At 44.9% G+C, this 141,201-nt stretch overlaps 10 protein-coding genes across 19 annotated transcripts; 4 read left to right on the top strand and 6 right to left on the bottom strand.

Moving 5' to 3' along the window:
- Positions 1-1,820: 1,820 nt before the first annotated feature.
- slc25a29 (solute carrier family 25 member 29) lies at positions 1,821-7,638 on the bottom strand. 3 transcript variants are annotated; one of them, XM_047022113.1, is made up of 5 exons: positions 7,215-7,638; positions 5,474-5,517; positions 5,215-5,275; positions 4,780-4,863; positions 1,821-4,594 (listed from the first exon to the last, which is right to left on the bottom strand). In XM_047022113.1, exon 5 carries the CDS (start codon positions 4,592-4,594, stop codon positions 3,821-3,823), a length of 774 nt encoding a protein of 257 aa, XP_046878069.1. In that variant the 5' UTR covers positions 4,780-4,863; positions 5,215-5,275; positions 5,474-5,517; positions 7,215-7,638; the 3' UTR covers positions 1,821-3,820. The 3 variants fall into 3 exon arrangements, with proteins under 3 accessions (XP_046878069.1, XP_046878070.1, XP_046878068.1); XM_047022114.1 differs by having other exon boundaries at positions 5,215-5,252; XM_047022112.1 differs by lacking the exon at positions 5,215-5,275.
- A 585-nt stretch (positions 7,639-8,223) lies between these two features.
- On the top strand, positions 8,224-12,281 carry slc25a47a (solute carrier family 25 member 47a). The gene is made up of 6 exons (XM_047021588.1): positions 8,224-8,490; positions 8,852-8,895; positions 8,984-9,055; positions 9,163-9,342; positions 9,666-9,930; positions 10,239-12,281. The coding sequence occupies exons 1-6, from the start codon at positions 8,454-8,456 to the stop codon at positions 10,547-10,549; spliced, it is 909 nt and encodes a 302-aa protein (XP_046877544.1). The 5' UTR covers positions 8,224-8,453; the 3' UTR covers positions 10,550-12,281.
- A 30,139-nt stretch (positions 12,282-42,420) lies between these two features.
- dio3b (iodothyronine deiodinase 3b) lies at positions 42,421-43,843 on the top strand. 2 transcript variants are annotated; one of them, XM_047021819.1, is made up of 2 exons: positions 42,421-43,141; positions 43,377-43,843. In XM_047021819.1, the coding sequence occupies exons 1-2, from the start codon at positions 42,444-42,446 to the stop codon at positions 43,459-43,461; spliced, it is 783 nt and encodes a 260-aa protein (XP_046877775.1). In that variant the 5' UTR covers positions 42,421-42,443; the 3' UTR covers positions 43,462-43,843. The 2 variants fall into 2 exon arrangements, with proteins under 2 accessions (XP_046877775.1, XP_046877774.1); XM_047021818.1 differs by having other exon boundaries at positions 42,421-43,843.
- An 11,812-nt stretch (positions 43,844-55,655) lies between these two features.
- Positions 55,656-72,270, bottom strand: ppp2r5cb (protein phosphatase 2, regulatory subunit B', gamma b). 2 transcript variants are annotated; one of them, XM_047021472.1, is made up of 16 exons: positions 72,154-72,270; positions 71,311-71,370; positions 69,348-69,510; positions 62,488-62,687; positions 60,114-60,224; positions 59,430-59,522; positions 58,932-59,062; positions 58,738-58,797; positions 58,530-58,638; positions 58,086-58,139; positions 57,662-57,832; positions 57,356-57,483; positions 57,072-57,173; positions 56,906-56,978; positions 56,552-56,668; positions 55,656-55,891 (listed from the first exon to the last, which is right to left on the bottom strand). In XM_047021472.1, exons 1-16 carry the CDS (start codon positions 72,178-72,180, stop codon positions 55,757-55,759), a joined length of 1,734 nt encoding a protein of 577 aa, XP_046877428.1. In that variant the 5' UTR covers positions 72,181-72,270; the 3' UTR covers positions 55,656-55,756. The 2 variants fall into 2 exon arrangements, with proteins under 2 accessions (XP_046877428.1, XP_046877429.1); XM_047021473.1 differs by lacking the exons at positions 69,348-69,510; positions 71,311-71,370; positions 72,154-72,270 and adding an exon at positions 64,992-65,218.
- Positions 72,271-74,468: 2,198 nt separating this feature from the next.
- Positions 74,469-81,641, bottom strand: hsp90aa1.2 (heat shock protein 90, alpha (cytosolic), class A member 1, tandem duplicate 2). 2 transcript variants are annotated; one of them, XM_047022034.1, is made up of 11 exons: positions 81,502-81,638; positions 80,048-80,197; positions 79,438-79,804; positions 79,139-79,272; positions 78,301-78,627; positions 77,890-78,055; positions 77,472-77,662; positions 76,839-76,986; positions 76,419-76,687; positions 75,730-76,063; positions 74,469-74,922 (listed from the first exon to the last, which is right to left on the bottom strand). In XM_047022034.1, the coding sequence occupies exons 2-11, from the start codon at positions 80,195-80,197 to the stop codon at positions 74,813-74,815; spliced, it is 2,196 nt and encodes a 731-aa protein (XP_046877990.1). In that variant the 5' UTR covers positions 81,502-81,638; the 3' UTR covers positions 74,469-74,812. The 2 variants fall into 2 exon arrangements, with proteins under 2 accessions (XP_046877990.1, XP_046877991.1); XM_047022035.1 differs by having other exon boundaries at positions 74,884-75,096; positions 75,710-76,063; positions 81,502-81,641.
- A 260-nt stretch (positions 81,642-81,901) lies between these two features.
- On the bottom strand, positions 81,902-86,837 carry hsp90aa1.1 (heat shock protein 90, alpha (cytosolic), class A member 1, tandem duplicate 1). The gene is made up of 11 exons (XM_047022036.1): positions 86,622-86,837; positions 85,412-85,561; positions 84,792-85,158; positions 84,547-84,680; positions 84,125-84,424; positions 83,819-83,984; positions 83,523-83,713; positions 83,258-83,405; positions 82,877-83,145; positions 82,445-82,778; positions 81,902-82,314 (listed from the first exon to the last, which is right to left on the bottom strand). The coding sequence occupies exons 2-11, from the start codon at positions 85,559-85,561 to the stop codon at positions 82,205-82,207; spliced, it is 2,169 nt and encodes a 722-aa protein (XP_046877992.1). The 5' UTR covers positions 86,622-86,837; the 3' UTR covers positions 81,902-82,204.
- A 904-nt stretch (positions 86,838-87,741) lies between these two features.
- On the top strand, positions 87,742-96,043 carry wdr20b (WD repeat domain 20b). Of its 3 annotated transcripts, XR_006956255.1 has the most exons (5): positions 87,742-88,613; positions 90,195-90,377; positions 92,341-93,759; positions 94,120-94,590; positions 95,091-96,043. XR_006956255.1 is itself a non-coding variant. In XM_047022037.1 (4 exons), the coding sequence occupies exons 1-4, from the start codon at positions 88,365-88,367 to the stop codon at positions 94,171-94,173; spliced, it is 1,905 nt and encodes a 634-aa protein (XP_046877993.1). In that variant the 5' UTR covers positions 87,742-88,364; the 3' UTR covers positions 94,174-96,043. The 3 variants fall into 3 exon arrangements, 2 of the variants coding, with proteins under 2 accessions (XP_046877993.1, XP_046877994.1); XM_047022037.1 differs by having other exon boundaries at positions 94,120-96,043; XM_047022038.1 differs by lacking the exon at positions 92,341-93,759 and having other exon boundaries at positions 87,743-88,613; positions 94,120-96,043.
- A 769-nt stretch (positions 96,044-96,812) lies between these two features.
- LOC124469047 (MAPK/MAK/MRK overlapping kinase-like) lies at positions 96,813-99,750 on the bottom strand. The gene is made up of 11 exons (XM_047022136.1): positions 99,744-99,750; positions 99,399-99,558; positions 99,178-99,267; positions 98,829-98,899; positions 98,471-98,549; positions 98,298-98,346; positions 98,046-98,224; positions 97,771-97,872; positions 97,388-97,561; positions 97,137-97,254; positions 96,813-97,004 (listed from the first exon to the last, which is right to left on the bottom strand). Exons 1-11 carry the CDS (start codon positions 99,748-99,750, stop codon positions 96,822-96,824), a joined length of 1,212 nt encoding a protein of 403 aa, XP_046878092.1. The 3' UTR covers positions 96,813-96,821.
- A 27,611-nt stretch (positions 99,751-127,361) lies between these two features.
- mgat2 (alpha-1,6-mannosyl-glycoprotein 2-beta-N-acetylglucosaminyltransferase) lies at positions 127,362-131,057 on the bottom strand. 3 transcript variants are annotated; one of them, XM_047022081.1, is made up of 2 exons: positions 130,656-131,057; positions 127,362-129,167 (listed from the first exon to the last, which is right to left on the bottom strand). In XM_047022081.1, the coding sequence occupies exon 2, from the start codon at positions 128,916-128,918 to the stop codon at positions 127,509-127,511; it is 1,410 nt and encodes a 469-aa protein (XP_046878037.1). In that variant the 5' UTR covers positions 128,919-129,167; positions 130,656-131,057; the 3' UTR covers positions 127,362-127,508. The 3 variants fall into 3 exon arrangements, with proteins under 3 accessions (XP_046878037.1, XP_046878038.1, XP_046878036.1); XM_047022082.1 differs by having other exon boundaries at positions 130,661-131,057; XM_047022080.1 differs by lacking the exon at positions 130,656-131,057 and adding an exon at positions 130,037-130,272.
- Positions 131,058-131,148: 91 nt separating this feature from the next.
- On the top strand, positions 131,149-132,116 carry rps29 (ribosomal protein S29). The gene is made up of 3 exons (XM_047022083.1): positions 131,149-131,257; positions 131,703-131,802; positions 131,988-132,116. The coding sequence occupies exons 1-3, from the start codon at positions 131,196-131,198 to the stop codon at positions 131,994-131,996; spliced, it is 171 nt and encodes a 56-aa protein (XP_046878039.1). The 5' UTR covers positions 131,149-131,195; the 3' UTR covers positions 131,997-132,116.
- Positions 132,117-141,201: the final 9,085 nt, after the last annotated feature.

Genomic DNA, 141,201 nt, shown 5'->3' with positions numbered 1-141,201 from the left:
TAGTAGTACCAGAGCATTTTGTGGATTGCAGAGGGGAGATGTGCAGACGGCTGTGGAAGTGATCTTTAGATAAGGAGGGAAGAGGCAGCAGGGTGGCAGGTCAGCCTGGTTCTCCAGAGTATCACTTTTAACACCTCTGCTCTCGGCCTTTTGCACTCTGGTAATCGGGCCTTCTGTTCTACACAGTGTTCCACACAACGGCCCTGCTCACCCAGATAGACCTAGATACCATTACTTAACCAGACTCTCTCAACTTTCCCACTCTTTCACTCAGCACTGTCTCTTTTTCCTTTCTTTCTTACTGTCTTTCTTTCTTTCTTTCTTACTGTCTTGCTCGCTCTCTCTTTCTCTCCCTTTCTCTCTCACACGCACACACACACGCTTGTCTCCCCTGTGCTCTCCAGGGCATTGGTAGACAAGCTGGTGCCTGATTCCTTCAGGGTTCACAGGTTGGAGCCTTCAGCCGAGTGAGAGGATGCAGTCATTTGAAACTCCATCTCTCACTCCCACTGCATGGGCAAGCATGTCAATATACTTGTTGATTTAATACACTTGGTGTATTTATGTGGCACCCACTGGAGTCCTGGCTACAGTGCATCTTAGAATGTCTATCTCAGTCTCTTCTCATTCTCTAGTCAACTAGATATTCAGACCCCTCTCCTCCCCCTAAACACACACACCTAAATTCAGTGATTTGAGTCAGTCACACACCTTAAGTGTGTAGATTAGCTGTACTGTGCTATACTGTGAACACAAGGGCAGGCAGGTCAGGGGTGTTGAAAATGCTAATAGGACAACACTGGAGCCGGCTCCAGTAGTCTCTCTCATGCTGTGTGTGTGTGTGTGCGCGTGAGTGTGTGTGTGAGAGAGTGTGAGTGTGTGTGTTTCTGTGTGTGTGTGTGGGGGGGAGTAGAAGCTCAAGATCTTTGAAGAAAGGATCAGGTACTGTCCCTCGTTCCAGCAGTGTCTTTTGTTGTTGGTCGTGGCATTGTTGCTCAGGATTAGAGCTCTGACAGCAATGAACTCAGCAGTTGACACCATTGTCTGCATTCCTGAGTGATTTTGCTGATAATAGATATATATATATAGATGTACATGCATTGACATTTTTTGGAAGAAGAAACTTTGATCATGCACATAATGGGATGTGACACACACACACACAGTTGTATCTAGACGATATGGGGCCAAGTCCACTTTGCCACAATCGTTTTTGTAATTTAGTCTTACAGTTATTTGTTTGAGGACATTCAGATTGACAATTACTTGGGTGTACATATTGACTGTAATCTGTCATGGAATGTTCCTGCAAATTCTGTAGGATTGAAGTGTGACTCCTTGCAAAGACTCATGGTCTTAAGGGTTTGATGTTATTTTAATACGCTGTGATAGAGACTGTATTACGGTATGGAATCTTAGTTTGGTTGGGAAACCAACTACTTGTTTAAGTGTCACGCTGGTACCTGTACCTCACTCCATATTAATACATAAATACCAAAATACACTATAGACAAGCAGCACATATGCAAGTAATCCTTTTTGACACAGACACATTTTTAAACCTTTCAAAACCTTTTTAGCTAAACTTGTTTTCAAAAAAAATAATTAAACCTTTCAAAAAAGAATTACCAGCTTGTCCGCCAAATAGCATTTCACTTAGCTGAGAATATAATCGTAACTTCTGCAATTATTAACTTTTAACTACCACAATATCGCTGTAGAATAATTGATTTTACCCAGCCAATCTTTTACTATAAACAATCGTTTATGCTCCCTACTGGACAAATAAAGTAAAACATAAAACAAACTGAGTTAGTTGAGTTTGCCATCTTTATTTTCTTAACAGTTTGTTACAAAAATAGCATGAGATCTTTTTTTAACTGTTCAAAACCAATATGTTCAGGACACCACAACTAATAGAGAAAAATATGTCTATATATTTACACATTCCACCCACTTTAAAACATTCCCTTCGATATCACAAATGTTGGGTAACATTCTTTACATATTGCATATAACCTCCAAGTCACAATAGGGTCCACATGATTTGCTAAACTAACAATCCCTTTCATCTTTGTTGTGGACATTGACTGACAGAATATGAGATGAAAACATAAATAAAAAGTCAAACATAAAAATTATATAAACAGGACAAACATTAACGATTATCCCTTGCAAATACAACTCGCACAAAACTAATTGTTTGTGATAGATTACCTCAATTCAACACACAGTCAAGGGTCATGTGCACCATAACTCAGTAGCAAATGCTTCCCCTTGGAACATCCAGTCAAATACATATTAGAGTAGCAGCCATGTTTGTTTTCCCTCAGAGTAGCCAGACACAGTTATGGGGAGAGTGAAAGTACAATTGTTTTACATTCAACAAGATAGATCAGTGTTTTACAGTGCACCTCTCCTCTTCCCATCCACACACAGACGAATGATTTGCTAAACCAGCTATTGTTGACGTTATTTAAGTAGCTGCTTATTGACTCCAGTGTGGGGAATTCCTCCAGCTTACAGTTAATTTAAGTGCTGTGGAGCACTTGTGCCACTATGTATTGTTGACATGCTGCCAGTAGTTCTATAGTTCTCGATAACCTCGTACTGAAACTATACAAGCTTCTTTCCAGTGGAAAAAGCATAGGTCATGGACAACCAGGGCTACTAGTGAAGTGACCCTTGGGGTGTTCTCTGAAAGGAGAACCAATGGGTTATCTGTTCATGAAACAATTATGGACAAACAAATAGCATACAATGACTACACATGCATGTTTTTTTTGTGTGTGCATTTTCTGTATTTACAATGCCCATTAGCCAGGCCAATCTTTTAAAACGATATTAAATAGCTTACACCAAAAAACAGATTTAAAACAGAGACCAACATGACTAGATATAACAAAAGTATCACCCTGAATACAAAGCACACTAATCTGACATTATAACTGTTATTCGCAGAAAACTTCACATTCTGCTTTTCATTTTCCATCAAGGTTGCCTTTCTTCTTGCTGCAGTAGATCCTAATCCACAATAAATTGTGACCTGAATAAGTGCTTTCGTTTTAACCCTTTCAGTGCTTAAGAGGCGAAATGATTATCAATAAGGTTAGTTGCCACAAGAATAGCACAGAGCTGCACAGAGATACTCTTTCCTACAGGTCATAATACCGCCCACATCTCAATCAAAACAGCAACAAAGTTTGCACTTTACCACAAACATGACCGTGCCATGAAAATACCTAAACGTGACCTCAGTTTTATTTGGTTTGGTATCAAAGCTAGCAGCATGTGATTTAGCATGGACAAGCTTTGGGTTAAACCTCTGTCCTACACTTACAGTTTCACTCTTTTAGCTCAAGAAGATAACAGTGCTTTGCTTCTTTTTGCCAGTTAAACTGTTTACAACATAAGGCTGGAAAAGTGTTTCTTTGAAACACCACATGAAATTAACTGCCAAAATAAAAATATGTACATCTGCAGTGTCACACTGCATAATTATATATGTGTATATGTACATTAACAATGGTATATACTGTAGTACATACACAGAAAACTTGGGAATCAAAAGATTACGATTCCTCCCCTCACCACAACCAATCATGAGGCTCAGTAACATGTCTAGACCAATGCTTTCCAACTATTTTCTAGCTTTCAACTATTGATCTGAATATTTTAGTAACTACTTCCGTGACCAATCACGTGACCACAAATCCAAACCAACAGAGGGGTTCAGATCTTTTTTTTTGGAAACCACCAGCCTGGAGTAGAACGAGGAGAGGAAGACAGCATCACAGGGTCACAGCGTGCGTTCCGGGGGTCACAGGCTGGAGGCCTGAGCCTGCTGCTGTAGCTGTGTGTGGTGGGGGGCGGCCGGCGCCGCCTCACAGTCCTTAGGCCCCTCCTCCACCCCGCGGGCGTACATGAGCACCAGTGTTACCGTGGCGAAGGTGGCCGCGTTGACAGGGAAGGCCCTGAGAAGCGTGGAAGTGAGCCCTCGCGTGAACACCCCCAAACCCTCCTTCTTCACGCTCTGCCGCACGCAGTCAGCGATGCCGCTGTACTGGTACACCCCACCCACACCGTCGGCCTGGAGACGGGACTTGATCACGTCCACCGGATAGGTGGAGAGCCAGGAAGCGATGCCGGACATGCCGCCTGCGAACAGCAGTTTGGGGATCATGTAGGGGTCGTTCTGCTCAAAGCCCAGGGAGCGGGTCAGGACGTCGTATGCCAGGAAGTAAACACCAAAGCCTGGTGTCTCGCGGAGCAGGGTGGTCACCATGCCGCGGTTCACCCCCAGCAGGCCCTCGCGTTTGTAGATGCGGACCAAGCAGTCCAGGGAGTTCTTATAAAGCTTCCTCTTGGACTTCTTCTCTCCTGTGCCCTGCATCTGCATGCGAGTCTTGGCCAGCTCCATGGGGCAGCAGATCACACACTGGATGGTCCCCGCCGCTGCCCCGGCCATGAACTGGTTCATGGGCGTGTCGTTGCCCAGCTGGCGCATGGCGTTGCCCTGCACACCAAACACGATGGCGTTGATGAAGGTCAGGCCCATCATGGGGGAGCCGATGCCTTTGTAGAGACCAAACATCTGGTGTGGAGGGGGGGGGAGGAGGTGTTGATGACAAAAAATAATAATGATTACGCAATTTAAAACAATTAGGCAAGCCACCAGTAAAACAACATTTTGCAAGTTATTCACTGATGTAAATAAGCAAGATGCACGCTATCCTTCCCTATTTGGATGACAGGACACATGATAAAGATGTTACTCACTGATTCCTGCCGTATGATGGACTGAAAACAATGAATGGTCCCGCGATACAGGGGCTTGTCCACATTCTGGACCTGGAGCCTGACCTGCAAGACAGGATACAGTCAGAAGTAGAACCAGGAAGTCCAATCAGGTTCAGATCAGAGCCCACAAGACATCCTCACTATGTCGTTCTGATAAACATAACATGTGAAAAAGAGTGAAGGGAAAACACTGAACGATAACATTCCACACTGATAGGCTAATACATGTGCTGTGAATGAAGTGTGAAAAAATTACTAATCTGATACAATGAACAAACTGTCAACTGATACATGGAAGAGTTTACAGTTGGTTAGAGGCTGGGGAGGGTTCCTACATATTGTACTGCTTTGTGATTCAACAAAAACAAGAACCAAAAGACACAGAGACAAGGGATGGACCTGAACTTTACTTACTACTGTTTATGGCTGGGAAGAGGTAGTTTATCCCTTATCTACAAACACAGTAAGACTTATTCTGTAAAATGAAGAAAGTCCTTGTTACAGGTAACAAGGCAATCTCCTTAGTTATTATCTAAGCAGGATATAAACCAGGTATTATCCAATTAGCTGTTGATGACATGCATAATACAGTCAAGTTTGCAGCTTAATTTATATTCTGAGAAAAAGCAGTCAAACTTAAAAAAAGAAAATATGTGGGGGAAACAATGTTTACCTTCACAGTGTCAAAAGGATGTCCAACCAAGACTCCAGCAGCACCTAGGGGATGCAACAACAACAAAAAGAGAGGGAAAGAGATACAATTACAAAACTTATCAAGCACACTGCAATGAAGTGACAATCTTGTGTCAGAGCAGCAGTGTTTTAGCAACAAAATGTTGTTTACAAGTCATGTGTCATTAAATGTCCCTCCACAAGCAAGCAGAGGCCATCCGGTCTAAACATACATACTGTGACTAATCTGAGAATGATATTAAAGGCCCACGTGTAGCGTCAGCTCGTAACTAGACTCTCTTGCGGGTATCTGTAATCTAGAAATGTCTACCTCCTCCGGCCTCCCTCAGAGAAACTAAGAGGTCCTCACCTCTCAGTTTCTCTGAATGTTATGTAACTCAGGTTCATGGAGTGCCTGTGTTCTGATGCCAGTTTAGTCTCTGGCTAATCAGTCTTGCCATGTAACTTGATACAAGGTGCTGGCTGTGCCTGGTGAAACTCAATTCCCGGGGTCTGACTGGGTCTACTCCACAGCCATAAATAGACCTTCACACGGCCTAGCAGTGTACCAACCTGGTTAACAGTTGGCACCAAAACATTCCATAAAGGAATGTCATTGTCAAAAGGTGCTTTGGAACCCATGTATGCACGGACGTTGGCTGACTACAAGCTGTCTGCCTGCCCAGCTGAAACGCGGCAGGATAATCCTGTCTAAGAACCTGTATGTCACAACAGACTGTCCCAAACCAGCCAATTAGGAGAGGATTCCTGGTGTAAGCCAGACACTTCAGCGGGTCATGATCTGCTGTAACTTCAAAACATTACCTCCATGTTTAGAACAGGATAGCCCACACTGAGACTGTACTATCAACTTGTTGCGACACAAAACACCGGAGTTCAATTAAGTTATTGTAAGAGTAGAATTAGACTGTAGGCCTAGATGTTATGTCCCATGGTATTGGAAACCAGGGCATCAGATATCCAACCATTTCAAGTAACATTAATATATGTAAGCCTATGCAAACGTAAACAACAGCTTACTTGTTGTATATACTTGGTTGTCATCTGATTAAGGTCTGGCTTCCCCCTTGTGTCCACTCACTTGCTGAGGGTGGGCAACCACAATGTTTTACATACAGTACACGACTGGCAGAAGTGAAAGAGCGTATGTGTGTGTGTGATTTATAGTCACCTACTAACCGAGAGCTATCTTGGGACCACCTCTGACTAAAGAACATGCATGCCTTTCATTCTTAACGGTGTGTCCAGAGGACATGGGGGGGGGGGGGTCCGCAGGTGCTGACTGAAATGGCTGGAATCAACTGACACTGTGTGTATGTTGTGCTATTAGGAAGCAATTAAAGTTTGTATTCTAGGAGCCAAGTAATTGCGTATTCGATCACCAATCTTTCAATGATCATTTACAAATAAGACCATAGTCTATTATGCAATACTAAACATCTCAATTCAAGATGATCTCGTCTAAATGTCAAAACTTCCAACCGTATCCAAATTCACACATCACTTTGGGCAGTTATTAGTGCCCTTTCCTTTAAACCTGCCGAGTGATTGGGGGGTCCAGATGCTCCATCTACCAGCGCTAATTTCCTGGCCGGAGATGAGCGAGGCGGACAAGCTAGCTAACTGTCGCACTAGGAAGTTGATAGTTACAGTTGTGTAGCAACTAGTTAGCCAGCGAAAACTAATATGAAATGAACATGGTAGGGGCAATTGTGACTTACCTCCAATGCAGCCAGCAAGAAAGTCCATCCTCACTCTTCAACCAACGAAAATTATCTGCCAATGAGTTCGGACAGGATAACACAACCGGAGTTGTATGGCTAGCTAGCTTCACCTACTGTATCTCCTCTAGATGTCACGTAAACTGCTTCCTCACTGTGTCGTCTCACGCAATCGACTCAGCTAGCTAACTAGCTACACTGACAGCACTGACAGTGTCTTTTCTCCAAATCGTTTATTTTCTCAGTGTGACTGCACTGATGGTAGGTATCTCATTTTTGTTTAAGTATGCTTATTCGGCCTGAATTAACCCTCATTCGTCTTTAGTGGTCACGTTGATAAATTCCGTCACAACCGCGCAGACAGAGCCCTTCTCTATTTCTATTCCCGGTAATTTGACAGACTGCACGGAGGCGTGTAGTATACGTGGTTCGCCGACAACAACGAATCCAATCAAATCACAGTTTTAAAGCCGACGCCCAGAGCCACGTTGTTGACGCCTATTTTCCGACCTTACCCCCATAACTTATTGGTTGAGAAGGGACAAAATATTTTTGACGTTGCTTTCCCAGTTGCATCAGCTTCAGCCTATCATGTGCAATGATGGGCCAAGCCTTTTTTGTCCAGTGTGGTTTAATTAACTGAAAGCAGATTTTGGAGCAAAGATTAATGTTAAAATCCACCTGATCTTTGCCTGATTTGCTAAAAAAAATATGTTTCATTGCATAAAGTTAAGCTACATATTTTTCAGATAATCACCATTCACTTTGGTGTAGGTTGCTGCATTAAAATCGACATTGACAGTTTCATGGTCGGAAAAAGATATGGACGTAGGACCAACCACCATCATCCAATCAATAGGTGCGTTCGACTTCAAGCAGCGCCGGCATCGCCTACAGCCGCCTGTAGCCCGGCTGACCTGAAGCAGCCAATGGCATTCTCAGCTTCAAGGCAGCCAACTGTCGGCGCAGCCGGTGCTGCATGAAGTCGAACACACCCAATCATCGAAGTCAAATCGAAATACTTCGGCAGCATTCGGCTATACTGTTTTGTAACGTCGAAACCATGCTCCTCACACATGAAGGGCAAGCAGGCAGCTAACTGAAGCACAAGTTTTGCCTTGCTTTAGATACAGCACTTCTGACTATTATACCACTACAAGACTACGAATATGCGCGCTAAGGATATTTTGTCACAATATTTGCCCTGTTAACGCTACCGAAGTCTTTTTCGGAGCAGGGATGCATATTGCTGATTTCGTAGCTGGATCTATTGGAGGTACTTATTGGCAGATATAGTGCCTGATATCTGTTTTTATTTCTAAAAGCACGTCAGCGAAGGATCTTAGTTATCTATGTCCAGTAGTTCAGAAAAAGCCCTAGAGCTATAAAGGCTTACTCAAAAAATAGCTCGGTAGGGAACATCGGTCTGCCGTTGATCAAACCTGAGCTTATGTATCTGTCACACGCACAAAACCGTGTTCAACTAGACCGAAAACCTTTTGGGCAACGGGTGCAGCTCGAGTTGTTTATAACGGCCAATAGTGTCGCATTTAGTTCGCCATCCAGTAGTAACAAGACGTACAAAGCTATTTGAGATACGTTGCAACTCTATATATGTATTCTCATTATAAATGCAGGTGGGTTTGGAGTTGCTGTTGGATACCCCCTGGACACTGTAAAGGTATGAGTATTAGTAGAGATGTGTAGAGTATTTCTGTTCCATTTCTGATGATGATAATCACAATGATGGGTAATAAAAACATTTCAAGGTCAGAATCCAAACTCAGAAACAATTCACTGGGATATGGCAGTGCATCATAGCAACAGGAACAAAGGAAGGGGTGAGTAACATGTCTCCGTCACCTTGTTCTCCTTGTTCACCTTGTCCTCTCAGTGGCCTTCCTGACCTGGGTCTGTGTCTTCTCCCTGCTCTGTCTGTACACTCCAGGTGCACGGTTTCTACAAGGGAATGTCCCTGCCTGTTACCACGGTTTCTATGACTTCTTCTGTGGTGTTTGGCACGTACAGGAACTGTCTCCAATGTCTGAGCCAGCTGCGAGGAGGTCTCGGGACCCACAACACCAAACTTGACATCTTCCTCTCTGGTCTGGCTGGGGGTGTGGCTCAAGTAAATTGATACATTCTTTTGATTGGACGGCATTGGTACAAGGCACAAAGGATTGGTGTGAATCAGCACCATTTCGTACTTTATTGTTTTGAATAACGTTTTGATGTTCTATCATTACCATAATTCTGTTGCTCGACCCTCTGACTTAGTTGACTGGTTTTAAAACTATGCACTTCTGAGTCCTTTGTACTTTCTACATATACCAGTTGTATGGCGCTTAGGATAAAAGCTACTCAAGTAAATCAATACAATTTAATGTCAAGTTTTACAGTTTTACTCCTATTCTTGTGCTGTTCATGGCCCTACATCATTTGGACCCTCAGGTCACAGTGATGTCCCCAGGTGACATAGTGAAGGTGCGTCTGCAATGCCAGACTGAGTCCATGCGTGCTGGAGCCAACCTGCCCAAACCCAAGTACCGTGGTCCAGTTCACTGCCTTCTGACCATCGCTAGAGAGGAGGGGGTTCTGGGACTCTACAGGGGAGCTCTTCCCCTCATCTTCAGAGATGGACCTTCCTTCGCCACCTACTTCCTGACCTACAGCATTCTGTGTGATTATCTAACCCCTCCAGGAAAGAATGGACCTGGTCAGTGATGCTCCAACACTATGAATATGCCCCTTACTCCCCTACACTCTCTCTCTCTCTCTCTCTCTCTCTCTCTCTCTCTCTCTCTCTCTCTCTCTCTCTCTCTCTCTCTCTCTCTCTCTCTAATTGTTAAAAGTGTGATCAGTCTTAAATCACAATCATATAAGATATAATTATTATTTACTCTCATGATGGCATTGTGAAATTCAGACTTGAGTCGATTTTATAAAAAAAATGTTTGTTGTGAAAAAAGTAAAAAGCCTGCTAAGACCAACTGTCTTCTAACTCTGCTATCCTCTGGTGCTCAGAGTGGACTGGTGTGATGCTGGCTGGGGGCCTAGCCGGCATGACTGGCTGGACTGTGGGTACACCCATGGACGTGATCAAGGCCCGTCTACAGATGGACGGCTCAAGGGAGACCAAGAGATACAAGGGCTTCTTCCACTGCATCGTTGAGACGGCCCGTGTGGAGGGCAGAGGGGTGTTCTTTAGGAGCCTGGGGATCAACTGTCTGCGAGCTTTCCCTGTCAACATGGTGGTGTTCGCTACATACGAGCTCCTGGTCGGCGTCCTGAGGACCCCACCTGATGCCGTGGAACCCAACCGCCTGGATTTTTAATGAAGGGAATTACAGCTCTCTATCTATCTCTATCTATCTCTATCTATCTCTCTCTCTATCCCTCTGCTTATTGTGTTCGCTGATAGCTTTTAGCATGTGCTGCATTATCCTACAGTGTGATGACCCTGTGAAGCCTCAGGAAAAAAACGAGTCATACTTTTCCCCCTCTGGTGGCTACCTCTGCCTCCCCCACCTGTCGTGTCGCCATGGGAAAGAGAGAGTGAGAGAGAGAGAACGAGAGAGTAGCCTCAAAGTTCCGCTGCTGAGGGGGAACAACGACTGTGTCCGTTATCAGGCACATATTTTACTTGAATTAGTATTTTATTTGTTCACATTTTATGATAGTGCTGCAAAGCGCACAATTCTAAAAGGAAAACATCAGAAACACTGTAGAGTAGCACTGTGGTGAGTTAAACATACAGGAACGATACACAGATAATGTGCAGATACAAAGATGAGCTATATTAGGGTGCCATTTGTTTGATTTTGAAATAGGAGGAGTGACATCTTCTCTGTTGGGGTGGTTCTTGTATTTGTGCCTGATCTAACACTGGATTCATCTCAGGGTACCTCTGATGTAATGTATTCTGCTAATTGTGGACAGTGTTACAACCTTATGGTGGGCTGTACTCTCAAGGGCTGAGGGATAGTTACTAAGATACAATACTTCTGTCTGTATTGCTAACATGAGTACACATGACTGGTGAGACTCGAGGTTTAAATCAAGTGCTGGGTGTTTTTCGCACACTGAAAGTCCGTACGTTTTCCGACCTTAGAAACAAGCTTAGCCATTTTTGTGTAGGTGTAGATGGCCGGGAGCGTAACATTTCATACCACTAAGTTGGTATAAGTCGGCAACTGTTCTCTTTCTGAGGCTTTGGCCGAAGGCTGCTGTTTGCTTTGTGAGCCATCAGGGGGCGCTGTAGACCTCCATGGAAGAAGAAGACGCACAACCACAACGCTGTTCAAAGTACTTTACATTTACATTAAAGACTTTGAGAATCAATGTAAAAGCAACGTGAGGCAATATCAAACACATTTAAATGCAATTCAAAGAGTTAAACATTTAAATAAAGCTAAAGTAGAACATGTTCAGGAGAGAATAAGTCACAGTGCCGTGTAAGATAATAAACAACCTGACTGGGAGACTGGGAGCGTGTTCCAGATATGCGGTCCGTAAAAACGGAAAGTTGTCTCCATCTTTAGTGTGGACTCTGGAGACAGAAAGCCTATGTGTTTCAGACGTTCTTACAGGCCAGGATGGCTCATAACGTAATAGGAGATCAGAAGTGAATGTGGCACTAAACCTCACTAATTGAAATGAAAATAAATGGACAGATAAGAAGCCAGTGTAAAAACCTCAGAACTGCAGTGATGTTTGGAAGACCATAAAAGTAGCAGTGTTCTGAATTGGCTGCATCTGTCTCATCTGGATTAAATCAACATTTATTTGTATAGCCTTTTTTACAAGCAATGTCAAAGAGGGCTTCACATACGCCCATAGAACTGCACCTAAACCAACCTAAACCCTCAAGGAAGACTAGAAAAAACTCACATCTGGAGGATTTTGGTTTTTGGAAAGATGCTACAGTTTATCTTCCTAACATGTGTAATGTGTTTTTGCAAATTGGCTGTATATTGCTGAAACGCTGAAAAAGTACTTTTGTTGTTGTAAAATGAAATTAAATAAACAAGTTATTGGATGTCTCCAATGCACTCCAATATAATGTAATACTATTTTCTTTTTAATTAAATAAATACAGTATATATAATACAGGTGCAAATATGCTAATTATCATATGAATGCAGGGCATTGATTTGGATACATTGATCAAGCATATATCTGCAGCAGACCTATAGGGCCACCTACTGGATAATGAATGCCAGTGCATCCTTGAGAAAGTGTAGCCAAACGACATCAAACACGATTACTTACAACCAGTATGAAAAAGGATCACGGTTTAAAACTGCTCGACTGGTGAATGTGGACCACTTGTACATTTGCACGTGCACACACACACATATCGAGTTCTTTGAATTTAAAGAGCCAGTTGTGGAATAATGGTAACGGTTTACCATCAAGCCTATCATGAGATGCTGCTGAGTTGTTAATAATATAATAATGGGAAAGAGATGGATACACAAATGGAATGAACAGATAAATAGGGTTTAGACTAGATCCATGGGAGTCCTCGACTATTACTATACATTCACTTAAAGGGTCCATTTGGAATTTTAATGTTTTTGGCATGACCAGATGCTAGTCATCAAAAACATTCCCGCTCAATTGGGGCAAGAGTTCTCTTGGAAACTGGGCTTTTTCACAAAGAAATACCCTCTGAAGTTCTAGGAATCACCGACCCTGTACGCTGTAACAAGAAAAAACCCTGAATGTTTCCTTTGTTCAGTGTTCATAATTAAACCCTGCATGTCTTTCCCTTATGCAACAAAAACACCAGCAATTACGTAACCTTCTAAAAAGCCATATACTACACTGGGACTGGGAAGTGTGAAAATGGGATGGACGATTTATCGTTTCAAATATATAGCGAATTCGATTTGGAATATAGTTAGTGATCGTTTCATGAAATACAAAAATGTTTCTACAACTGAGAAGAAGAGCCTATCAAACAGTCCAGTTTGATCCTGTCATTGAATAAGTCACACTAGAACTTGCTTGGTGCAGATACTATTACTATCTACAGCTACCTATAACAGCTATAGCTTGAGAATGGTTGAAGATTCTTCTCATCAGCCAGCCAATCACCAAAGCTGTTGTCAGACAAAAATGATTATACTGAGCTTCACAGTAAATGGGTTCCGAAGCTGAGGCATGCCAAAACAAATCTGAACTGACTTTTCCATCATTTCTAATCAACATTTATAACAAATAAGCACAAACAGCACCATTTTGTAAACAGAGAAAAAAAAGGCACTCTGGGAACGACTGCTTCCAAGCATGTCTTCTGTGTTATATGATTACATCGAACACCCTCTCCAGTTCTTAAAAACAAAATGCCATCTGGAGGGTTTGCGGGAAAGAGACAGTCTCAATCACATCCACTCTGGAAAAGCTCCATTTTGTTGCCAGCATCTCTCCTCAGTAACTGCCACTTAGGTCCCCATTCATCCCGTGCTGTTTGGGCTGTTTGGCTATTTTGGGAGCTCTGCGCTTCCCTGTTGGTGACGTGTGCTGCTGGGTAAATCTACAGCCCCGTTGGCCCCGTCCCTTTACCTCAGATGACACTGAGCGGACGGCGTTCAGGAGAGAAGACTAGAGGAGGGATGGAGGGCGTGTGAGGAGGACGAGAGGAGGTCCTCCTTCAGATGGCACTGCAGATGACAATGAGATGGGCAGATGGAGGCATGGAGAGGGATGGAGAGGAGGGTATTCGGGAGGTGAGGTGGAGGGGGGGAGCAGAGGAGAATATGCTACTTGTGATGGTGTCGAGACCTAGTAGATGGAGAGACGAGAGAAAGGGGGGATGACAGAAAGATGGACAGTGCGCTTGGGGAGAGAAGGACAAGAAGAGAGGACACTCCTCCAAAGATGCCCTTTTTACCTGAACATATTGAACATATCAGGACAGGAGCTGAGGTAAGAATAATAAGAATAATAAGAAAGATATGTTAGGGAAAAGGACAACCGAGGGCCAAGGTACTTGATGAGAAGGACCCACTGCTCAATTATTCTGCAGGGGATGAGATGCAGTCTTTGGTCTGTGGTAGTTTGTACCGTACTTCAGATTGTTCTGCATGAAAGGAACACTAACTCTGAACAGATGCTGTGCAGTGAGTGCAAAGCCAAGAAAAAGACAAGAAACAACCTTAGAGAGCGGAACCCAATTCCACGGGAGGCAAACCAAAATCAGAGAGGTAGATCTGTTTCTCTGACAGGAAGTTAAGGGCCTTGCATTGCAAGAAATTCAATCATGGGTTTTTTATGCATCTGAAAATGCAGATTATGAAAGGCCTGGTATGCTGTTCATTCCACAAAACAGTTGACTTCAGACCAGAATCTGATATGATCTCATACAATGACGATGGCAAGCATTGTAACATCCTTCACACAGAGCACCGAAGCTCCAACCCCCATCTTGACATCCTCAGAGCAAATATTTTAATCACTTTTCCAGGAGATATGAGTACATTGATAATATTAATAGTGCTCCCCTGCCTCCTGGCCTGAGTGTCTTGGTGGGAGGCACATGCCTTCTCTGAACAGCTGCAGCTACTCCAGGCCTGTGCGCCTCTTGGTAACTGCACTGTGACAGGGCCCACAGGGTGTGTGTGTGGGGGGTGTTGGACGAGGGGAATAAAAGGAAGGAAAGGAAGAGAGACTGCAAAGGGAAAAGAGGAGGAATGAGCATGCTGAGAAGAGGGAGATAAAGAGAGAGAGAGAAAAAGATAGATTTTTGCATAAGAGACGATAATGAGAGCGGAGAGAACTGAGAAAGCAGCTAGCATGGAATGAGAAGTGAAATGACAGACAGAGAGGGAGAGAGAGAGAGAAAAAGGGAGGGAGAGAGGGTTGGAGAGAAGGGAGACAGGGGGAGAGGGGGGTTGAGAGAGAGTGAGAGAGAGAGAGAAGGTGGGGGGGAGAGGGAGGGAGATGGGGCCATTGCGCAGTGCTGGGACCATGCCTTTGCAGTCTTGATGTTGGTATCTGTGATCGCCCACTCCCTTTGACAGGCCAGTGCGATGGTGAAGGGTTCAGTCCAGGTCGCCGTCACACAGAGAGTGAGCTCCTCGCCCCAGGAGGCCAGGACAGCTCAAGGATGTCATGTATCAGACAAGCACACCGATACCTAGAGGCTTCCCACCAGTACATCGAACACTCCCTTCAGTCCTTACAAACACAAGCTTGCTTTTGTGATACAAAGACGTCATGGAAAAAGGATACAGTTTCCCTTAAACTTCTAGCCCTTTCACACCAAGAACCAGATATTTTAGCGTGTGTATTTACAAGCTGAGCAGTGTTGAGCAGTAAATCACCTCTCGACCCAGGTCTACACAGTGAATACAGGCTTCAGGCGTTCACGGGTAAAATCTCACACCGTTTTTTCTCACCCCCTCACCCTTGTTATTGGTGTGAAAGGGGTATGAGGGTTACTGAAAAAGTTAACTTCTTTGAAGTGTTCAGTGTGAAATCCAAAGGCTCATTGACCCAATGGTAATTCGCTCTGTTTTTGTTTGTCACAAAGTTGTTTTCCCGCCAATCCATCTGCTGATTATTTTAATTAGAAAATATATCAATTTCTGTGAAAATGTGCAGAGGGCTTGTAATACAGACATTGGCCACTGGGTGGAAGCTTAATTCAAATGTTATGGTTTGACACTGGTCAATTTGTTACTACCATCTCATGTGTTTTTGACAATTTTACATGTTACATTTTAATAATTTAGCAGACTGTTTTATCCAAAGCGACAAACAAATTGCACGTGCAGAAAGTACAGTAGAAGCTCAAGGATCAGAAGTACATATTCAAACAGTATTTCGGGGGTCTGGGTCAAGGGAAAGTCGATAGGCCTTTTGATTAATCACACCACAAAATAATCTCAGCTCCCAGGCAAGGTGAACCATATGATTTAACTGTTGTGCTAAAATAACATTGAAGAACAAAAGTGCGTAGTCGCCAATATAGCAGCAAGATCAAGAATACATGAGTGAGTGCAGTGTCTTGCCAGTAGCCTGGTCCTAACCAGACTCTCATACATTTAATTTGTACAGAGGGTCTGGGATCGTTTAATTGACAAGCAATAACTTCCTTGAAGGCGCGTAGTCTGTTGAAGTTTAAAACTATTGTATCTGCCCAGAGCCAGTTGGATCTGCCATGACCTATCGCTAGCGTTCGCCTTAGCCAACTCCTTCAACACTGTAACGGAGCTAGCTGCCGTAGCTGGAAAATCTAACTTTTCCTGAACCCCTGGGGAGGGGGGCCACAACATCATGGCCACCAACAAAATTCAGCAAGGATTGTTCTTGCTCCGGCTTTAACTTATGGATATTCGGCAGCGTTGCCACAACCGCAGAATAGCTTCGCTCGCATCTTTTCCCGCCGCCATTACTGAACTACAACTCAAACTTGTGCACGACATCAACGTCATCGTTCTCAGCCACTCCCTCTGTTCGCTGATTGGACCTACAAAAAAATTGGTTCTGAAAACCGACTAATACACTGAAATCCCAGACCTAGTAAAGAAGTATAATATAAAATGAGCGGAAGTACGTTGGACGGCAGAGCCAGGCTATCTTGCCAGACGATGTAGCAGAAAACAAGATTTCAAATACATCACACAGAGAAGTTAGTCGAGGCTTGAAGAGAAGCGTCGCAACTTTTTACCTTCCTTAGCGACCCCAAAAAATTGTATCTAGCGACAAATCTGGCGACTTTCCACTATGTTGGCAGTCTCCGTTTAGGCTAATTAACCTTCACGGATTTGTGAATTACATCATGTTTGACTTTTTTAAGTTCTAGCGTTCCCAAAGTTTATTATAAACAGATCTATAATAGATCTGTTATGCACTTCCGTATTGTGATATAATTATTGCGGCAATGTATGACGCAAGCACGTAATCTAGCGACTTTTAGCTGCATTTCAGAATGCAGATTTTTTGGCAACACTGATAAATGCACATAAAAGGCTAGTGGCAGCCACATATCTGACATGACCAGAGTAGCGAAACCTGGTGCTGTGTTACTTGTAAAAGATGTTTGTTGACAGGAGGGTAATGCGTGGCTGTGCAAAGGGAGGAGCAGGGTAGGTGAAGGGCTGACAGCTTCGCTCCCCACAACAGTCACTTGCGGGGTGTTTATACCGTTGTTACCATGGATACCTGCCTCTCCACTTCTCAGTTATGTAATACAGTTTTAAAATTCATCTTTCTGATGAAGAACGAGCAGGGAGCTCCAACTCCCAATGAGAGGAAGAAAATAGGGAGGTTGAGGGGGGATTCAGAGAAATATTTACATGACCTTGAGTGCTCCTTTTATTTCTACAAATTGCACTGTATCAGCACTGTGGCGACTGTCATTTAGCCTTTTTTTGCAGTAGGATGATGTATTGAAGACTCCCAACTCAAGCACAGCTCATGAGACAGTTGTCAGTAGGGAAGGGGTTAAATAGGAATTACTCATCAATGTCTTAAATGAGAGAATGATTGATTTGTGTTTGCTGAGAGAAATAGCTGAAAGAGATTAAATGAGGACAAGCCTGAGACTGTAGGCACCACCGTGTCAGCTCTCTCCTATCCTCATACTCCCTCCTCTCTCCCATACTGCCCCTCCTCCTCTCTCTCCCTCTCTCCCCCACTCTGCCCCCCCTCTCCCTTTCTAACTTGCTGTATCTCCATTCCTCTCTTGCCCTCATCCTTTCATTCTGCATCTTTAAACCTCTCCTCCTGTCCTCCCTTTCCTCTTTCCATCCCCTCTGTTTCTCCATCACCCCCCCCCCCCCCCCCCCCCCCCCCCCCCCCTCTCTCTCTCTCTCTTTCTCCCTGGGCACGAGCTGCGCAGAATGGCTGAGAGAAATGTGTTACACAGAGCTGGAGTATCTGGAAAGGGTGGTTTAATCTAACATCAGGCACTCTGTTGGATACCCATGAGGCACAGCAGTGGAGGGAGGGAGGGAGTTCTTCACATGACATGTGATGTAGGCTACACGTGACTCAGATCAAAATGGTCAGGGCAGGCAGAATCTCAGCTGCTAACTAACATAAGACAGGAGAGATGCTAAAGGAGTGGGCTGAGAGGAATAGTGGACACTGTGTGGACAGTGGAGAGAGAGAAGGAGAGAGAGAGGGGAGAGAGAGAGAGAGGGCAGATGGAAAGGTGGGATAAAGGAAGGAAGAAGGATAAAAAAAACAATGGAAGAGAGTTGAGGTTGGTGGAGTTAAGTACAGGAGAGGATGTCAGTGGTTAGCCGAGGACACGGCTGGAAGTGAGGTTGTCAGGATAAATGAGATTAGAGAGCGTGGACAGGCTTGGGTTTCGAGTTTTGGGCCGGTAGGTGCCAAGACTTTTTCCCAGTTTAAATGAGATTTAGAAGGCCTTCTTCCTTGAGGCGATGTCTACCTGCCAAGGTTTAATTGTGAAAAATTATGCAATGAAAAGCTTCTCTTGTCAAATGGGTGTGGTCCCTACTGATCTGTACATATTGTTGAATCTGACAAGGTGGGAGTTTTTGAAGGAAAACAGTAATGGAGGAATTCTCAAGAAACAACAAAAGGGAGAAAGGGTAGCCCTGAACAACTCAGTCTCCATCTTTTGTACACAGACTGTATGTTACCTGTGGGTCAAATTGTATGCATTTCCCTAAACCTGTTTTTTCCTATGTGGTTTCTGGGTCTTGACTCCCTTCAAGGAATGTTTGGATTGGCATGCTTAGGAGAGCAGGGGTTGGTGACAGGAAACAGGCATGGAGGTACTCTTACATAAGAGGGTGATAACCTTGGACCAGGTTGTTAGATCTCTAGAACTGTCTCAGGTTAACTCAGGCAGCGCAGCCTCCGGCAGACTAGCTGGATCACTCATGCAAATGAACAAAGACAAATCCCTATCGCTTACGGCTATCGCAGTACTAACATACCAAGAGGCTGTCAAAGTAGTATTTTGATGGAATAGTCTGGTTGTGTGACTTCAACATGCATTGATTTGTTTTATTGATTAGATATAGGGACAAAGAAGTGTAAGGCTTGTGGGAATATGGCCAGAGTTTTTGGTCTGTTAGAAGTAAATACATAATGTTGATTCAACCATTAAACACCCTAAATCATTTCTAGGACTGTACAGAACAGGTCAGAATAAGAATATGCTACCTGAGCAGAAGCCCAGAGGTTTTTACTTAAAGAGAAGTTCAAATCCTGGAAGAAGATAATGTGACCCAGTGAGAGGTAAGACAGGCTGAACACAAACTGCTTCTTGGCAAATTCTGGCCCTCGGCTCTGCTCTCTCCTGCCACAAATACGTGATCCTTAGAAACCCACTGGATTAGTGCTAGTCCTGGGCTGGCCTGGTCTCTGCTGTGAGGAATTAGTCCACATGCACTTTTTTTCTGAGAACAGGTTGCTGAGGGTAACAGACCGATAATTGGCTATTAAAACAGTATCAAGCATAGAGGTTAGTTAGGCTAATCCCTTTAGGAAAGCTGTGTAACAGTGGCCTGACTGACCTAGTTAAGATGGCTACTGGACGTGAAGCTTGGACCTGTCTGAGGGTCAGTTTTTCAGTGCAGGGCTTTAAAAGGCTCAGACGGGCAGCTTTCAGTTTACTCAGTTTTGGATCTGAATAGAATTTGTTACATGTTGCTGTAGAAAATCCCCTTAGAAAAGAATCTTCTCAGTCTTCTTTGACATTGGATTTGCAAACTGATTACCTTAACAGAAATAACACCTGAACCCTACTCTGGGTTCAGTTTCCCATTCTGTGTTCCAGTGGTCAGTGTTCTGTGTTACAGGTCAGACTCGCTGCCAGAAACGTTACAGAAATGTAAATTTATTGAAAGTGGGACAAAAGCACTGCTCCAATGTGATGCTCCAGGAGCATAGGGTTCTGGTGTTAAGGGATTTGTACTGACATTGTGGTTAGTTTTACTATGTAGTTGCAACACAGCAGAATATTTCAACAACAACACAGATGATAGTGAACAACAAACCACATCTGTTAGCCATGCTTCCAGAAATGAAAAAAGCTTTCCCCACCGTAGTCTCTTGGTGATCATGCAGGTCTATGAGAGCTCTCTGCAACAGAATGATGCAGGAATTGATTAATGTCTTTCTCTATCATTCCATATCAGTCCTGGTTGTTACCTCTGTAAAATTTGCCAGTTTAGAAAGTTGTGTATTTATTCAATTATCATACATTTTTGTCTAAAGGGGCTATTGATTTAACTAAATGTAACCTGATAGGGTTAAGGTGATAAACTTCTTCTTCTGTGGTTAAAGTTACATTGATGTTATCAGAGTTTATTCTCCTCCCTCTCTTCTGCTTAGACCAGCTCTATAAAGAATGCGGTGTGTGTATGTGCTGTGTGTATGTATGTGCTGTGTGTTTGCTGTGCGTAGTCAATAATGTGAAGTAACATTCAGTTAATCTCAGGTGGGTTTTTATAGCAAGTCCAGCAGTGCACATTACGGTCGATTTTGTCAGGGTGCCCAAATGTGCCACCACAGCTTCCCTTTGAAGCCCTGCCAAGTAACCACAGCTTTACTGCCCAGCAATAGTTAGGGTTATCACTCTGGATGTTTGTGTGTGTAATAAAGTGGGTGTGGGTGTGTGTGTAGCTGTAGCTGGGGTAATATGTTACATGTACAGTACATGATTGGCTAACCTTATAATGTGTATCCACACCATGTGTGTTTTTGTCAGATGGGTGTGGTCCCTAAAGTGTGTGCTTTTCTTGTTGCGTAGCCGTTCCTGTGAATCAATAGCTGGTTCCTCTTAGGTGGGTAATGTATTACAACAAATCAAGCAATGTGTGTGTGTGTTTGTTTACCCTTTGTGATCGATTTTTGGACAACAACCACAGAAAATAAATGTGTTTTCACACACAGTGTTGCGCAACCTTTATCAAGCCACCAATAGAAAGTTGTGTCTTTACATTGCCTTCTGCGATATCAGTGTGACAGCTCAGAATCAAATGAGCGCAATGCGTGATGACATCAGACCATTCGACTGACGAGCTGGCCCTCTTTGACTCATACTGTACAAAGGGTCATTGTTTAATAGATTTGTCCCTGCTGGTTCATATATACCTACAACCACGCCACAAACGCACCATAGAAAATAAATATGTCAAAATATCACAAATGCACTCAAAAAGAGCAGGCAGACAAATTGAGTACATTTCTGATGGATGAGTAATATGTTTCACAGTGAAGAGAGCACAGGGAGGAAACTAGTTCCCGTGGAAGTATCCAAAGGGGAGCTTTTCAAACCCAGTTTCAAGAGTGGAGCCAGAATTTTACAGCCGTTTATACAGTTGGCACAAGATTTTACCAGCTGTGTTGTCAGTTTGGACAAATTACTTTTTTGTCAAACGATTCTCCTATAGAGAATGAAGAAAAATGTTGTGAACCTCAAACTTCTCCTGTAGATAAACATGGTCAACCAAAATCTCAATGTTGCAGTAACAGGGAATGATCAGGGGGCAGTCAGGGTCAATCAACAAGCTTGTGGATCTAACCAGGAGTGACAAAATACACACATCCTCACCCGCACACGTGAGGCCAACTTAACCAATTGCTGGAAATGAGGCGAGCCAGATGTGTTAGCTAGTAATTCTGGCACACACATACATACAAATAGTTACAGTACACAGAACACACACATGCAGACCCTCCCACAAAACACTCACAGAATACACACACAGAGTACAGAGAAAAAGGGGTGCACGCACTTACACAGAACAAATACTCACGCAATTACACAGAACACAATTACAAAGAATACGCACTCACACAAGACACAAACACACACTTACACAAACACACACTTACACAGAACACGCACACAATTACACAAAACAAAACCCATAAAAACACAGTAACATAGAACACAAAAAACACTTCTAAAAAAAAACACAAATACTAATTCACTTGCAGAGAACACATTACATTTACATTTAGTCATATGGCAGACGCTCTTATCCAGAGCGACTTACAGTAAGTACAGGGACATTCCCCCGAGGCAAGTAGGGTGAAGTGCCTTGCCCAAGGACACAACATCACATGGCGTGGCGGGGAATCGATCCGGCAACCTTCTGATTACTAGCCCGACTCCCTCACCGCTCAGCCATCTGACTCCCTACATACTTACACACATACGTTTTTAGCTTGTTATTTTTTTTTACTGATTTACTGCACATGTGCGACTTTTGCCCTGTACATATGTGACCATATACAGTCATTACATCCATGCATTTCCAAAGGTTGCATTCTGCACAGAACATATTCAAAATGGAGGAGGATTGGTTTGGGGGGGGAAATACGCTCTCTCTTTTTTTTTTAACGCATTTTCTTTTTTTTAAGGTGCAGTTTTGCTCCTTGAGTAACAGGTTTAACTAACTGTGTTATTTTACATTTTTGTGTGTAACAAATTGTAATGAATCTGTAACAGGAGAAGCATGCTCAGGATGCGTGGCATACGTGTGACTCAGAGGTCTGGCTAGTGATTTGTCTGGATCGTAATACAAAAACAGTTAGAACATTTTAGAAATCATACACTTACATTGATTCATTTAGCAGACGCTTTTATCCAAAGCGACTTCGAGAGAGAGCATTTACAAATTGCATAGGTCACTGATAATAAAAACAAAATAGCCCCAAAACATTGCGAGTAGCCAAAACATGAAGCACATATTGTGAAAAACCAAAATAAGTGCCAAAGGGAAGAACCATAAGTTAACACGGTCTTGATATGCAGTTTTCCAACTTTGAAAAAACTAATTGTGGGAAAGAAATTTGATCCCATATAGATCTGTACACCACCCACACTGTGAGTTCACACAGTACACTGTAAAAAATATATAAATAATTACCGTAATTTTTCTGTAAATTATACGTGTTTTTTTTCTATTTCTGAATTACAGGAAATCCAGATAGAAAGACAATGGCAAACTGTACATGAGCAATTTTTCATAAGAATTACGGCCAAATGTTACTTAAAAATATACAAAATGTCTGTGTTTTTTAAAAACAAATATTATTAAAATTTTCACAAAAATGTTCTGTTAATGAACAAAAGTCATATTTACGGGCTAAGAACAGCGTGTAATGTGATATTACAGATATATCTCGTCCATTTGGTACTGGAAAATTACAATTACATTATGTTTGATTCATGTCAATGAAAAAAAAAAGTTTTACGAAATTTAATGGGTGTAATCTGGTGTCCCAGCTGCCAGATTGTTCCAGTTTTTTAACATTTTTTTTTTTTTTTACTGTGTGGTTTTTCTCTAAGCCATGAATGAGTGGCTTCTCTCCATGCTGGAGTGTTTACGCAGGAGTTCAATATTGCTCCACCAGGGAGCTGGGAGGATCCACAAACAAAGGTGTTTTGGACTGACCTCCGCCTATCCATATATTTATGGATCTCTTGAGAGACACAAACCCTCAAGCAGAGAGCAGGGGGAATCTGGTGTTTTGAGGATGTTTTGGAGTGAACCCATCTTTGTGATGCCCTGAATGTTTTAAAGCACAGTGGAAAAGAATATCACGAGTTTGTCTCAATTGATGTTTTGACTGTAAGAATGTGGTGTCAATTGTCTTGACACATCTTGGATTTGCTTTTATCGACAGAGAAAACAAAACGTTCAATTGTAATGCAGATGGTTTACAAGACCTATAAAGACCGGATTATACAGCATGATCAATGCAATCAATTTATTGAACCTCAGATTACTGCATATTGCTGAGAATAAAATCAATGACAATAATTATCTTTCAATTCAGCTGTTTAATGTAAACAATACACCACTCCTTGCATTTGTGACTCCATGGGTACGAGTTCTAAACTTATTGGACGAGTGGAAGAGGAACCGGTTTGGATGAGCTTCACAATGACACTAACACACCTAAAGTGTCTGTACAGCCACTCCAACAACCAGACACGAAAGTATGTTCAGTTGTATTCACTGAAAAAGGCTTTAACTTTCAGACAAAAAAAGAATACAGTTTGATTAATAATAAACTTGCATCTTATATGACATATCATTGTCACAGTGCTCTTTAGAATACCATGTTCAAAATCCTTTTTGAATCAGAGTGATTGAAATGGGTCATGATGTTTAAGATGCAGTGTCCTGGAGTGATCCCTGCTCCTCATCACACCTGGTGTTCTCCATTTTCCACCACATGGGCCAGACACAATCCTCAGTCTCTCCTTGGAAAGAGGGACATGGAAAAGGGCTTCAGGAACCCTAGTGTTTCTCCTCTTGTGTCCCCTGCTCTACTCTTTTCTCCTCTACTCCCATCTCTCTCTTCTTTGTCCTCTTCTCTCCTTCCATCTCCTTTCTCTTCTTCTCTCCTTTCCGAAGCTCTCCTTTCCATTGCCCCACAAACAATAATAGAAGAATGGGTCACACAATCAGAGGGCTTACTAAAATGAAATACTTTTGACTCTTCTGGTGACCTTTTGTCTGTTACCCAAGCATCCCGCCCCTTCACCCATTTGCTCGAACTAATTTGAGGACACTAATTTTCATCTCATAGGTTTGGATGTCAGAAACTACACTGACCTGGTTTGGAATGTTTACGCCAACAGAGAGGTTTGGGGAACCATCACAGAGAAATTGTTGGGGGGTCAGGTGGCTAAGCGGTTAGGGAATTGGGCTATTAATCACAAGGTTGCCGGTTCGATTCCTGGCTGTGAAAAATGACGTTGTGTCCTTGGGCGCAACGCAAGGCACTTCACCCTAGGCACTTCAACCCCTTCCAAGGCATTTCACCCTACTTGCCTTGGGGGGAATGTCCCTGTACTTACGGTAAGTCGCTCTGGATAAGAGCGTCTGCTAAATGACTAAAGGTAAATGTAAAATGTAAATTGTCATCCGCGTGGATCGATGTGAGGCAATGTGACATTTGGCATGGACATTGAGCTCTACATGTTTGCCAGTATAACAGTTACTAACAGCAAAACAGGAATGTCCTATGACAACACAGCAATAGTGCACAACTCCTACCAGACATTAGACCCAAATAACCTTTTTAGAAAATGTGACCTGATTACAAGAACGTGGTTGCTAATCGCATTGGCTATGCATTGGCTCAACCCTGACGCTGAGAGTGGCTGTCACCTCAAGTTCCCAAAGATTGGGCCTGGTTCACTGTCTATGCTGAATAACTTTGAAGATGAATGGGTTGCCTGAGGACCAGCATGACCTTGGAAATCCGTGGAAATTGTGGTTTTGGTTATAGGATCTTTGGATGGACAATGTGTGTACCTGCAAAAACAATAAAACGTGAACTTGTCAAAAAGAATGTGTCATTAATCATTAGTTTCACACAGCTTTGTCAGGACATATGGTAACTACAACTGTAACTGTATCTGTAACTAATGACCCGTTGGAGTAATGCCCATGCTCTGTTTACTCTGAAGTAAACCAATATATTTACATTTACATTTAGTAGCACTTTTATCCAGAGCGACTTACAGTAAGTACAGGGACTTTCCCCAGAGGCAAGTAGGCTGAAGTGCCTTGCCCAAGGACACAATGTAATGTGCATGGCCAGGAATCAAACCAGCAACCGTCTAATTTCTAGCCCGATTCCCTCGCTCAGCCACCTAACCCCCCCTACCATATAACATTTTGGGCTAATATATTACATTTACATTTATGCATTTAGCAGATGCTTTTATCCAAAGCAACTTCCAAGAGACCAACATAGAACCTCAAAAATATTTGCACATTTCACTAAAAAAGTGGTTAAGTAGCTATCACAATTAGTGGTTAAGTAGCTATCACAATATCAATTAGTTAATTGCCTGAATGAATAAACTGTGATTAGATCCAAGAAATAGTTAGTTACTTTGAATCAGAATCAGAAAAGGATTTATTCGCCATGAAAGTTTGCACCGACAAGGAATTTGCTTTGGCAGAAAGGTGCATACAATAAACATATAGAAATCTTACATTTAAATATGTGGTCTAACTATACTAAGGGTACATAAACTAGCAATACTAAGTGGAATTAGAATTTAAATAAAATATACAATAAAAATTGATTGATCTTTGAGTCTCATGAATATCTTGATAAACCAGTGTCGTTAATCCTTCCATAACTCCACACAATGAATGCTTCACGATAGCTGTACATTTTCCAGAAAACTGAACAGTATGTGAAAGGTGAGATCCTTTTAGTACATTTTGTCCTATGTATTACTCAACTGACCCAATTTTGGAGCTGGATAGTTTAGAGTATGTTTGCAATCACAGTGATAGCCAAGTCTGTGTCTGATCAATGATGTATGACATATACTTTGGATCAGGATGAAATCCCACTAAGTAAGCACATTTCCTCACTCCCCCAAAGTCCCAAATGCAGAGAGGAGTCCTCTGTGTGGACAGACTAACTGATGGATGATGGCTCAGGGTTCAATTCATACACTCACATTCTTGAGCTTGTTGACGTGGATTTTGATCGTAAACTCATAAGGGATTTGTCCATTACAGAAGTTTTTGTTGTTTTGATTGGAATTGTTCCCTATACCAAGTAATGTTTGGTTTATGACTTTGAAATCTTCCAAAGGTTTCTTAAGTTCACAGATACGGGTGGTGAGTGTAGCCTCAGCTCTTCAGAGCGATGATTTTATTACACAGCTTTCAGTCTAACATACCTCCATAAATTGCAGAATGTGAAACCACAAACTACATCTTATGGGTGTTGGGCTTTGAATACTCCAGACGCCGATCTCTGCCAAAAGAACAGTTAACAGTCTGGACCCCAGATGAATTGTAAAATACTGACACTGTCAATATATAGCTACAGCTCTAAACATTATATAATTACAGTGAAGCTGTTAGGTAATAAGATATTATATGTACAATAAACCATCCCAAACCTCTCTAGCCTGGTCAATGTAATCATGAATGATATTGGTGTACGAAATGTGTAAATATAGTGTCTCAATAGCGCTGGATTCCTGGGGTGTTCAAAAGACGGAAAACCAGCTTCAATTCCCTCCTGTCACATCCTCAACTCAATCTGCAAACAAATGGGTGGAGAGGATTACACAACAAGCAGGGCACTATCTTCTATGTTTGTTCATCTTCCTTGTTGGGTTCAATGCCAAACACTGGCCTCATAGGTCATAGTTGCCACAACAACAACAACAATCCATGTTCAATGCATTCACAGGCTGCGTGTGCTTTAAACACAAATTACAAATATAATTTATGAATGATGTAGTTACTACCGCCAAAAGCCACAAGTGCATGGTAGGTCTATATGTTTTTCCAGTTCATTAAGATTTGGTTTTCTGTGAGCTGTTAAGGCTCAGGACCCAACAGCCTATAAGAACCACATGCGAGTCCTCCCCACGGTCTCTCTCACTGAGGGTACACTGTTACACCATATACAGCCCTGCAAGAAAGACACTTAAGAATAACATATCAGTATAACTTTGCATTCAGAACCCATCCATCTTATCAGTGTGTGACAGGTTTCAGATGGTGTGTTCCAACACAAAATTCCACAAATAAAATGGGTGCTGGAATAGTCATCATGTGTAACATAAGGACTCTTAGTTTTTCTCCCAGAGTTGCATAAATGTGTTATCATAACCCTGAACGCATTCGAGTTGGCCACTTTCTACAAACAGAACTCTTTCCTAGCATCTCTTTCGAGCAAATCTCATAGAATCATATATAATACTTAACAGGATGCTGCTATCATAATGTCTTTCCACAGTGGATTAACTACGTTGGTATATTTGGTGTCAGCACAACATAATGCTTAGGTATCAATTGTAGAGAAATCACCATTCTGACAGGGTGACAGTGTTTACTGGCATGAAGGGCCTTGTGACCCAACGCAGCATTTCAAACACTGAGCAGTCCTCTCCCTTCTCTGACCTGAATACAGGGGCAGCATTTCTTCCCTTTCATCTGAAACCTTTGCTCTTAAAATGTCTTTGATGTCTAATATTCAGTTTGAACATGGAAAAAAAAGGTTGTATTTGACAAATAGGGGTCTTGAGCTCTTTTTGTGATTTTGTAAGGCCTTGCTTATCACAAAAAAGTATATACTGATCCGACTTACCTGACTCACTGGTAGATCAACAGGCATACTGTGTCTATGTATTATCAATGATCTGTGTTTCTATATTTATGGACTGGCCATTGATTTAGGAGTTAAAATTGCAAATGCAATTTTCTGATGGTTACGCTTAGGTTAAGTGTGAAGTCAATAGAAGGGCCGACCCAAACAATAGAGAGGAATAATTAGATCAATTAAATGCTGGTTAGCAATATGCTTTCACATTGCAGACACGAAACCTGACAGAATTTTCCCACTTTATACAGTCGATAAGCAGCATAGTAGCTCATATAGGTTAGGACATTTTATTATAGGTTTAGATGATTTATCATAGGTTTAGATCCGCTTGTGGCTAACCCTGGTCCTCGAGAGCTGCTGTCCTGCATGTTTTAGATGTTTCCCTGCTCCAGCACACCTGATTCAAATGAATGGTCATTACCAGGCTTCCAGAGAGCTTGATAACAACCCATTCATTTGAAACAGGTGTGCTGGAGCAGGGAAACATCTAAAACATGCAGGACAGCGGCCCTCGAGGACCAGGGTTGGCCACCCCTGCGGATTGTCAAGCAGGACCAACAAATTCTGAAGCACCTGTACTTCTTACAAATGGCAAATAAACTTGAAACGATTGCATGTTGTGTTTACATGAACAAATTGTCAAAAGGACTGACAATTGGGACACCATGACCGGCTCTCACTTTGTGGTGTGGTACACTTGTTCTGATGGCAGTGTTAGGCTGGGTGTCAACTTGCCCCCACCTCTCATATGCTAAAATCTGGAGTTGCTCGACAGGGTCTCAACTTGATGGCTCTCACACCCCATTGTGTAACTTGCGGTGCATTGCTAATCATATGTTAATTAGTAAGGGGGTCGAGAAGTGGTCTGATTGGTTGCCCTTGTGTATAAAGCGAATGGTGAAGCATTGTTCTGTGGATTCTTGATCTCCCGATACCTTTTTCTCAGCCCTGGCTTGTCCTTGTACTCATTCTCCTACCTCACCTCTTGCTTCTATCTCAGTTTGTAACATGTTTGCCTTGTAATTGATTTCATTCATTTGCAATGTTATTAAATGTTTATTTCATTTTAACCTTACGTTGACCATTTTTCCTCTGATTTAACCCATAGAGTCAAAAAACTGTAATTTAATTTCTATTGGCATTATTTGGTTGATGTTCAGTTTCCCATCTTCCATTAAACCGTAAGGGAAATAGGTTTGGTTGTTTGGCCAATATTTAACCCCCTACAGCAGTACTATATACAGTACACAGTATATGGAACAAATCTCTTTTTCAACGTTTGACATCTTTCCAACCATACATCTGCTGTGGAAGTGTTCACAACAACCAAGCTGTTTATCACTGGGTGGTCTGGTGCTCAGATCCATCTGTCTCCTCCTCCTTCCTGTATATTGATTGTGTTGCTTTGTGGGTTTCTGAGTTGGCGTATGTGTTTTATGAGTTTGCGTATCACCCTGTTGGCTTTTTACACAAATACCTCCATGTTTTGCAGCTTGTCAAATGCAAATAAAATGTAAGATGTTGGAATGCAGTTTCTCAGTTGTAAACCAGAGATGAGCATTGGTGTGATGTGCTGTGATGTGCTGTGATGTGCTGTGATGTGCTGTGATGTGCTGTGATGTGCTGTGATGTGCTGTGAAACCCTCACTTAGCCCAGCCGTCCTCCAGAACTAGAAACTGGTATCACTGCTACCCTTCTTTTCTAAAACAGTTGAACGCGCTGTATTTACATTTAGCAGACGCTCTTATCCAGAGCGACTTACAGTAAGTACAGGGACATTCCCCTTGAGGCAAGTAGAGTGAAGTGCCTTGCCCAAGGACACAAAATCATTTGGCACGGCCGGGAATCAATCTGGCAACCTTCAGATTACTAGCCTGATTTCCTAACCCCTCAGCCACCTGACTATATCGAACAAACTGTCGAACTTTCTCTCTCAGAACAACCTGCTTGACCCCAACCAATCGGGCTTTAAGACTGGCCACTCCACAGAAACCGCCCTCCTGTCAGTCACCAATGCCCTCCAGATGCCAGAGCAGCTTCGAGGTCATCCGTCATCTTTCTGCTGGACCATTCTGAAGCATTTGATGCCGTTAATCATCAAATCCTGCTCGCCAGACTTTCTGAAATGGGCATCACTGGCACTGCACTTCAGTGGATCTCATCCTACAAGTCGGGAAGATCCTACCAGGTCTCATGGGGAGGCAAAGTGTCAGGCCCCCGCCAGCTCTCCACTGGTGTCCCTCAGGGCTCTGTCCTTGGACCCCTCCTCTTCTCCCTGAACCCCACCTCGCTTAGACCAATCATCACCTCCCACGGCTTCTCCTACCACTGCTACACTGACGACATGCAGCTGTCATTCCCCCCGACTGATCCGCCACCTACTGTCTTCTTCTGACAACCGTCTGGTGGTCCCACCGCTCAAGAGCGCCCGGTCCCAACACAAGCTCTTCTCCTGTCTGGCCCCCCAATGATGGAATCAACTCCCCACCTCCATCAGAGACACTGACTGTCTCCCCACCTTCAAGAAAAGGCTCAAGATGCACTTGGTCCGGGAGTACAACGGCACTTTGGAATGTTTGTCTGGACTTGATGTTTCCTCCAGGATCACAATGACTCTTATTAAGAGACTTGTTGCTTTTGTTTGTTAGTTTTAACTGACTTGGGCTGAATCCCAATACCCCCCCTCACCCCTTCCCCTTACCCCTTCCCCTTAGTTTTGCGAGTTCCCATGAGAGCTAGTGGTGTCCCATTACTCTTTTTGAGCTAGGGGTAGGGCTAAGACCAAGGGGTATACACCCCTTAAAACCAAGTAAGATCGGGAGCTTACTTGAAACCTAGGGCTATGTGAAAACTGCGCGACCGGCAACAATGGCGACCAAATCTTCCAGAGAGTCTGATAAATGTTATATTATCGGCTTAATTAATTGATTATTATTAAAAAAATTATGACAGTCTTGTTTTGTGTTATATACAGTCATGAACATAAATATTTGTAACCATTTTCCTAATTGAAACGTTTCTAAAAATCGCTAGTTTGGTACGTTAATGTTACAGTTCTGAATTGCACAACAGTCCCGCATTTCTTTGACTAGCATGTCTACAGTTCTAAGTAAACTACATTAGCAGCGAATTTCGTTTAATATCAGTGCATTGCTTTGGAGATATCGATACGTGCTAGATGACGTACCTGTAACCAAGTGGCGTCCCATTTCCTAGGGCTATGTAGCCCTAACTCCTTACTTTCGAGGGCCAAGGGGAAGGGGTAAGTTAAGGGGAAGGGGGAAGGGGAAGGGGTAAGGGGGAGTATTGGGATTCGGCCTTAAAACTATTGTACTTGCTGTATTATATATTTTTGTTGCTTGCTTTTTTCTGCAGGTACACCCTTGCCTTTTTTAGAGGTTTATGTTGTTTGATTGTATCTTGTTTAACTACATGCTCTTATGGTTCTTCCCTTTGGGACTTATTCAGTTTTTACAATGTATGCTTTATGTTTTGGGGACCCACAATGTTTGAGGCTATCTCGTTGTTATGATCAGTGACCTATGCACTTTTGTAAAGCTCTCTTTTGAAGTCACTTTGGATAAAAGCATCTGCTAAATGCATAAATGTAAATTTTAATGCAATATAATGTGTTATGATTAACAGAAATGCCTCTTCACCATTTGAGTTGAAAACACATGGGTCTAGAACGCGAGCAGCTCACTGTCTTTTTTGGGGCAAGTGAGAAAGTGGTGGAGATCCAAACCTTCATCTCTGCTATTTATGAGTGCCGCATTTTGTTCTTTAATGAGGCCAGGGTAGCTGTTCCACCACTGAACATATTAAGAAGGCTTGCTTGTTGCTGGCAGAGCAAATTGTTTATTGAAAAAAACTCCTTTGTAGGAAAGCAACCTTGGAACAAACAAGACAAGCAGTGCAGTTGGGGTTGGATCAGGTCACCGGGACACAAAAACCCACCAACCCCCCCTAGAATGGGCCTGATGCGTCCGTCCGTCCCCTGTCCCCCCCACCTCCAAACAAGTTCACAGTCAGAGTCAATCAGCGTTGCTATTTGTGTTCAGATGTGCAGGAGTGATCACGTTTCAGTGTTCCCTCTCACGTTGATGGAGGAGCTGCCATTCAGAGGCAGACAGAACCAGTCGCCGGAGCCCCTTGAAGTCGCTCCACAATGGGAACTCGCTTCTTGCTGGCATGGGTCACCGCTGAATAAACGGAACACGGAGGGATTTCAAGCATTCGAAGCGCAGCGTCATTCCTGACATGCCAAAGAGAGCGCCCCACCGTGTGAGCTCTCAGTGGAGGTTCATGGAAGGGGTCAACCACTCCTGGACAAAGCTACTGTTTGTGAATGAGTGAATGAGTCTGTCCATGTGGCAAGTCTGTCCCATTGTACCACTGTTCTTCACTGGTTTGGGGACACGCTGTGAGTAGGTCAGCAATGTCACTAGGCTATGTTTATAGAGAGCTGGGTCCTCAGCACTACGGTAGAGAATGACACTACAATGAACACATCATTATCTTATTATAAGCCAACCAAAAATGTCACTCACTGACCTGTGACAACAGCCTTCTATGAATCGGAATCAGAGCTGCGATCAGAGGTTCATTCATTGAACTTCATTGAACTGGCAGATCAAATGAGGAATTATTTGGATGCACACGTGTGAAGGCAAACATTTAATTCAGTTTACTGTTATTCTTGTGAAAGGCTTTGACCTGCAGTGTGAAATGGGTACATGTAAACAGGAAAAATCTCTGACTTCTATACAGTTACATACTGCTTTTTTCTGAACAACACGACAATGAAGATATATTTCAGATAAATGTATTTCTAACAACTTTGTTCTGAGGTAAAGAACATTAATAGTACTCTGAGATCAAATGTAAAAAAAAATTACAACCTCAAACTATTATAATATCATTCATTTGAAGCATCTCTTCACAAGAATGACTGTAGAGAGTGCCAAAGAATGCAACTTCCCTGACAACCCAACATCTACAAGCAAAAGTCTGACCACCACACTGTGAAGGGAACTGGAAGGAACCATGTGGCTGTTTTCTGGTGTACAGAAGTTGACTACGGAGGCCTGGGGGCACTTCTGAAGGTCATGACCAGATGCTGTGTTCCAAAAAAATGCAAAGGTTCTCTGTCAACAATGGTGGTGTCCTCCTAAACCCTATCTGAGCTAAGAATTCATGCAACAAACAACCTCTTGCCCTTGGTGGCCATGGAAGACCTTTCATATTTAACCAGTGTACATCTAAAAGGTTAAATCAATTAGTTGAAGTCACACTTCATATTTATCTAGGTCAAAATGTCCTGGGGCTATCTTGTGACCTAAGAACAAGGTCAGAGTGACGATAACGTGGCGGACCCTCTCACCTTAGAAACCTTTTTCATCCCATCTCATTTACAGTACATCATTCAAAACATCTGCTAGGTCCTAGGGATTGTGCAATAGTATACACTGAATGTTCCAGCCTGGCATTCTCATCAGAGTGTAGGAGTAGGAAATGCTATTCATGTGCTGTACGTATAGTTATTGAGATGATTATGCAGATGTTTTGTGTCACCTGTGCATGTTACATAAGACAAAATTGAGTGAAGACACTGTAAGGTCAGATAGTGGGTTGATGGGGTGGAACCTAACCTTTAACACTAAACACAACCTTTTGTCAAACCCAGTGCCTTTTAATGTATTATTACATTATTTAATAAAATAATTATTGATAAAACAATAAATAATTTAATAATGTATTGACTTAGTTTACATGTTTGCGTTCAATGGGCGGAATTTAACCATGCAACCTCTTGATCTGCAGTAAAATTTTCTGCAACTGCGCTACACCCATTAGTCACTTTGGTGTCCTTATTGGATACCCCCTAGTTATGAAACCATCTATGAGGTATATACCCCATCTCCTCAGTTTCAGCACTGGCTGTCCTTTCTCTAGAGCCCAATGTTCTCAATGCACACTCCATGTGCATTAACCTAACTTAGTAACATGATGTTCTCTCACTAGAACAGTTACCCAATGTTTGTATGTTCTTTCTGGCTAATAGCCCCTTTCTGTAGGAAGCTGGTAGGGCCAAGGGTTTAATCTTTACACTGACTCTCTGTCGTAAACCAGGTTCTCTGGGTGCAAATCGATACTGTTGAAAGGAATTTTTCTTTAAAAAAAAATCCTTGAAATCACATGTCAAGCACTGGCACCCTATCTTGAAAGGTTGTGCAAATTTGCTATGCAACACAAACGCACACACACATAGCCAACATGCCATGTCTAACATGTTGCAAGGGTCAGGCAGTGTTGTGATCAGGTGTTGTTGTTCAGTTAGAGTGGATTCAAATTTGAAGCTTCCATATCATTTATCTATGAATTTAGTAGTTTATATTTAGATTCTTTAACGAAAGAGGCAGGATGGGGTTACTTTCAATTATTCATAATAATAATAACTAGAGAGAGAGCATACCATTTCTGGGGAAATTGTGAGGGTGTGCTTGCGGCTGCCCCAGCTCCAAAAAGCATTTAAGTGTATGACTGCAGTTCTTTCTGACCATTATGTTCCCTTGAAATGTATCACTCAGATGAAGGAGTGGTGTTACTAGTTGGTTGGAAGAGAAGGAGGCCAAATGTAGCTCATGAAGATGCAGCGCTCAGTAGGAAACTTAGAAAGTAAATTGTAATCAGATATAAACAACTTGTTGGTTGCCCAACAAGAGAAAGACACAGCATCTGCTTCTTCAACTCCTTAATCCTCTCGAGGCACCTGTTGCACCTGGTTATGAACACCCATCTTTGCTAGCCTATATTTAAAGGGTCAATTGTAGGCTATGGGACGTCTAATATTGCATTTGTCTAATTATGTGTAGGACCGTGTTTCTCAAGTGGTAGGATATTGATTCATAAAAGCATCAAAACTCATGTTCTGCTAGTACAGCCTGGTAGTCACGTGTGTTTTCGTGACGTTAGTGACATTAGGAACAGCAATGACTGTGGCTATCAAGTTTGCCACCGTTAGTTTCACTTTTCGCCACAAAAACCGTACAAAACCGTGCAACTGAACGTAAATAAAAGTACAAGCAACTCAATCGCTATCAAGACGAACCTTTTGCCATCGACGTTGTCTATGTAGTCCAAATATTGAGGCATCCTTAGGGGTGGGATCAGTGGGAACAATAATAAATAAATATATATGATAGAGAACAATCACCCCAATAAGAATAACATTTTACTTTTTATAGCGCCTTTCCGGAGCTCAAGGACGCAATTTACATGCAATTGCCTGTTCTCGACCTGCTTTAAGAAGTTCCAGTTCCTGTCCTGATCTGGATTACTGAAGGAGGGAAGGAAACACATGCACGCACAATCTAGACCTTGGCAGCCCCAACTAGGGGGGGAGTAAAGGCATTTTGGGGTGAACAACCTGATCTACCCTTTCGATCTTCCGCTCAATGCATCACTTACGTAATTGACTTCCTGTCAATGATTGACAGGTGTCATTGTCAGTGTCAGAGCTGGCAGGGAGTCATGGGAGTGGCTAGCAAGCTTGCGCTAACCTACAGATGGGAGAAGCAGGCATTTGGAAAGAACACATTGAGAGGTTGGGTATTGCTCAGTAGTTAAAGCACTTGACTGTAAACCAAGAGGTCATAGGTTCATAACCTACCACAACTGTTTGCGTTTGATAAAAGGTTTACAAAATGATTGTGTTATTATAATAAATATTCTATGAGGAGGTTATTAGCTGACGGCAGTAGTTTATAGGCTCTTGTCTTGGCCTGCACTGACTTGATTCTTGACTCGTTTTTCTGTTAAACATTCCAGTACAATCCGTCAGTCCCATCGACGTGTTAAAGTTTTGTTTAAAGTTGAAGACTTTAAACAGCTGATATCACTGTTTAACAGAGATCACTAAATTGTACATGATACTGTCAGTTCAGGCTAAATGTGAGGATTCAAAACTGTTACATGTTCGCTTGACTTTTTGTTCTGGAAACGTATTTGCTTTTCACGATGCATGCTTCATATTTTGGCTACCCACACTGTTTTTGGGGTTATCTTGTTGTTTATGATCATTCTTGTAAGTCGTTTGGATAAAACGTGTAAATAAATGTATAACGTCTGAATAAATGTAAACGTAAACATACTCATGCAGCAGTTTTCAAGTGTGTGTGTCAAGGTTCACATAAGGTGTCACCCTGGAACGGATAAACAGTTCCACATTAGCACTGACAGCAGGGCATCAGACAGGGGTCATGTGACACAGAAGGAGTGTCACATGACCAGTAACCCTTTGACCCGGCTTCCATGCTGTAATCCGGCTGAGCAGTGAAAATAAACATCTCGTTACCCCTGAGTTGGCCCTTCCCCCTTCTCCTCTCCCTTAGGCCCTTGTCTTGGGATCGGCTCACTGTTTACTAACAGAGTTCACTGGAAGAGAGCAAGTGATCATCTCCTGAGACAAAAGCTTCATCATGAGCCCCACGTGACCAGTGTACTTGTCTTTGAGGAGCGAAAAAGAAACAGCATAACTAAAGGGATAAAGAATCTGTTTAGTCTGCAGAACATCATCCAATGGTATATAAACAAAACAACAACACACATTCTTAAAACATTTTGTAGTGGGTTGAATGAGTTGTTTATTAGGATGGCCAACCAATGTAACTACTGTGTTAAAAAATGTAATAGTAGTTACAATACTTAAATTAAGTAACCCCTATGTTGAAATTATGGACTATATCCTGTATTGACACCTTAGTGTGTGAAAGATTATAATTAGAAAAAGAAATATACATAACAAAGAGGAAGTCTGAAAGAAAACAAATTCAGATAAAGTTATTACCTGCTTTCTCTCAGTTGTCTAAGATGAAACAAAAATGATTCCTTCAAAAGACAAAGCATTAAGTAATCTGGTCTGCTTCTCAACTCAGACAAACCTGTGAAACTAACAAGCATAAGTTCAGCAACAATATTCATCGAAATGCAGGATCGTTTTTATAGATGATTCCAGAAACTCCATGAGGTCATTTTCCTCACCAGCTGAATCACTCACTGAGAAGCTGTGTGTCTGACGGTGAGAAAAGAGTCCCTGGGTTCAATTCAGGGGAGAAGGAACTCCCCCCGTCCATTTCAGAAGATGATAAGAGGATGTGAAGTCTGAGACTCCCATGAGACAGTGACCCAGGCCCCCCTGATTCAGTCCTTTAGTAAGTGAATCTGGCAAAAGGCAACCAAAGCTTGAGTTTCCAGAACATATCCTTAGACCCACAACTTGTCTCACGTGAAAAATTACTTGAGCGTCTGAACTTTAACATAAGTAAGTACTGTTCTTAGCTGAGAACAAAAAATATGTGCAGTACCAGAACATGTTTAATGTGAAACAATATCAGGAGGTTTCAAACACTTGTTTGTGTTTTAATGAGTTAAACAATGGTCTCAACTATGTGTTCACAGTGTGCAGACTAGGATGACAGTGTTATTCTTACTACATCCACATTTCTCCAAATATGGGATGGTCCAAGAGGTAAGAGAATAAATTCAAACATAAGGGGCTATTTTGGACTCTGTATCACTTTAGTTCCACAGAAAAGTATATTTTTAGTGTCGCTATTATCTGGTTATACTAACACAGTCATGTCTTACCATGCCACACTAGTCAGTGTCAGATTCCTAATTGAGATCACTGCATAAGATTAACAGACCATTCCAAGAAATCCCTTTCCAAGGAACTTATCTATAATAAAATCCCACAAACTGATCTCAGTCTCGTCTTTGGTGTTATCTATCTAATCCTTTTCATATCCCAAGAGCAAACCGACATGAATTCTTGAAGTGAATTGAATCAGATCATTAATGATTGAACATAATAACCTGGCGCTATTCATCAGCAGTTAATTTACCTTTTACCATAGTTTCCATCATCCCCTGAATGTAGGGTGTCTTGATACAGCAATGATGTGAGATGAATACTCCGACTGAACAATTATTACTAAGTAGTAATTTAGCAGACGCTATTACCATTTAGCAGACGCAAAGCAAACATTGGGGGATTTAGGCAAAGTTTTAAATGCAATGAAAAATATCTTCAACATAATACATCTACAACATGCCAATACACACAAGTCTTTCATGTACATTACATTACATTTAGTCATTTAACAGACGCTCTTATCCAGAGCGACTCACAGTGAGTACAGGGACATTTTCCCCGAGGCAAGTAGGGTAAAGTGCCTTGCCCAAGGACACAATATCATTCGGCACGGCCGGGAATCAAACCAAGAACCTTCTGATTAATAACCCGACTCCCTTACCGCTCAGCCATCTGACCCCCAGGCAAAAAGAGACCCATATACAACAAGTGACAATATCCCTTAATTCATAGAAACAGGACGAACTTGGGAAACCTAAGACATTAAAAAGGTGTTTTTATCCTCATCAGACTGAGGGACAAAAGACGTGCGAGGGAGGGTGACCTATCAGCGGTCTGCTGAGGTTTCCATCACGGCTAGACCACAACCTTGATAGTACGATTAGCCCGAGTGGGACTTGATGGTTGCTTAGGAACCGCAAGCCTACTCAACGGCATGTGAAATCTAAGAGACACAGTAGCATGTTGACTGTGGCTAAAGGAATAATCAGGGGGGGGGAGGGGGCGGGTGGGGGTGAAGAAATGTTCAAAGAGAGTTATATTTAGGATTCATTTACAGAATATAACTTTTATTTTCTGTACAACTGACCCTCAAGGTTTAGAGAACAGTCATGACAGTGTGTGTGTGTATGTGTGTGTATGAGTGTGTGTATGTGTGTGTGTGTACGTGTGTGTATTGTGTTGTATTGCTCTCTGGCAGGCTGGCTGGTGTACAGTGGTTTCTGCTGGATATTCCTCACTCTGCTTGCCTCCCCGCAGGCTCTGACCAGGCTGTTTATTCTTATGCTCGGTTGTCCTGGCATGACCCGCGCTGCAATGCCAAGCATTGAACTGAGTCTCATAAAAGTAACTGGGTTGGAAGCCAGTAATTTATTTCAGAAACAAAAACAGCCAGGCGAAAAAAGTCAATCAAGAGTGAGGCTACCAATATAATTCCAATAAGCCCTACATCTCAGACGCATGATCCAAAATGTGGAGAAGTAGTGGTGAGACTGTGACTGCTGCAAAAGCCAGCTAACAGAGATTTACTGGGTTAGGGTTAGTAGGCTAGAGGAAATCTCTCTCCTCTGTTAAGGCTGTTTTGCCTGGGATTTGCTGTAGGCTGCAGGCTATGCTGCACTCAGTCAGGCTGAATGGCACCTCGTCCCGACACGTTTCAGACTACTACTGCTCAGTACCAGCTGAGGTGCTGAGACACAAGACTCTGAGTCCTCAGAAGATAATGGTGTTGCATGGTAATGGCCGTTATAATAATGTAATATGTCGAGCAAACCCCACGGAAATGGAAATACATTTGAAGGTAACACTTTACATTGCACTGTCTAGTGCAATGACATGGTTAGGGACAGTGTGGTAAAAACTGTGCATGTGTCTGTTAGTGTTGATCATGGACATATAAAACAGTCCTAAACTACAAATGAGATAATACTATTGTCAAAAAAACAAACTACAGCTACTCCTGCCAGAGTGTACACGTTGTGGTTATCAGGTTGAGTTTGGTAAACTGACTGAGAGTCCCTGTCACTGATGCCAGCTGACATTAGAATACATCTCACTTCACTTGTCAGTCTGGCACCTCGATCAACTGTAAAAGACACCGAAAGGGGCATATACTGCGTGTGTGTTTGTTTTTGTGTCTGTGTGTGTGTGTAAAGGCCTATAGTAATTGAGCAGGAAAACGTTAATAACATATTTAAAAGGGTTCTGTTTATATGTTCATATTATTGAAGTATGTGATCAAGCTCAAGCCCCATATTAGACATTTCTATTCGAGGCTTTGCCATAAAAAGAAGAAATTATTTTGGGGGGCGATTTATAAGCGTGCGCAATACAAAAGACGTAGAAATCTTAATGATTTTTGCATTTGTGTGTACATTCTAAGTATTTACAAGGTAAGTCACTAATTGTGGTGTGGATAGAACAAGGTGCTTATAAGTGTTCGCGACTGTTAGACATGCCAAGGTAGTGGACATCTGGTTTCGGTTAAAGCATTTGCGAAATAATTTGTCTATCTTCCTCTAACAAACAAAAAGGTAGGCCAACAGTCCAGTATGGGAAAGTCAGATAATGTCGAGATGGTATACCCTGCAAACCAGTTTGACCCACGTGTAGTAAAGCATAGTTACGGCATAAACTTAATTGTAAAACCTGGCTTTGTGAACAACAACAGTACGAGGCTTTAATTTATGCCACATGTTTGCAGTGAGATCAAGAGGTAAGCTATCTCCAGCACCACCTCCTCCCAATTTAGAACCATAAAACCTAAATAAATTCATGGTTGAAAGACATTCGTGGAGAAATTCGACCATTAAACTGTTGACTGGTGGACCAGAGGCCTGTAGTGTGGCACTGGGAGGGTGTATTAAAAAATAAACAAGAAATGCACCGCAAATAGTGATAACCCATATATGGCCTACATATGCACACATTTCGCCAATGTGCAACCATTTAGTAGCCTATGTGTTGAAGAAAAAACATATATTTTAGTCTTTAACCCAACGTCAATAATCGCAGCCTATGTTTGCTGCAATTTATTTTATTTCAATCAAAATGTGTTTAATCCAGATCGTTCCAAAAATCAGAAATAAAGCATTAAAAACGGCCTCACTTTGCGCTCTCAGTGCGTCATTACGCATGTTCAGGACAACTGCAAAAAAAAACAACGTAGAGCTTTTTCCATGCTTCTATTGTAAACCAATAACATAAGTCTGACCAGTATGCTTCCATTTAAAACTATAGGCTGTCATATAGGCCTACATAGGTCAGTCCAACCCTTACCCTTATGTATTCATTACAGATATTTTGTTTTATTTGATCTCTTTTGAAGTATTAATAATGATCGGGCCAGATTTAAAGAGTTTATTCATCAGCCGTCATAATGGTACACTACGCTTCACTACAATCCTTGACACAACCGGATCTTACCCTAAATCTTTCCTTACCTTGCAACATCGTAAAAATCGGAAGTTTGTACATGATTATAACTCTTCCAATCTTTTTACTCTCCAAAAAGTCAACGTTCTTACATATACAATTGAAACGGAGAGGAAATGTGTGTGAAGAATATCGGTAAGGGTAAGTGACCTAAGATAACCCGTTTGGTTATAGCCCATTCCTCTGTGACTCGTATGCGCGAGCGCCGACTAGTGAGAAAATTCTGCGGATCACAAATGTGTAAGCAAAAAAGGGACATATGATAATGTTTACTTACAGTTGGAATAATATCTCACATATTATAATACAAAGATGATAATTAACAAATTGCTTGACAAACGGAACAAGTACCTCATTTAGTCGACCTTGATTAATGTAGGTCTATTGGAAATAATAATGAATAACAAATAGGCCTATACTGAATAGCCTAACTAAATCTAAATAGCATTTGAGCGCAAATTCCAAATATATTACACTATAGATGTCGTCGTAGTCTAATTGTTATCTGTTTAAGCAGGGCAGGGTAACAGCCTATTCACATGTGGAACCGTAAACAATTCTCAAGGATTCAGGCCTCTAGAATGTCCCATAAAAACGGTCTTGGTAAACCTATTTATCTCTTTCAATTGCATAATTTCCTAAAAACTGATTGGGATAAGTGTCTGTTTCAGACGTGACAAGTTTCCGTCTCTCTCTCTCTCTCTCTCTCTCTCTCTCTCTCTCTCTCTCTCTCTCTCTCTCTCTCTCTCTCTCTCTCTCTCTCTCTCTCTCTCTCTCTCTCTCTCTCTCTCTCTCTCTCTCTCTCTCTCTCTCTCTCTCTCTCTCTCTCTCTCTCTCTCTCTCTCTCTCTCTCTCTCTCTCTCTCTCTCTCTCTGAAGCGCAGAGTTGACGGGAGGTAATCCCCACCATGTGAGGGGGCGGTGCGGGCTCCGGAGGGCGGAGGCGTGTTGTTTTTTATTCAAATCCTAGCTGTTCCTATAAAAAGGCAAACTCAGAACGTCAGAGAATTTCATCCGATGAGGAAAGGTGACTGATGCGATTGCCTTTTTGCTTGCCCGGCTGCATCACCTCTGCAGGCACCAAGATGCAGGAGACTGCAGGTGCCCAAATGCTGAGGGCTTTAAAGCATTCAGCCCTTTGCCTGATGCTACTGCCACGCTTCCTTCTGGCAGCGCTCATGCTGTGGCTTCTAGATTTTTTGTGCATCAGGAGAAAGGTGTTGCAAAAAATGGGAGAGCAGACTGGTGGACCTGACGACCCGCCGGTGTGCGTATCCGACTCGAACAAAATGTTCACCCTGGAGTCTCTCAGAGCCGTGTGGTACGGCCAGAAATTAGACTTTTTCAAAACGGCGCACCTTGGACTTTTTGCGCCCAACACTGAAGTGGTACAGCTTCAAGAGCAAAAAAAGGTACGAATCCTAGACTACATGAGAGGGAGGAGACCGCTTATCTTAAACTTCGGGAGTTGTTCTTGACCACCGTTCATGACGCGCCTTGCCGCGTTTCAGCGCGTCGTCAATCAGTACGCGGACATTGCCGACTCCCTTCTGGTTTACATTGAGGAGGCGCATCCGGCGGACGGCTGGGTGAGCTCAGACGCGCCCTATCAGATCCCCAAACACCGGTGTTTGGAGGACAGACTGAAAGCGGCTCAGCTGATGCACTCGGAAGTGCTCGGGTGCAGCGTGGTGGTGGATACTATGGACAACTCGTCCAACGCTGCATATGGAGCCTATTTCGAGAGACTCTATGTGCTGAGAGAGGAGAGAGTCGTGTACCAAGGGGACCGGGGCCCAGAGGGATACCGGATTTCTGAGCTCAGAAACTGGCTCGAGCAATACAGGAATGGTCTCCAGAATTCCAGAACAGTGGTGCTCCACGTCTAATTTATCATCTCCAACTGCCAACATCCATCCCAGTGCGCGCTAAGTGTCTACAGTGACGAAATATTAAGATGCTGCTTTAAACTGTTATCACTGCACACAGCCTACGTTGTTTTGCTCCAGTGTCCAGCAGCAGGAATATTCAGCAAATATCAATCTTGTTTAAAAATGTGAAGTTCTAGGTCGTTAGATTGTTTTTTTCTGGAGCTGTCAAACTGATATAAACCTGTTCAAATATTCACTATTCATAAACCATTCTATGGTTATGAGCAATTTATTTTTTATACCGTGTGTGTGTGTGTGTGTTTGAGTGAGTGTTTGAGATTGAGAGAGTGAGCATGGGAAACAGTGACTGAAGCTAAAACCTTTTACTCCTGTGTTCTTGTGAAGTTCGGCTTTTAAAAGGTTCAGCCAGAAAACCGATACTGATGTTATCAACACCGGAGTACTTGGCGGTCAGCTGGAGTTTATCCCTAATGAAAAACTGCCAAACTTGTAAATTGTAAATATATTTTATTGAACAGATATTTTTAATAAATGTTAGAACACATATTGATCTATGATTCTCATGCCTGAAACACCTGCTTCTTTACTCCTTGTGAGATCTTGACATAGAATATTTCAAACATACAGTGGCGACAGAGTATGAATCGGCCGGGGCGTACGCTTCCATACCTAATCTTTAATTAATAAAGCAATTTACTTTTTTTTTTTTTTTTAAGGGATGGAGACCATTTTGACTTAGTCTAATATGACAATGACACAATCTTTCGAATTCGAATGTGATGTGGAATGTGGCCTAAATAGTCTAGATTTAATCTTTTGGTTGATCTAGCAATTAGGTTAATCTGTACCTTATCACTGGGCTCCGTTTACTCTCATATTTAGATACTTTTGTGTCATAGTAGTCTGAACTAGAACTTTCTAAATTTATCAAATTTAGACTGGATCTTTGCAGTGTGTATTTATATACTCTGCTGTTGGCTGCATGTCCTTTGAAGTCCTCTAGTCAATTAAGAAATGTTCCTAAAATATATGAGCTAAAGTTTTATTTTTTGCTGACTCAGAAAGGCCTGACTGAATCTTGGCCTCTAGTACTGTTATAAATAATATAAATACAGGGCTTGTTCATTTCTGTTTTGAAATATTCTAATCCAAAGGAACAAACAAAGCGAGATTTGAGCCTGCAATCTCTTGATCTGCTGTTAAATGCTCTAACCACTGAGCTATACACTCCCCGTTACAGTACTAAGCATACAAGAGTGTGTGTGTCTGTGTGAGTTTATGAATCAGGTATGTGTGTGTGTACGTGTATGTGTGTTATGAGTGCAAGCCTCTTTGTTGGTTTGTGGGCATGTGTGTGTGCATGTGTGTTTGTGTATGAGCGTGTGCATGTGCACGTATGTATGTACTGTATGTATGTATGTATGTATGTATGTATGTATGTATGTATGTATGTATGTATGTATGTATGTATGTATGCATGTGTGTAATGCACAGAGTCGTCGGATTCAAAGAAAGTACAATAGTTTAATGCTTGCCGGAAAGGAGACAAATCTGATCGCAATACAAAGTTGTCTGGTTCACAAGTCCCCATGTAAGACCATTTAAACATATTGGTGAGAAGTCCCCCCCCCCTGCATATCAGGTGTCAATGTGATCGATCCCAGAGGTATTGCGTGCGTGCTCGTGGAAAGTTAGAGTTCTTTGACCCAAGGCTTGACCATATGATTCACTCAATACAGATAGATAAGGTTAAAAACATTTAATGCACCTCTAGTAATACAATGGTCAGCCTAGGTCAGTTTGTTTACATAAGCCTAGTGTTATCTATAGGTCATGTGAGAAGGAGGTTCTCTGCTGACAAGGACTGCTAAGCACCAGTATTTTCAGTGTAAAACGTTACATTCTTAATTTCTGTGACGTATGTATGTATGTGTGTGTGTGTACGTGTGTGCGTGCATGTATGTGCATGTGTACATAGGAAGATTCAGGGTAAGGGTGTGTGTGGGCGGAGCATGAGGGAGGGGTACAAATATTAAAAAGAGTTATATTTATGATTCATTTACAGAATATAGCCTTGTCAGTCCTGTACAACTGACCCTCAAGAGAGGGTCAGTTTAGAGAGCAGTTGTGACAATGTGTGTGTGTGTGTGCCCCCCCGCCCCTTCCAATGGGGAGCAGAAGGCAGGACCTCCACCAGATGCTGTGGGAGAGTAGAGTCAAGACAGGGACATGGTGTCTCACCCAAAGCCAGAGCCTAGGACAGCTGCCCTGAACCAGGCCTAGACTGAACCTCCACCCTCAGTCACCTGACATAGTGAGTGTTTCACAAACACTTCCATATCTATTCTTCCAATATAAATAACACAATGAATTTTTGGATGTTAAAGTTACTGTAAACAGTACTACTCAAGAAACAAACAAGTAGCCTGCTTGTTTAAACACAAAGCACTATCACCATCTTTGGCATTGGAATACCTTTGTTGTTTGTACAGAGTATTTTGCGTTGGAATCCAGTGTTCCTTAACCTGGGTCTCTGATTGTACGGAGAATTGACCAGACTCCACAACGCCCTATTCACCCTCAGCTTAATTCACTTTGGTGGAATGTTTTTGTGTGTATTTTTAATGACCTAACCCAGTAGTTTTCAGGTATCAGTAGACAATATCAATAACAAGTTTGGTTCAGGACGTCATGAAATCATAATCATGCAGTGATAAATAGGGTCACATTATTGTAAAATTTGTATTCATGAATTTCAGCTGGCACTTTTTATTATCATTGATAAATATTTGTTAATAGCTGGTAGAAGCTCGACCGCAGGTTGTTTTGGTCATACTCTCCATTTCATTAGTATGGAACAGCGGGGCAATCATTAAAAAGTTGAATCTTAACAAATTAAAATAGCAATACTTATAATAATAACATTGTAGATACATTCTGTAGGAATTGCTATATGATTAAATTGAACTAAGACTTACTGGTATATGTTTTTACAAAAAGGCAGATGAATATTGTGTTACCAAACTATAAATAATGTGAAAAACCTTCCCCATATCAAGTTTCACTTGCATCATAACTTGTACCGCTAAACCATAATGAAGTGTAACTATATGTTACAACAATGTTGTAAAAGTCTTGCTAGGAAATTACATGGTTGTTAATTTAACTAATGAAACTATTCGACATCATAGATTTGTTGACTAAAACATGCTACAATTTCACTGAAACATTTCAGAATAATTTACAAAGATATCTATTACTTTTCATTAATATCATCCCAAGCAGCCATTTACAAATCCAGTATGAAACGTGTCAGTATAAGTCGTTTCCTGTTTCCTCCTAACCTCGACCCTTAAGCTCTTACAACTGACGAAGGACAATAGCTTTTGACCTCTGCAAACGTATCATTGCTCGGTGAAGTGAACAACGTCACAAGGTTGCCATTAAAATAACGCCTAAGAAAGTGACAAAATAATTGCCATGGCTTGTATAAGTCCTGTCGTGACATAAAAAGGAAAACAACATGATTCGGCAGCTACAGCTACAGCTACCCCTTCCCAGACAGCAGCTTGGAGGTTCATTTTACACGTCTTTCTGTCATCACATCAAAGACTGACTGTCAAACGGCGATTCTGTGACAGTCAGCTGTGGAAGTTCTGGCGAGTCCGACCCAGAGCTAGCGTCCTGGTCGGAGGGCCAAGCAGCAGAGCGCCACGGAGAGCGAGGAGGCAGAGAGCTGCAGGATGAGGACTCGCAGTGGGGTACTCTGCTGTAATAAGCTTTGAAGAGATTAGACGGATGATGTTGGGGACACTTCTCCTTTGTAGCGCCAAGCAGACCAGGCCTCAGTAATACGCTGCCCAATCACCCTAAAAAAAATCAGTCCTATTACATTATGTTCTAGTTTCGATCGGCGTCTGCTCCTTAAGTGCGACACGTGGCCCTTAGCTAGCAGGGGGATTGATCTAATAACATACATCACGTTGTTGGGATGAATTTCCAAACTGCCAAAAACATGACATTTCGGTCTCTCTGTTTTGTCTGTCTGTTTTTTCTCTTCTTGTCCTTCCTCCACTCTCTCCCCTCCTCTTCTCCTCTCTCATCTCCTTTCCTCTCTCTGCCACCAGAAGCAGCCAGGGTGATGTATAGAGTGGGTTAGCCACATCAGAGATGAAAGGTGATTGGATAACTGTGTCTGTAGCCTTGACAAAAGGTTTCCATGCATCCTTCTCACAGAGTTCCATTTAACTGGTCACATACTGCATACCTGGCCAATTAAAGGTTATTCTGACATTTGCAGAGGAGTTTGGATACCAGTTGGCCGTGTGGCACTAATAGAATCTTCCATGATGTTCACACAGAAATTGCCCCTCACGAAAAATGTTGGAATGAAATGAAACATTCCACTCTAATAAATATCTGTTGTATATAAGAATTTGTTGGACACGCACGGACACACAAATACACACACAGACACACAAACGCAGACACACACACGGACACACAGACACACACACAGTCACCGACTCAGTCACAAATGGCAGACAGAGGGAGAAGAACTGATTGAGGAGCTGTGTTCCGATGGGATGACATTTTCAATCTAATCTGATGACCTTATATGATAATATTTCATTTTATCAAGCATTCCTGGTCCCTGGGATCCTTGGCTGACAGGGCTGAAGGGAGAGAGACAAAGAGATAGGTCCAGAGAAAGAAAGAGAGAGAGACAGAAAGAGACAGAGAGAAATAAAAGAGAGACAGAAAAGGGAGACGGGGGGAGGGGGTGGAGAAGTAAAGAGTGGTGGTTTGTCTGACTGTTACAAAAACAAGTGATAAAGCCAATTTTCCCTGATAAAAAAAAGAGAAGATTCACAACCACACAGCGTGAAGTGTTTTGTTGCTCGTCTTCATGGTTAAGAGTGTGTGTGACACGAAGAACGTCACACTATCTTATCTAAAACCTCTGGTCATGCTTGAATAGACCGTACCAGGCAAACAGGCCCAGGACACACCACAAAAATAGATTCTACTGTGGTCAGTGTACATGTAAAGAACGATCAGTTTCACCACAGTTATGAAACTGGGGTAGGAAGAGCCCGAAACAGATGAACTGTCTACAGGCTGTGTCAGTTATGAAACTGGGATAGGAAGAGCCCGAAACAGATGAACTGTCTACAGGCTGTGTCAGTTATGAAACTGGGATAGGAAGAGCCCGAAACAGATGAACTGTCTACAGGCTGTGTCAGTTATGAAACTGGGGTAGGAAGAGCCCGAAACAGATGAACTGTCTACAGGCTGTGTCTCTATGACGATATGGAGCAATCCTTGATCACCTGCCGCATCACACCGGCCCAGCGTCTGTATCCTAGTTACCATGACGATCTTGTTGCTACGAGATCAATCCAGCTGACGACTCGATATTTGCTGATAACACCAGTTTCCTTTGTGCTTAGATCATCTACAATTCAACCTTTCTTATTCTTGGTCTCTTTTTACAGTTTATAACACATATTGTACATCCAACACCCTAACATTGTCAGGTTTTTTCAAGATCTCAAACTCATTCAGGGATAATAAACTAATCAATTGTTTGGAGTGACTGGGATACTCTGTATCACATGACCACCTGGCGTGTGTTTTCTAATGCTGAGTAATAACAGAGTTCCTTGTCCTGTCTTTAACACATTTTGAAGAGAGTTATGTAGCTGGTACCTACATAACTATGAACAAAAACACCAAAGTCCTGGTATCGGAGTGTGTTTGCACCAGCAAATCAAGAAACAGAATCATTTCACAAACATTTATAAAGATGTCCGAATGAGTATGAAACATTTGACCCATTAATCAGTCCCCTCTTGTGTGTGTGCTAGATTAAAAAAATCTTCTTCTCCTGTACATGCCCCTGCTAGTGTCTGGTCAGGGTGACAGTGAAAGAAAAGAAATATTGGATTAGAATGTCTTATATTGTCTGAGTCTGTTTGATGTCATATACTGAAGGGCCTGTGTTTATCAACCTAAGTAAGACCTTCCTAGAAACTGAAAGGATTTGAAATCACAGGCTGTGGGAGTGTTTTATTAATTTAGAGACCATTGGAGGGAGACGTTGTTTTACTTCCCTTGTGGCTGTCCGAGAGGTCACTAAATGACCAGGACCAGTTGTTCAGTGGTTACACAGATGGATCATTACTTTTGACCCATTTGTTTATTTAAGATGCATGTTGAAGACATGTTGGGAATCAGAGCTTGTGAGACACTGTTTGAGCATGCACTACTTCTGATCCCATCTGATTCATGGCCAGATGGTTATTTTCTGATGTTTGTGTGTCAGACAGTTGCGCCTGTTTAATACATTTGTTTTTGAAAGACATTTAACAGTTTAACGATTGAATGTCAGAAAACGTTCACCAAGGTAACCCTCCAGGGTGGACAGACAACCTGGATCTGGAGCAGCACAGTCAGCCCAGACAGTCACGTGAGGCTACCTGTGATTCTTCCACTGTTGCTGGGTTAGCGTGACTTCCTGTCCTACTTACAGGGGACAGGACTACTTCCAGTCCCTTCTCTCATGGTGTCCCGAGGCAGTCCCTGTGTGACATGTAGAAGGATAATGAGTGTTTGTGTGTGGCTGTTTCCAGCAGGTCAGTGTTTCACCGTAGCTGTGCCGTAGAGCAAACCAAGCTGAGCCGGACAGGCAGCCTTTCTACTCCTTCTGATGGGATTACAGCCACAGCTTCATCCCCCTCACACACACACACAGAGATAGAGGCTGCCTTTTCAGATCAGCTGAGATAACAGGCTTATACTTGTTCACCTCACTTCACCTTGCATGGCTCCTTACGTCTTCTCATTTCGTAATGTATCCAAGCTGGAGAGCAGGGGCAGGTCAAAGGTGAGATGAGTCTCACTCACTAAAGCCACTTGTTTTCTCTTTTCTTTACATTCTTTCCTTTATGCCTCTCTCTCTCTCTCTCTCTCTCTCTCTCTCTCTCTCTCTCTCTCTCTCTCTCTCTGAGTCTCAGTCTTTGGTGTGGAGCTACACAGTTATCCAGCGTGATGACCTTAACGCTGTTTCGGAGAGTCCCATGACCGAGGGAAGAGATAAAAACGAGGTTTGGGCGAGCATGCATCGCTCTCTAAGACGACTGGGGACTGATGGCTTTGCTGTGTGCTTGGATGATTTACTGAAGTTGTCGTGAACTCAAGAAAGGAGTGAGAAAGAGAAAGAGGGATAAAGACAGACAAATAAAGACAGAAAAGAAGACAGAGGTGGGCAGACTGAATGACTGACGAGTCTATTGATCTATGCATCTGTCTATCTGCCCAGCACACAGACAGACAGGAAGACTGACTGACCTGAATACAGACAGACAGGAAGACTGACTGACCTGAATACAGACAGACAGACTGACTTGCAGATAGACAAAATACAAGCAGACAGATAGACAAAGAAGGAGATGAGGAGACAAGACTCAAGGAGAGCACCAGGAAGAAACCGTAAACAGAGATAGAGAGATACAGGAAGAAGGGTCTGAGATAGAGGTAGCCAGAGATAGGCTTGACTGACAGACTGAGGACTGAGAGGAAGATAGGAAGAGACAGAGAAGGGGACAGACAGAAAGACAAACATGCAGACCTACTGCCTACCACCCCAGACACCGCCCTAGGGTTGCATGAGTCAGTCTCCAGCTGTGTCTTTCCTTGCTGGTTCGGCCTCATTCCCATTCAGAAGCTTCTAGATACAGATGCTGAGTCACAGGGAGGCGGGGGTGGCACGCACAGACGCACAGACGCACACAAGCACTCACACACACTCGCAAAAACAGGCTCGAAGCTATTTCACCAAAGCCTAGCTCAGCATGGAGAACGTTGCCTAAAACGCGATTGGTTGCGATCACAATGGGGTTCGATGCTCGAAAGTTTCGAGCCTTGTTTCCATGGCGATGGCAGTCGACACGTCCTGCGGCGACGAGATGTTTTTGAATAAAGACCCGGGTTTTCGCAGCGAGACTATAAAAAAAAAAAAACATCCAACAAACCCACAGACCTCTTCTCTCGGAACAGGAAAGAGAAAGTTAAGGAGGGAGAGAGAGGTAGAGAGAGAGAGGTAGAGAGAGAGGTAGAGAGAGAGAGAGCGCACTGAAAAAAAGAGAGAGGTGGAGGAAGAGAAAAAGAGAAACTCCTTTTGACCGACCAACCCTCTGACGTGTTTGTGATGACGTGTTAGATTAGTCTGGGAACTGATAAATAGAAAGCAAGGTGTTGGTAGAGTAAAGGGTCAAACAACATGAACCCAGTCACAATGCAGCCTTCTTCACTTGTTTTCACATTATACAAAATTCACTTTACTACAACACTAAAAAAACTGATGACTGATTTATAGTCATTTGTAGTACAAACAAATGTTGCTCAAAAAGGGTTTGCATGACTAGAAACCTCAATCAAAAATTAGCAATGGCAATTAACTTCCGAAAGACACAAAATCTGCAGGGCCTCATTTTTTACTCAAAATAAATACAATAAAAGCTTTTCACTTGATAGAAACCCCTAAATTTGCACACTTCAAATGACTGTGATCTTCACAGTTAGTCTAAGTGTGAATATCCTGATAGATGTTAGGCGAGGAGAAAAAGAGAGATGAGGAAGAGACGGCGTCCCTGCTTCAGTGGGTGCGGATCACAGAAGGCTTTCTGGGCGCGGATGGCTGTCAGTCTGGTCTGGGTCCTAAATGACATGAGAGGATACTGACTTGAGATCCAACCATGAAGCAGAACATGAACAACTTAAACCCACATCACAATTTCTGCTATATGACATACTATTACAACCTTCAGAGTAAAAACAACTAGATCCTTTACAGGCGTAATAAGGGGAGGTCAGATGGCTGAGTGGTTAGGGAATCGGGCTTTTAATCAGAAGGTTGCTGGTTCGATTCTCGGCCATGCCAAATGAAGCTGTGTCCTTGGGCAAGGCACTTCACCCTACTTGCCTCGGGGAGAATGTTCCTATATTTACTGTAAGTCGCTCTGGATAAGAGCGTCTGCTAAATGACTACATGTAAATGTAATAAAAGGTGCTTCCCTTCAGACTGACGCTTCACTTCTTTTCTGCAGTTCCATACATCTAAAACACTTAAAACGGTCTCTTATTTACAGATCACGCCGTGAAAATAATGTAACATTCCGCACTTCAACTGGTACTGCAGACAATATGTATTTTAGTAAATGCAACAAATATTTTCCTATTACGGAATCAAGAACAGAAATGTTTGCAACCTCAAGATGGCAGCAAAGGATCATAGAGATGAGAGGTGGCTAAAGCAAACGCTGTCTCTGAAAGGATCCACTGAAGTACCATCTTCTCCCATCAATGGGGAATGATTAAGATAAATAGGTGCAGTTTGATTGTCTGGTTAAAACTAAAATAACTATTCAAACCATTTTTGCTTGCAAACTCCACTGGCAGCTAATATTGTTGAATAGTTGGGATGTGAAATCTCTGAGTGCATTAAAACCAGCTTGCAGGAGGAAGAAAAACTCTACTGGAGGCAGACTGTAGGATGAAAATATAAAACACACATGTTCTCTTTATTTACTGTATATAGATAGATGTACACCACAGAAGGTTTGCATAAAGCACACACAAAAAGCTAATGTATGTAAGATGTTCTCAACACATACGCTTGAATGCAGAAAAAATATCTTAAATTACAAATTGATAAAAAAAAACAATTTGAATCCCAATTCTAAACTGTTCTCTAAATGCAAATAGTTACATGTAATGGAGACTGTGCCACATACCAACTGTTTGCAGTGCTAAAAGCCTCTGTGGTCTGTACACTGGGGCATTTTGTACAAAATATGAAATCTACCATTTAATAATAGATATAACAAAACAAAGTACAGTATATGTACATATTGGATGAAGCCATTTAGTACAGCAAGTATACTAAAAGGACACTTGCAAATATTATTCTTTAGAAAGAAATGCGAGAGTAAGTCAACAGTGCTCCAGAGAAGCCATTATTAAAGCCATTTCATGAAGAACTACAGCTACCAACAGGGAGACAGCAGCTCCGTGGAGAACCGTGAAGGTCTAGTCTAACTCCAGCCCTCTGCACAGAGCACCTGGACACTATACAGTAGGAGACACCAGGTCAGGTAGGGTGAAGGGATAGGCGGGAAAGGGTTCAAATATTAAAATCGATTGGACACATTTGGGGAGGATAAAAGCATAAATTATTGAAGCGTGTAATTACTTAAGACAAAGACCAAAGAGATGAAAACAATGCAGTTATGGTAAAAGTGTATTTACAATGTGCACATTCAGATCGAAACATCAACTTGAGGTTTCACAAAAAAAGAAAAAAAAAAAAAGAAAAAGGAGGAACAGAAGCAAACCGCCTCAGAGGCTTGGAACCCAGGCGTCTCTAGACGGAGATAACGGCCAGCACGCGTGCAGGTCGGCTTAGGTCTCAAACAATGGTACTGGACACCAAGACAGCGATACTCACTGGGCATGGAAAGGGGGAAGAGTGGGTGAGAAGAGACTCTCTCATGTCGGTCGCTAGGCACACAGGGGAAGTCACACAGCATACGCCAGACAGCCTGACGGATTTCTATTCACCTCAATTTTTATTGTTCGTGTGTGTCGTTTTGTTTTGAAATGTTCAAGTTTTTTCAGGAAGTGCTTTTTCAGTTAAGTAGTTGGGGTCACTCCTCCTCCTCATCGTCATCGTCTTTTACACTATTCACCCGTCAGCTAAGCCCGTTAAACAAGGCATCTACGATAGATCCAGCAGCTTGACAGCATTTGACATGCTGTTCATACATACAGTGCTTTCACACACATACATACAGGATACTGGATGGTGTGTTGAGTAGCTGCTAGGAGTCAATGCTAAATATAAACAGTTTGGCATGTAGATTGCACTGCAGTGCTTTTGCCGAGCGTGGTCCATAACCCCCCTTGTACAATAAAGGCACTATAAAAAGAAAGGCTTGTGTTCGACGTCTTTCTGAGCTAAATCTCTCAGGCTACTTGCTAGTGTAACAGTGAAGTTTTAGTTTTTTACTTCGTATGAGTGGTACAAAACCAGCCTTCAGGAACAATACCAGAGTGTATCCTTGGCCAGCTCAGTTCCTCTCTACCCACTAAGACGATGGGGCTCCATGGGAGTTTGTAGACCCAGCACTTGGTCCTTTTCCCTTTGAGACCAGGGTGGGAGACGGGACTTCAGGTGGAGGTAACGACAACAGTAACGACAGTTTTGTCTGTAGCGTGGGGACGAATAAAGTCAAAAGGATCAATAACGGGCCAGTGAGAGTTCAGAAGCATATGAACGGATGTGTGCGTGTCCTCGGATAGAGCCATATACCATTGTTTGAATAACCAATACACACTGCAAACTGGGTAAGCTTATTGCCTACAATACCATACAGATAAAAAAAAGAAAGTTTGATAAAAAAATAATGTAATAATCTGATACTGAAGTTGGCACCAAGCGATGTTTCTACTGCAGAACAGATGTCCATCAGAGATGAGATCGTCTAGGAGGCTGGCCCACAGACAGCCCAGCCTCATCAGATGTGACTTGATTAGCCGTGACCATCACTTCCAGGCAGGCTTCTCAGCTGGGCCCAGTGCCCTCCCCCCAGGTTGGAAACCTGGCTGGAGCAGGGCCCAGAACACCAGAGCACCAGAGGTGAAAGTGAAACCTGCTGTTAAAGGTCAGAGAACCGTCACCTGCTCAGTGACCTTTCGAAAAATAAAAAACATCGTAGATGAGTTTCCACGAGTATAAAAAAAATAGCTAGACAGAAAGTAATGGTGAAATCAAACCTGTTTGAATAAACAAAGTGTTAAACCAAAGCTGCCATCTAGTGGGATGTGGTGGTGGTTAGACTATGCCTGCTCGATGAGGTGAGAGAAAAAGGACAGAAGGAAAAATAGAAGACCTGAGAGAAATGACCAGAGGGGGGCAGCACTGCACCCGAGTGTCTGCAGGAGGACAGTGAGAGAGGTGGCTGACTGTCTGTGTGTGTCTGTGTGTGTGTGTGTGTGTCTGTGTGTCTGTCTGTGTGTGTGTCTGTGTGTGTGTGTCTGTGTGTGTGTGTCTGTGTGTGTGTGTCTGTGTGTGTCTGTCTGTGTGTGTCTGTCTGTGTGTGTGTCTGTCTGTGTGTGTGTCTGTGTCCTTAATTGAAGTGGCTTCATCAGTTGCCCATGCTGAACTGGACACAGTCAAAGCAAATCTCTCACAAGACCTGTTCAGCAGAGCTGGGATGGTGCTGTTGAATTGTGCTGTTCTGTTCTCTACTGGTGCTGCCTGGCTGGTCTGGGCTGGTCTGGGCTGGTCTGGGCCGGTCTGGGCTGGTCTGGGCTGGTCTGGGCTGGCCAGTGTTGGTCAGTGTGGGGCCGGTGGGACGGCTCTCTGGGTGTCTCGGGGTGTGTGTGGGTGTCTAGACTGCGTCCTGCGGGGTGAGCATTTCCTCGGCCCTCCGGTGCGTCTCCAGGGCGCTGACGGTGGAGACGTCCTGGGGCAGCTCGGACTTCCTGCGCACCATCGGACGCTCTTTCCTCTGGTCCCCCTGGATCTGCAGCACACGCACCAGGGTCACAATGACTCTCACACACACACACTGCCACTGCACGGCCCACTGCGTCACAACACACTACGCCACAGTACGTAACAGGGTTGTTTGGTTACTCTTTCTAAAGGGCAGCAAGGTGTGACAGCCTCCAGGGTTTCCATCTAATGAGTCTCAGAACTGTGCCATATGTCTCAAGAGTTTGGAGAAAAGCAGCCGGGCTGCAGTCTCGTCAAGGTAGAGTCAGAGAGAGAGAGAGAGAGAGAGAGAGAGAGAGTCAGAGAGAGAGAGAGAGAGAGAGAGAGTCAGAGAGAGAGAGAGAGAGTCAGAGAGAGAGAGTCAGAGAGAGAGAGAGTCAGAGAGAGAGAGAGTCAGAGTCAGAGAGAGAGAGAGAGTCAGAGAGAGAGTCAGAGAGAGAGAGAGAGAGCCAGAGAGAGAGTCAGAGAGAGAGAGAGTCAGAGAGAGAGAGTCAGAGAGAGAGAGAGAGAGAGAGTCAGAGAGAGAGAGAGAGTCAGAGAGAGAGTCAGAGAGAGAGAGAGTCAGAGAGAGAGAGCCCAAGAGCTCCCTAATGAAACCATCGCCCTGTTCAAACAGGGATCTAGACAACATGTAGACATGTATGCACACACACCACCCCCCTCTACAAAGCACACACACACGCATTACCTGCGTTGCTTCCTCCTGGACGGTCTTCTTCAGCATGTTGACGTCCTCCAGCATGGGGCCGTCAGTCTCCATGTCCACTGGGCTGCCCAGGCCTGATGGGTCCACGAACACCAGGAACTACACCAGCACACACACACACACACACACACACACACACACACACACACACACACACACACACACACACACACACACACACACACACACACACACACACACACACACACACACACACACACACACACACACACACACACGGGGCACTGTGTTACTGCGAGCCACGGGTGTGATGCGCAGTCACAGGGCATCGGGAGGGCTTGAGATCCTAGAGCACGTCGAGGTTAGGACTCTTACCTGAGGGTTGGACTTGGCCAGATCCTCTATCTTGATCCACGCATCTTCCCTCTCTTTCCACTTGGCCTTCTCTCTGCACAAACACGCACAGATCAGTAACAGAACGGCAGGGTGCGTATGTGTGTGTGTGTGGAGACGATGACAGAGGAGTTGTGTGTGTTCTTACTTGTTCTTCTCTGCTCTGAACTGCTGAGTGCAGTCATCAAACAGCTTCTGGTTCATCTCCATGAAGAGCTTCAGAGCATTGTAGATCAACCCGTGGATTGTTCTGTACACACGCACACACACACATCAACAGTGGGTCACAGGACAGGGAGCTGTACTGTGCAGGAATCTAACCCGAGACAATAGAGAGAGAAAAAGAGAAGAAAAAAAAGAGAGACAGACATAGACGGAGAGTAAGATAGAGAAAGAGAGAGGCAGCGTTGCGGGGATGTGGCTGTGACTCACTTGTTCCAGTGGCTCTTAGAGTTACGGTAGAGCGAGGGGAACATGATAGGCAGGATCCTGGCCGCGTTGTCACTGATCAGGCTCATGATGTACTCATTGTTCCAGTAGTAGAGAGCTCTCTCTGCCACCTAGCACACCACAACAGTCAGGGACCAGCGCACACGCAAACAAAACACGTTCCAATTCGACACACAGGTAAACTAAAACTTTCATTGTTCTGTCACACACCAAAAGGCAGTGTTCCTATCACTAGCACTCAACGCCCCGCACGCTGACGAGGGGAGGAGGGGTTGGAAGGAGACGGACCTGGAAGTGCGGGCTGGAGACACACTTGGCCAGCTGTCTGAAGAGGGGCTCCATGACCTTGACGAACTCGCTGGGTTCGATCACGTCCAGGATCTCCTCCAGCTCGTTAAGGAACATCACCTCCTTGGGGCTGTGGGTCTTGGGCCAGTACTTCAGCAGAGCCATCACTGTCTGTAGACAGACAGAGTCTTCAGTACCAAGCAAATACCACGTCTTATAAAATACAACTGCAAAAATTGCTAAATTTAAGAACAAAAATATTTGTTTTCAGCTTGCTGATGCTTAAAACACACGTGTTAGGCTGCCAGTGCAGTTAAAACATTTCATTTGATGAAACTTTGTAACACTATGTGTTGTTTACTTAAACTAACGTTACTAGATAACCCAAAGAAACAAGTCCAGCTAGATATAAAAAGTATCTTACCGGCTCTGTGAGAGTGCTATCCTTCTCCAGAAACTGCACAACACAGTATGCCAGCTGACAGGGGCGAGAGAGAAAGGAGAGTGCGAGAGAGTGCGAGAGAGAGAGGAGAACGAGAGAGAGAGGAGAATGAGAGAGAGGAGAACGAGAGAGAGGAGAACGAGAGAGAGGAGAACAAGGAGAGAGGAGAACGAGAGACAGGAGAATGAGAGACAGGAGAACGAGAGAGAGGAGAACGAGAGAGAGGAGAACGAGAGAGATAGAGCGAGAGAGATAGGAGAACAAGAGAGAGAGAGGTCAGATGATAGAGAGAGAATAGATAAGGTTGGGAGAGAGAGAGCAAGATAGATGGAAGAGAGGAGAAAGAGAGGGGTTTCTTATTAGTCCATGTCTAGAGTCTAAGCAGGATTCCAGTACTGATCCCAGAGGGGAGAGGGGGGGGCCTACCTGGGGGTGGTACACACTGAGAGACTTGACTTTGTGTAAAGGCAACAGAACTTTCAACAGGAAAATCTTGTGCTCCTCTTTCAATGGTAAGGCAAACCCATTGATTATGCTGTAAGGGAGATAGGGAGGGAGACAGATTAATGACCCGACAATCCAATACAGTTGACAGGGCATGAAGGCATTTTCTGTGGAGCAAGGCATCAATTACCTTCCTAATATTTCCAATAGTTCTGCTATTCCATTATGATGTTCCGTTTCATAGATGAACCTGAGAGGAAAATAACAGCCCTTGTAGTCAGCAAATAATGAACCAAACATCCCAAATAATCATAATAATCATAATAATCCATTAGCCTTGGCTCCATGTGAACACCGTGCAGCGTAGCAAGGTTTGTCCCTCACCTGTAGAAGATGTTGTTGATGTGTTTCCTGATGTAGGCGCGCAGGCCTAAGAACTTGCCGTAGATGCGGTGCAAAGTGGTCTTCAGGAAGTCTCGTTCCCGAGGGTCTTCACTGTCAAACAGGTCCAGCAGCTGGGGGGAGACCGCACCGGGGTGAGCCAGCGCCACCCAACACACACACACACACACACACCCAACACACACACCCAACACACACACACACACACCCAACACACACACACACCCAACACACACACACCCAACACACACACACACACCCAACACACACACACAATAACAAATGGGGCAATTAGATTCAATGCCCTGTATTGATCACTTGAACCCGGAATTTCCTCCTGGATCCATATAGTGAATGGAATTGATCCACATACAAAAAGACAGAGACCATAAACGCATGCAGACATGGCTCACAGGCATGGCTCACAGGCATGTCCTCTGATCCACTTGACCCAGACAGAGAGGGGGAGAGGGGTCGTACCTGCATTACAAACTTCTGGTCGATGTACTTCTTGGCTACATTAGGTTGGAAGTCGGGCGACTCGAGGAACCGCAGGAAGAACTCGTAGACGAGCTACAGAGAGAGAAGCAGGCTCACTCTTCCTGTGTGTGTGTGTGTGTGTGTGTGTGCATATACTGTATACAGTACTGTGTGTGTGTGTGTGCATATACTGTATACAGTACTGTGTGTGTGTGTGTGGGAAAATATACTGTATACAGTACTGTGTGTGTGTGTGTGTGTGTGAAAATATACTGTATACAGTACTGTGTGTGTGTGTGTGTGTGTGGGAAAATATACTGTATACAGTACTGTGTGTCTGTGTGTGCATATACTGTATACAGTAGTGTGTGTGTGTGCATATACTGTATACAGTACTGTGTGTGTGCGTGTACATATATACTGTATACAGTACTGTGTGTGTGTGTGCATATACTGTATACAGTACTGTGTGTGTGTGTGTGTGTGAAAATATACTGTATACAGTACTGTGTGTGTGTGTGTGTGTGTGGGGGAAAATATACTGTATACAGTACTGTGTGTGTGTGTGTGCATATACTGTATACAGTAGTGTGTGTGTGTGTGTGCACATACACTGTATACAGTATTGTGTGTGTGTGTGTGCACATATATTGCATCCAGTACTGTGTGTGTGCGTGTGTGTACCTGTAGATGCGGCCATGCAGCCTCCAGCGTGGGCTCGTCCTCCTCGGGGTCGAACTCGGCGCCCGTGGGGTTGGAGGACGGCGGCAGCGTCCTGAACATGTTCACTGCAAACTGGAGGCAAGCACACAGTCACTACCCAGCCTGCACAACCAAAACCACAGCACCACACACCTACAGGAAAGCACAGCTAAAACCTCCAGCTAACTAACGCACTTGCGAGTGTCATGGTGTGTTCATTTGCGAGAGCGTTTGAATCAATACAGCCAAACCGGGGGCCGCAGGCTGTTAATCAGTGGTATGTGTGGAGGCAGGACCCTGTGCAGCAAGACATGACAGAGTGTCAGGACCTTTGCACTGGCATTTACAGGGCCTTCCTCTCTATCACAAACACAGAGCACACCCTTCCTTTGCACTTCTCGCACTAACGCCCTCACTTTTTTTTTTTCCTTCTTCTTCATAACCTTCAAATGCTGACAGCCACTCCCCTCAGATGAAAAACCACAGATAGAAAGAGAGAGAGAGAGAGAGGAGATAGAGATGCACTCACTTGTCAAAGTTTACATTATCTGATGTCACCCACTCCCCCTAACCCTAACCCAGCCCTCCCCAGCCCACCCCAGCCCTCGCCAGACCCCCCCATCCCACCCCACCCCACCCCACCCCAGCCCTCCCCACCCCACCCCACCCCAGCCCTCCCCACCCCACCCCACCCCAGCCCTCCCCACCCCACCCCACCCCACCCCACCCCAGCCCTCCCCACCCCAGTCCTTGCCAGCCCACCCCAGCGTGGCTCAGCCAGTGGAACCTTCATGTCACCAGAGAACCAGACCAGTGGCAGCAGAGCCTGGAAGCCCCTGCCAGGGCCACGCTGGCGTCTGGGTTCCTTATCCCTGTGGTGTCAGCTCTCAGACTACGCTGGCTGAATAATGGAACCACAAGAATTAGAATAGAGGCCGTGTCCTCGTCAATCTCCATACTTTGATGATAAAAGCAGCTGGCTTCAAAGTGTCGTCTTTGTTAAGGGTGGAGGAGGAGGGGACAGGAAAGGAACAACTCAGGGGTTAGAGAGTATATTTTAATGCTGATTCGACTGCCACCTTGCATTTTCTGCTGCCCTGATCAAATAAGAAGGCCACGCGAGGTGAATGGGGGGCAATTTGCACCTCGCCCGCCGTATCCTGCGCCTCGGCATCGAGGCCAGCTTTGATAAACATCAAAGAGCTTTAATTCAACCGCAGGGACGGAGAGAGAGACAGAGAGAGAGACGGAGAGACGGACCTGGCATCCAGCGCTCATCCAGGTCACATCATCAGGAGAGCCTGATCTGATCAGCCTGACCGGACCCCCCCCCCGCTCCCCCCCGCCCTCCAAACGACACGTCTGCATCGAGTGTCACAAATGTAGCAGGCTGGTTCATTTCGACACAAATGTAAAACCAACGGTAAACCAACTGCAACCACCGCCTTTAATCCTGAGGCAGAGGAGAAAAAAAGAGCATACCGCTTCTGCCCTCAAGGTTAGCTCACAAGCAACCTCAAGACAGACAGTTGCTAATTCAGCTATCACTTGATTATGCCAGCTCCACAAAGCCAGAGGTCTGGTAAGCCTGATCAAGAATGTTAGATAAGAAATTCTAGATGAGTTGCGTGTGGCTTGGCGTCCTCCCCTGGGTTCAGACGCAGGTCACTGGATTTTCTCTGAAGTGTCTGTGACTCAGGGGCCAGGTACATAGGGAGGTGGAGCTGAAACGCTCAGAGGCTCTGGTGTGCACACCTCTCCTCAGGCTCAGGCTAACCATGTGACTACTAACCATGGTAGATCCAAAGATACCTACAAGATGCTGACCCTGTGCGACAGACAGACAGGTGTTGGGTACTGACCCTGTGAGACAGATGTTGGGTACTGACCCTGTGAGACAGACAGACAGGTGTTGGGTACTGACCCTGTGTGACAGACAGACAGGTGTTGGGTACTGACCCTATGTGACAGACACAGACAGACAGGTGTTGGGTACTGACCCTTTGCGACAAACAGACAGGTGTTGGGTACTGACCCTGTGAGACAGACAGACAGGTGTTGGGTACTGACCCTGTGTGACAGACAGACAGGTGTTGGGTACTGACCCTATGTGACAGACACAGACAGACAGGTGTTGGGTACTGACCCTGTGCGACAGACAGGTGTTGGGTACTGACCCTGTGAGACAGACAGACAGATGTTGGGTACTGACCCTGTGAGACAGACAGACAGACAGGTGTTGGGTACTGACCCTGTGCGACAGACAGGTGTTGGGTACTGACCCTGTGAGACAGACAGACAGATGTTGGGTACTGACCCTGTGAGACAGACAGACAGACAGGTGTTGGGTACTGACCATGTGCACCACCTCTGGGTAGATGGGCTCTGTGATGACGTTCCTGTTGTGGGTGATGTACTCCACCATCTCGCTCAGCGCCGCCCGCTTCACCTCCTTCCATTTCAGGTCGCTCAGCGGGTCGGACAGGAAGTCAAAGAGCACGCAACACTGTCTGAGCTTCTGGATGAAGAGCTTCTCCTGCTCGGCGGGGGGGACGTCTACAGGGGAGGAAGGGAGGAGATCATCATCACGCACAGGACGCAGCCAGTGTTTCTGCTGTAGACCCAGCCTACCAGTGGAACATTGGAAACCAGTGCAGGTGCTGAGGAGCTTTGGTTATGTGTGTACATGCTCGAATGTAAGAAAAAGATAACATCATTGAAAAACCAGTTCTGTAAACGATCACGTCAGTGAATCGGGCCTTCTGTCTGTGCCAGTTAATTTCTACTCACTGCACTTCTGAAGTCGCCCATCTATACTATACAGACAGACACACAGCCTTCTGTGCATGCATGATGGATCGCACAACAAGCCTGGCATGAATCAATGTTTATGAGCAACCAACCAACTCACTCACCCCATTATCATTATCTGTGGAGAGGAGATGGATGTTGATGTTGGCCATCTAATTCTACCTCTAATCTCAGTAGAACCAACCACAATTCCATTCGCCAACATCTGCAACGACTGAATGAATGTAGATTAACAGTCCCAACCTAAAGGGTTCTCAACATGGCCCATTTACAAAACAGGGGCCCTAATGTTGTACTTAAATATGTCTAGCACAGTTCCCTCACCTCTTAAGCATGTAAAAAGGGTGAGGTCTATTTTGAAGCGTTTCAAACAGTGTTACAAACATTCTGTAACACTGTAACACTGTAACACTGCCCTCTCCAACTTCCCTGTCTGGGCACCCTGTAAAGAACAGACGGGATCAGCTCTCCTTCCCTCTCTTCACACTCCCCCTCCCTCCTACTTTCCTCACTCCCTTTCTCTTCATTCTTTCTCACTGTCCCCTGGTTCCTGCTTGTCGTTGGTGTGTTGAGACATGTGCAGTGCTCTTAACATGTCCCCTCTACCCCTCCAAGGCAAGCACAGGTCTGCTCCAGTTACACAACAGCACTAGTGTTTCTGAACAGGCCCTGAAATATTAAGAGAGGATCGAGTCTGGCTGTGTGTGTCGCTGCATGCCTGGGCTCCTGACCTTTCCTCCCTCACAGGAATCCAGCCACCCTCCCCAGGCACAGCCTGCCTGCCAGCCTCTACCTTTCACCCACCCAGCCAGCCTACCTACCTACCCACCTTTCAACATGCCTGTCTACCTGCCTGCTTACCTGACTCCCTTTCAACATGCCTGTCTACCTGCCTAGTGCTTACCTGCCTCCCTTTCAACGTGCCTGTCTACCTGCCTAGTGCCTACCTGCCTCCCTTTCAACATGCCTGTCTACCTGCCTGCATTCCAGCCTGCCTTTCAGCCTGCCTGTCTACCTGCATTCAAGCCTGCCTTTCAACCTTTCAGCCTGCCTGTCTACCTGCCTTTAAGCCTGCCTGCATGGCCCTCTACCTATCTGCCCTTTGACATTTATAGCCAGCTTGTCCAACAGGGGGGAAAAGGCTAAACAAGCAGTCCTGTAGATCTGAAGGGACTCGTAACTCTGGTGTAATCCTCTGGTATAGGAAGGAAGTTAAAAGGCCTATAGCGTAAATCTATGCATGTTGACAATGGAGTAACATTTACTGTATGGATTTTAAACTAACCATTGAAATGCTTTTTTCCCCCAGTGGTCATCTGAAAAGAGATGACCACTGAAATCACAGGAAAAACTGTGATTACTCATACACACAACTGCCAGCAATCCCTGTATTTCAGTACACGTTACAACACAACATCATTAAAATGCCAACCTCACAGTCACTTCACAGATTTACCCCTGCAGCAAAGTGGATCAACTTTAAGACAAACCCCCCCACACACACACCCCACATTAATTTAGCTGGGCAGCAGTTTGAGAAGTCATAAAGCAGCGTAATGCAGAGACCTGGGTACACAGCTTCAGAGAGACTAAATACATTTCTCCAGCCTGTGACCTCACATCCTTAGACATCAGCAGTCTTAGTGGGGGATGGGAGAGGCAGCAGAAGACAGTTAAACTAGCCCCCCTCCCCTGACTCTCCCCCTTCCTCCCGCTCTCTTCAGCCCAGCTATGCAGCGCACTAGCCTTCCCCGTTGACACAATCACAACACTTATCGCCTTCCCCCCCACCCCCCCCCCCCAAAAAAATACCCACGTACTAACCCAGTGAGTACACAAGAGGATATCACACAAACACAGAGCAAACTGACAACCTCCACTCCTGTTCCCTGCTCTTCCTCCACCAGCACGCTTAGCACGAGACCACAGATGGCAAACGGTGACATTCTCCTCAACCGCCCCGACAATCAAACACGCAGGAAAAGACACATGGAATAAAAAAAATTCCCCCCAAAATAAATTAAATAAAAACATAGCAGTCCTCCTCACCTCTAAAATGCATAAGGGCCACAGGATGAAAAGGCCCGTTGGAGCCTGGTGCATCCAGGACCATCCCTGCAGCAGTTCTAGTACATGTCAACATCTAGTGGCTGAGGCAGACGCGAGGAGAGCAGAGGGCAGGCCAGGCTACTGCGAGGAGCCAGCCTCCATTTTAGCACAAACACTCAGAGCAGAAAATGAAGCTCCCCTGCTGCTGGAGGGAACCAGCTAGTTAGTGATGTCATTCCTTACAGGAGGAGCCTGATTGGCTGCCCCCTGGTCACATGGGCAAGTTGTCAGAATGCATTAACATGAGGGAGGAGATTGGCCTGGTGGGCTGGGGGAAGGGAGGGACCTCTCCTGTGATTGGAGCAGGTCTTACAGCTAGGTTCAGAGTGCAGTGAACTTCAGACAGCTCTAGAATCCAAACCAAACATTTAAGGGAAGAAATACTCTTCAATAAGAAACTATAACTCAGGAGCTAAACAAAACATTTTATTTCCTTCCCTCTCCATATGTCTCTGATAAACCAGCATTGTTCTTCAACTACAAAGTATAAATCATGTTAGTCTAAAAGGGACATAAGCGTAGAGATCAATAAAAGAACAGTATGAAAACAGAGACTAAAGGGATCTGACGTCTCAATGACAGTCACTGGAAACAAAATGGTTACTGTCATAAATCGGGTGTGTTTATGTGACCCAGATCCAGGTGCATGAGAGAAACACAACGACAGGAAGTCAATATGCAAGCCACTCAGGAAGTGCTTATGCAAGGCACCACATTCTACAGCTAGCTCAATTGCTCATTTAGGGCAGAAACTTGCACTGCTGATGAGCCAACACCAACACCACACACACCCCAACACACACACACACACACACAGATGACTGGGGGAAGGTGTATGGGAAAGTTGGGATGTATTCTTATGCTAGACCATAATATTAATAACATTAAACTGTGCGAGGCACCTTATTCAAGTATCGAATTAAATCTCCAGACTGTGACTCAGATCCCTGGGCAGAGCCATCAACATGGCGAGGTGAGACCATGGGCATCAGTTTTAATATCCCCATAGTTCCCCCCATAGTTCCACATCATCTCTGAAACAACGTCCAACTTCCTAAATAAGACCAAGTCATGCTTCATTTCACTGGACTATGGAGCCCACGATCACATTGAGACGCCTGCTTTTCTATGCAGACACAAGCATGATTAATCTTTTAACTCCTTTTTGTTTGGAGTGTATTATCAAAATCAATCATGTTGTTATCTGAAAGGTCACAACAAGCTGGTCGACTTTCCCAAACAAGTCGGCCAGTGTGTTCCTAGGTCCAGGTCGGGGTCCCGGCCAGGGGAGCATTTGTTGGTAAAGGAGCTGTCGCTATGCCAACAGTTGTAAAATGTGTGGAGTGTGGAAGGGGTTGAACGTAGTTATAAATGAACTGGCAAAAGCAACCAGGCCACACCCTCACCCTTCAAACCCAGAGTGAAGCTCCAACAGAAACACAAGACACAGAAGGCACAACATGGAGCGTCTAAGCAAGCCTTCAGTGAGGGGGGAGGGGGGGGGAGAATGTGCAGGATCAGCGTTTGGCTTTGACACTTACTGGACGACGGTCGGAAAGCAAATCTGCATATTTGAAGCTGAGAACCACACTTCAGATATTGTCTCGTTCCATTTGATGGTTTGTTGTTATTAATGGAAAGTCAGACTCATCATCTAAAAAGATCACTCAGAGATCATCACCCTCAGGCATACTGACGTTGAAGATTCTTCTGTCCGTCGTGGGTTTAGTGCTGGTCTGAATCTCGAGCTGGGACACCAGATCTTCCTCGGGCTTGGCTTACGTAGAGGCCAAGTCTTCCTCAGTGAAGAGGGGCTCTGGGTTGTCTTAGTGAATGCAGCCCTGTCTGGGCTGTTCTCTCTAGTCATGAGGTATTCTACCATCAGAGGACCTGTTGTTCCAAAACATACCAACCCAACACACACACACACACACACAACCCAGTCCAGGTTATTAATAAACACTCGTCCCATTCTCAAGAGTCACGGTGTAGAATGAGTTTTAGCTTGTGAGGCATCAGGCTGTTCTACATATAAGGTTTGTTTGTAGACCTTAGAGAGAATTCTGGGATAGCGAGAGAAAGTACAAAAATACACTAAAGCTGCTGACAGCTAAAGGCTTGATTCGGTCTGCTGATCTTATTAATAATCACAGGCAGCCGGTACTGTATTATCACCAGCGTTTAGGGACCTAGTCCATTTGAAGCACTATTCCGTTGATCAGATTCACGATAGATTCATGTCATTCGCAGAGAAGAGGACTGAGAGTAGAACACATCTGAGGGTTCTAGAGTTGATTCTAGAACATGGCATAAAATTAAGATAGACAATTGGGCTGATAATAAACGGAAGAAAATTCATCAGCGAAGCGCTGTGTTTCTGCTCAACCAACAGGTGGAGACAAAACTCAGGAAGATGTTCCTCAGCTCGGGACAGCTCCTCTCTCCACATGGAAGGGTTTGGGTTATATTATGCCTGACTGTGTGTAGTTTCACATTCACATTTAGTCATTTAGCAGACGCTCTTATCCAGAGCGACCTTCAGTAAGTACAGGGACATTCTCCCCCAGGCGAGTAGGGTGAAGTGCCTTGCCCAAGGACACAACGTCATGTTTTGCACGGCCAGGAATCGAACCGGCAACCTTCTGATCAATAGACCGATTCCCTAACCGCCATCTGACTCCCTGTTTCTGGACAGGCTCTGCACTGGGCAGCGTTCTACCAGGCCGGCAGGCTTGCAGCTAACACACACAGCCTCTGTCCAGAGGCACAATGTCTGGGATGAAAACAGGCCTTGCTAGGTGGATAGGATCCCTGATTACATCCAACTGGCCACAGGACAACATATGGAGGAGCTTAAGATGCAGGATAAACCGAAGAAATGGGAAGCTTATCTGACATCTGTATACAGTTTATGTAACGCAGACTGTAACCCAAGTCTGTGCCCAAGTTAACCGAGTATTGAGTCCAGTCCAGTGCAGATCGCCCTCCTGTGTCTGACGGAGCAGCTTACCACAGGACACGGTGTTACTGCAGCTGAGGCAGTTAGATTACCTGGTTACTGTTACAGATCAACAGAGGTGTGCATGCGTGTGTGTGAGTGAGTTTGTGTGTGTGTGTGTGTGTGTGTGTGTGTGTGTATGTGTGTGTGTGTGTGTGTACTTTCCAAAGGTCTACTTCAGGTTGGGCAGGAGCCATAGATGGATCAGCAATTCAACCTCTGACCTAATCCTTCTGAGAGTAGGAGTTATTAAGTCCTGCAAAAGCAAAAGCAGAGCACCAGCCCACAGCAGTAACATGAACACGGCAGGACCACCCAAACGTCCTCATCCTGACTGATTGGATAACAACAAAAAACTAACGTTGTTCCGGTCCTACACGTCCAAATCAACGCCAGTCTGTGACACACACATTAACAACAATATTATACGCCAATTTCGGCATAGCAGAGGATTTCTCTGTGTTCTAAAAGACAGTCTGACAGAGAGGGTCCTGTTGGCCTCTGCTTATCTGGGCACCAAGAGTATTCGGAAACACAAGGGCCAGTGGCATTAGAGCCTTATCTCTGGATTACCCCTAAATATAGACACTTGGGTTAAATCCAGCGCAAAGTCCATGCCATCTACGTCTCCTGTTTGTTTCCATGTCTTGCGTAAGTCTGTCTGTGGCTCGTCGTTTTACGAGGACTGGGCACGGTAGCGGTGCGAAGGCAGGGGATGTTCAGAGGGGCGTCAAAGGAGGAGAGACAAGAGAGTGTGTCATCCATGTGATTTACATAAGATCTTCTCTTTTTTTTTTACGTAGCGGGTGGTAGACACACAGCTTACTCAGGGCTAAAGCCCCAGGGGCCTGGGCTGGAGCGCTGAGCTTGTAGACTGCTTAGAGTGCAACATGAGAACTGATGGGACCACAGGCACAACAAAACCCAGCTTAGCAACCAAGCTCAGACCATCCTCCCAGATGAGGTGAGCTTCACCACTGGTGTTAGGAACTGGTTCTTGACAGGTGCCATAAGAGATGAATAAATCAGAGAGCCAAAGAAAGGGAGACTCCTCTGCATGTCATAATAATGACATGCAGTTAATAATTTCATTTAGCAGACGTATTGACCCAAAGCGACGCACATGGGGGGGAGAGGGGCGGGATTTGATCTTGCGACCTTGTGATCTGCAGTCACATGCTCTACCACTGAGCTAAACCTAACCCACCAAGCCAATATACTCAAAAACTACAACTAAATGACTGTGGCAGAACTGTCTGTCGATAAACACGAGGTGTGCCCGGCGGGGGTTGTGATACCTTTGAATGCAGGCAGTTTCTGCAGCTCCCTGTTGTTGCTGAGGCTGAACCGGGACGAGCTCTGCCTCTTGTCCTTCTTGACCGGGGTCTGGGCTCCTGGCTGCTTCCCCTTCAGCAGCTGAGTGGTGGGAGGAACACTGTTACTGCCCTTCCTGTTGGAGCCCTGGGGAAACAGGAGGGACAAGGTGAGACGGAAGAATTGCGCAATACAATGAATGTGAAGGCAGTGGCATGAATGATGCCAAGGCTTCACTCCTTGCCATGGCAACCTCCGTTGTGTTTACAGATCTGACGGCAACATGAATACAGTGTCAACAACAAGCCAAACTTCCCTTACATCGTAGAACTCTGAAGACAGGGCAGTTAGGGTTCGGGTCATGTTTGTTTGCTTTGTGAATTTCACAGCTTTAGATAAACTGTTCCCAGAGCCATAAACATAGATCACATGGGACAAGTCTGGATGTTAATGTGTGCGTGTCTCATGGCTGGTCCCACCTGCTGGCTAGGATCCTTTAATCCCCACACACCTGACAACATCATTCTCACTCTCTCTGCAACCACGGGTTCACATCAGTCTGGTTTTATCAACAGTAGCCCTGGGGGCAATTGTCAAAGTCACTTAAAAACCCAACTAATGTTGCCCCACTGGCTCTGCTTGCTGTCCCTCTCTCACACTACAAGACCACAAGTGTTTGGGAGTTAGGACAGCTTAGCCTGGTCGCCACTGTCTAGTAATGGGAGAACTAAAGCTGTGGCTGGACCCCATGATGGGCTGGATTACTGACTCATGTGACCCAACAGAAGGTCTTCTCTCCCACTGATTCATTAACCCAATGTTGTCTGTGCTCTTGATACATCCTCAGGCAGCTTCATGGGTTCATACAGTACACAGGAGAGCAGCGCTTCAACTGGCAGGTCCTCTAAGGCAGTGGTTCTCAATCCTGGTCCTCGGGACCCCCTGCCCTGCATGTTTTAGATATTTCCCTGCTCCAACACACCTGATTCAAAGAAATGGGCCTGATAACGACCCATTAATTTGAATTAGGTGTGTTGGAGGAGGGAAACGTCTAAAACATGCAGGGCAGGGGGTCCCGAGGACCAGGATTGAGAACTACTGCTCTAAGGCATTGCCAAGCGTTGATTTGGAAGAGGATACAGTTACAAGTAAAACCTGAAGCGGTATTCCGGAGAGGCTCTTAGCCATGGAGGCAATGAATATCGAGAATAACCGGCACAGAAACCAGCTAGCAGCTTGCTCCAAAGCAGTAAGCTCAATACTCCCACGTAAATAATGGGCATTACAGTGCCTAAATCGGCTCTATGATAGCTATGACCACCATGATTTTGTCACTATCCCTCTGAAGCTTACAGGGCTCTTGTGGTCAAAGGCATCTAAGAGGATGCCTGGATGGGAGGGGCTTTGGTGGTATTGTGTGTGTGTGTGTGTGTGTGTGTGTGTGTGTGTGCATGGAGCGGGGGGTGGGGGTGTAACAGTGACAGCTTGTTGCCCAGCAATTTCAATTTGACACAAGGTTTGCGCATTAGCAGATATGCAGCTGACACACAACTGAATACAGATAACCCAGGATTACAACTCAGGGATAGGCAGAAAGGAGGAGATTCTTAGGTCTTCAAATATTAAAAAACATCAGTTAACTAGGGTCCATCCACATTTCTGTAAGCTTAACATGTCACTGTTGGTGGTGGAGATAATGTATCTGTCTCCCCACTCACATAGCAAAATGGGGTCTCACAGAACATATTTTCTACCATATGATGACAAAAAAGAGATTCAATTCTTTCACTCGTTCAAGGGTGTCCCTTTTTATTCAAGATGATCTCTTATCTTGTCATAATGACCAACAAAAGTTAAGGTCACCATCAATGGCTGGTGTTCCTTATTTGACAGAGTTGCTACTGTACAGTACGTGTTGTCATGTCTGATGTCTGAGTACTACGTTACCTCATGTTCTGAATTCTCTTGTGCTCCAGTTTTCCCGACTTTACCAGACTTGGGGGTGTCCTAAAATAAAACGTGAAAATACTTTAGTTTATATCGTCTTAATTCACAACTCTAGGCTCAAAGCTCGTGAGGGTTACATAACGGTGACTACTAGCCACACTTCGAAGCCAAATTTAGCACAACAATAAAGTGGCTACTCTACTTGGCCTAGTCACATAGTACTTACCTCGAGCTAGCTATGTAGCGTTAGCTGTCAAACGGACGTGGCTTGCATTACCCTAGCTAAAGTTTAAGCAATGTTACTGCTAGCTGACATCACCCATCTATCTAGCTATCTAGCTAGTGCTAAATAACGTGATGTGGTGCATATGTCCGCTTAATTTCCGAATTATAGCGTGACTAGAACAAAGTTATTCAAAGATACTAGCTAGCTAACATAGCTGAGCATTTTTTGTGACTGACGCTTTGGTGAGGATTCAGTCTCAGACTAATGTTCCTGTGTCGTGCTCGCCTCTACAAACACCCGGCAAATCATAGTGGCTAGCTCAAAGTTCAGGTTTTCAGCCACATATACGTTATAATAGTAGCCATAACAAACATATTATTTTTGTGCATAGTTAGTTCACAACCGGCTTAAATTTCCAAGCGTGAATTTACAAAGTACTTGCTAACGTCGTTACCACATACACACCAGCCAAGACTCTGGAGTCGCACCTAGATCCAGATGGGACATACTGTAACGTTAGCTAACTGTCAAGTATGTGGGCCTAGATTCATCTTCAAAGACATCGAAACGATACAAATGTTATCTGCAGATAGTCCAGTCCCGTGTTGGAAACTCACCTTATCTTTTTTCGTTTTATTCGGCATTGCATTAACGTAGCCACCCTTGCTCCCCTTCTGACAGTCCAGCAGCACCAAATCTGCCAACTCCCGTCTTCTGCGCTGTAGTGCTAGTGGCTGGCGTCGCTGGTGTGATAGGCTGCTATCTATCAGGTGACCCAACGTCTCTCTAACAGATTATGCTGGTGGAAGAGAGCGGGAGCTGTCTGTAGGCGACACCTGGTGACAGCGGCGGCTTTTTGACACACTGTGATGAGTTACCTCTAATATAACACTACATTATAATCCAGTTTTAAATGAGTACCCAACAACAAGGTCAGACATGTAGGCATTTCCACATGCCATTATTATTTTTTATCTTTACCTATTTGGTAGGCTACATTACAACTTTTATTAAACCATTATTCCAGAACGATATGACGAGCTAATGAAAGTTCGGGAAAGCGTGCTCCTCTCCCTTCCCCCACTGATCGACGTCGATATACGGAGGCAAGTATGGAAGCAAATCGTGACCAAAATTCAAATGAAAATGCATTTCCAGAAATGCATTTTCATTTTAAGAATGTGGCTGCATTATTTGACTCATAAATCAAATTAGTATTCAATCATCCTATTTGCATTTTCATTTTCTTCTTTAAGACTGCTCATTCTTTCCCTTAATTAAAATGAAAACGAAAAAGACATTTGAAATTTAATTTTCAAAATATGCCCCAGCAAATAGATACCAAAATTCAATTTGAAATGTAAAATTTGAAAATGAAAATGCATTTCCAGAAATGCATTTTCATTTTAAGAACGTGGCTGCAAAATCGTGACCACAATTCAAATTCAAATGCATTTCCAGAAATGCATTTTCATTTTCAAGAACGTGGCTGCAAAATCGTGACCACAATTCAAATTCAAATGCATTTTCAGAAATGCATTTTCATTTTAAGAACGTGGCTGCAAAATCGTGACCACAATTCAAATTCAAATGTATTTCCAGAAATGCATTTTCATTTTAAGAATGTGGCTGCATTATTTGACTCATAAATCAAATTAGTAGTACTGATTAGTACTGAGCGGACATTGCATTTTCATTTTCATGTTCTGCCCGCAAAGAAGCTGTGGAGCCTCAAATGGGACGGGGACGACCAACCATCCACATCCCGTTCGAATAAATAGTTTTCGATGGACTCGAACGGGATGTGGATGGTTGGTCGTCCCCGTCCCATTTGAGGCTCCACAGCATCCAGCCGTTCCAGGACTGAAGAGAGGTTTACTATGGCAACCTCATTAATGTGTACGTCTGTGACGGCAGAGTATGCAGCCAAGCTCTCTGTGACTTGTTCTACTCGGTCACGGGCATCAGACTCAGATATATTATTAGTTTCTACCAGCTCAGCTAATTCTATCAGTGTCTGCACAATTTGAGGGAGCGCCATGATCTGTGATGCGTCCTCTAAAGACCCGGCAATTCAATCAATTTCCCGGCACATTTGCCATGTAATGCAATGCGTATGTGCACACCGCCCCCTACCGAACAAGATGGGTAGCTCGGTCAGCAGGGAGCTGAAGAAGAGCGGCTACTGACGTCACTCAACTGCGCCGCTCAGAATGCATTTTCGTTTTCGAATTATGGGCAGTTCTTTGCGGGCAAAACATGAAAATGAAAATGCAATGTCCGCTCAGTACTAATTTGATTTATGAGTCAAATAATGCAGCCACATTCTTAAAATGAAAATGCATTTCTGGAAATACATTTGAATTTGAATTGTGGTCACGATTTTGCAGCCACGTTCTTAAAATGAAAATGCATTTCTGAAAATGCATTTGAATTTGAATTGTGGTCACGATTTTGCAGCCACGTTCTTGAAAATGAAAATGCATTTCTGGAAATGCATTTGAATTTGAATTGTGGTCACGATTTTGCAGCCACGTTCTTAAAATGAAAATGCATTTCTGGAAATGCATTTTCATTTTCAAATTTTACATTTCAAATTGAATTTTGGTATCTATTTGCTGGGGCATATTTTGAAAATTAAATTTCAAATGTCTTTTTCGTTTTCATTTTAATTAAGGGAAAGAATGAGCAGTCTTAAAGAAGAAAATGAAAATGCAAATAGGATGATTGAATACTAATTTGATTTATGAGTCAAATAATGCAGCCACATTCTTAAAATGAAAATGCATTTCTGGAAATGCATTTTCATTTGAATTTTGGTCACGATTTGCTTCCATAGGCAAGCGCCATCTACTGTCATTTTTATCGAAAATAGTCCGGCAAAATCAGTATTCTTGCTTCACTCTATTGCAAAGCAAGACAAGGCAAATTGTACATGTATTGTATATGTTTATTTTGGGTTCCAACGTTTCACGATACAGAATCAATTTTGAGAAGATATTTACAATAAAATGACACAAAAGGAATGCCGGTATGTGTATAGATACAAAACTTAATAGAAAAAAAAAGAAAACGTGTCAAATGGCTCTTATTTCTTAAAATAAACAAAACACAATTTTTCAAGGAATGAATCTGAGCTGTTTGTGGTCAAGTGGAGGGCAAAGGATCCTGGTTGAGTGGAAAGCAGGGAAACATTCCACATGAACAAAACATCAAATCCAGGCATACACAACACTACTGCCCAACGGTTTCTGGTATGATACAACGGCGTCTGGTCTAATCAACCTCCTCCATCCTGGATGTGTCATCTTCCCCTTCCAGAGGGGGCATGTCTTCAAGTGGGGCAGAGGAAGGCTCGTCTGTGGTCAGGTCATCCTCATCAATACCTGGGGGGGTAGAAGAGAGACTGTCAGCTGAATCAAGACCCTTGAAACTATCTGCCTGTCCCTCAACCATTGAAACCATAACACTAACTATTTTGGCTGGAATTTTCTACAGTAAGAACTGCTTAGAGTGATGCAATGTAGGTGAGGCTTAGGGGGATGATTATAGATAGGACTCAGTGTTTCCCACACATAGACTAATTTGTGGCGGTGCGCCACAGAATCAACACCGGCCGCCACACATTGCGTTTCGTAAACATTTTTTTTTTCGCCATTTAGGTAAAAACACGCAGCGTATTCGTTCAGCTGCATTTGCTTTCCCTGCTCTCCCTCCGTCTCTTTCACGCACGCGTCTTTCTCACATACACACACAGTCACTACGTCAGCACACGTTAGCAACGATGCATACGCCGTTCTAGTGAGACCGACAGCTACATCAGCGAGCCTTCAGCATTAGTGCCGTAGCTAAAGGTCTAGGAAAGTTGAGGCTACTTTTCGCTAGGTACCGACGGACATGTCTTAATCGAAGGTTCCCCTTCGTTGTTTTGGTGAGAAGTTTCAAGAGCTAGCTACTTACCCGGCGTCATGGAGCCGACCAGTTAAATAGTTATTTAGCACCCTGTATGCAGCGTCGCTACCTGCATATGCAGAAATTATTTGTTTGTTGTTGTTGATTGATTTTGTGAATTATTTCGACCCCCCCCCCCCGGTCTGACATGAAACAACACCCCCCCCCCCCCCCCCCCCCCCGCCACATATAGCTTTCTAATCTGTGGGAAACACTGGGACTGTCAAAGGCCCCCCACTCACCCAGACCAAGCTTGATCATCCTGTAGATGCGGTTGGAGTGGGTCTGGGGATCGTCCAGGGTGAACCCAGAAGACAGCAGTGCCGTCTCAAACAGCAGGATGACCAGATCCTTGACAGACTTGTCGTTCTTGTCTGCCTCGGCCTTCTGCCTGAGGGTCTCCACGATGGCGTGGTCTGGGTTGATCTCCAGGTGCTTCTTGGCAGCCATGTAGCCCATGGTGGAGTTGTCCCTGAGGGCCTGAGCCTTCATGATCCTCTCCATGTTGGCCGTCCAGCCGTAGGTGCTGGTGACGATGCAGCAGGGAGAGGAGACTAGGCGGTTGGAGACTGTGACCTTTGCAGGGAAGGTGTTTCAGGTTAGAGTAGCAGTAAAGAGGAAAACTTTCATTTGTCCTCAAAGGTGCAATGTTGTGAAGCAGTAACAAAACAATATAAACATTGACACTCAAGATCAAAGTACACACATTTGTGTGTATTTGAGTGTTACGTGGAACAGGTTTTGATCACAAAGCTGTAAGAAATAGCTTGGCAGTCCGCATTAGAGTGTAGTATATCGATCACTCCCCTTCACTCCTTTTCCATTGGACTGGACAAGTCTCAGTTTCAGAGCCAGAGATTGATTTTATGCTAGTGCCTTGGCTTGAGTCAATACTGTAGCACTGAGTGAAATCAGGGATATTTCATCTCACCTTCTCCACTTTCTTCTCCAGGATGTCCTTCATGATCTTGCAGAGGTTCTCAAACTTGGTCTTCAGCTCTTCCTGCTTCTTCTTCTGATCCTCATCCTCAGGCAGCTCCAGACCCTCCTTGGTCACTGAAACCAGGTTCTTGCCATCATACTCTTTCAGCTGTTGGACGCAGTACTCATCAATAGGCTCAATCATGTAGATGACCTCCAGACCAGCTTTGCGAAGGCGCTCCACAAAGGCAGAGTTGGCTACCTGGTCTTTGGTCTCACCTTAAGAACACAGGTGAAGAATTAAAGAAAGAGGGTAGTTATCATATAGATTTTTACGTACACAAATATCTTTCACTTTGATGTGATGGATGGGTGGAAGTATGAAAACGGGAAGGAAGATTTGATGATGGCTTGAAGTGTGTGTTCTCACCAGTGATGTAATAGATATGTTTCTGGGTGTCCTTCATGCGTGTGACATAGTCCTTGAGAGACACCATCTCATCTCCTGAGGAGGAAGTGTAGTAGCGCAGCATATCTGACAACTTCTTCCTGTTCTGAGAGTCCTCATGGATACCCAGCTTTAACAAACAAAAGACCGGAGAATTTGGATTATTAAACACAATCATTCTAAAGCCAATACAGTAAACTTAATGTAAGCCAAGTTATTATGCACATTTTACGTGAATTTTGGTTGGGATAGGAACTGCAAATGCAGTGCAGAAATTACACATCAATTCATTATGGGCTGCCAACTATCCCCTGCTATCCATAGGAGTGGTATAAAATGGAGGTAAGAGGATCTGGGAATGGCCGTAAGATGCTTAGCTCAGGTTTAAGAGGACAAAATGGCGGGTGGATCAGACAGGTGGAGAACTACTACTGGTTAGTGGGGCACTAAATAACGCTCCACAAGACCAGACATGTAAAGAAGGAAGGTGGTGAAACAATCAATGGTGACAGCGTCTACCCTTGGGCCACAGTGTTTGAGGTCCTTCTCAGTTTAACCTCCAAGGTCACCTGGTGTTAGGAACAGGAAAGTATAGTAAGAGTGTGTCAAACCAACCTTGATGTTCTTAGAGAACTGCTCGTAATACTTGGAGTAGTTTTCCCTGTCTTCTGAAAGCTCTGTAAAGAGCTCCAGACACTTCTTGACCAGGTTCTTGCGGATCACCTTCAGGATCTTGCTCTGCTGCAGCATCTCTCTGGAGATGTTCAGGGGGAGATCCTCAGAGTCCACCACACCCCTGACAAAGTCTGATCAGGAAACAGACAAAAACGGTTACTGCTCTGCATTTTGCTTAGTGCTAAAGAAAATCTATGCCAATTACAGCGATGACGAGCAGACAATAAAGCTAAAAGGATTTGCTGAGATACAGATAATAAATTCTCTATTTACAAGAACAATCTGACACATAAATTAATATCTACAATGTATATATATCTATATAGTATATTTACTGTAAATATATATATTGTCTTACTGAGGTACTCTGGGATGAGCTCATCACAGTTGTCCATGATGAACACCCTTCGCACATACAACTTGATGTTGTTCTTCTTTTTCTTGTTTTCAAAGAGGTCAAAGGGCGCGCGGCGAGGCACAAAGAGCAGGGCCCGGAATTCCAGCTGGCCCTCCACTGAGAAATGCTGCAGGGGGAAACCAACAGGAGGTCAACGATTCAACTGGATTTGTCAATTAACCTTACTTATGGTTAGATAAACAGTGCTGCAACTTGGATGCAAAAGGACAACTGCCCTTTCCTGGTCTAATACCATACACTATATCCTGTATTTGTTTTGTGCGGTTGGGATTAAGAGAGATATGAGGACTACAAATTAGTAATTGGCTATTGAGGTTATTTGCGTTCCATGATGGACTTGGTATGCCTCACCTTGACTGCCAAGTGCTCCTCCCAGTCGTTGGTGAGGCTCTTGTAGAACTCTCCGTACTCCTCATTGGTGATGTCGTCTGGGTTACGGGTCCACAGAGGCTTGGTCTTGTTCAGCTCTTCATGGTCGATGTACTTCTCCTTGATCTTCTTCTTCTTCTTTTTCTTGTCTGAGCATTTGTCATGGTCGTGCTCGTCATCTGAACCCACATCCTCGATCTCAGGCTTGTCCTCGTCCTTGTCTTCCTCATCTTTCTCCTTCTCCTTCTTCTCCTCCTCCTCCTCCTCAGCCTCATCGTCACTCACCTCCTTGTCTCGCTCTTTTTCCACCTGACAAATAAATATACAGTTTTTATACATCACTTAAAACTAGATATATACTGTATCATACATACAAACATTCATATTAAATGCAGGGCTTGGTATTGCGACCATTTTGGTAGCAAATGCTCTTGATATTTTACCTTTGCAACCTCAAAATATATTTGGGAACATTTGTGCGAGTGCAAATAATCGTTAGGGTGGGACCTGTTTTAATTTCTTTATAAAAACGCTGCCTCATTACCCTACAGCACAGTATGTGCCTGCTGTGAGCTCTGTATTCACGTCACATGGAGATCATTCACACCCAAAATGTTATGAGCTGAAAAGACTATATAAAAACCATCGGTGGGTGCGCCTACATTTTTGCTGGTACTCCTAACTTTTTTAAAGTTGGCAGCACCATTGCAACCAAATAGAAGTTCATTTCAAGCCCTGAAATGGCCTTTATATAGTATGGACCAAGGCACATACATTATTTTAACTATCTAAGAAATATATTTTTGCTGGGAATACTTACAAAAAGTGTGATGGGGTAGCCAATAAACTGTGAATGCTTCTTCACAATCTCTTTGACCCTTTTTTCCTCGTGGTACTCTGTCTGGTCATCCTTCAGGTGCAGGATCACTTTGGTGCCACGCCCAATAGGCTCATCTACAGGATGACATCACGGTTAGAATTGATTTTTTTTTTTTACTGACATGCATACTACTCCAACACAGACCCGCCAAACTGAAGTCAAGTCAGACATAGCCAATGAATGAGAAGGACTGAATAAAAAAAAAAAAAACGTTATTTGTCTGCATTAGCTGTGCTTACGGTTATCAACTTTAACTGTGAAGGAGCCACCAGCAGACGATTCCCAGATGTACTGCTCGTCATCATTGTGCTTGGTGATGACGGTCACCCTCTCAGCTACCAGATAAGCAGAGTAGAAACCCACACCGAACTGGCCAATCATGGAGATGTCAGCTCCAGCCTGCAGGGCCTCCATGAAGGCCTTGGTACCAGACTTGGCAATGGTTCCCAGGTTGTTGATCAGGTCAGCCTTGGTCATGCCGATGCCCGTGTCGATCAGGGTCAGGGTGCGCTCTTGGGGGTTGGGAATGATCTCGATTTTTAGGTCTTTGCCCGAATCCAACTTGGTGGGGTCAGTCAGACTCTCATATCTGATTTTGTCCAAAGCCTATAAAAAAAATCAATGAAGGGTTTGACAAGTCAACTTTTTGTCCCTGAAGTGTATTCATTCAACATCATCAATTAATACAAAAATCAATAACAATAATAATAATAATAGATTAGCCTAATGAACGATAAAACTTAATTGCAATATCAAAGAGATATTTATCGTGGGGGCTTTTCCTGCTTCAAAAGTTTGGGCTTCGTTGATTTTGTATTTATTTTTACATAAAAATAAAAATTAACTTACATCAGAGGAGTTGGAGATGAGCTCTCTGAGGAAGATCTCTTTGTTGGAGTAGAAGGTGTTAATGATCAGAGACATCAACTGAGCAATCTCAGCCTGGAAGGCGAAAGTCTCCACCTCCTCCTCCATGGGCTGGTCGTGCGCCTCGGGCATCTGATGACAGCACACGCATGAGCAAAACAGGCATGGAAGGAGCAAACACACTTCAAAGGGTACACAGCGAGAATGTGTCATATCCACACAGTGTTTTCATGGCACTTCCCAGCCAACATATATATATTGTGCTGCCAAGGTTTTTTTATCAGGCCACAGAAGGTGAGTCACTAGGCTGTGACGTAATTGGCACAGCAAAAAAAAAGCTCACTGTACGGGCAGTTATGTAATCTAGTTAGCTATGTGAATAAAGATGGATCTTTGGCTAAGGTGGTCGCATTAATCAATTGCTCCTGAACCTCTTAAACTTCCTGAGAGACTAATGGCTTAGGAGAGACAGGTGGGGTGACAGACTGCTCTCTCTGTTCTGCTTACTGCTGCATTAGGGTAATCCATCCTTACAGAACAAACAAAAAAGAGATCTACTTGTCCCTATCATGATAAAACAAAGGCTATTACACGATCAAGATTAAGTGTATCGTTTGACAAGACAGGCTAAATGTCGTTTGTCTTCTCTGCATGTTCCTCTAAAATTGGAATATTCTAGAGTTTGATCAAATTATTTAATTTTGAATCTCACTAAGCACATTCAAGACATACTGTGTGGTAGTAGATGCCTGTGAAGGGGTGATCAGGCTGGTATAATTATATTTATTTAAGCACTTGAAGCCGAGTAGCACATGGCTTGAGATGCCATAGCCTTAGGAGAATACTCCACCTGTCGGTTCGCGCAGCAAACGACATGATGTTTCTAGAAACTACTAGATAACACGATTAATTCATCTCAAACCGAAACTCTGTTTTCATGATTAAGAGAAACCTTGGGAAGCTAATTATCAGTGTGTCACGACAGTTAGTGTACGAACGGAAAATCACTCAAGTAAAATGCGCACAGTCAACTTAAATTAACAGTACAGTAACGTTAAATTAACTGACATTACAAATGAATTAATCCGTCTTTGAGAGGATCTAAGCACGTGGCAGCAGGTTAGACCACATATAGCAAGGAAAAGATTTGATCACAGTAGGTACAATAAATGTGTCAAGTACAATAAATACATTGGATGACGTTAGACAAAATACTTCTCAGGCACCGACTACAGCAGTTAAATTATGAAAACCAATTGTGATTTAACGTTTTAAAACACGACGATGTCATTTTCATATTTTCATCATTCTCCACAGTATCGTTTGGTACAGTACGTGTAATAATAGCTAGCTAGCTACCTTAAATCCTACTTTTCTAATTGATGTAGCGTTAGGTTAGCTATATAAGTTGTTCTCTTGTGACTAGTGTGTCTTACCTTTCTATTAGGTTTGCCTAGTCTTCGTGTGAGGTTGGTCCTCAGTTGGCAACAACACTGTCTTGCCTAACGATGGGGAAGGGAGAGCAGGATGGGTTTTATACCGTCCTGGAGTGTTCGAGAAATCTTCAGCTTCGAGAACAGTCTGGAATATTCCAGGCTATAGCTCGTGAGTGTGCTGTGTGAGTGGGGCAAACCAATGTCAATCATACAGGATAGTTACTCTGTCCACGCCCATCGTTCATTCAATTCTGTTGGAAGGTGGGCATAGAGAAGTGGTTCAGATTCAATAGTGAAGACAAGAACGTGGATTTCATGTAGATACATTTGCTGCTGTTTTTGTCGACATAGTTGCATAATGAGTTATACAAATGATACGATTAATTAAAAGAAGCCAAACTGGTTGTATATTTGAATATATATGTTTTATTACAAAGCCTTATTTTTTTCATACAAAATATTTCACTCTTACAAAAATGAAATTGGTAAAACTCCCGTTGAATTCTTACTGAAGTGTTGTTGACACTTCAAGTGCAATCGAACAGACAGAAAATGTGTAATTATAGTTGATGAATTGATAATGAATAGCTGATATATTACAATCAAGTGAAGGACCTCACAGTGAAGTTAACTTAAAATGATAAACATTGATATAATTTAACAGATTAAAATGGCAAACGGAAAATATGTACTTCCATAATCATTAGTCAACTTCCTCCATTCTTGATGTGTCATCATCACCTTCCAAGACAGGCATATCATCCTCACTGGGCTGAAGGATATCATCAACTGCTGAATCATCATCATCAATGCCTGAAATGCAGAAAAGATAAGGACAACATGAGTAAAGAACAGTCCTCCTATCTAGTGCGTATTAGACCCCCAAAAATAATGATCAAATCCTTGTATCTTTATGTTGTCAAGGAAAGTCAACTGAACTCACCAAGGCCTAGCTTAATCATCCTGTAAATACGGTTTGCATGGGTCTGGGGGTCCTCCAGAGTGAAGCCCGATGACAACAGAGCTGTCTCGAACAACAGGATGACAAGATCCTTAACTGCTTTGTCATTTTTGTCCGCCTCTGCCTTCTCTCTAAGGGTCTCCACAATAGGATGACTGGGGTTAATCTCCAGGTGCTTTTTGGCTGTCATGTAGCCCATGGTGGAGTTGTCTCTGAGAGCCTGAGACTTCATTATCCTCTCCATGTTGGCCGTCCAGCCGTATGTGCTGGTGACGATGCAGCAGGGAGAGGAGACTAGGCGGTTGGAGACTGTGACCTGTTATTATTGAAAACAATATATGGGTTATCATATTCTTTGCGATTGTGTTGTTACGTTGCTGCTGTGTTTGAGCAAAGTTGAAACTGTAAGCATACCTTCTCAATCTTCTTGTCAAGAATGTCCTTCATGATCTTGCAGAGGTTCTCAAACTTGGTCTTCAGCTCTTCCTGCTTCTTCTTCTCATCCTCATCCTCAGGCAGCTCCAGACCCTCCTTGGTCACTGAAACCAGGTTCTTGCCATCATACTCCTTCAGCTGTTGGACGCAGTACTCATCAATAGGCTCAATCATGTAGATGACCTCCAGACCAGCTTTGCGAAGGCGCTCCACAAAGGCAGAGTTTGCCACTTGCTCTTTAGTCTCGCCTAAAAGAGAGAGTGCATGATGAGTCATGTTGTTTGAGGTTTTGTTTTTTGCAAAAATGTATGTTCAACTGAATGTGCTCCAAAAGAAGGAACGTGGATTTAAATAACTCACCAGTGATGTAATAGATATGTTTCTGGGTGTCCTTCATGCGTGCAACATAGTCCTGGAGAGACAGCATCTCATCTCCAGAGGAGGAAGTGTAGTAGCGCAGCAGCTCTGACAGCTTCTTCCTGTTCTGAGAGTCCTCGTGGATACCCAGCTAGACAAAGAAGAAAAGCAACTAGTTTTGAATCTGTTATTATACACTTAGACAGGTAAAGTAGTCTCAAAAAGATGGCTTGGAAAGTTGCAAGTATCCATTTTCAGATGGGCTTACCTTGATATTCTTGGAGAATTGTTCATAACACTTCTTGTAATTTTCCTTGTCTTCTGACAGCTCTGTGAAGAGGTCCAGGCACTTCTTGACCAGGTTCTTGCGGATCACCTTCAGGATCTTGCTCTGCTGCAGCATCTCTCTGGAGATGTTCAGGGGGAGATCCTCGGAGTCCACCACACCCTTGATGAAGTCTGACAAGGATCACAAAAGCAATTGGTCAACTCTCAACCAAGGACCTAGGTATTGTGGTAGAAACACTGATGGTGAAGTTACTATTGCAGGTGTGAAGCACTCACTAAGGTACTCTGGCATCAGCTCATCACAGTTGTCCATGATGAACACCCTGCGCACGTACAGCTTGATGTTGTTTCTTCTCTTCTTGTTCTCAAAGAGGTCAAATGAAGCCCTTCTGGGCACAAAAAGCAGGGCACGGAATTCCAGTTGGCCCTCCACCGAGAAATGCTGCAAAAAACATGAATTCATGAGATAAGCATTTACCCATTCTGTCTCATAAGGATTGTTAAACATCCTTTCTGGGGGGGGGGGGGGGGGGGGGGGAAACATGAGATTTAGTGTGTTTTGTCAAATATTTAAATATTTACCTTGACTGCCAGGTGGTCCTCCCAGTCGTTGGTGAGGCTCTTGTAAAACTCTCCATACTCGTCGTTGGTGATGTCGTCTGGGTTACGGGTCCAGATGGGCTTGGTCTTGTTCAGCTCCTGGGCATCAATGTACTTCTCCTTGACCTTCTTCTTCCTCTTGTTCTTCCCGTCCTTGGTGTCCTCGTCTTCATCAGAGCCTACGTCCTCAATCTTAGGTTTGTCTTTGTCCTCAGCGGTAGCAGCATCCTCCTCCTTCTCTCCATCTTCAAGGTCAACCTCCTTCTCTCTAGACTTCTCCACCTTCAAATAAATATATTTGTATTTTAAACTGGTTTTAGGGTAACTTAATGGAGGATTTTGTTAGTATTATGTTGATTCAAGAGGTATAATAAAGATTTAGTAAGGATTCAAATTGAACTTACATAGAGTGTGATTGGGTAGCCAATGAACTGTGAGTGCTTCTTCACAACTTCCTTAACGCGCTTCTCCTCACAATATTCTGATTGGTCCTCCTTTAAGTGCAGGATCACTCTGGTTCCCCGGCCAATAGGTTCGCCTGTTGGATGTGTAAAAAACAAACAATCATTGGATGTGGAATTAAATTATGTGGAACAAGCATTTTAATAGGTACAATCTGTGTTTGAATTGTTGTGATTGAGTAGCTTACCAGTGTCAACTTTAACTGTGAAGGAGCCGCCAGCTGCTGACTCCCAGATGTACTGCTCGTCATCATTGTGCTTGGTGATGACGGTCACCCTCTCAGCTACCAGATAAGCAGAGTAGAAACCCACACCGAACTGGCCAATCATGGAGATGTCAGCTCCAGCCTGCAGGGCCTCCATGAAGGCCTTGGTACCAGACTTGGCAATGGTTCCCAGGTTGTTGATCAGGTCGGCCTTGGTCATGCCGATGCCCGTGTCGACCAGGGTCAGGGTGCGAGTACGCAAGTCAGGTGTGATCTCAATCTTCAGGTCCTTGCAGGACTCAAGTTTGCTGGGGTCAGTCAGGCTCTCATATCTGATTTTGTCCAAAGCCTGCCATAATAATGAAAGGAGAATCATAATAGGGGTTTAGTGATGTGGTTAATGATGTTCACTGATGGAGTTCATAATAACCAGTGTAAAACATGTATAGAATACTGAATGTGCACAACCTTTTATCAGGTAGTTTGTTTCATATTAAGGCTTTATCAAACCGGACAGGGAAGTTGAAAACAATTTCTTTATATGACGGTGATGGTGTCAATTATAGACGGGTTAACTTCAGATGTATATTTTATTTACTCACATCAGAGGAGTTGGAGATGAGCTCTCTGAGGAAGATCTCCTTGTTGGAGTAGAAGGTGTTAATGATCAGAGACATCAACTGAGCAATCTCAGCCTGGAAAGCGAAGGTCTCCACATCCTCCTCCATTGCGGGGCCGGCTTTCTCTGGCATCTGCAAAAAAAATGGCAGATGTTACATTTTTCATGCAGGAATATCCAGTCAAATCCCTGCCTCTGTCTGTATATGTTAAGAACGCATTTTTCAAATAATGTACAGGAGATAGAAAACCATAAACAATCCAGTTTGGACCCCTGTTATCAACTATTAAAAGTGAGTGTCAGTAAAATGGGAAATAATAATAATTAATCAAGTGTGACCTACATCGACTCAAATTACAGTTTTTATTTAATATCTCGTTATTTTGCACATTTTGGTTGTTGCTTTGGACAATCCCAGGTTTTGACATTCATTTTGTTCATGAAGCCAGTGGTCATCTCAAAAGCTAGGAGACTAATGGAGACGCGGAGGCAGCTGCAGCTCAGGATCACATTGCACAAGCCCCATCTGTCAATCAAACCCTTGCCGTTTCAAAAGACGGTCATTCACACCCACATGGCAACAGCTGCAATAGCAACATGTGACTCCGGTTCTCTGAAACGGAGCACTAGAAATTTCAACTTTTGTCTCAAATACGGTTTCATTTAATCTTTTAGCAGAAGAATATCTTTCAAAGTGCTTGGCTGCATCTTTATTTAAAGGTTTTAGGTCAATTGTCCTGAAGTTACATAGGCCCCATGATAGCCGTGGCAAGCTCTGAGGCTTTAAACTTCTGCATTGAAAGTTAGTCGTTAACCACTCAAGCAAATGTTTCTTTATAAAAATCACCGTCATCAAAATGACCCACAATTCACAATTTCTGTTCATTTAAAATACCATTGCCTGTGAGACTTTGTGTAACAGGTATACAGCATGTGTCTTTCCTTCAGGGTCATGCTTTTGGCCATGTGCTCTCGTCCTTTCACAAAGACATCTACAGTATCCAGAAATCATTTGTTGCCTTCCACCCAGTGAGCTTTTATCATGGCAGAGCTATTCTGTATGATGGTAATGCATTTCTGTATTTTCTCCTTTGTTTGCAAGCATGCTCCCTTGCATCCCCTCGATTGTAACATCAAATTATCATCATTAAATGATGTAATAATTATGTCATCAGATGAGTAGAATGTCTTACCTTGAATTTATTTATGACCTTCTGAGCTTTGCGTCTTCCTGAATTTGTTAGTAGAACGAATAGCTGAGTTGAGTATTATAGCTGAGTAGTATAAATCTCAGTGTACCACTGCTCGTCCTGTGTGTCGTAGTCCTCTAACCTTTCAGGTCAATGTCTTCTCACTGGCTTCAGACCCCCAGGTCTGTCCTGGTCTTTATATACTCAAGGGGTGCCTTTCTGGAAGCTCCCATTCAGAAGGTTCTAGAATAAACGCCAGGGCGGGGGTCGGGTGTGTGAGGGGTTTGTAGCCGTAAACCGCTTGTGTCCTTATAGGGCTGTGGAGTCACAAGGGGTATCTGTCAGTCAGCGCAAGCCATCTTCTGATAGAGTATAGTAGGCCTGGCCCACCTCCGGGCGCCTTTGTTAACGTCACAGCTGTGCGCAGCCTGCTCTGACACCACCTGCTTCCAGCACTGGATAAACGCGGGCCAGAAGGCCTCTGAGAGAAAACAGGCCTCCAATCTTTTTTGGGACGGTGAGATTGTGGAGAATAGCTCATGTGCTTAAGCCACAGTTGCACTAGAGATTCAGTCAGGCCGTGGGCTGGTGGTTATTTTGGTCCTTTTCTGTTTAAGAAAAAAAACAGGTGTACACCTCAGATTCAGAGCTTTTACACTTAAATTGTTGTTCATTAGATCTCATATAGTTGAACACATTCAAATTAAATGCATTTTTCTTTCATATTCAAGAACGTTTTGTTATAAATGCTGGCACACATGGAAAATAAACCAAAATGACACATACATGTTGCCTAAGTGTTCAATGTATTGCTTTTGAAAGTCATACATCACAATCAACAAAAATGGTATAAACATGTATTATCTTTCTTAATGCGTACATGAAACCAGTTCAAACGTAAAACACATAGGCCTAGAGTCGGTAGAAGATAATTGCTTATACTAGTAAAGACTAGAATATTCGTGTAGTGATGACTAGGGTGCTATGACTTCAGCTATACAGAGGATGGCACTGCTATTCATTTCTACCACACCAGTAATCTGAACGTTAAAAGTTGTAAGCTGTTTCTTTAGAAACATCCAGATGAGACAGCAGAACATTTTAAATGTACCCTGACCTCAATTGAGCATGATGAATCATCGCTTCTTGGTTTCCAACTTCTACAGTGCAAGTTGACACAATATGATTGTGATCTTCTAGTCTCTGAGTCGTGGGTTTATGCTAGTCATGTTTTCATTTAATTTCAACTGGCGTTTCAAATTCACTGTTCTCTTTTTTATACCTTGATCAGACAAGGGAGAGGATTAGAGAAAAATTAGTTACAATTGAGCAAATGTTTAACGTTTCAGTATGGAATATTTTAGCGCAGACGTGAGCACACTCGGGTATGAACATACATGTTTATTTTGTTATATTTTTTTACATAATTTAGCTGTTATATACTATATATAGCTTATACAATACCATTTGTCTAATTCTGGCATCTTTCTTAAGCTAAGAAGTTTACTCAACAATCGCGAAAGACTTTACTCATCCCCCTGAAAGCACATGACCATAGTTTTGTTTAATTCCTACAATTTCCGTAAAGTAGCCTTGCAAAAACCTTGATAAATCGGAACACAGTACACCGCAGGATAGCCCAAGTACTCTTAACAAAAGTTACTCCTAAGTTCTGGAATCAACGGTTGAACGCATGCACTGTGGGTAAGATCCGGGGTTTGGACAGGATGAACGCCAATTTCCAAGATGGCGGCGGAGGGAGGAGGGAAGGAGATGAACGAAATTAAAACTCAATTCACCACTCGGGAAGGTGTCTATAAACTCCTCACTCACTCCGAATACAGCCGCCCAAACAGGGTGCCTTTTAACTCACAGGGCTCGAATCCAGTCAAGGTATCATTCGTTAATGTGAACGATCAGTCCGGTAACGGCGACAGAATCTGTTTCAATGTGGGCCGGGAACTGTACTTTTATATTTACAAAGGCGTGAGAAAGGTAAATAACATTGTTTTAATACAACGCATTTAAACCTGTGGAGTTAATGTCTGTCTTCAAATATGTTGCATTATGCCTGTCAATTTGGTTGTTTCATTGACGTACGCAGATAGCCAGTCAAGCTAGGCCATATATCTGGCCAGATAGCTAACGTTAGCTACCAAGCTAATTTAGCTAGCATCGCCACAGTTTGTTTTCCCTGTACCTTGTCCGGGATGTGCTATGTGTAGTTCGGTAGCTAACTAGTTGTTACGAAGTTAACGTTTGCATTCTAGTGCTGGCGAACCTTTCAGCTTGCCGGTGCAGCATGTCTGACATTACATTCTTTCGAGGCTGAATTGCACTCGAAATGTTCACGCTTAACCTTGGAGTGAAGGAATGGCTCGTCATGAGATGAGTGCGACACGATGTTGACATCCAGGGTGACACGTCCCGTCATTGACGATTGGCACTGTAAAGTAGAAATTATATTGACAGATTCATTGCAGTACTGACCTGTTCAGTTAGCTAGGGGTTATAATAATGTATTGTGTGCTAACATTACACAGAATGGTCGTTAGACAGGCCTCGATGTTAGTCTGAAGGGAGACAGTGTTTGTGTGTCTGTCATTTAATGACGGTGTGTTTGTGTGGAACATTGCTGGGCAGTTCTGTTTTTGTTGATGTCATGCTCAAGTGAGCCTTGCGGGTTGCAGCCGTGGTGACCTCATGTTTGTACATGGGGGGGTGTTGGCATTTTAGCAAGAAGTGGTTGTTGACAGAGGTGGTTGTGGTGATGATCATCACAAACAGCTGTGGTTTCTTACATTTAACCCTGATATTGAATGTTTTTAGAACTGGTTGTGAAGTTATAGTCCAACAAAAGTTGACATTTTGTGTCTATTTACATCTAATCATCCCATTGACTAGGTGCTGCCTTGCCTATATCCCATTGCAACCCCAGTTGAATGGTTGCCGGTGCATCATTGGCCATATTGATAATCTCAATCTTATCCAATTTGCGAGTGAATCATTTATTACATTGATAACATCAATCCTATAAACTCTGAACTAGCAAGTAGCAAGTTAATTGTAGGTGATGTTTCTGGAGTTCACATAACAGCAACTTAACATTTTCACCAGTTTGGCCCTAATTCAGCTTGATCTAGTTTTAACTTTGCATAGCCCAGCCACCTGTTGGTAGACACAGGCACTGCAGGGTAACCTACATTCCCTTCTGGGCCTCAGTCTCTAGGGTAATGATTGCCAGTGTTTCAAACATCATTACCCCCAGATAGGTGCAGTGTCTTCGGTCCAGTGTAGATAACAAGTATTACCAGTTGCTACTTGTTTGATGAAGTCAATTGATTGGATCTGCTGTAGCCTGGGACTGGAGGTTTATTTTTGATTGTGTTTGTGCTGTTGGTGCATTTTCTGTGTCAACATCTTCTACAAGACAATCCCTGAAGACAAGTCAGATTGTTGTTGGGCTGTTCAAAGTCATCGGGCTTGGATATGTCGGAATTAGTTACAGCAAATCTTTTTATGACTATGAACTAAAGGCGTATGTGGTAGGTAATAACGTGTCCTCGAACCTTCCAGGCAGCAGATCTCAGCAAGCCTATAGACAAGAGGATATACAAAGGAACGCAGCCCACTTGTCATGACTTCAACCCCCTCACTGCCACGGCGGAGAGCGTCTCCCTGCTGGTGGGCTTCTCTGCCGGACAGGTGCAGCTCATCGACCCCATCAAGAAGGAGACCAGCAAGCTCTTCAATGAGGAGGTGGGTACCCCACTCCCTTATGGATCAGAGTTTGTGTCTTTTAATTACAATCTTGAAAGCAGATTGCATCTCCACCACAGCCTCTCTTCTCTGCTTGTCTCACACAAGTCAGTACATACAGTGCCCTCCAAAAGTATTGGAACAGTGAGGCCAATTCCTTTATTTTTGCTGTAGACTGAAAACATTTGGGCTTGACATCAAACGATGAATGTGAAACCAGAGATCAACGTTTCAGCTTTTATTTCCAGGTATTTACATCAGGATCTGATGCACAAATGAGAAAATATCACCTTTTTGTTCGAACCCACCCATTTGTCACGTGAGCAAAAGTATTGGAACATGTGACTGACAGGTGTGTTTTGTTGCCCAGGTGTGTCCTATTACATACATTATTCAATCAATAAATACCACTGAATGTCTACACTCAGGTTCAAATTGGGTAAGATAGGTTTTGTCTATGCAGACTGTATTCAGAGGTGAAAACAACATGAAAACCAGAGCGCTGTCTTTGGGTGAAAAACAAGCAATTGTGAGTCTTAGAGAAGATGGAAAATCAATCAGAGCCATTGCAGAAACATTGGCCATAGCCAGTACAACCATTTGGAATGTCCTGAAGAAGAAGAAAACTACTGGTGTACTAAGTAACAGACGTCGAACAGGTAGACCAAGGAAAACATCAGCAGTTGATGACATAAACATTGTAAGAGCTGTAAAGAAAGACCCTAAAACAACTGTTAGTGAGATCAGCAACAACCTCCAGATGGCAGGAGTGAAGGTATCACTATCTACTGTTCGCAGAAGACTTCATGAACAAAAGTACAAGGGCTACACCAGAAGATGCAAACCACTCATTAGCAAGAAGAATAGGAAGGCCAGGCTGGAATTTGCCAAAAAGTACAGAGATGAACCTCAAAAATTCTGGGACAAAGTTTTATGGACTGATGAGACAAAGATTAACTTTTACCAAAGTGATGGAAAGGCTAAAGTTTGGAGAAAGAAAGGAACTGCTCATGATCCCAAACACACAAGCTCATCTGTGAAACACGGTGGAGGTAATGTCATGGCTTGGGCTTGCATGGCTTCTTCTGGGACGGGCTCATTAATCTTCATTGAGGATGTAACACATGATGGCAGCAGCAAAATGAACTCGGAAGTCTACAGAAACATTTTGTCTGCCAATTTAAGGAAAGATGCAACCAAACTGATTGGCAGAGCCTTCATCATGCAGCAAGATAACGACCCAAAACACACTGCCAAAACAACAAAGGAGTTCATCAGGGGCAAGAAATGGAAGGTATTAGACTGGCCAAGTCAATCTCCAGACTTAAACCCTATAGAGCATGCATTTTACCTGCTTAAGAGGAGACTGAAGGGAGGAACCCCACAAAACAAACAACAACTGAAAGAGGCTGCAGTGAAAGCCTGGGAAAGCATCAAAAAGGAAGAATGCAAAAGTTTGGTGACGTCAATGGGTCACAGACTTGCTGCAGTTATTGAAAGCAAAGGATTTGCAACTAAATATTAAGTCTTATTCACTTAAATATGTTTTAAGTATATCTGTTCCAATACTTTTGATCACATGACAAATGGGTGGATTCAAACAAAATGTGATATTTTCTTAGTTGTGCATCAGATCCTGATGTAAATACCTGGAAATAAAAGCTGAAACGTTGATCTCTGGTCTCACGTTCATTATTTGATGTCAAGCCCAAATGTTTTCAGTCTACAGCAAAAATAAAGGAATTCGCCTCACTGTTCCAATACTTTTGGAGGGCACTGTAAATGAAAAAAAATAAAATAAATACAGGTAGTCAATGAATGTCTACTTTCTGTGAGGCGTAGACAGATCATTTCCATGTAGGATTGTCAATGATCGAGTGTCAAATTCTAAGAGTGCCATACTTTTCTGAAAAGCAGGTGTTCTCACAAGCCCTCACAAGCTTCTTTGTCTCTCCTCCCCCAGAGACTAATAGACAAGTCTCGGGTGACGTGCGTGCGGTGGGTCCCTGGTTCTGAGAGCCTGTTCCTGGTGGCCCACTCCAGCGGCAGTTTGTACCTGTACAATGTGGAGCACACCTGTGGCACCACGGCGCCTCACTACCAGCTCCTAAAGCAGGGCGACAGCTACGCCGTGCACACCTGCAAGAGCAAGTCCGCCCGCAATCCCTTACTCCGCTGGACGGTGGGTGAGGGGGCGCTCAACGAATTTGCCTTCTCCCCAGACGGTAAGTTCCTGGCCTGTGCCAGCCAGGACGGCTTCTTGCGGGTGTTTGGCTTCGATGCCGCGGAGCTCCACGGAACCATGAAGAGCTATTTTGGCGGGCTGCTGTGTGTGTGCTGGAGCCCGGACGGACGGTACATCGTAGCGGGCGGCGAGGACGACCTGGTGACCGTGTGGTCGTTCTCAGACTGCAGGGTGATCGCGAGGGGTCACGGTCACAAGTCGTGGGTGAGCGTGGTGGCGTTCGATCACTGCACGACCAGCGTGGAGGACAGCGACCCGCCGGCTGAGTTCAGCGGCAGCGACGAGGAATTCCACGAGCAGATCCATTTTGGAGCGGGTCGAGACCGGGCCAACAGCGGCCAGTCAGGCCTCTCCAAAAGGAACTCCACAGATGGGAGGCCGGTCAGCGTGACCTACCGGTTTGGCTCGGTGGGGCAGGACACACAGCTGTGCCTGTGGGACCTCACAGAGGACATTCTCTTCCCCCATCTCCCCCTGTCTCGTACCAGAACTCAAACTAACGTCATGAGTGCCACCACCACCCCTCCTGCCACTGGGGTGACTGTTGCTACCACTACCACCACTACGACCACCACCACCAACTCCACCATCTCAAATCCCTCCGGCACAAACGGCAACAACAGTGTAAGCAGTGGTAGTAACAGTGGCAACCCCGCTAACTCCCTCCCTGCCCCCCTGCCTCGCTCCAACAGCCTGCCACACTCCTCCAACCCAGCAGGGGGCAGCACCCCCAACAGCCACACCGGGAGCAGCGGCAGCAGTACGAAGGGTGGCAGCATCATCGACAGCGCCTTCATCGCCACGGGCGTCAGCAAGTTCGCCACGCTGTCGCTGCACGACACGCGCAAGGAGCGCCACGAGAAGGACCACAAACGCAACCACAGCATGGGCCACATCAGCAGCAAGAGCAGCGACAAGCTCAACCAGCTGAGCTCGGCGCGGACGGCCAAGGCAGACGCCGCTAAGACTCTGGGCACCCTGCTGTGCCCGCGCATGGAGGACGTTCCTCTGCTGGAGCCCCTGGTGTGTAAGAAGATCGCTCACGAGAGACTCACTGTGTTAATCTTCCTGGAGGACTGTCTGGTCACAGCCTGTCAGGAGGGCTTCATTTGCACATGGGCCAGGCCGGGGAAAGTGGTGAGTTGTTGATCCCTCCCCCCTGGTTACTGGGATGTAATTAATCTGCTGGCCTATGCTGCGAAATCAGTCCCTATAGATTGGACAAAACTATATCTAAATGTAATAACTTGTTTAATAATTACATTGATTAATAGTACGCTGTATAATAGTTTCATACATGTTGGTTTGTTTGGGTCGAAGACACCTCATTTATAAACAGAGGTGCCAACCACCCTAACTTACCAATAGGACTAACCCCATGATACTTTTAAAATTGTCATGTGTTCATTATGTGTTCCTCTCAGTCTAACCCAACACTCTCTCTTTCTTATATTCTCTCTCTCTCTCTCTCTCTCTCTCTCTCTCTCTCGGACACAGGGTTTACTATCATCCCAAAACCCAGCCAACTCCCCCAGTGGGACAGTAGTATAGCCCTGGCTCCTGCTGCTGCTGCTTAACCTAGCTCCATTGCACAGAGACGGGATCACCCAGACCCAGGCCCTGCAGCGCTGCTCTTCACTCTCACATCATCATCATCACCTCCATCATCATCACCATCATCAGTGTGATCCCCACCTACCATGCTCTGATTGGGTTCCTTTTCATGTCCAGATAGCTGTGACTGTGTATGGTAGTACCAACACGCTGTCTGACAAGTGGGGAAAGGATATGAGAGATGCAAGCTTGGACAGGTCTTGGAGACTTTTACTGTTTCGTTTGATCAGGGATCTGAGCAGGCTGCTTTCAGTGTGCTTCGACCTTGGTTCTAATCAGCTTGTGTCCCGCTTAGTCTGAAAACCTGTGGCTTCCTTTCCACGTGTGGACTGACCTGAAGGAGATTGGACGGGGGTAAGCGCAGTGTGGGGAAGCCTTTATCCAGGCCGACAACAGGGTCCTATGTGGGAACTTCTGCCATATTTTATACACATCTCTTGTACCTGGCTTCTTCCAAACAAACCGCACAGGACGTAAGGACAGGCAGGTTGTTGTCAGACTAGGCTCTGGTCTCTCCTCTGGTCTCTCCTCTGGTCTCTCCTCTGGTCTCTCCTCTGGTCTTTCCTCTGGTGTTTCCTCTAGTTGTACCTCTGGTCTCTCCTCTGGTCTCACCTTCTGGTCTCACCTTCCTGATACAGCTTGATCTCAAGCTCACAGATAAGGGAGACTGGAGTCTTTGCTTCCTTTGCCAAGACAAAAAAAGGCTTTTGAAAATCTCAATCAGAATATCATAGCTTGAGTATTTTGCACTGATTTTTCTTGTTCTGTCATTTTCTGTTTCTTTTGATTTTTTAATTCATTTAAGTCTGACGGGACATAACGTGTTTTTTTTTTTTTTTTTTCTTTGGGGGAAGACGGCCTTGGATGCACTTGGGATTATGGGATTATGACGTCATCCCCCTCTGTCTGAACTCTGGATGCTGCAATCATAGTTTTTTTTTTTTTAAAGAAAGAAAAATAAGATAAAATTGTTTGCACTTAATAGTTTATTAGAAGAGAATGGCTTTACAATTTTGGAGTGTGCAAGGACTCCCTGACAAGGTTGGAATATAAATAGAATAAAAACCTTTGTATCTATTGAACATTTATTTTAATATTGTTTCAGATTAAAATGGGCTCTGTATTATATATGTAAATATTGTACTTCAATGATTTATGGGTGAAATTATCATTATTTCTAGTTGGAAGTTCCTCATTTCAGAAAATAGTGAAATTTCTAATGCAGAAAATATATACATAATAATATTAAAATGAATCTTGAATATGCAGGTTAATGTTTCTTTTCTGTTGTACATAAAGAAAATTCAGGTGTATTTTTCTTAATGAAACATTTGGTATAGGAGATGTCTATGAAATCCTCTTAACTAATAGGTAGTGCTGAGCGCTAGCTAGCCTGTGGCTACAGGGTCCTCCAGGTAGGCAGGAAGGCCGAAGTGCAGCAGTCTAACTCAGCCATCACTCAGAGCTCAGGTAAACCACAGAAGACTAAGACTGACATAGTCCCTTCACCCATTAGCACCAGTGCATTGACATGTGTGAATAACTCACTCACCTACATAACCAACCAGACTGGTCCGGTGTTGCGTCATGGGAGTGGGCGTCATGGGTGCTATGAGGACCCATGATGGGGACTGATGTCGTCATTGTGTGAACTGACGGACACTGTGTTGATTTAACGTCAGTACTTGATGGTAAGGGTGCTTGGATCCAGCAAGTACTTGGAGCACCCACATAGGAGGGGTATGAGGATTCTAACAGTGGGAGCTTTTTTCCTCCATGTTATATCTATTAAACAGCTTTGACAGACCACCTGTCTCTGACCTCTTTCTTGCACATAGGGAACAAGTAACATTAGAGCAGTTTGTTTTTGTTTTTTTTTTTCAAAAAGCTTGGGTTATGAGGATTATGCACAGAATTGTCCTCAAGCATGCTGTGAAATTATACACTCTGTGTAAAGTTGAATCTAGTTTTAATAACTTGGCACGTGGTATGAGAGAAGCTAAGATTAACATATTATGCGTGAGGGCTTCGTGACTCCTTCCTGTTGGTGTTACCCAGAGGGGGAAAGATGGTTCTCTCCTTGGTCTGCAGTGGAACCTCATCTCTGGGCTGCGGGAAAACCAGAACAGCCATGAGTGGAGTTCAGCAGGACATCATCACTCAGTTCAGATTGACAGGTCACTGATACAACCATAGAACAGCCGTGAGTGGAGTTCAGTAGGACATCACCACTCAGTTCAGATTGATAGGTCACTGATACAGCCATAGAACAGCCATGAGTGGAGTTCAGTAGGACATCACCACTCAGTTCAGATTGACAGGTCACTGATACAACCATAGAACAGCCATAAGTGGAGTTCAGTAGGACATCACCACTCAGTTCAGATTGACAGGTCACTGATACAACCATAGAACGGCCATGAGTGGAGTTCAGTAGGACATCACCACTCAGTTCAGATTGACAGGTCACTGATACATACAGTAGTATGGACATGAACAATCTGACTGTCCATGCTAAGCCCCTAGGTTGCTCTTACAATATTCATACAACTTACTTAACTCGTAGAAGTTCTCAATCTCCCTTTCTATGTATTTGAAAGTTTCAGAATCCTTACCTTCTGGCAAGTGGAGCGATTGGTCCTGTTGGTAATGGGTGGAAGGCGTTCTTGGTTGCCCCTGGCTGGACAGAAGGGCAGGGAGTCAAGGCAGGCCCTGGGGGAAGGCTGGATGGCTTGGTTCAGCCTGGGCAGCTTCACTGCCTGACAGGCCTGGAAAGGAGACACGATCAAACAGACTGTGGAGTGTTGATTACTTTTGCATTTGGAATGTTGGGCGGCCATATTGGCTTGGCATTCTAGTTGATTGGTGTTCCAAAATTCTGTGTCTGTGTGTGTAAGGACCTGTCGCATCCCGTGTTTCTGGTTGTCTCCAGTGCTGGGACAGTGGGTGCTTCTCTGTCCTCTCTCTAAATCCATGCTGGTTTGTTGGGTCAGGCTAGTGGCTCTCCTCTTCTCCAGCCTGCCAGAAAAATCAACATGCTCACACGCACACAACACAGTTTTGTCTGCAAACAGTTGGGACAGTCACCAATACAATCATTGTGTTCAGTCAGGCTAGACTGGCAGAGTGGGTTGGTGTCCCAGACACTGACCGCTGTTCTCTGAACCAGAAGTGCTGCAGTGCAGCTCTGGAGCTGATGCGCTCCTCTGGGTCGTACTGCAGCATGAGGCGCAGCAAGGACATGTTCGTCTCGGAGCACTGAGGGATCAGAGCAGACAGACCTCTGCCTTTCCTCTTAGTAAAGTTGAAGGCCACCTTACGATATCTGACGATATCTGAGTATGAGTCTACTTTCAAACAGTGGTTTCAAATAAATGGATATAGGGTAGAAAGTAGCATTTGAAATGCTTAGTGACAGCAATCAGCCTGATTTAGAGAAGGACATGAGTCATTTTTCTTTTACTATTACTGGTTTTGGAAGAGGGACTGGCTGATCAACTGTGGATGTCAAAGTGGTAGAAGCCCTTTACTCACGGCTTGAACTTCCTAAGAACAGTGGGTTTGGGTGTTCCCAAGACATCATGGATCTTTGACACCTGGTCAAGATCACTGGATCCAGGGAAGAGCGGTCTAAACCTGGAGTGGACAGGAAGTCATGACAAGGGGTGAAAACTTGAACAGAAAAAAAATGAAACCACAAATAACAGCATTCTCTAAAGAGACATTTTTGTTTCACCACAATTTTTCAATAGTTCACATGTTTCATAGGTTGACCGCTTGTTCTGATGCCCAGTGTAATGTCTTCTTACGTGAGGATCTCATAGAAGACGCAGCCAGTGCTCCACAAGTCCATCTTGTGTGAGTAGTGTCCATCAGTAAGCAGACACTCGGGTGCGCGGTACCACCTGGTGGAGATGTACTCGGTGTAGGGAGGTCCTGCATACAGACTATTACAGGAGCCAAAGTCTCCCAGCTTCAGAGTGTTGTGCTGTTGGGGTATTTGGTTCTGTATTAAATGATGTTGAGATGTGAAGTGTTGTGGAGTTGACTGGCTGTCTCACCTTGATCAGAATGTTTTCAGGTTTAACATCCCTGTGGAAGATCCCGTTGCTGACAAAGTGAAGACAGGTTGTGTTTTGTCCACCATGCCTGTTTTTATCATATTTCTAATTGTTATAAACAATAATTTACTAGGACTACTAGACTGTGCTTGCAGAATAACTCCAGAGCATACCTGTGCAGGTGATGGAGAGACTTGCAAAGCTGGTACATGTAGTTCTGGATCTTGTTCTCTGGCATGGGATACTGGCGGGCTTAAAATAAAACACTTTTTAGCACATCAGATAGTTCGGATTGCTTTCTGGTCAACGTCATGCTGTGAACAGAATGGTGAACTGTCCAACATTAGATAGCCTGTATTGTTTGTATTTTGCATAACTTGTACTGTTCCTTAGTTACAATCACATGGGTGGATTGGTGAGTGGGATGATGGAAGGAGAAGACGTGGATGGATGGATGGACGGATGGACAGACAGACACATTGATGGATAGAACAGAACTTTTGGATGGACATGTTGCCTCATGTCACTGACCTTTGATCAACTCAAATATATTCATCTCCATCAGTTCAAATACCAGGCACACTGATCCAGTTTCCAGATCACTAAACAGCCCACAAGACCAAAGAAAATGAGTCATTTTGATTTTGCGTCTGTTTTTTTCAGTTGATCTATTGGCAGGATGACCTGGATAGTTGGAGCAATAAGTGAATGAATTGGCTTGAATGTTTCAAAAGACCTACTGATTAAACAAACAGCAAAATAAGATACTGCTGGGAAGCAGGTAATGTCACCACTACAACACATCTTATACCAATCAGCCAAGTTGCCTAAATCAACCACCACACATTAACTTTATCTAGTACGGTTGCTCAATCCTCACAAAAGGATATCATGGAGCTGCAGGAGGTTGGGGTGTGAGTCCAGCATCCTCAAAGCTTGGACCTCTCTCAGGTTGTTAACATGGTTCCAACTGAAAAACCACACGGAAGATTTACAGGAATGAATATCTAAATCTGTGCCATGATATTACTTTTTGTGTTCAACTGGTGTCAGTGTAAGTATAAAAAGAGGTAGTATCAATTTACAAGTGTTGTGAGTTACCTTCTTAGAGTGTGCTTCAATGTCTTACAGGCATAGTATTTTCCATCCTCCAGACTTTTGGCCTTAACCACAACAGCAAATGTCCCCTCTCCGATCTTCTTGATTGTTCTATATTCTGTGACAGACCACAAAAAACATGAATTACTGAAAGGCTTGGGTACTGCCAGGAAGAATATATTAACAGTATTAATCTATCAAGCATAGTCAGTCGGTGAACAAGTTTAAGAAAGCTTTATTGCTTGTGGCCGGCCCACAAGGAGACAAAACATCACACCCCATTGTGCTACAAGTAAAAACACAAATGACTTAAGTTAAAATAATATAAATGTGCACGAAAATTCTTACTATTCATTCTTCAGTTTGAAGGTAGAGCTCTGAATGACATACTGCTTTTCACATAGCCACAATTAAAATGTAGACTGATGTGTAATACAGACACAGACATCACAACATATCCCAATGACACATTAATGGGAAATTATGACATCATTCTGAGGGTCATAAGAGGCCTCTGCCAAGTAACGGCTGAAACAAAGCTGCAATTTAGGGGTAATTTCAATAGGAGGCAGTATAAATAACAAATAATTGAACAAAACACATTCAAAGTACGCTTAACAACTAAAAAGATATCAAAAATGTTCGTTCCGAAGTATTGGCTGGACGCACTTTCATCATTTCATTTAGCAGACGCTCTTCTACAGACATCAACACAACGGAGAAGAATTAAAAGGTTGGGTTCCGAAGTATTGCCCAGGCTGAGCTGCAGCGTCTATTCACAGGCGCTAACCCACTACTGGACGGTACGGGGGCTTTGACCTGCTCCGTTTCCGACCTGGGCCGGTACACCTCTCCTTAGACGACCTGGTAGTCCCGGGCTCCCCCAGGAGCACCATATCGATACCGAACTTAGTCTGGACACCCGTTCGACATAGCGGACTGCGTCCCACAAACCCCAGGCTCATTCGATCCGACAACCTCAGCCTCCCGGCAACTTGGATTACAGGCACGCGCCACCGTGTCCGGCGAGATCTGAAGCTGCAGGTGTGGGCCATGAGTTGATTTCATGTGACGTCATCGAGAATGGGCTACATTCTGGACAGCCTATTCATTTGTCTTGAGTCGAATTCTTTGGTCTGTATTCAGTGCATCCTGAATAAATGACATCAAGTGTGTTAGGCCAGCCTTTTTGGGAACGTGAGGTTCTATGAAACCCCCAAAGGTGAATAGCCTGTCGTTTTGGATCTTCTCTGTGACATAATAAGCAACCAAAGGAACGGTTGTTTTATTGATCAACACAACGGAGAAGAATTAAAAGGTCGGGTTTCGAAATATTGCCCAGGCTGAGCTGCAGCGTCTATTCACAGGCGCTAACCCACTACTGGACGGTACGGGGGCTTTGACCTGCTCCGTTTCCGACCTGGGCCGGTACACCTCTCCTTAGACGACCTGGTAGTCCCGGGCTCCCCCAGGAGCACCATATCGATACCGAACTTAGTCTGGACACCCGTTCGACATAGCGAACTGCGTCCCACAAACCCCAGACTCATTCGATCCGACAACCTCAGCCTCCCGGCAACTTGGATTACAGGCACGCGCCACGTGTCCGGCGAGATCTGAAGCTGCAGGTGTGGGCCATGAGTTGATTTCATGTGACGTCATCGAGAATGGGCTACATTCTGGACAGCCTATTCATTTGTCTTGAGTCGAATTCTCTGGTCTGTATTCAGTGCATCCTGAATAAATGACATCACGTGTGTTAGGCCAGCCTTTTTGGGAACGTGAGGTTCTATGAAACCCCCAAAGGTGAATAGCCTGTCGTTTTGGATCTTCTCTGTGACATAATAAGCAACCAAAGGAACGGTTGTTTTATTGATCAACACAACGGAGAAGAATTAAAAGGTTGGGTTCCGAAGTATTGCCCAGGCTGAGCTGCAGCGTCTATTCACAGGCGCTAACCCACTACTGGACGGTACGGGGGCTTTGACCTGCTCCGTTTCCGACCTGGGCCGGTACACCTCTCCTTAGACGACCTGGTAGTCCCGGGCTCCCCCAGGAGCACCATATCGATACCGAACTTAGTCTGGACACCCGTTCGACATAGCGAACTGCGTCCCACAAACCCCAGGCTCATTCGATCCGACAACCTCAGCCTCCCGGCAACTTGGATTACAGGCACGCGCCACCGTGTCCGGCGAGATCTGAAGCTGCAGGTGTGGGCCATGAGTTGATTTCATGTGACGTCATCGAGAATGGGCTACATTCTGGACAGCCTATTCATTTGTCTTGAGTCGAATTCTCTGGTCTGTATTCAGTGCATCCTGAATAAATGACATCACGTGTGTTAGGCCAGCCTTTTTGGGAACGTGAGGTTCTATGAAACCCCCAAAGGTGAATAGCCTGTCGTTTTGGATCTTCTCTGTGACATAATAAGCAACCAAAGGAACGGTTGTTTTATTGATCAACACAACGGAGAAGAATTAAAAGGTTGGGTTCCGAAGTATTGCCCAGGCTGAGCTGCAGCGTCTATTCACAGGCGCTAACCCACTACTGGACGGTACGGGGGCTTTGACCTGCTCCGTTTCCGACCTGGGCCGGTACACCTCTCCTTAGACGACCTGGTAGTCCCGGGCTCCCCCAGGAGCACCATATCGATACCGAACTTAGTCTGGACACCCGTTCGACATAGCGAACTGCGTCCCACAAACCCCAGGCTCATTCGATCCGACAACCTCAGCCTCCCGGCAACTTGGATTACAGGCACGCGCCACCGTGTCCGGCGAGATCTGAAGCTGCAGGTGTGGGCCATGAGTTGATTTCATGTGACGTCATCGAGAATGGGCTACATTCTGGACAGCCTATTCATTTGTCTTGAGTCGAATTCTCTGGTCTGTATTCAGTGCATCCTGAATAAATGACATCACGTGTGTTAGGCCAGCCTTTTTGGGAACGTGAGGTTCTATGAAACCCCCAAAGATGAATAGCCTGTCGTTTTGGATCTTCTCTGTGACATAATAAGCAACCAAAGGAACTGTTGTTTTATTGATCAACACAACGGAGAAGAATTAAAAGGTTGGGTTCCGAAGTATTGCCCAGGCTGAGCTGCAGCGTCTATTCACAGGCGCTAACCCACTACTGGACGGTACGGGGGCTTTGACCTGCTCCGTTTCCGACCTGGGCCGGTACACCTCTCCTTAGACGACCTGGTAGTCCCGGGCTCCCCCAGGAGCACCATATCGATACCGAACTTAGTCTGGACACCCGTTCGACATAGCGAACTGCGTCCCACAAACCCCAGGCTCATTCGATCCGACAACCTCAGCCTCCCGGCAACTTGGATTACAGGCACGCGCCACCGTGTCCGGCGAGATCTGAAGCTGCAGGTGTGGGCCATGAGTTGATTTCATGTGACGTCATCGAGAATGGGCTACATTCTGGACAGCCTATTCATTTGTCTTGAGTCGAATTCTCTGGTCTGTATTCAGTGCATTCTGAATAAATGAAATCAAGTGTGTTAGGCCAGCCTTTTTGGGAACGTGAGGTTCTATGAAACCCCCAAAGATGAATAGCCTGTCGTTTTGGATCTTCTCTGTGACATAATAAGCAACCAAAGGAACTGTTGTTTTATTGATCAACACAACGGAGAAGAATTAAAAGGTTGGGTTCCGAAGTATTGCCCAGGCTGAGCTGCAGCGTCTATTCACAGGCGCTAACCCACTACTGGACGGTACGGGGGCTTTGACCTGCTCCGTTTCCGACCTGGGCCGGTACACCTCTCCTTAGACGACCTGGTAGTCCCGGGCTCCCCCAGGAGCACCATATCGATACCGAACTTAGTCTGGACACCCGTTCGACATAGCGGACTGCATCCCACAAACCCCAGGCTCATTCGATCCGACAACCTCAGCCTCCCGGCAACTTGGATTACAGGCACGCGCCACCGTGTCCGGCGAGATCTGAAGCTGCAGGTGTGGGCCATGAGTTGATTTCATGTGACGTCATCGAGAATGGGCTACATTCTGGACAGCCTATTCATTTGTCTTGAGTCGAATTCTCTGGTCTGTATTCAGTGCATTCTGAATAAATGAAATCAAGTGTGTTAGGCCAGCCTTTTTGGGAACGTGAGGTTCTATGAAACCCCCAAAGATGAATAGCCTGTCGTTTTGGATCTTCTCTGTGACATAATAAGCAACGAAAGGAACTGTTGTTTTATTGATCAACACAACGGAGAAGAATTAAAAGGTTGGGTTCCGAAGTATTGCCCAGGCTGAGCTGCAGCGTCTATTCACAGGCGCTAACCCACTACTGGACGGTACGGGGGCTTTGACCTGCTCCGTTTCCGACCTGGGCCGGTACACCTCTCCTTAGACGACCTGGTAGTCCCGGGCTCCCCCAGGAGCACCATATCGATACCGAACTTAGTCTGGACACCCGTTCGACATAGCGGACTGCATCCCACAAACCCCAGGCTCATTCGATCCGACAACCTCAGCCTCCCGGCAACTTGGATTACAGGCACGCGCCACCGTGTCCGGCGAGATCTGAAGCTGCAGGTGTGGGCCATGAGTTGATTTCATGTGACGTCATCGAGAATGGGCTACATTCTGGACAGCCTATTCATTTGTCTTGAGTCGAATTCTCTGGTCTGTATTCAGTGCATTCCTGAATAAATGAAATCAAGTGTGTTAGGCCAGCCTTTTTGGGAACGTGAGGTTCTATGAAACCCCCAAAGATGAATAGCCTGTCGTTTTGGATCTTCTCTGTGACATAATAAGCAACGAAAGGAACTGTTGTTTTATTGATCAACACAACGGAGAAGAATTAAAAGGTTGGGTTCCGAAGTATTGCCCAGGCTGAGCTGCAGCGTCTATTCACAGGCGCTAACCCACTACTGGACGGTACGGGGGCTTTGACCTGCTCCGTTTCCGACCTGGGCCGGTACACCTCTCCTTAGACGACCTGGTAGTCCCGGGCTCCCCCAGGAGCACCATATCGATACCGAACTTAGTCTGGACACCCGTTCGACATAGCGGACTGCGTCCCACAAACCCCAGGCTCATTCGATCCGACAACCTCAGCCTCCCGGCAACTTGGATTACAGGCACGCGCCACCGTGTCCGGCGAGATCTGAAGCTGCAGGTGTGGGCCATGAGTTGATTTCATGTGACGTCATCGAGAATGGGCTACATTCTGGACAGCCTATTCATTTGTCTTGAGTCGAATTCTCTGGTCTGTATTCAGTGCATCCTGAATAAATGACATCACGTGTGTTAGGCCAGCCTTTTTGGGAACGTGAGGTTCTATGAAACCCCCAAAGGTGAATAGCCTGTCGTTTTGGATCTTCTCTGTGACATAATAAGCAACCAAAGGAACGGTTGTTTTATTGATCAACACAACGGAGAAGAATTAAAAGGTTGGGTTCCGAAGTATTGCCCAGGCTGAGCTGCAGCGTCTATTCACAGGCGCTAACCCACTACTGGACGGTACGGGGGCTTTGACCTGCTCCGTTTCCGACCTGGGCCGGTACACCTCTCCTTAGACGACCTGGTAGTCCCGGGCTCCCCCAGGAGCACCATATCGATACCGAACTTAGTCTGGACACCCGTTCGACATAGCGAACTGCGTCCCACAAACCCCAGGCTCATTCGATCCGACAACCTCAGCCTCCCGGCAACTTGGATTACAGGCACGCGCCACCGTGTCCGGCGAGATCTGAAGCTGCAGGTGTGGGCCATGAGTTGATTTCATGTGACGTCATCGAGAATGGGCTACATTCTGGACAGCCTATTCATTTGTCTTGAGTCGAATTCTCTGGTCTGTATTCAGTGCATCCTGAATAAATGACATCACGTGTGTTAGGCCAGCCTTTTTGGGAACGTGAGGTTCTATGAAACCCCCAAAGGTGAATAGCCTGTCGTTTTGGATCTTCTCTGTGACATAATAAGCAACCAAAGGAACGGTTGTTTTATTGATCAACACAACGGAGAAGAATTAAAAGGTTGGGTTCCGAAGTATTGCCCAGGCTGAGCTGCAGCGTCTATTCACAGGCGCTAACCCACTACTGGACGGTACGGGGGCTTTGACCTGCTCCGTTTCCGACCTGGGCCGGTACACCTCTCCTTAGACGACCTGGTAGTCCCGGGCTCCCCCAGGAGCACCATATCGATACCGAACTTAGTCTGGACACCCGTTCGACATAGCGAACTGCGTCCCACAAACCCCAGGCTCATTCGATCCGACAACCTCAGCCTCCCGGCAACTTGGATTACAGGCACGCGCCACCGTGTCCGGCGAGATCTGAAGCTGCAGGTGTGGGCCATGAGTTGATTTCATGTGACGTCATCGAGAATGGGCTACATTCTGGACAGCCTATTCATTTGTCTTGAGTCGAATTCTCTGGTCTGTATTCAGTGCATTCTGAATAAATGAAATCAAGTGTGTTAGGCCAGCCTTTTTGGGAACGTGAGGTTCTATGAAACCCCCAAAGATGAATAGCCTGTCGTTTTGGATCTTCTCTGTGACATAATAAGCAACCAAGGAACTGTTGTTTTATTGATCAACACAACGGAGAAGAATTAAAAGGTTGGGTTCCGAAGTATTGCCCAGGCTGAGCTGCAGCGTCTATTCACAGGCGCTAACCCACTACTGGACGGTACGGGGGCTTTGACCTGCTCCGTTTCCGACCTGGGCCGGTACACCTCTCCTTAGACGACCTGGTAGTCCCGGGCTCCCCCAGGAGCACCATATCGATACCGAACTTAGTCTGGACACCCGTTCGACATAGCGGACTGCATCCCACAAACCCCAGGCTCATTCGATCCGACAACCTCAGCCTCCCGGCAACTTGGATTACAGGCACGCGCCACCGTGTCCGGCGAGATCTGAAGCTGCAGGTGTGGGCCATGAGTTGATTTCATGTGACGTCATCGAGAATGGGCTACATTCTGGACAGCCTATTCATTTGTCTTGAGTCGAATTCTCTGGTCTGTATTCAGTGCATTCTGAATAAATGAAATCAAGTGTGTTAGGCCAGCCTTTTTGGGAACGTGAGGTTCTATGAAACCCCCAAAGATGAATAGCCTGTCGTTTTGGATCTTCTCTGTGACATAATAAGCAACGAAAGGAACTGTTGTTTTATTGATCAACACAACGGAGAAGAATTAAAAGGTTGGGTTCCGAAGTATTGCCCAGGCTGAGCTGCAGCGTCTATTCACAGGCGCTAACCCACTACTGGACGGTACGGGGGCTTTGACCTGCTCCGTTTCCGACCTGGGCCGGTACACCTCTCCTTAGACGACCTGGTAGTCCCGGGCTCCCCCAGGAGCACCATATCGATACCGAACTTAGTCTGGACACCCGTTCGACATAGCGAACTGCGTCCCACAAACCCCAGGCTCATTCGATCCGACAACCTCAGCCTCCCGGCAACTTGGATTACAGGCACGCGCCACCGTGTCCGGCGAGATCTGAAGCTGCAGGTGTGGGCCATGAGTTGATTTCATGTGACGTCATCGAGAATGGGCTACATTCTGGACAGCCTATTCATTTGTCTTGAGTCGAATTCTCTGGTCTGTATTCAGTGCATTCTGAATAAATGACATCAAGTGTGTTAGGCCAGCCTTTTTGGGAACGTGAGGTTCTATGAAACCCCCAAAGATGAATAGCCTGTCGTTTTGGATCTTCTCTGTGACATAATAAGCAACCAAAGGAACTGTTGTTTTATTGATCAACACAACGGAGAAGAATTAAAAGGTTGGGTTCCGAAGTATTGCCCAGGCTGAGCTGCAGCGTCTATTCACAGGCGCTAACCCACTACTGGACGGTACGGGGGCTTTGACCTGCTCCGTTTCCGACCTGGGCCGGTACACCTCTCCTTAGACGACCTGGTAGTCCCGGGCTCCCCCAGGAGCACCATATCGATACCGAACTTAGTCTGGACACCCGTTCGACATAGCGAACTGCGTCCCACAAACCCCAGGCTCATTCGATCCGACAACCTCAGCCTCCCGGCAACTTGGATTACAGGCACGCGCCACCGTGTCCGGCGAGATCTGAAGCTGCAGGTGTGGGCCATGAGTTGATTTCATGTGACGTCATCGAGAATGGGCTACATTCTGGACAGCCTATTCATTTGTCTTGAGTCGAATTCTCTGGTCTGTATTCAGTGCATCCTGAATAAATGACATCACGTGTGTTAGGCCAGCCTTTTTGGGAACGTGAGGTTCTATGAAACCCCCAAAGGTGAATAGCCTGTCGTTTTGGATCTTCTCTGTGACATAATAAGCAACCAAAGGAACGGTTGTTTTATTGATCAACACAACGGAGAAGAATTAAAAGGTTGGGTTCCGAAGTATTGCCCAGGCTGAGCTGCAGCGTCTATTCACAGGCGCTAACCCACTACTGGACGGTACGGGGGCTTTGACCTGCTCCGTTTCCGACCTGGGCCGGTACACCTCTCCTTAGACGACCTGGTAGTCCCGGGCTCCCCCAGGAGCACCATATCGATACCGAACTTAGTCTGGACACCCGTTCGACATAGCGAACTGCGTCCCACAAACCCCAGGCTCATTCGATCCGACAACCTCAGCCTCCCGGCAACTTGGATTACAGGCACGCGCCACCGTGTCCGGCGAGATCTGAAGCTGCAGGTGTGGGCCATGAGTTGATTTCATGTGACGTCATCGAGAATGGGCTACATTCTGGACAGCCTATTCATTTGTCTTGAGTCGAATTCTCTGGTCTGTATTCAGTGCATCCTGAATAAATGACATCACGTGTGTTAGGCCAGCCTTTTTGGGAACGTGAGGTTCTATGAAACCCCCAAAGGTGAATAGCCTGTCGTTTTGGATCTTCTCTGTGACATAATAAGCAACCAAAGGAACGGTTGTTTTATTGATCAACACAACGGAGAAGAATTAAAAGGTTGGGTTCCGAAGTATTGCCCAGGCTGAGCTGCAGCGTCTATTCACAGGCGCTAACCCACTACTGGACGGTACGGGGGCTTTGACCTGCTCCGTTTCCGACCTGGGCCGGTACACCTCTCCTTAGACGACCTGGTAGTCCCGGGCTCCCCCAGGAGCACCATATCGATACCGAACTTAGTCTGGACACCCGTTCGACATAGCGAACTGCGTCCCACAAACCCCAGGCTCATTCGATCCGACAACCTCAGCCTCCCGGCAACTTGGATTACAGGCACGCGCCACCGTGTCCGGCGAGATCTGAAGCTGCAGGTGTGGGCCATGAGTTGATTTCATGTGACGTCATCGAGAATGGGCTACATTCTGGACAGCCTATTCATTTGTCTTGAGTCGAATTCTCTGGTCTGTATTCAGTGCATCCTGAATAAATGAAATCAAGTGTGTTAGGCCAGCCTTTTTGGGAACGTGAGGTTCTATGAAACCCCCAAAGATGAATAGCCTGTCGTTTTGGATCTTCTCTGTGACATAATAAGCAACCAAAGGAACGGTTGTTTTATTGATCAACACAACGGAGAAGAATTAAAAGGTTGGGTTCCGAAGTATTGCCCAGGCTGAGCTGCAGCGTCTATTCACAGGCGCTAACCCACTACTGGACGGTACGGGGGCTTTGACCTGCTCCGTTTCCGACCTGGGCCGGTACACCTCTCCTTAGACGACCTGGTAGTCCCGGGCTCCCCCAGGAGCACCATATCGATACCGAACTTAGTCTGGACACCCGTTCGACATAGCGAACTGCGTCCCACAAACCCCAGGCTCATTCGATCCGACAACCTCAGCCTCCCGGCAACTTGGATTACAGGCACGCGCCACCGTGTCCGGCGAGATCTGAAGCTGCAGGTGTGGGCCATGAGTTGATTTCATGTGACGTCATCGAGAATGGGCTACATTCTGGACAGCCTATTCATTTGTCTTGAGTCGAATTCTCTGGTCTGTATTCAGTGCATTCTGAATAAATGAAATCAAGTGTGTTAGGCCAGCCTTTTTGGGAACGTGAGGTTCTATGAAACCCCCAAAGATGAATAGCCTGTCGTTTTGGATCTTCTCTGTGACATAATAAGCAACCAAAGGAACTGTTGTTTTATTGATCAACACAACGGAGAAGAATTAAAAGGTTGGGTTCCGAAGTATTGCCCAGGCTGAGCTGCAGCGTCTATTCACAGGCGCTAACCCACTACTGGACGGTACGGGGGCTTTGACCTGCTCCGTTTCCGACCTGGGCCGGTACACCTCTCCTTAGACGACCTGGTAGTCCCGGGCTCCCCCAGGAGCACCATATCGATACCGAACTTAGTCTGGACACCCGTTCGACATAGCGGACTGCATCCCACAAACCCCAGGCTCATTCGATCCGACAACCTCAGCCTCCCGGCAACTTGGATTACAGGCACGCGCCACCGTGTCCGGCGAGATCTGAAGCTGCAGGTGTGGGCCATGAGTTGATTTCATGTGACGTCATCGAGAATGGGCTACATTCTGGACAGCCTATTCATTTGTCTTGAGTCGAATTCTCTGGTCTGTATTCAGTGCATTCTGAATAAATGAAATCAAGTGTGTTAGGCCAGCCTTTTTGGGAACGTGAGGTTCTATGAAACCCCCAAAGATGAATAGCCTGTCGTTTTGGATCTTCTCTGTGACATAATAAGCAACCAAAGGAACTGTTGTTTTATTGATCAACACAACGGAGAAGAATTAAAAGGTTGGGTTCCGAAGTATTGCCCAGGCTGAGCTGCAGCGTCTATTCACAGGCGCTAACCCACTACTGGACGGTACGGGGGCTTTGACCTGCTCCGTTTCCGACCTGGGCCGGTACACCTCTCCTTAGACGACCTGGTAGTCCCGGGCTCCCCCAGGAGCACCATATCGATACCGAACTTAGTCTGGACACCCGTTCGACATAGCGGACTGCATCCCACAAACCCCAGGCTCATTCGATCCGACAACCTCAGCCTCCCGGCAACTTGGATTACAGGCACGCGCCACCGTGTCCGGCGAGATCTGAAGCTGCAGGTGTGGGCCATGAGTTGATTTCATGTGACGTCATCGAGAATGGGCTACATTCTGGACAGCCTATTCATTTGTCTTGAGTCGAATTCTCTGGTCTGTATTCAGTGCATTCTGAATAAATGAAATCAAGTGTGTTAGGCCAGCCTTTTTGGGAACGTGAGGTTCTATGAAACCCCCAAAGATGAATAGCCTGTCGTTTTGGATCTTCTCTGTGACATAATAAGCAACGAAAGGAACTGTTGTTTTATTGATCAACACAACGGAGAAGAATTAAAAGGTTGGGTTCCGAAGTATTGCCCAGGCTGAGCTGCAGCGTCTATTCACAGGCGCTAACCCACTACTGGACGGTACGGGGGCTTTGACCTGCTCCGTTTCCGACCTGGGCCGGTACACCTCTCCTTAGACGACCTGGTAGTCCCGGGCTCCCCCAGGAGCACCATATCGATACCGAACTTAGTCTGGACACCCGTTCGACATAGCGGACTGCATCCCACAAACCCCAGGCTCATTCGATCCGACAACCTCAGCCTCCCGGCAACTTGGATTACAGGCACGCGCCACCGTGTCCGGCGAGATCTGAAGCTGCAGGTGTGGGCCATGAGTTGATTTCATGTGACGTCATCGAGAATGGGCTACATTCTGGACAGCCTATTCATTTGTCTTGAGTCGAATTCTCTGGTCTGTATTCAGTGCATTCTGAATAAATGAAATCAAGTGTGTTAGGCCAGCCTTTTTGGGAACGTGAGGTTCTATGAAACCCCCAAAGATGAATAGCCTGTCGTTTTGGATCTTCTCTGTGACATAATAAGCAACCAAAGGAACGGTTGTTTTATTGATCAACACAACGGAGAAGAATTAAAAGGTTGGGTTCCGAAGTATTGCCCAGGCTGAGCTGCAGCGTCTATTCACAGGCGCTAACCCACTACTGGACGGTACGGGGGCTTTGACCTGCTCCGTTTCCGACCTGGGCCGGTACACCTCTCCTTAGACGACCTGGTAGTCCCGGGCTCCCCCAGGAGCACCATATCGATACCGAACTTAGTCTGGACACCCGTTCGACATAGCGAACTGCGTCCCACAAACCCCAGGCTCATTCGATCCGACAACCTCAGCCTCCCGGCAACTTGGATTACAGGCACGCGCCACCGTGTCCGGCGAGATCTGAAGCTGCAGGTGTGGGCCATGAGTTGATTTCATGTGACGTCATCGAGAATGGGCTACATTCTGGACAGCCTATTCATTTGTCTTGAGTCGAATTCTCTGGTCTGTATTCAGTGCATCCTGAATAAATGACATCACGTGTGTTAGGCCAGCCTTTTTGGGAACGTGAGGTTCTATGAAACCCCCAAAGGTGAATAGCCTGTCGTTTTGGATCTTCTCTGTGACATAATAAGCAACCAAAGGAACGGTTGTTTTATTGATCAACACAACGGAGAAGAATTAAAAGGTTGGGTTCCGAAGTATTGCCCAGGCTGAGCTGCAGCGTCTATTCACAGGCGCTAACCCACTACTGGACGGTACGGGGGCTTTGACCTGCTCCGTTTCCGACCTGGGCCGGTACACCTCTCCTTAGACGACCTGGTAGTCCCGGGCTCCCCCAGGAGCACCATATCGATACCGAACTTAGTCTGGACACCCGTTCGACATAGCGAACTGCGTCCCACAAACCCCAGGCTCATTCGATCCGACAACCTCAGCCTCCCGGCAACTTGGATTACAGGCACGCGCCACCGTGTCCGGCGAGATCTGAAGCTGCAGGTGTGGGCCATGAGTTGATTTCATGTGACGTCATCGAGAATGGGCTACATTCTGGACAGCCTATTCATTTGTCTTGAGTCGAATTCTCTGGTCTGTATTCAGTGCATTCTGAATAAATGAAATCAAGTGTGTTAGGCCAGCCTTTTTGGGAACGTGAGGTTCTATGAAACCCCCAAAGATGAATAGCCTGTCGTTTTGGATCTTCTCTGTGACATAATAAGCAACCAAAGGAACTGTTGTTTTATTGATCAACACAACGGAGAAGAATTAAAAGGTTGGGTTCCGAAGTATTGCCCAGGCTGAGCTGCAGCGTCTATTCACAGGCGCTAACCCACTACTGGACGGTACGGGGGCTTTGACCTGCTCCGTTTCCGACCTGGGCCGGTACACCTCTCCTTAGACGACCTGGTAGTCCCGGGCTCCCCCAGGAGCACCATATCGATACCGAACTTAGTCTGGACACCCGTTCGACATAGCGGACTGCGTCCCACAAACCCCAGGCTCATTCGATCCGACAACCTCAGCCTCCCGGCAACTTGGATTACAGGCACGCGCCACCGTGTCCGGCGAGATCTGAAGCTGCAGGTGTGGGCCATGAGTTGATTTCATGTGACGTCATCGAGAATGGGCTACATTCTGGACAGCCTATTCATTTGTCTTGAGTCGAATTCTCTGGTCTGTATTCAGTGCATCCTGAATAAATGACATCAAGTGTGTTAGGCCAGCCTTTTTGGGAACGTGAGGTTCTATGAAACCCCCAAAGGTGAATAGCCTGTCGTTTTGGATCTTCTCTGTGACATAATAAGCAACCAAAGGAACGGTTGTTTTATTGATCAACACAACGGAGAAGAATTAAAAGGTTGGGTTCCGAAGTATTGCCCAGGCTGAGCTGCAGCGTCTATTCACAGGCGCTAACCCACTACTGGACGGTACGGGGGCTTTGACCTGCTCCGTTTCCGACCTGGGCCGGTACACCTCTCCTTAGACGACCTGGTAGTCCCGGGCTCCCCCAGGAGCACCATATCGATACCGAACTTAGTCTGGACACCCGTTCGACATAGCGAACTGCGTCCCACAAACCCCAGGCTCATTCGATCCGACAACCTCAGCCTCCCGGCAACTTGGATTACAGGCACGCGCCACCGTGTCCGGCGAGATCTGAAGCTGCAGGTGTGGGCCATGAGTTGATTTCATGTGACGTCATCGAGAATGGGCTACATTCTGGACAGCCTATTCATTTGTCTTGAGTCGAATTCTCTGGTCTGTATTCAGTGCATTCTGAATAAATGAAATCAAGTGTGTTAGGCCAGCCTTTTTGGGAACGTGAGGTTCTATGAAACCCCCAAAGATGAATAGCCTGTCGTTTTGGATCTTCTCTGTGACATAATAAGCAACCAAAGGAACTGTTGTTTTATTGATCAACACAACGGAGAAGAATTAAAAGGTTGGGTTCCGAAGTATTGCCCAGGCTGAGCTGCAGCGTCTATTCACAGGCGCTAACCCACTACTGGACGGTACGGGGGCTTTGACCTGCTCCGTTTCCGACCTGGGCCGGTACACCTCTCCTTAGACGACCTGGTAGTCCCGGGCTCCCCCAGGAGCACCATATCGATACCGAACTTAGTCTGGACACCCGTTCGACATAGCGGACTGCGTCCCACAAACCCCAGGCTCATTCGATCCGACAACCTCAGCCTCCCGGCAACTTGGATTACAGGCACGCGCCACCGTGTCCGGCGAGATCTGAAGCTGCAGGTGTGGGCCATGAGTTGATTTCATGTGACGTCATCGAGAATGGGCTACATTCTGGACAGCCTATTCATTTGTCTTGAGTCGAATTCTCTGGTCTGTATTCAGTGCATTCTGAATAAATGAAATCAAGTGTGTTAGGCCAGCCTTTTTGGGAACGTGAGGTTCTATGAAACCCCCAAAGATGAATAGCCTGTCGTTTTGGATCTTCTCTGTGACATAATAAGCAACGAAAGGAACTGTTGTTTTATTGATCAACACAACGGAGAAGAATTAAAAGGTTGGGTTCCGAAGTATTGCCCAGGCTGAGCTGCAGCGTCTATTCACAGGCGCTAACCCACTACTGGACGGTACGGGGGCTTTGACCTGCTCCGTTTCCGACCTGGGCCGGTACACCTCTCCTTAGACGACCTGGTAGTCCCGGGCTCCCCCAGGAGCACCATATCGATACCGAACTTAGTCTGGACACCCGTTCGACATAGCGGACTGCATCCCACAAACCCCAGGCTCATTCGATCCGACAACCTCAGCCTCCCGGCAACTTGGATTACAGGCACGCGCCACCGTGTCCGGCGAGATCTGAAGCTGCAGGTGTGGGCCATGAGTTGATTTCATGTGACGTCATCGAGAATGGGCTACATTCTGGACAGCCTATTCATTTGTCTTGAGTCGAATTCTCTGGTCTGTATTCAGTGCATTCTGAATAAATGAAATCAAGTGTGTTAGGCCAGCCTTTTTGGGAACGTGAGGTTCTATGAAACCCCCAAAGATGAATAGCCTGTCGTTTTGGATCTTCTCTGTGACATAATAAGCAACGAAAGGAACTGTTGTTTTATTGATCAACACAACGGAGAAGAATTAAAAGGTTGGGTTCCGAAGTATTGCCCAGGCTGAGCTGCAGCGTCTATTCACAGGCGCTAACCCACTACTGGACGGTACGGGGGCTTTGACCTGCTCCGTTTCCGACCTGGGCCGGTACACCTCTCCTTAGACGACCTGGTAGTCCCGGGCTCCCCCAGGAGCACCATATCGATACCGAACTTAGTCTGGACACCCGTTCGACATAGCGGACTGCATCCCACAAACCCCAGGCTCATTCGATCCGACAACCTCAGCCTCCCGGCAACTTGGATTACAGGCACGCGCCACCGTGTCCGGCGAGATCTGAAGCTGCAGGTGTGGGCCATGAGTTGATTTCATGTGACGTCATCGAGAATGGGCTACATTCTGGACAGCCTATTCATTTGTCTTGAGTCGAATTCTCTGGTCTGTATTCAGTGCATTCTGAATAAATGAAATCAAGTGTGTTAGGCCAGCCTTTTTGGGAACGTGAGGTTCTATGAAACCCCCAAAGATGAATAGCCTGTCGTTTTGGATCTTCTCTGTGACATAATAAGCAACGAAAGGAACTGTTGTTTTATTGATCAACACAACGGAGAAGAATTAAAAGGTTGGGTTCCGAAGTATTGCCCAGGCTGAGCTGCAGCGTCTATTCACAGGCGCTAACCCACTACTGGACGGTACGGGGGCTTTGACCTGCTCCGTTTCCGACCTGGGCCGGTACACCTCTCCTTAGACGACCTGGTAGTCCCGGGCTCCCCCAGGAGCACCATATCGATACCGAACTTAGTCTGGACACCCGTTCGACATAGCGGACTGCATCCCACAAACCCCAGGCTCATTCGATCCGACAACCTCAGCCTCCCGGCAACTTGGATTACAGGCACGCGCCACCGTGTCCGGCGAGATCTGAAGCTGCAGGTGTGGGCCATGAGTTGATTTCATGTGACGTCATCGAGAATGGGCTACATTCTGGACAGCCTATTCATTTGTCTTGAGTCGAATTCTCTGGTCTGTATTCAGTGCATTCTAAATAAATGAAATCAAGTGTGTTAGGCCAGCCTTTTTGGGAACGTGAGGTTCTATGAAACCCCCAAAGATGAATAGCCTGTCGTTTTGGATCTTCTCTGTGACATAATAAGCAACGAAAGGAACTGTTGTTTTATTGATCAACACAACGGAGAAGAATTAAAAGGTTGGGTTCCGAAGTATTGCCCAGGCTGAGCTGCAGCGTCTATTCACAGGCGCTAACCCACTACTGGACGGTACGGGGGCTTTGACCTGCTCCGTTTCCGACCTGGGCCGGTACACCTCTCCTTAGACGACCTGGTAGTCCCGGGCTCCCCCAGGAGCACCATATCGATACCGAACTTAGTCTGGACACCCGTTCGACATAGCGGACTGCGTCCCACAAACCCCAGGCTCATTCGATCCGACAACCTCAGCCTCCCGGCAACTTGGATTACAGGCACGCGCCACCGTGTCCGGCGAGATCTGAAGCTGCAGGTGTGGGCCATGAGTTGATTTCATGTGACGTCATCGAGAATGGGCTACATTCTGGACAGCCTATTCATTTGTCTTGAGTCGAATTCTCTGGTCTGTATTCAGTGCATCCTGAATAAATGACATCAAGTGTGTTAGGCCAGCCTTTTTGGGAACGTGAGGTTCTATGAAACCCCCAAAGGTGAATAGCCTGTCGTTTTGGATCTTCTCTGTGACATAATAAGCAACCAAAGGAACGGTTGTTTTATTGATCAACACAACGGAGAAGAATTAAAAGGTTGGGTTCCGAAGTATTGCCCAGGCTGAGCTGCAGCGTCTATTCACAGGCGCTAACCCACTACTGGACGGTACGGGGGCTTTGACCTGCTCCGTTTCCGACCTGGGCCGGTACACCTCTCCTTAGACGACCTGGTAGTCCCGGGCTCCCCCAGGAGCACCATATCGATACCGAACTTAGTCTGGACACCCGTTCGACATAGCGGACTGCGTCCCACAAACCCCAGGCTCATTCGATCCGACAACCTCAGCCTCCCGGCAACTTGGATTACAGGCACGCGCCACCGTGTCCGGCGAGATCTGAAGCTGCAGGTGTGGGCCATGAGTTGATTTCATGTGACGTCATCGAGAATGGGCTACATTCTGGACAGCCTATTCATTTGTCTTGAGTCGAATTCTCTGGTCTGTATTCAGTGCATCCTGAATAAATGACATCAAGTGTGTTAGGCCAGCCTTTTTGGGAACGTGAGGTTCTATGAAACCCCCAAAGGTGAATAGCCTGTCGTTTTGGATCTTCTCTGTGACATAATAAGCAACCAAAGGAACGGTTGTTTTATTGATCAACACAACGGAGAAGAATTAAAAGGTTGGGTTCCGAAGTATTGCCCAGGCTGAGCTGCAGCGTCTATTCACAGGCGCTAACCCACTACTGGACGGTACGGGGGCTTTGACCTGCTCCGTTTCCGACCTGGGCCGGTACACCTCTCCTTAGACGACCTGGTAGTCCCGGGCTCCCCCAGGAGCACCATATCGATACCGAACTTAGTCTGGACACCCGTTCGACATAGCGAACTGCGTCCCACAAACCCCAGGCTCATTCGATCCGACAACCTCAGCCTCCCGGCAACTTGGATTACAGGCACGCGCCACCGTGTCCGGCGAGATCTGAAGCTGCAGGTGTGGGCCATGAGTTGATTTCATGTGACGTCATCGAGAATGGGCTACATTCTGGACAGCCTATTCATTTGTCTTGAGTCGAATTCTCTGGTCTGTATTCAGTGCATTCTGAATAAATGAAATCAAGTGTGTTAGGCCAGCCTTTTTGGGAACGTGAGGTTCTATGAAACCCCCAAAGATGAATAGCCTGTCGTTTTGGATCTTCTCTGTGACATAATAAGCAACGAAAGGAACTGTTGTTTTATTGATCAACACAACGGAGAAGAATTAAAAGGTTGGGTTCCGAAGTATTGCCCAGGCTGAGCTGCAGCGTCTATTCACAGGCGCTAACCCACTACTGGACGGTACGGGGGCTTTGACCTGCTCCGTTTCCGACCTGGGCCGGTACACCTCTCCTTAGACGACCTGGTAGTCCCGGGCTCCCCCAGGAGCACCATATCGATACCGAACTTAGTCTGGACACCCGTTCGACATAGCGGACTGCGTCCCACAAACCCCAGGCTCATTCGATCCGACAACCTCAGCCTCCCGGCAACTTGGATTACAGGCACGCGCCACCGTGTCCGGCGAGATCTGAAGCTGCAGGTGTGGGCCATGAGTTGATTTCATGTGACGTCATCGAGAATGGGCTACATTCTGGACAGCCTATTCATTTGTCTTGAGTCGAATTCTCTGGTCTGTATTCAGTGCATCCTGAATAAATGACATCAAGTGTGTTAGGCCAGCCTTTTTGGGAACGTGAGGTTCTATGAAACCCCCAAAGGTGAATAGCCTGTCGTTTTGGATCTTCTCTGTGACATAATAAGCAACCAAAGGAACGGTTGTTTTATTGATCAACACAACGGAGAAGAATTAAAAGGTTGGGTTCCGAAGTATTGCCCAGGCTGAGCTGCAGCGTCTATTCACAGGCGCTAACCCACTACTGGACGGTACGGGGGCTTTGACCTGCTCCGTTTCCGACCTGGGCCGGTACACCTCTCCTTAGACGACCTGGTAGTCCCGGGCTCCCCCAGGAGCACCATATCGATACCGAACTTAGTCTGGACACCCGTTCGACATAGCGAACTGCGTCCCACAAACCCCAGGCTCATTCGATCCGACAACCTCAGCCTCCCGGCAACTTGGATTACAGGCACGCGCCACCGTGTCCGGCGAGATCTGAAGCTGCAGGTGTGGGCCATGAGTTGATTTCATGTGACGTCATCGAGAATGGGCTACATTCTGGACAGCCTATTCATTTGTCTTGAGTCGAATTCTCTGGTCTGTATTCAGTGCATCCTGAATAAATGACATCACGTGTGTTAGGCCAGCCTTTTTGGGAACGTGAGGTTCTATGAAACCCCCAAAGGTGAATAGCCTGTCGTTTTGGATCTTCTCTGTGACATAATAAGCAACCAAAGGAACGGTTGTTTTATTGATCAACACAACGGAGAAGAATTAAAAGGTTGGGTTCCGAAGTATTGCCCAGGCTGAGCTGCAGCGTCTATTCACAGGCGCTAACCCACTACTGGACGGTACGGGGGCTTTGACCTGCTCCGTTTCCGACCTGGGCCGGTACACCTCTCCTTAGACGACCTGGTAGTCCCGGGCTCCCCCAGGAGCACCATATCGATACCGAACTTAGTCTGGACACCCGTTCGACATAGCGAACTGCGTCCCACAAACCCCAGGCTCATTCGATCCGACAACCTCAGCCTCCCGGCAACTTGGATTACAGGCACGCGCCACCGTGTCCGGCGAGATCTGAAGCTGCAGGTGTGGGCCATGAGTTGATTTCATGTGACGTCATCGAGAATGGGCTACATTCTGGACAGCCTATTCATTTGTCTTGAGTCGAATTCTCTGGTCTGTATTCAGTGCATTCTGAATAAATGAAATCAAGTGTGTTAGGCCAGCCTTTTTGGGAACGTGAGGTTCTATGAAACCCCCAAAGGATGAATAGCCTGTCGTTTTGGATCTTCTCTGTGACATAATAAGCAACGAAAGGAACTGTTGTTTTATTGATCAACACAACGGAGAAGAATTAAAAGGTTGGGTTCCGAAGTATTGCCCAGGCTGAGCTGCAGCGTCTATTCACAGGCGCTAACCCACTACTGGACGGTACGGGGGCTTTGACCTGCTCCGTTTCCGACCTGGGCCGGTACACCTCTCCTTAGACGACCTGGTAGTCCCGGGCTCCCCCAGGAGCACCATATCGATACCGAACTTAGTCTGGACACCCGTTCGACATAGCGGACTGCGTCCCACAAACCCCAGGCTCATTCGATCCGACAACCTCAGCCTCCCGGCAACTTGGATTACAGGCACGCGCCACCGTGTCCGGCGAGATCTGAAGCTGCAGGTGTGGGCCATGAGTTGATTTCATGTGACGTCATCGAGAATGGGCTACATTCTGGACAGCCTATTCATTTGTCTTGAGTCGAATTCTCTGGTCTGTATTCAGTGCATCCTGAATAAATGACATCAAGTGTGTTAGGCCAGCCTTTTTGGGAACGTGAGGTTCTATGAAACCCCCAAAGGTGAATAGCCTGTCGTTTTGGATCTTCTCTGTGACATAATAAGCAACCAAAGGAACGGTTGTTTTATTGATCAACACAACGGAGAAGAATTAAAAGGTTGGGTTCCGAAGTATTGCCCAGGCTGAGCTGCAGCGTCTATTCACAGGCGCTAACCCACTACTGGACGGTACGGGGGCTTTGACCTGCTCCGTTTCCGACCTGGGCCGGTACACCTCTCCTTAGACGACCTGGTAGTCCCGGGCTCCCCCAGGAGCACCATATCGATACCGAACTTAGTCTGGACACCCGTTCGACATAGCGGACTGCGTCCCACAAACCCCAGGCTCATTCGATCCGACAACCTCAGCCTCCCGGCAACTTGGATTACAGGCACGCGCCACCGTGTCCGGCGAGATCTGAAGCTGCAGGTGTGGGCCATGAGTTGATTTCATGTGACGTCATCGAGAATGGGCTACATTCTGGACAGCCTATTCATTTGTCTTGAGTCGAATTCTCTGGTCTGTATTCAGTGCATCCTGAATAAATGACATCAAGTGTGTTAGGCCAGCCTTTTTGGGAACGTGAGGTTCTATGAAACCCCCAAAGGTGAATAGCCTGTCGTTTTGGATCTTCTCTGTGACATAATAAGCAACCAAAGGAACGGTTGTTTTATTGATCAACACAACGGAGAAGAATTAAAAGGTTGGGTTCCGAAGTATTGCCCAGGCTGAGCTGCAGCGTCTATTCACAGGCGCTAACCCACTACTGGACGGTACGGGGGCTTTGACCTGCTCCGTTTCCGACCTGGGCCGGTACACCTCTCCTTAGACGACCTGGTAGTCCCGGGCTCCCCCAGGAGCACCATATCGATACCGAACTTAGTCTGGACACCCGTTCGACATAGCGAACTGCGTCCCACAAACCCCAGGCTCATTCGATCCGACAACCTCAGCCTCCCGGCAACTTGGATTACAGGCACGCGCCACCGTGTCCGGCGAGATCTGAAGCTGCAGGTGTGGGCCATGAGTTGATTTCATGTGACGTCATCGAGAATGGGCTACATTCTGGACAGCCTATTCATTTGTCTTGAGTCGAATTCTCTGGTCTGTATTCAGTGCATCCTGAATAAATGACATCAAGTGTGTTAGGCCAGCCTTTTTGGGAACGTGAGGTTCTATGAAACCCCCAAAGGTGAATAGCCTGTCGTTTTGGATCTTCTCTGTGACATAATAAGCAACCAAAGGAACGGTTGTTTTATTGATCAACACAACGGAGAAGAATTAAAAGGTTGGGTTCCGAAGTATTGCCCAGGCTGAGCTGCAGCGTCTATTCACAGGCGCTAACCCACTACTGGACGGTACGGGGGCTTTGACCTGCTCCGTTTCCGACCTGGGCCGGTACACCTCTCCTTAGACGACCTGGTAGTCCCGGGCTCCCCCAGGAGCACCATATCGATACCGAACTTAGTCTGGACACCCGTTCGACATAGCGGACTGCGTCCCACAAACCCCAGGCTCATTCGATCCGACAACCTCAGCCTCCCGGCAACTTGGATTACAGGCACGCGCCACCGTGTCCGGCGAGATCTGAAGCTGCAGGTGTGGGCCATGAGTTGATTTCATGTGACGTCATCGAGAATGGGCTACATTCTGGACAGCCTATTCATTTGTCTTGAGTCGAATTCTCTGGTCTGTATTCAGTGCATTCTAAATAAATGAAATCAAGTGTGTTAGGCCAGCCTTTTTGGGAACGTGAGGTTCTATGAAACCCCCAAAGATGAATAGCCTGTCGTTTTGGATCTTCTCTGTGACATAATAAGCAACGAAAGGAACTGTTGTTTTATTTATCAACACAACGGAGAAGAATTAAAAGGTTGGGTTCCGAAGTATTGCCCAGGCTGAGCTGCAGCGTCTATTCACAGGCGCTAACCCACTACTGGACGGTACGGGGGCTTTGACCTGCTCCGTTTCCGACCTGGGCCGGTACACCTCTCCTTAGACGACCTGGTAGTCCCGGGCTCCCCCAGGAGCACCATATCGATACCGAACTTAGTCTGGACACCCGTTCGACATAGCGGACTGCATCCCACAAACCCCAGGCTCATTCGATCCGACAACCTCAGCCTCCCGGCAACTTGGATTACAGGCACGCGCCACCGTGTCCGGCGAGATCTGAAGCTGCAGGTGTGGGCCATGAGTTGATTTCATGTGACGTCATCGAGAATGGGCTACATTCTGGACAGCCTATTCATTTGTCTTGAGTCGAATTCTCTGGTCTGTATTCAGTGCATTCCAAATAAATGAAATCAAGTGTGTTAGGCCAGCCTATTTGGGAACGTGAGGTTCTATGAAACCCCCAAAGATGAATAGCCTGTCGTTTTGGATCTTCTCTGTGACATAATAAGCAACGAAAGGAACTGTTGTTTTATTTATCAACACAACGGAGAAGAATTAAAAGGTTGGGTTCCGAAGTATTGCCCAGGCTGAGCTGCAGCGTCTATTCACAGGCGCTAACCCACTACTGGACGGTACGGGGGCTTTGACCTGCTCCGTTTCCGACCTGGGCCGGTACACCTCTCCTTAGACGACCTGGTAGTCCCGGGCTCCCCCAGGAGCACCATATCGATACCGAACTTAGTCTGGACACCCGTTCGACATAGCGGACTGCATCCCACAAACCCCAGGCTCATTCGATCCGACAACCTCAGCCTCCCGGCAACTTGGATTACAGGCACGCGCCACCGTGTCCGGCGAGATCTGAAGCTGCAGGTGTGGGCCATGAGTTGATTTCATGTGACGTCATCGAGAATGGGCTACATTCTGGACAGCCTATTCATTTGTCTTGAGTCGAATTCTCTGGTCTGTATTCAGTGCATTCTAAATAAATGAAATCAAGTGTGTTAGGCCAGCCTTTTTGGGAACGTGAGGTTCTATGAAACCCCCAAGGATTAACAGCCTGTCGTTTTGGATCTTCTCTGTGACATAATAAGCAACGAAAGGAACTGTTGTTTTATTTATCAACGCAACGGAGAAGAATTAAAAGGTTGGGTTCCGAAGTATTGCCCAGGCTGAGCTGCAGCGTCTATTCACAGGCGCTAACCCACTACTGGACGGTACGGGGGCTTTGACCTGCTCCGTTTCCGACCTGGGCCGGTACACCTCTCCTTAGACGACCTGGTAGTCCCGGGCTCCCCCAGGAGCACCATATCGATACCGAACTTAGTCTGGACACCCGTTCGACATAGCGGACTGCATCCCACAAACCCCAGGCTCATTCGATCCGACAACCTCAGCCTCCCGGCAACTTGGATTACAGGCACGCGCCACCGTGTCCGGCGAGATCTGAAGCTGCAGGTGTGGGCCATGAGTTGATTTCATGTGACGTCATCGAGAATGGGCTACATTCTGGACAGCCTATTCATTTGTCTTGAGTCGAATTCTCTGGTCTGTATTCAGTGCATTCTAAATAAATGAAATCAAGTGTGTTAGGCCAGCCTTTTTGGGAACGTGAGGTTCTATGAAACCCCCAAGGATTAACAGCCTGTCGTTTTGGATCTTCTCTGTGACATAATAAGCAACGAAAGGAACTGTTGTTTTATTTATCAACGCAACGGAGAAGAATTAAAAGTTTGGGTTCCGAAGTATTGCCCAGGCTGAGCTGCAGCGTCTATTCACAGGCGCTAACCCACTACTGGACGGTACGGGGGCTTTGACCTGCTCCGTTTCCGACCTGGGCCGGTACACCTCTCCTTAGACGACCTGGTAGTCCCGGGCTCCCCCAGGAGCACCATATCGATACCGAACTTAGTCTGGACACCCGTTCGACATAGCGGACTGCATCCCACAAACCCCAGGCTCATTCGATCCGACAACCTCAGCCTCCCGGCAACTTGGATTACAGGCACGCGCCACCGTGTCCGGCGAGATCTGAAGCTGCAGGTGTGGCCATGAGTTGATTTCATGTGACGTCACTGCTCATTCGTTGGCTACCAGATCGGTAGTTTTGTGTGCAATTTTTTTAATAAATTACAGATGAATCACAACAACATTCATGCAGGTATGTTCATAATGACAACTCAATTCCATTAAACATTTGATCAGCTCGTCAAGTTGAAGAAGAAAAATAACATTATTCATTAGGGTTCTTTTTGGAACCCACGCATGCCCGCAGAGAACATGCAAAATCCACATCGAAAGGACCGGGATATGGCCCAGTCTATGGACGTCCATATGGACGTCCAAAACGCAAAAAAAGATTTAGCTCCTACTGCCTCCTGAGCGATGACAGGCCCCAAGCAGGAATCGAATCCAGGACCTTCTTGCTGCAAGCAGGCAGCGTAAAGTCATTAGCATCAGTTTTTATCACAGACATTTGAAGAAATGTTGGGAGAGTTGTGTAAAGTTGATTTCAAGCTTTCCAATACCTTTACTTACCCTATAAATTGTGTCTGTGATGAGAAACTTGGATTCGGCCGTTCTCTTTGCAGATCTGTTGTTCCACCACTGGGGGCCTGAGGGGAGGCAAGCCCGCCAGACTTGAGGACACACTGCGTCCCTCTCATGGACAATGTCTCATCACAGGTAAGAGTCTCTCCAGTACCAGGGGTGGTTTTGGCTAATTGGAGGCCCTGGGCAAAGAACAATTCCCCCCCCCCCCCCCCCAAAGCACCAATCCCCTCCAACCCCACACACACCCAGGCACACACACACTTAATGAGCCATGTTATGTGAAATTTACATTTATTGTGAATGGAAACATGTAAACAATTATTTACTTCATAATGATTAACTTTACAGCAAAACGGCTGACTTTAACATGTGTTACTATGTGTGTGTGTGTGAGTAAGAAAGAGAGAGAGAAAGAGAGAAGAGAGAGAGAAGAGAGAGAGTGAGAGAGAGAGTGAGAAGAGAGAGTGAGAAGAGAGAGTGAGTGTGAGAAAGTGAGTAAATGAGTGTGATGACCATGACAGTATCATGTGCCTCCTCAGTGCAGGGGTCAGTGTCAGGGATATGGGCAGATGTAGTACATGATGATGGCTCATCGTTTTTAGAAGCAAGGCAGGGAGGGCTAGTTGCTGTTAAAGTGACTGTTTGTCTGCTAGCAATAGCTAAACCTGGCCCAGCAGCACTTGAAACATTATCAGAAATGTCTTCCACGGACGCATTCTTTGATTGGAAAAACTGCGTTAGCTTAGGTCATTTCTCCCTTAACTTCTCCTCCTCCTTTTTCTTATGAATTTTTTCACTGCCACTTTGAAATCTTTTAATTTCCCCGCAATCATACACACTCCACCACACCACCCTGACAGAAACGTCATTTGACCTGAATCATATGATCCATGATGGATTTCAAAGATAAAATGTAGCTCTAAAGAATAGAATTATAGAATTGTGTTTTCATGCCTAATTTGAATTGTCATTTGTTTGCAATGACAAGTGATTTATTTTAATAATAAACAAAAAATCGTAAATACGACGAGGCCCTGGGCAACCACCCGACTTGCCCAATGGGACGCACCGCCCCTGTCCACCACTGACAGCTAACTCTCCTCCAGGAAGCACAAATCAATGTTCTATTACACTGAGTGGGTGTAAATCCAGATTGGAGTCAAGTAAATGTCTCATACGAACCTAATGCACTACCTAAATCAAAAGAGGCCTGTATGTGTCTAAATAATTCCTGGAATGAGGTTATATTAACCATTTACTTTTCATATTTTCACGTTGCTGTTAAGTAGATCTTGATGGGTGATGGTCAGTGTTAAATGTGTATTTGTGAGTGTTGGGTAGGACAGTTGCAAACATTAGATCATACTGTGCACCAAAAACAGTCAGTTGGTCCAAAGCAACAACCTGCAAGAGAATGCATAATAGGATATGGGTCTTTCTTGAGTCTGAGAACAGAATGAACCGTTTCTCTAAGCTGTATTACTCATCCAGTGAAATTCTCTCATGTGTATATGCTTCCGTATTGACCTATTTATACAGCAGTGTGCAGTGGTCATCAATGATTTATAAGTATAGCCACTCAGAAACGTAAAAGCTTTGGGCTGTTGAAAGCATGGTTGTTCTCGATTGAGAGGCTGTAACACAACAATGTTATACAACATTAATACAACTCAAAACAGACAAAACTCATAAGATTGGAATGCAAATGACTTATTTGCTTCCTGGACACCTTATTTCTCGTAGTCTGTAATGGATATTAATGGATGGTAAAAGAATACTCAACCAATGTGGCTTTTGTCTCGAACCTAAAACCAACACTGAATCACTATAGATACCTGTTCTGGGCAAAAGCCAACCCATAAGAAATGCAAAGCTGATTATTAGGCTCAGTCATGATGTGAGTAAAATTCACTAGTCACATGGTCACTCAGCATCCCAGAGCGCTGTCATTTGCCGTTACAAAAGGCCATAACAGAAAAGGGAACTGCTTCCTGACCTGTGTATTTTATGTTCTGATGAAATGCAACTTCTATATATCCATCAAATAGACCATGGAAAATGTGGATATTTTTTATGCATCTATTTATCTGTGGATCATTTTGCTTATACAAGTACGCATCATGATAAACACAGCCAAATGTCGGTTTCTTCTATTGTTCAGGACGTGCAAAGGGTGCAACATCAACACTTGATATTGTGAATAATTAATAATATGGATAGAGTTGGGGGGAGACTGGAGGGTTAGCAGTTATTCCAGGTCTTGGAACAGAAAGTCTGGCCTTGCTTTACAACATGGCCCCTGAGGGAGGGGAAAATCAATGCTGCCTCAGTAAAGCCACTGAGCACGACCCTCTGAGGAAACAGTCAATACTGAGCTCTGGACTCTTGAGTTCTTAAAATGTAAAGGCACTCCCTTACCACGCAAACACAAAGAATAAGGAGAAACTTGTGTCTGTATCTGGTAAATCCAGCTAGGGACTTCCGTGCGTTATCTGTGAATTGATATTGACTAAGACCACTTCACTGTGATGACATGGTTGGGCAGAGGAAGCTTAACGTGCAGCCTCAAGAAGAAACCTGATATAAATAGCTTAGATGCTGTGGAGTTACAGCTAGTTAATGATGTAATACACACAGCATCAGTACTTGATAGGATCTCACTGATCACAGAAACGATATCCGGATCAGACATGTAAACCTGTGGAGAATAAGCCAAATTAGATATTTTAAATGGGGACGAGGTATCTCTGTGGATCCACTTTGATCTTGACAATTTTATGAGTTAAAAATACCTCAAAATTAATTATGCATGCACAGAGGGACTGTGAAGTGCACTGATTTACAACTGCTCCAACCTGCAGTTCTGCCTCCAATTTACAACCTCCAAGATGAATTTCACTTATTATAGACACCTATTCTAATTACTAATGTGCTACGTGGTTTACATTGGCATATAACACTGAAGATCTTACCTCATCATTATAAGTAACAAAGAAACTAGGAACAAAAAAGCCCAAACCAAACATACTTTTTTTTATTTGGAACAGTCCAGTAAAACAGGCAATATGAAGAATAGTCCATAAAGATTTATTTTTAAAAGGCTTTCTTTTCTTTAAAGAGGATGCAAAAGAGATGATAATAATAAGAGTTGTAATAAGGTCACTGTAATCGAAGGTAGCTCTTGCAGAGTTCATGGTCCCTAATATCCCCCCAACCTCCGTTCTTCACATGGGGGGCCACACCTCCAACACCAGGGGCGGGAAGTCTCTTAGTTATCAAGAGGTTCTTTGGAAACAGCTGGTTTCCACTGCTCTGGAGAATGTTCTCTATCTTGATTTTCTGGCTGGCCGGCATGCACACTGCCTTCTTGTGGTGCATGCCACAGTCCCCAGCGTGGAAGATCCTAGGAGCCTCGCACACCATCACCTTCCAGTAGGAGGGCAGGCAGGTAACAGTCAGGTGCTGCAGCGACCAGTCCCAGTTGTAGTCATCATAAGTGCAAAAAGCATCAGTACAGTGGATGAGCTTCTGATAGGTGGCTCTGCCCAGAGCCATCCCCATGTTGTGCTCAGTAGACTTCCAGGCTTTCACCTCCACCTTGTTGGCTTTGCCGGAGTAGCCAATGTGGGTGTAACTCCCCATAGACAGGATGTCACAGTCAGGGCACTGCTCTGTCTTCAGGACTGTCATCAGCTTCAGGGTGTGGATGAAATCAGGTGACAGGAAGTGGTCCTCTTCAATCAGCAGGACCAGACCATTGTGGTCCTTCATAGCCCTGACTCTGTCCCAAACAAAATGCAGCTTCCACCACCAGTGGTGTTTGGTCTGGGAGAACTTGGCTTCGCGGTAGTGTCCGAACGAGTCAGGGTACTCTGCATTGATGCAACCCAGCTTTAAGGCTTCTGTCTTGGAAATGTCTCTGGGGCAGTCTTTGGGGTCATTACCAGGGAACTCCTGGGGGTAGAGTTGTATGCTGAATGGAAAGAAGATCTGAAGGACCTGACAGAAATCAACTGAGGCCACCACCTGGTTGACCTCCGGGGACCAGAAATCATGGCTGAACACCAACAGCACCCTCTCAATGCCCTCGGCCTTCCTCAGACTCTCCACAAGCAGTTTCAAGTAGTCGGGTCTATTGTGCACTTGGACCACAACGACCAGATCATCTTTATGTCTGACCGTCTTGAACTTCTCCTCGTTTCTCACGATCTGGTCAAAGTTGAGCTGGAACACAATGCCACGGTATACCAAGGTGGTGTTGTCTACATCCGGCTTCAACACTTTCTCCTTCTCCTTTACCTTCTCCTGGTGAGTCTCGTTGGCAATCGCAGCAGGGATGACAGGTGGGGGTACCTTACTGACCACTGGTGTGACCTGTACCTGGTTACTACTACTACTACTACTACTACTACTACTACTGCTACTGCTTCTTTTCACAGGCTCCACTTCTTTAGGGACAGATGTGCTGTTACTCTTCTTCTGCTTTCCACTGCTCCAGAATGCCAGCCCACAGATGACCACCACCAGTGTCAGAATCACCACCTTCCTCTTGTAGATTCGGAATCTCATGATAGGCAGTCCCTTGGGAAGGGAGAGGAGTTGATTGTAGAGAAACGGAAAGGTCGGTTTTATGATTGCTAATGGGTTGTGCTGGGCCGGACAGCTGGTTTTGATACTCTTCGGAAATTAAATTGACACTTAGGCCAACTTTTGGAATGTAAACATGGATTGTTCTGGAATGTCAATGATGCCAGATGAATATCCCATAAGGCATGTTGGTTGCTGGTAGGCAGCTGGGTAGTGGTGTGCATGTAATCACTGAAATAAAAAGGGAAAAGGGGAGATGTTGTTATGTTTCAGTTGTGTAGCTTAAGTTAGGTACATAATAATACCAAACATACATAAATCAAGAAATCGGGTGTCCTATACACATTTTACGAGATTCCCTACCCCACAGTTGAAAATATATAATTTAAGTTGTTGATAATACCAAAATTCCACTTTGTTTCCGCTATATTTACTCCCATCTCTATTGGCCCCTTTAACAATCCATGTAGATTCATAAAATGGAAAGAACTGTACTACATTAAGTCGACATGAATTGCATACTGAGACGACAAATGGTATACTAGCACAGAACAATACAGGAATAAAGTAACTAATAATTTGCTGTAAAAGGGTGCTGTGCAACAGACCTGTGCAACATGCATTTAATTGAAATATTTGCCGTTACTTTCCGATAGGATATCTAGCTAAATAGCTAGCAATGTACATAACATGCGATGAGGAAATCGTGGTCGTCAGCCATCTAGCTGACGTTGACAATCTAGCTAACCATATGTAAATTATTCTACACTGAAGCGTTCCTTCCTTCAATGTAAAATCGTTTGGCAAGTCACTACAATCAGCCCACTCACGGCGCTTCCGAGCAAATGATATGGCAGCGTATTCGAGCTACAGAATAGCTACGGAAGACAACTGTACTGTATTCAAACGTTATAACCAAGCTAATGTTCCTTAGCAAGATGAAACACCCAGTACGCCAAACTATTGAGCTGAGTGACGACGTAGCTAGTGTTAGCTATTTACAACAAGAGCCTCTTCGGTTGCGCCCCCCACCCCCAAAATAATTAATCGTTGCCAGCAGTGTTGCAAACTCAAGTGTAAATAAAGATTTTAATAATTACCAAAAAACGGTAACGTAGAGTGCGGCTTCGTCACCAAAATTCAACCAAGAATATACGTCAAAGATTCATTCTCCTCCATTCCTTTTATCCAGCTCCAGATGTCTGGATAAAAAACGCCATCCAACAGTAAGCTAGGGCTGGCTGAAAATACCAACTACGGAACGACTGCTTGCTGCCTGGTTGCCTGGCCGCTTGCAAGTCTCCCACAATGCACTGGCTAAGTGAGGGAGGACCACAACGTCAGAAATAAAGTGATAACGTCTGAAATAACCATAACGCGTTATCTTAAATTGTACAGCACCAATGCTTTAAAATCACGATTATTAACGTATAACTCTACTGTGAAATTCATAACGTATTCATGTTCATCTAATATGGCATTTCTTGTAGTTCTTTAGTATGCATTAACAAACTACTTTTAAGAACTATAATGTCAAACGTTATGCATGTAAAGAACAAGATGGATGAATGATGGAATAAAGGGCTGCTCATTTCTACCATTATCAGATAGTACGTATGATAATAGTCTAACTGTAGCCTACTACACTGATCTAATTCAGTCAGACATACTTAATTAATGTATTTGACATTAATTTACTTCACAAAGCATTGCACGCACCTCACCATCTTCAATCCAAACGTGAAAGCTGTAGTTATTTACGGAATTTTGGCTTAGCTTGTCCAGTTGGCCCATAGCCTAGTAGGCCCACATAGTTACACACATAATACAAAGACCTGCGGTGCTAAGCCTATAGAAACTTGTCCCTGTTAACTGTTCCTTTGTGCTCTTAAAGTGAAAGACATTAAAGGACAACATCCTATTTGGCTCAGGTCACACTTGAATACTATAGTAGCCCACGTTAGAACTGAACTCACAACGCAAGCAAAGACATGGTATTGCTGTATTAGCACAAACTTCGACCCAACTGGGCCACTGCTAGGTATCTAGGTGACGTAAAATAATACAGTGTAGCATCATTAAAAAACAACTTAGTCTTCCTTCCCAGGGTTTATTGTTATTATTATTATGATCCTGTTTCGTTTACCGCTAGTAGGCACCATATTTTGCCGTGAACGGAAGAAGGATGTGCTGAAGAGTTTTACTTGCGCACGCGCAACTTTCTTCCTTCCTTTTCGACATTCGACCGAGAGAGACAAGATGGGCCATCAACAGCTCTATTGGAGTCACCCCAGAAAATTCGGCCAGGGTTCACGATCCTGGTCAGTCCTCTTCAACAAATTATTAATAACCGAACATTACATGATTTAGATGTACGTTCTTAGTTCGTTTGGCGTTCTTTGACCGAATTAACTTATCCTAAACGTGCACCACATGGATGGGCGAGCTCAAACTAATATGGCGGCTGCTCCACATTAAAGTGCACCGGTTTCCATGGCTGTTTTTATCTAGAATGCTAGACTTGAACATTAATTGTAGGTCAGATGCCTATGCCGTCAACATGCACTCTTAAACATAAGTCGATAAATGATAGATTTTATTTTAATATTTGTGTATGAAAGCTCGAGTAAATACGTATATTTTACTAGTGGTGCGGAGGGAACTCGGCAAGCTATCTTGCTAGTTTGCTAACTTTGAATTAACAGCGTACCACGTTCATTAAGTACATTTAAAAATGAATTAATCTAACTATTTCTTTACTTCTAGCCGGGTATGCTCGAACAGACACGGTTTGATCCGTAAATATGGTCTGAACATGTGCCGTCAGTGCTTCAGGCAGTACGCGAAAGACATCGGCTTTGTGAAGGTAAGGCTTCCGCTGGGATTCCGACCTGACTTGATAAAGCGACTACAGTCTGTACAGGCATCCTTTCGAAAAATACGTTTTATATACAGTTCATAAATTACTAATTAAATTACTGTCTTTCGTGGTATTTATTGACACTGATTGTTGATAACATTGATATCCTAAACTTGATTTCCCTCCCACAGCTGGATTAAGTGCGTTGAGATGTCGAGGCTTCGATGTCGAGTGGGCTATTCGACTCGAGCAGTTTCCCGCAAACTTCAATGGATATGGGATGATGAGGCATTGAAATAAACGTTTTTCTTTTGTCCAAATCGTGTATTGTCTTTCTTTTTTTCTTTCAAACTGGTATCGAGTTTAATGTATAAATATAATTGACACAATCAGCTTTCATAATGTCGACTGTTATGTATTAGGCCCTGTGTCTTATTGAATGCCAGTCTCATTAAACATGCTTAATTCCTGGCAAATGACGTGCCTATATTCATGGTACACACCAACTAGGATAAAATGACACTATTTTAGCCCTGCGGTGAAATAGGCTAGTACAAGTGTTAACTAATGTTTTAGGGTAGGCAGCAGGGGCAATTCTAGGATCAGACCTTTAGGGGTCCTCAGCCCCCAATGAAAATGTGCCATGAATACAGTGCCTTGCAAAAGTGTTAAACCCCCTGGCTAATAAATCCCAAATTTCAATGGATAAAAAATTCATACATGTATTATTATGCAAAATATTGAATGAATGAAAAAACCAAGGATGTTCCCTTCATGAACTACCAGCATCAAATGATAATAAACAATAATCATTTACATTTTTTAATTATAATTTTTAGGGGTGCTAAGATAAAATGTGGGGGTGCTTGAGCAGCCCTGAAAAGGGTCTACAATTGCCACTGGTGGGCAGACATGACCCCAAGAGCATTGAGAAATTGGACCTGGGACATCCCTTGAGCCAATTGTTATTTAATCATTTTCTTATCTTTTCACGGAGGACGTTTACTTTTCAAGAGAAAGTTTTGTAAACATGTAATGTGAGTTCGAATGGCTCCACTGTGTCAAACTGATTTTTTCTTTTACATTGTTGGACACTAGATGGCAGCAGTGTTCCATCTGAGTTGAGCTCTTAGAAGTGTTGGACCTGGAAAAATCCTAGAATAGTGTCAGACCCCAAAGGGTTTCATGGACATCGATTATAAAAATGTGTTTAAAATTGATATTGAAAGCATATTTAGGCAACACGACAATGGGCCTAATGGTATTAACTCCAGTGATTTCCCTAAAATACTCATGATTGTTTTATTTTCCTATTGGGAAAACAAACTGAAACCATATTGTCCATTTGTTACTACAGATCTACACGTGTCAAGAGAAAAGGGCAAGACATGTTAGTGATATCACATTCCATCACCTCACGACGCATACCTGCAGCTTCAGATCTCGTCGGACACGGTGGCGCGTGCCTGTAATCCAAGTTACCGGGAGGCTGAGGTTGTCGGATCGAATGAGCCGGGGGGTTGTACCCATAGTCATGAGTGTACCGGCCCAGGTCGGAAACAGATCAGTTCAAAGCCCCCGTACTGTACGTCCAGTGATTGTGGTGTGAATAGCCGCTGCAGCTCAGCCGTGGCAATTTATCTGAACTGAAGTGTTTATAAAGAAATAAAGGTATCCTTTTTTTCTGATGTAGTATTACACTAATGCGTTGACTCGAAAAAACTTCATAGACTTATACTGACACCCTGTGGCGTTTTTAGAGTTTCAAGAGACTAGGGGTTGTTAGAGTTGGCTGAAGTTCGCTCCAAAGTGCGATCGAACACGCCACGCTGCTCGGGGGGCCATTATCCGATCTACCCGCTTAGCCTTCAAGAGGTAACATATATTGATAACTGTCGTCAGTTTTCCAAAAAATATATGTCAAAAAAAGTTTCGAAAGTTTGAAAAAAGCTTTTGGATAGAAGGTTGATTTTTTTCAAAAGTTTGAAAATTATTATTAGTATTGAAATTTCCTTTCAATACTTTTTTTCACATCTGGACCATCTGTCATCAGAATAGGTGACCTCCCTGGTCACAACAGGTCACATATTTTGATAGCTGTCATCAGGTTGAAAAAATATAGGCCTATGTGAAATAAAGTTTCAAAAGTTAGATTTTTTTTCTAGAAAAAAAGGTTCAAAACTTTTTTTTGCACATCTGGACTTGATAGGTGTTGTCAGAATATGTGACCTCATAATGTCTGACACACCAACCAAACCATCTCAGGTGAATTATCTATCCTTGCACTGTAGGCTATGAACAAAAGACAATCACTGATCTGGTCAACAACTGGACCTGGGCACAATATGTCACATATTTTGTTATCTGTCCTCAGGTTGAAACATTTTTTCTGAAAAAAGGTTTCAGAAGGATAAAATAAAAATTATTAAAATGTTTTACACCTGGAACTGAAAGCTGTTGTCAAAACATAAATCCAACTTTAAAAGGTTGAAAAATATTTTCAAAACCCCCAAAATTGGGCATTAACCAATCACCGTGTGTATGCTATGTGTCTATGTGTGTGATAAATACACTGATGCAAATGTTTCTGAGTGTGTGTTGTTAATGCTGTAATTTTTTAGGGGACGATTAATGAAATGGGCTGTCGAAGCCATGCAAACCAACTCTCTTACTATAACACTGACGGCCAGTCACGTAGCACAGCTGTCCCACTCCCATCCATCGCTGAGATCACGGAAAATAAATGAAGTTCAGAATGCTTGACTTCCCTGTTGGCATGGAAACATCCCACTGGGTCACCTGCTCTCTGCTGCTATGACAGAAAGAGGCTGAGACTTGCTGAGAGCTCTCATGGACATGCTGATCAGCCCAGTTGGAATACTATCTTAGTAAAACATCTTCACAGGAGGCTCCAGTATTAAGGAATGTGTTGTGTAACCGCATTATCTCAAACATTTACGTGACTGCTCTGAAAGACTGCAATACCCAATCCTGCCCAAGGGGGCAGCAGTGCACCGCAATGGGACGTGGAGATGAGAGCAAGCGTTCAAAGGCAAATCAGCGGGGTGCTTGTGCAGCACCCTGGGGAGTGACTCTCCACCCACTGTTAAGAAAGAGATGCAAATTGACAATGGTAACAGTCTTGACAAGGCTTTGAGCTGGGGGCATACCTAATTGAATACTCCACATCCATTTGAAGTGCCAGGGCCGGCTGTGGTGGAGGGTGAGACCGTGTGGAGAGGGTGCAGTAGGGCTGCGGCCTTCACCAAACAACAAGGGAGGGCTGAGTCAAAGGGTAGACATGCAAAATCAAATAGATTCTTCACTGATCTGTCTGATGTTGCTCTCTGGATGTGTGTGTATGTGTGTGTGTGTGTATGTGTGTGTGTGTGAAAGAGAGAGAGAGATATAAGGAAAAGGAATGGGGAATGGATGAGTGACAAGGACTGACAAGGAGAAATAGAGAAACAGGCAGAAAGAAAGAGGGATCTTCATTATGTACTCCATCTGTTTTCTCCTCTCTCCCTCCCACACACACACACACACACACACACACACACACACACACACACACACACACACACACACACACACACACACACACACACACACACACACACACACACATACAAATATACACACGCATGCAAGAAAGTAAAAAAGACTGTCTGAATGTGCTTGTTACAGAAACAGCAAGAGAGAGACAACATGACATACTGCCAGAGATGACTTGCTCTTTTAACGCTCTATATAACTTAGCACATTTTCCTGCTCTTTAAAATTACTTATAAGTGGTAAAGACCAAATAGTGACATTTAACAATATGGAAGTGACATGGTGTCACTGCAAACGTGACTGATTCCCCTTAGGCCACAAGTGTCTAATATTCCTCTCACACTGTTTTTTATTTATGCAACCAGCCATGGATTGATAATTACACCATGTTCCTGACTGGGTGGCAGACAGCATGCAATACAGCATGTGTGTTCAGATGGTCAGCGTTATTGGTGGGTTTCATGGGAACAGATATAACCATGAACCATATTCCCAGATTTCATGTTCCAACCGAGGGGGGCTGGCACTGTCTTAGTGTCTAGGGCTGCATCAAATACCCTTTTTTGCTCTGCTAAATTGCTGCACTAGTCCACACTTGACCGGTGAGGATCTCATTCTATTATGTCTATAACTGTTAGCTGCTCCTGGAATTCTCTAATCCCTGCTCTCCTCTTTCAAAGAGGTTGATGTACCGCAAACTGAAAGTAACCTTTAACATACCTACTTAAATGGAACTCTAAGATAACCTTGGAATGTTGACAAATATTTGACATTGTTTACAGGAAACAGCGTTGTTATGTGCCAAGGCTACTGCTCAGCAATCAATAACCCACGGTTAAAATACGGAGTGGAGATGTCACCACCTGTTTGTAAATGAAAGAATTGTCAAACATTTTCCAAGGCCTTGAAAGTGTTTACTTTGAGAGTTCTCATGGAATTCAATTTTTCCAGCACCTTTACAATTAACATTTTGCTCTCAATCCTTGGTCCCGGGCTTCCATTCATCCTGTTTACACTTTAGTCCTTTGTTTCTGATTTAATAATTATTTTACACATTGCTTTCTTGCAAGGCATCCGGAGCAGGCTTCACATCCTGGTCTGAGGTCAGGGTCTGCCTCCCACTATCCTTGTTAGCAGTTGTTAATTCTTTCAACTTTTTGTCTCCACGCTTGGGAAAATCATCATGGTTTGATAGTGTGTGGCCTTTAATGTGTCCATGCAGATACCAGCGCCCTCCACTTGTAATATGGGAAAAACATTTGGATTTTTATGGTTAAAAGTGGATAATAGTTTCTATGAAAACAGCTCAAGTAACCTACCATTGCCCATGATCAGTTTGTACAATGTGTAGTCCCCTTGCCAAAATGACCTTTACCATAGCAACAACTAAATCCAAACAACTTACAGAACCACCAATCGTATTCACCGATTGCTGTAAAGTCTGGAGGCAGAAGACATGGTCTTCATCTCCATTTCAAAGAAATGGAAGACAATGTTGTTTCCAGGCAGGTGTTTGTTTAACAAAGAGAAGCTAGAATTGAATCACGTAACTTTGAGAATCTCGCCTTCTTTATCAAAAACGTGAATCTCAATTCAGCAAGTGGGAGCCTGGTGGGAAATGTACCGATGAATAGTTATGAGACGGTTTATTTTTGACCCCCCCGTCTGAATAATTCGATGACTTGCAGGGTTACTCACCAGAAGAGTATTTGAAATGCAGATTGGCTGCCATTCGCCATGAAAACGTTGACCCCTCGCACACACAACGACCTTCCGTTTTGACCTGTCCTCGCTTGCCGCGGATGATGTTTTCTACAGCGAGTGCCCTAACTCAAGGACACAAGGATCAACAGCTTCCAGAGCACCTTTCAAATAGTCGGTCTGGCTGAAGAGACTCCAAACTACCTTCCCTGAGCTTCTCTTCATGTGGGAACAGCAGCCGCTCATATGAAGCAAAGGGCCACTGAATGTCTAGTTCTGTAAATGTAAATGTGTTATTCTAGCAGTGTGTGGTAAATGTTATGCATTCATTTACACTGGAATCACTTCAAGCCTGATTCAGTTTCCCACTGGTTATGTGTACTTCCTTCAGGCATTACAAAAGGTTAAATGATTGGGTTAAGAGAACGGATATATGGGCATTCGGTATCTAAAAGTTGCAGGATTCAAAAATGCTGGAGGTGGAGATAGACCATTGTTGGTTGTTGGACATGCGTTAGGTGATGGTGGAGCTCCCAGGTGGTTAGCTGTGCCTCTGGCTAAACGTTGTTCCTCCTACTCTCTCTCTGATATCAGAGAGAGAGAGAGAGATGGGGAAAAAAAAGATGGAGAAAGAGAGGAAGAGAGAGAGAGAGTGAAGGAGAGTAAAGGAGAGAGTGAGTAAGAGAGAAAAAAGAATGAAAGAGAGAGAGAAAGGTGAAAAGACTCTGGGGCTATTGATCTCACTTGTCCGGTCGCTAAAGGATCCAATACCAGTTAACATGATGCAGCGTCCATATATATAAGGGCCGCAGGGTATCTGTGGACAGGTCTGTGATGAGAGTAATTGAGAATGATAGGGATCAGTTAGAGCAGGTTCCTATCGATCAGGCTGGGGTATAAACAGATAGTGAGATCAATAAAAATAGGTCAATGGAAATTATAGCCATTTTGAAAAGCACTAATGAGCAGGTTAGGTGACAATGCCATGCAAGTTAGGTATCTTTTTTTGGGTCACCAAGAAACAACAATAGTAGATTGTGTAGAAGGAATCATAATTTAGGTAATATGGCTCAACCCAGTCAATCCAGCCAGCTAGCCAGACAAACCAGCATGCCAGCCAGTCAGATTACCAAGGGGAAAAGGTTGAGGAGAGACAGGAAGCCTTGGTGAGATAGGCTGACATGAGGGTGGAGACTTGAGGGGTGAGGATGAGGGTAAGGGAGGGGGGGGGAGACAGAGGACTTGGTGCGTTAGTGCAATGTGCGATAACATTTCCGCACCAGTGTGGACAACAGTCCTGGCTTCCAGAGAGGTGCTTATCTGGCTCTGTCAGGGTCTATCAGCATCTGTCATGTTTACTCTTCAGGTCCGCCGGCCTGCCCAACTCTGCCAGACAGCCTCCTTCATATCATACAGCCCAGAGCTACCCTGAAAACGCAAACAAACACGCACGCAACACCCCCCACCCCCCCAACCCCAAACACCCCCACCTCCTCTAACTACCCAGCATTTCTATTTACTCTGGGCCTCAGGTTGCAGGTTCCACAGCTCCAAGTATTTTTAACACTTCCTCCCATTTTCCCTCCCTCCCTCCCTCCCTCCCTCCCTCCCTCCCTCGCTCGCTCGCTCGCTCGCTCCCCCCTCCCCCCCCCCCCCCCCCCCCCCCCCCCCCCCCCCTCTCTCTCTCTCTCTCTCTCTCTCTCTCTCTCTCTCTCTCTCTCTCTCTCTCTCACTCTCTCTCTCTCTCTCTCTCTCTCTCTCTCTCTCGTACTCTCTCTTGCTTCTCTTAACGCCTCCTTTTTGCACCTTCCTCCCTCCCTCCACCTGGGTAAGTGAGGATGTGGAGTGCATCAGGTCTTTACAGAATGAACCAATGGAAAGAGAAGTGCACACTGTGTATCAGTGTGTGTCTCTGGAACAAAATGGCTGAAAGCTATCAGTATACAATTTCTTGCGGTTTGAGATAAAAAGTGGATATGCGGTTTGTTTACTTGTTTCAAGGCAAAACGACTTACATTAAACTGTACATGGTTCTCTTGGATATTGTATTTCCTAACCCAGTTACTGTAAATACAAAGCAACGATGACACAATTATGTAGTATCAGGGGCGGATCTAGAGATTTTTATTCGGGGTGGCAATGGGGTGGTAGAAGGAAGTTGTTGGGTGGCCTCCTGGAGGCGAATCAAACCCAAAGTAGGGGGGTACAGTACTCCCTATGGTAAATGATTAGGCTAGAACATTGTAGTTTAAATTAAACAGTACATTCATATTATTTATTGAAATCTTCTGTAATGTACAAATAATATTTTTCAAAGGGAAGGTTGAGGTTTCTGTTGTTTAATTGTAACTTGTTTCACTACATGCTCTTATGGTTCTTCCCTTTGGGACTGTTTTTTCACAATTTATGCTTCATGTTTTGGCTACCCGCAATGTTTGGGGCTATCTCGTTGTTATGATCAGAGACCTATGCACTTTTGTAAAGCTCTCTCTTGCAAGTCGCTTTAGATAAAAGCGTCTGCTAAATGCATTTTTAAAAAAAAAGATTGGGGAGGCAGTATTTTTTATTGGGGTGGCAGCTGCCACCCCTTGCCACCCCTTGGATCAGCCACTGTGTAGTATATTTCTATAGAAAAAAGAGGTGTCAGAGAAGATGAGTGAGAGAGAGTGGGAAAGACAGAGTGTAAGAGAGAGAGAGAGGGAGGGAGGGGAAAGAGAGAGAAGGTGTGGCAGAGAGAGAATATAAACTACAAAATGTCGGAGGTTGAAATGTCAGGAGTGTGGAGCAGTGTCAAACTGAAAGGAACAGGAGGTTGAAACCGTAATTAGTATCTCGGGTCTCCATGTCTCGGGGATTCAGCAGTGTCACAGTCACAGACATCCAGAGTGGAAGAGAAGGGATTATAACTGGGACAGGGACTGGTAGGAACCTGACCCCTGACCTTTACCAGGAACATTTGCTGTTAGACTGTTTGACTGCTGTTGATCCTCAGACGCTTACTCTGGCTGTCTGTTACAATGACTTCATCAATTCTGAGGGGTCAGACAGGTGCATGCCCCTCCTCTGTAGGAGTGTGTGTGTGTGTGTGCAGGTGCACAGACAGCACTGCCTATCTCTGACAGAGCATGTTTGACAGCAGGTTCTGCATGAGAAATTCCTGTTTGCGATTATGATGTGACTCACTCTCCTTCCCTTTGGTCATATTGTGAAGACCCCTTTAAAGGTGACAGAAACATGTTTTTATTCAGAGGTGTTTTGTTTGCTCTAAGGACACCACTGGAAGGGTGTTTCTGGGAATCCACTCCATCCATCTGATGCCATGATCCCTTAATCAAATCACTGCAGACATTAGTTCTCTGGATGTGTGTGGGTGTGTCAGAAGAGCACTCTTACTCTAAAGCTATTGTCTCTGGGCAGCCTGTGCATTACATACATGTAAATAGATGTCAAACACATCAGGTTCAATTGAAGAGACAAAATGGAGGCAAGTGAACTCTTCCCTGTCGGCCCTGACGATGACTGGTTATAGACTGGATCTAAACTGTTGCTGGAATGACAAGACCATTTTTCTCACTCTGGAAAACATCACCTGCATCATGTCTGTGTGGTCCTTTTCAAATCTCATTAAATATGAAACATTCAATGCCAAAGTGATTTGTCTCTCTCTGAATGAGCTACTCTGAATGGACTGGTCTCTCAAAAAATGAATGAGATGAAAAAGAATTCCATCAACAAAGACAGCAGTTGACTGAAATGTGTGATCTTTATTAAAATGGGCACTTCCTCCAAATCCCTACCGAATGTGAATAGAGTGGATTCATTAAAGTGTGTGGGTGAGTGAACACACGTCACAGAGAATAGCAGCCCTCTATTTATTGATGATGACCAGACCAGTACAGGGCGGTCATAGTCGAGACGGTGTCTCCGTAGGTTGCGGCAGGGAGCCGCTCCGATCAGAACCATAAGGACAAAACATGTATTGTATCGTGTGTAATAAAGGATCAAGTTAATACTGCTACTGAGTCCTCCTGGCTGAACCAAGGCTGCATGCTCACAGGAAGTAAAATAACATTTCGCGTTCTCACAGTTTTACATAGAGCGTTTGATACGTGCAGCCTTCGTGTTCATTTGGAAATTGTCCGTGTGTGT

Source organism: Hypomesus transpacificus, chromosome 6 (assembly GCF_021917145.1).
Source record: "Hypomesus transpacificus isolate Combined female chromosome 6, fHypTra1, whole genome shotgun sequence".
Classification (NCBI taxonomy): domain Eukaryota; kingdom Metazoa; phylum Chordata; class Actinopteri; order Osmeriformes; family Osmeridae; genus Hypomesus; species Hypomesus transpacificus.
The sequence above is the reverse complement of the archived record's forward strand: the minus strand, read 5'-3'. Positions and strand labels throughout refer to the sequence as shown.

What these genes read in the sequence shown, in the direction of transcription:
- slc25a29 (XM_047022112.1), bottom strand. Translation starts at nt 7,242, where the DNA reads ATGGACTTTCTTGCTGGCTGCATTGGAG. An exon ending in ATCCTTTTGACACTGTGAAG is followed by an intron (nt 4,864 to 5,473) that starts GTAAACATTGTT and finishes CCTGTCTTGCAG; the next exon opens with GTCAGGCTCCAGGTCCAGAA. An exon ending in CCATCATACGGCAGGAATCA is followed by an intron (nt 4,595 to 4,779) that starts GTGAGTAACATC and finishes CCTCCACACCAG; the next exon opens with ATGTTTGGTCTCTACAAAGG.
- slc25a47a (XM_047021588.1), top strand. Translation starts at nt 8,454, where the DNA reads ATGCATATTGCTGATTTCGTAGCTGGATCTATTGGAG. An exon ending in CGTAGCTGGATCTATTGGAG is followed by an intron (nt 8,491 to 8,851) that starts GTACTTATTGGC and finishes TTATAAATGCAG; the next exon opens with GTGGGTTTGGAGTTGCTGTT. An exon ending in ACCCCCTGGACACTGTAAAG is followed by an intron (nt 8,896 to 8,983) that starts GTATGAGTATTA and finishes AAACATTTCAAG; the next exon opens with GTCAGAATCCAAACTCAGAA.
- ppp2r5cb (XM_047021472.1), bottom strand. Translation starts at nt 72,180, where the DNA reads ATGCCGAATAAAACGAAAAAAGATAAG. An exon ending in TCAGTGTGTACCACCCCCAG is followed by an intron (nt 58,140 to 58,529) that starts GTAGGCCCCCCC and finishes CGCCCCTGTCAG; the next exon opens with CTGGCATACTGTGTTGTGCA. An exon ending in TCTCCAGCCCGCACTTCCAG is followed by an intron (nt 57,484 to 57,661) that starts GTCCGTCTCCTT and finishes GTGGTGTGCTAG; the next exon opens with GTGGCAGAGAGAGCTCTCTA.
- hsp90aa1.2 (XM_047022034.1), bottom strand. Translation starts at nt 80,197, where the DNA reads ATGCCCGAGGCGCACGACCAGCCCATGGAGGAGGAGGTGGAGACTTTC. An exon ending in GCTCATCCCAGAGTACCTCA is followed by an intron (nt 77,663 to 77,889) that starts GTAAGACAATAT and finishes TTTCCTGATCAG; the next exon opens with ACTTTGTCAGGGGTGTGGTG. An exon ending in AGTTCTCTAAGAACATCAAG is followed by an intron (nt 76,987 to 77,471) that starts GTTGGTTTGACA and finishes TGTTTGTTAAAG; the next exon opens with CTGGGTATCCATGAGGACTC.
- hsp90aa1.1 (XM_047022036.1), bottom strand. Translation starts at nt 85,561, where the DNA reads ATGCCAGAGAAAGCCGGCCCCGCAATGGAGGAGGATGTGGAGACCTTC. An exon ending in TCATCTCCAACTCCTCTGAT is followed by an intron (nt 85,159 to 85,411) that starts GTGAGTAAATAA and finishes TTATTATGGCAG; the next exon opens with GCTTTGGACAAAATCAGATA. An exon ending in TTGACAAGAAGATTGAGAAG is followed by an intron (nt 82,779 to 82,876) that starts GTATGCTTACAG and finishes CAATAATAACAG; the next exon opens with GTCACAGTCTCCAACCGCCT.
- wdr20b (XM_047022037.1), top strand. Translation starts at nt 88,365, where the DNA reads ATGGCGGCGGAGGGAGGAGGGAAGGAGATGAACGAAATTAAAACTCAA. An exon ending in TTTACAAAGGCGTGAGAAAG is followed by an intron (nt 88,614 to 90,194) that starts GTAAATAACATT and finishes CGAACCTTCCAG; the next exon opens with GCAGCAGATCTCAGCAAGCC. An exon ending in GCAAGCTCTTCAATGAGGAG is followed by an intron (nt 90,378 to 92,340) that starts GTGGGTACCCCA and finishes CTCCTCCCCCAG; the next exon opens with AGACTAATAGACAAGTCTCG.
- LOC124469047 (XM_047022136.1), bottom strand. An exon ending in TATATTTGAGTTGATCAAAG is followed by an intron (nt 98,550 to 98,828) that starts GTCAGTGACATG and finishes TTTTATTTTAAG; the next exon opens with CCCGCCAGTATCCCATGCCA. An exon ending in GTTCTTAGGAAGTTCAAGCC is followed by an intron (nt 97,562 to 97,770) that starts GTGAGTAAAGGG and finishes AGATATCGTCAG; the next exon opens with ATATCGTAAGGTGGCCTTCA.
- mgat2 (XM_047022081.1), bottom strand. Translation starts at nt 128,918, where the DNA reads ATGAGATTCCGAATCTACAAGAGGAAGGTGGTGATTCTGACACTGGTG.
- rps29 (XM_047022083.1), top strand. Translation starts at nt 131,196, where the DNA reads ATGGGCCATCAACAGCTCTATTGGAGTCACCCCAGAAAATTCGGCCAG. An exon ending in GGCCAGGGTTCACGATCCTG is followed by an intron (nt 131,258 to 131,702) that starts GTCAGTCCTCTT and finishes CTTTACTTCTAG; the next exon opens with CCGGGTATGCTCGAACAGAC.